This window comes from Paralichthys olivaceus, chromosome 20, assembly GCF_024713975.1.
Source record: "Paralichthys olivaceus isolate ysfri-2021 chromosome 20, ASM2471397v2, whole genome shotgun sequence".
NCBI classification, from domain to species: Eukaryota; Metazoa; Chordata; class Actinopteri; order Pleuronectiformes; family Paralichthyidae; genus Paralichthys; species Paralichthys olivaceus.
The window spans coordinates 6,350,124-6,479,668 of NC_091112.1; the positions used below are offsets into that span (position 1 = coordinate 6,350,124).

The 129,545-nt window shown below is 43.0% G+C and overlaps 1 protein-coding gene and 1 long non-coding RNA gene across 4 annotated transcripts; one reads left to right on the forward strand and one right to left on the reverse strand.

Moving 5' to 3' along the window:
* Positions 1 to 1,457: 1,457 nt before the first annotated feature.
* On the reverse strand, positions 1,458 to 60,633 carry efna3a (ephrin-A3a). Of its 3 annotated transcripts, none has more exons than XM_020102415.2 (5): positions 59,948 to 60,633; positions 13,191 to 13,492; positions 12,223 to 12,288; positions 10,170 to 10,247; positions 1,458 to 3,792 (listed from the first exon to the last, which is right to left on the reverse strand). In XM_020102415.2, exons 1-5 carry the CDS (start codon positions 60,055 to 60,057, stop codon positions 3,674 to 3,676), a joined length of 675 nt encoding a protein of 224 aa, XP_019957974.2. In that variant the 5' UTR covers positions 60,058 to 60,633; the 3' UTR covers positions 1,458 to 3,673. The 3 variants fall into 3 exon arrangements, with proteins under 3 accessions (XP_019957974.2, XP_019957973.2, XP_019957975.2); XM_020102414.2 differs by lacking the exon at positions 59,948 to 60,633 and adding an exon at positions 14,148 to 14,320; XM_020102416.2 differs by lacking the exons at positions 1,458 to 3,792; positions 59,948 to 60,633 and adding exons at positions 3,799 to 9,162; positions 14,148 to 14,342.
* Positions 60,394 to 121,324, forward strand: LOC138405938 (uncharacterized). Its single transcript, XR_011239599.1, has 3 exons — positions 60,394 to 60,511; positions 62,685 to 63,064; positions 117,466 to 121,324. It is a non-coding gene; the product is annotated as an uncharacterized lncRNA (long non-coding RNA).
* Positions 121,325 to 129,545: the final 8,221 nt, after the last annotated feature.

Sequence of the window (129,545 nt, forward strand, 5' to 3'; positions counted from 1 at the left end):
CTAATGGAATGTCTTCCTTAGTTAGAGGCACTGGACGAGGCACTTGGATATCTCTTTCCCAGTGGAGTCTGTGTGTCAGCGGCTCTGGGAACGGTACTGGCAACTCTCCTGAGCCATCATTTAAATAATAAGCAGACCAATTAATGATTCATTTAGGCACAAGCAAAACATGAACTTTCCCAGACAGTGACTTTTAGGTATAACTTTGTTAATTCCCTTGCATAACATCCTCTCTGCCAAAAGCTCAGCAGGCCCCATTTTCTGCAAAAAATGAAAAATAAAAATGCCTGTTTAAGTTGTCAACTCAGGCCCGGGAGCAGAAGCTAAAACCCTTCCACTGTTTCCTGGTGTCAAAACACTGAAACGTGTTAAGTGCAAGTCCAAACCCATAAATTGGCAAAGGGACTATAAGCCAAGACCTAATGTAAAACTCAGCAATTATCAGACTGTCAGCTAAATGCACAAATGTCAGAGAGAATCAGGAGCTGCCGCCTCACAGCAGAGCCAAACAGCTGTGAAACAGACATTAATGGACGTTATCACTTTGTTGGTGAAGTGCGACTCACATTATGTATGTAGTCAATCATGTAAGAATAAATTTAATTAACTCGGAAAGTTTCTTGGAACGAGCCCTCTGCACACACGCTCACACGCTCACACGCACGCACGCACGCACGCACGCACACACACACACACACACACACACACACACACACACACACACACACACACACACACACACACACACTTCTAGATATAATTTGACCCGGGTCTGGAAGTGAAAAACCTCAAGCCAACACCCAAATCACCTTGACCGTTCTTTGAGATTTCAGGCCTGATCATCAAAGACATCACAGACAAAATCTTATCTGGCCCCTGTGTCCCCTCCTGACATGGACTTTAGTCCATCTGAGACACTTGTCCCTCCCCATTGTCAGCTTCTTTCTGTTCTGCGTACAGAGATTAGAGAGAAGCTGACAGGGGCAAAGGGAAAGCAGAGCGACGTGGAGAGGCAGATTTGTGGAGACATGAATGGCTTGCAGGTGTTTTCTCTTCTCTTTTTTTGGGGGAAAAAGAGAAGGATAGAATGTGAGATGTGGAGCCATGACTTTACCCCCACGCTGTCATTATGTTTTATAGCAGAGGAGGTGTTTGTGACTCTGAAGCGAGGGGCTCTAAGGTTAGGCTGTGTAAGAAAGGGTGATAGTTTTACACGGAGAATATGTGCAGCACGTTTACTGTCTGTTCGCATGTCTGCTCACAACCGACATGTCTAAAAGTGGAGTGTGAGTAAAGGAGGGAGAGAACTGCTTTCAAGTAGTATTCAGGAAAAACAAACAACAGAGCAGGGCGAGTGAAGGTGAAGGAGTCACCGTTGAGATAAACAAAGGGCAGATGAAGGATGGAAAAGGAAACCATGCAAAGAAAGACTTTCTTGTACAAATAAACACACAAAATTAAATTTGCAAAAACATTTTAATTGGCAACGTTTTTAATCATTCTTGGTTCAATTTACAGTTTTGTTTTTTTAATTCATTCTTGTCAAAGGTAAACACATTTCTTGTGGTTGTCTCCAACATCAGTAAATGCTTTTCATCCGCTTCCCAAGCCCCCATAAACTAACATTACAGCAGAGCACATTCTCTCATACACACTTGCATATTCAGATCCTACAGACGACTCCTTGACGGGTCCGAAATGTCTAAATGCCACATACTTGAAAAAGCGCGGACAAACACATTCTACATACATACGCACACAACTGTGCACACGTTTTGTTTTTTCTTGCTTGCACTCCTACACACACACACACACACTCATACACACACGCACATTCCACAACCGGCATGTATTATAAATGTACATTACAATGCAGACTCCTTCGTTTTACAAGAGCAGCACTTGAGTAACGCTGCCCTTTCATCACCATCGTCTGTCTGGTGCATTCACAGTTGGGTTGTGACATGGTCTTCAGCAACATAATGTGGTTAGCAGTATCTGTTACATGAGTAGTGTAACTGAGTGCATGTCCCCACTGATTAGTCAAAACCAATAACCCTCCTCTGTCCGTCAGGCTGAATTACATCCGACTATTTATCTACACAAGCAAAAAATGCTGCAGTAAAAATTCCACTGTTTAAAAAAAAAGAAAAAAAGAAAAGAAGAAAAAAATGGCACAAGAGCTTATTGAGCAAAGGCCTACAAATGCACACTAATAAATTAGGTAGATAAATAATATATTTTAATGTTAAAATAAATACATTTGTAAACGAAATCAATTTAAAAAGCACAACATTGTAATCTGATTACTGCCAGCCTACATTGTCCTGTATTACAATATAAAAAAGTGACCTCTATTTGCACATTCACACGTGTTTGGTTGGTTTTTTTTGTTTTATTTTTCTCTGTTATATTATAAAATGGCGGCAGCGTTACTTTGAGACTCAAAGCACTATTTCTCCTCAGGCACCTGCCGCACTCTGGCGACTGTATGGGGTCGTTTCCATGGTGACCGCAGCTGCTGTAATGGCCATCAGTGCCAACTATGGCTGGGAACCTCAGATGTGGAAAAGGAATGGATGGGGGTTGTCTGCGGATTGAAAGGGAACTTGCTACCTAGAGAGGTTTTTAAGGATTGTAAATTAGCGGCGCGTTCTGAGTGACTGGCTGCGAGGAGAAAACGTCTGACATCTGGAGAATCTACGGCGAGTGCTGAGGGTAAATGCGTCGGAACAAAACACACATCTAGTACAGCTACTACATCGAAGTGCCGTCAAATTACTAGTCCAGGGTCTGTATTTTTCTCGGGGTTGTGTGAAGGCAGGAAATGCAGACAAAGGACTAGTTCTCAGAGGGTACTCGCTATCTTCTAAGAAACGCAGGCTTTGCATCTGTACCTATCACAAAGCCGGGGGTATTTCTGGTGTCTGGAGAAAATGGATTCTTGAAAGGCCTGTGGAAATCCTCGCAAAGTCTCTCCCTTTTTTATTTTAAGAAACACCTCAGGCTCTTATTACCAACACCTCCCTCGCTCCGGTGTGAAAACATTCCTCTGTGTCCGGGACAGTGGCAGCAGTTCTCATCACTCACTGATTATATGAATATCCTGTAAAGTCCAGGTGAGATCAGCACAGTTCCACAGAGTCCAGCTCGCTCCTCACTACATCAAAGCTGAGTTTAATCCGTCAGCACACGTGGTCCCCGAGGTCCAAGGCCTAAAAATCCACTGCAAAGTCAGCTCCTGTTACAATTGCCACCTTCTTAAATTCCTCAGGTGGTTTGATATCCACGCTACAATAAGAGTGTGTAGTCTACATCCAGCTCATTATAGGTCCAATTTCTCCCCCGCCTGTCGGGCACAACAGCAGCATAGAAGTCATGTTTCTGAATCACCATGTTGTGGCACCTGCATGGAAATGCTGTGGTATTCATATGATAATAATGTCCAACAACACACGGAGTGTAAATATGACAGCAAAAAGGCCTCTCCTTTCTCTTTTGAGTTCTGTAAGTTAAATTAAAGGATTGTTGTTTTTTTTTCTGTTCTTTCAATTGTGGTTCTGTTCTAGATTCACGTCTGTGTTCCGTGGGAAACTCGCAGCATAGGTGGGTACAAAGCCCTTTGGACAAGGCGGTCCAGCTATGCGTGAAGCGTCACTCTGCGCGACAGTCGCTAGGACAAGAGCACGGACGACACGAGCAGCATCGCCATTGTGAGAAGAAGGCGGTCACGTGATTGGCTGCTGCCGCTGACGCTTTTCTCCAGCTTGGGAACTTCGGGATTGAATTCATCTGGAGAGAAAGAGAGAGAAGGAGAGACAGAAGGAAGGAAAAACAAGAAAGTGAGGAAAAAGAAGTGAGCGTGAAAGAGCCAGAGAGAAAGTGAGTGTGCCAGACAGGAGGAAACCAACCATTACTCCATTATTAATTCATCAATCTAAAGGCAGTGTGTGATGCATGCAAATCCTCTTTTAACATATGCAGAGAAAGAGACATGATGCAATTATCAACAAACCACCAATTATCATCAGCACTGCTACATATGGCCATTTCCCCCCGTGGGAAGGAACATTTTAAATGTTTCTCTTTTTTCCCCTCATGTACTCCTCTATTCACACCAGCAATGTTTTTATCCTAGAGGGATTTCAATCAAACCAAATTACTGCGGCCGTGCCATTGATTAGACACAACAGAACATTAGCTGTGGGGGGGGAAAGATGGAGGAAGAGCTGCGAGGACACATTTTGTAATATTGGGTAAAAAAAAAAGTGGATTAAACAGAGTCATTATGTTCTGTCTCACGTAATGTTTCCCATTATATCTAGAGGGTTATTATGTGCCAAAATAAAGCACAAAAACAACCACAGTGAGCTGTGTTGCTTACAAATACATCAGTTTCTAGGACAGGCTGGGCTAACTGCAGCGAGACGTTAAAACCTGTTTTCTTCCTCTATCAAGTAATTCAACTAAGTGCAGAAGAAAGCTGCAATTTCTTTCTGATGCCAGACAGACACAAAAGAGATGTAAGTGAAAGGTTTGGATGATGGAGGAGTTTTAACCCTCCAGATACAACAAAGTGATGTTAAAATTGTGTTTTTAGGGAATAGTTTCATTTTAACATCTAAAAAAATGACACTGAAGGGAGGAAAAAATACTTGAAAATACCTTGATACAAGAAAGGATATATATCTCCTGACAAAAACTTTTACTTCAATGTATTTATTGTGAATCCTGAATTGACCAGGGTCTTTCTGTGGGGAGTCTGCATGTTCTCAAAGCTCCCCTTTGCTCTATTAACCAGAGGATCGGTGGTTTGATCCCCAGCTCATCCAGTTTTCATTCCTAAATGTCCCTGGGGAAGATACTGAACTCCTCTAAACGGTGTGTGACAGAAAAAGAGCTGCAGGAATTAATGGGTGAATACAACTTGTACTATAAAGAGCTCTGAGTGGTCGATAGGACTCACAAAGTGCTACGTAATTACTGCGAATTTATATAAATACAGTCGGCCTTGGGATACGCTGGCTGCCTCTTGCCCACTGTCAGTTGCGACCCTCAAATGATAAACAGTATAAATATGAATGAATGGTATGAAAACTCTAGCCAACATATTGTCTTCCACAAAATCTCTGAGCTTTTTTATACTTTGGGCCTTAATTTGTGAGCTGCAGTGGAGGACAGACAAGCAATGGAGAGACAGTGGGGGAAACTGGCAACAGTCGACCGGTGGTCAAACCAGAGACTTTTTGCTCAAGGCACCCATACGCTGTGCAGCCTCACCATTCAGCCACCAGGTCACCCTAATGTCTGCCTTTTTTCTTCTGGAAGACCCATCAAATTAAGCGAGCAGGGTGTGTACAAGAGTCGGTTTCACTATGATGTTAAAGCCTTGTTTGTAATTTGTAAAATATAATGAGATTAATTGCAGACAAGAAAATACAAGGAAGGGAATAAAAGATAACAGACAGAGACAACAAACATATGACAGCTGATGTTTGGTGAATGCACGGAATTTTGTTTTCCTCCGTCTCAGAGTAAACCATCCGGTCTCTCTGGTTTGTCCTGGTCGTGTGCGACTCGAGCCCACGTCAAAGTTTATCTCTAGGAACACAAGGCGCCTGTCTGTCAGCCGTGATGAGACACGAGACTGGTATTCACACCAGCGTGGTTAACTCCGACAGAAAACAATGAGTGAAGGCAGGAGGGACGATATAAAACAGCACTGCCTCACGTGGCACCTACAGGTGATTCGGTGCGTTTCTCCAAGAGGTCGCGTCAGATGTAAAATGTATAGACTCTGACCAGACACTGTCCCTGCAGAGGAGGCTGCCTCTTTATCTTTACACAAACATCTCCACAGCTCGGTGCAGACTCTTCCACACTTGTTTTATCACTGCGAAGAGCTTTGACAATCACAAAGCTGCACAAGATGCACCTCTTCAAAGCCCTTGTTATTTAGGGAGGCTGCCCTTGCAAGATGAATATGGAAGACGTCGGGCGCCTCAGGCCATAACGAGCTATCAAAGGTCCTCGGTACCACACTTAACATCACAGCACAATTGTGGGATACAGCAATCAATTTCCGAACACACTGTACAACAACAGACGAGCATGCCAGGGCTGCCCTCCTGTCCACGGTGAAAGCGCCCAAGGCGTTTACAGTGAGATAAAAAAGCATCAGCACTAGGCTGTCGATGAGAGAGAGAAGATTGTCTGGTTGGATAAACACGCAGCAATGATGGCAGCCTCTGCAGCGAGGTGTAAACAACACGAGGTGATGGAGCCATCATGTATGATTACAGCTCCACAGGTCAGTGGGAGAAATGGGAGGATTTTCAGCCAGCTTACTTTCTGTCTTTTAATACCTGTAGATCGATAAAGTAATGCCGGAGCAAACCTTTACATCGCTGCAGGTTCGCACGTTAATGACCCGAGCACTGACAGTTACAGTGCAGGATTTGTCCTCGAGTGGTTTAGGAAACATTCAGGTGGAGTCACAATTCACTGATTTTTCTTTCCATTACAGGCTGAGGAACTAAAGCACAGTATCTCTAGACAGGAACAAATCTGTAGAAAGCACTGATGTTAAGTTCAAGTTTAAAATGTATCATTGAAACTATAAAATAATTCAATAAAATACAGCTCACATCTACAATAGGTTCAGCAATAGATCAATGCTCAGTGGTGATGACTTGCACCAGAAAGAAACACTTCATCAAAACTGGTCTGTTGGGTCAAGAATCAAGATTCCATGGATACTTCACTGTCTTTTGAGTGGTTCAAACAAAAACTGAAATAACCCCCCTCATCTCAAAAATAACTTTGTTTACATGAACACAATTTATTGAATTAAGTGAAAATTTAGATTAGCAGAGACGAGAAATCTGTATTATTATTGTGGAAACGGTTTCGTTTCTCTAAGATATTTAAGGTCTTGACCTTATGTGCCTTGAGATACTCTGTTATAATTTGGTGCTATGCAAATAAAATTTAATTAAAAGTTGAATTATCAGCTACCAAGATCTTTTGGCCATTTAGAGTGGAAGGAAAGGGCCGAGTCAGAATCAAACCTGTGGCCTCTACAAGAGGGCTCCAGCCTCTGTATGCATGTCAGTTCTTCTAGTCACTGAATATATAGATTGCACATATTGAAATAATATTATGTAGTCTCTGGGTCTCTTGTTGAATTACGACCGATTCTGATCAAATCTTCTCATAACAAGGCACCAATCATGCTAATGTCTGTTTCTGCATCTTAAATCTGTTTCCAGTTGTATTTTCTGGTCGGATGCCTGATTTATGTTTCAGGCTTTAACCTGAACACTGCTGCAGCAGACATTCAATATAGGAGGCCAGAGTCTGAGGGCGAATACATCACAGATGGAAAAACGCACAGTATACTAAGCTTTGCTACAGGAAACAATCAAGCCATGATTAATTCAAGCAGGAAGCAGCAGGACACATTCTGAATCCACATTTGTGCTGTGAGCAGTTTGCTATAAGATGCTCAACCGTAACTAATCTCTGCTATTCATAATCTATGTTGAAAACAGCTACAAGCACAATAGAGTTGTCTTCTAAAAATAAAATAAAAACACTATAAGTCAAGTCACACTTAAACTTTGACTCCAGTTTATTATGACTCCACAACGCTGACACCCAGTGGCCAGAGACATGTTTTCGAGCCGTCTGTCCGTCCCACTCTTGTGAACATGATATCTTGAGAACACCGAAAGGGAATTTCTTCAAATTTGGTACAAAACCTTCAGTTGGACTCAAGGATGAAGTGATTCGATTTTGGAGGTTAAGGTTGCTGTGACCTTCTGAAACACAACTTGTTCAATAACATCTCAGGTGCTCCAATGATTTACAATTAAGTACACATGTTCATATTTTTTGGCCTCTTGAACATGATATCTGAAATCTGCCTTTAGGGATTTTTTTCAAAGTTTGGCTTGAAGATGAACCGATTAGATTTCAGTGGTCAAAAGGTCAAAGGTTGCAGTGAGCTCATATGCATCTGTAGACTAAAACTGCAGGGCGGTAATTCTAGGAGGAGAATAAAAGCAGACATTTTGGCTAACATGGTGTTAGGGTGGCTGAAACACTGTTTACTGTTGAAACTCCAGAAGTGTTTTGTGGACTCAAACACTTCACCCACCCCTCCATCGCGAAGCATTGACTAGATAAAGTGAGAGAAAAGGTGTATAAATCACCCTTGAAATACTGGTAAGGTAAAATGTGATGTAGGAGCAAACCTAATAATAAAGTTACGAGGACGACAGCGAGTCCAAACATGCGGAGAGAGAGAGGGAAGCTTTGTGGATGTTCAGCCAGTCTGTGGGCTGGTCTGGTCCTGAGTGTGAGTCAGGACAGTGGGAGTCCAGCGGTCAGCGGGGCCATCAAGTTCTTGTGTGTGTATGTGTGTGTGTGTGTGTGTGAGTCCTGACTTTGTTATCTCTCCAAATGTATTCAACAAAATGCATCACAACGCTAGAGGCTATGATTTTTTATGACTCCCTGCCTGTGTGTGGTTTTTAAGTTCTACGTAAGCTCCAGCCTGAGTTACTGCTGAGCAATTCGCCCACCACTGAGCTCTTTCTTCCTCTGCCTCCTCTCTCCCCTTTTCTCTGCCCCCACTCTCACTTTTATATCTGTTTTCCTGCCGGTCTCTCTCTTTCTCTCTGCCTTATCTGTCCCTCTTTCTGTCAGACTGTCTCCTGCTGCATTTCTCTTTCACTGCCTCCCATCTCTCCAACTCTATCTCACTTTCTCCATCTCACCCTGCCTACGTCTCTCCCCCTTCAGTCCCTCTCTTCTATTTTCTCACTTTCCTGCTCTCTCTCTCTCTCTCTGCAGGTACTCGTGGCTGATGGCTCGAGAGCTCTTTTCCCTCTGACTCTGCTGGTCTCAGTTTCCATCTAAGACAGGTCACACTCTCTTAGCCCTCGTCACACGCTGCCTACAGCTCCCACAAACAAGCGTGCTAAATGATTCCCGGCAAGAGGCTTTTGTTTGAGATGAGGTAGGAGGAAGAGAAAAAGAAATAGAAGGTTTATATAACCACTCAGCTGCACAATTGACTCTCTGGTGGACATGCTTTCTCCTTAGGTAAACATGGACCTTTCATTCCTGAAAAGACCTCTGCTGACCTTGTGGCATCTGTGGGGAGGAAAAGGAATGTATGTGTGTGTAAGTGTGGTACACTCAGTAGAAGATTGCATTTAAAAGGATCACTCTGGTTGGTTATTGCTTATCTACTTTAACTTTGCCAATTATCACTAATGAGACTATACTCACCTCAGGTCAATATCTGAGATCAGGAATGGTAGTTACATCACTAAAGTCTGATGGGGTAATAAAAGCTGTTCGATAAAGGTCTTAAAAAAACCCGCAGGACATTTAAACTCATTTGACAGAAAAAACTAGGTGAACAACACCCTGCTGATCCTGATAGTTTACAGACCATTGTCTTTGTTCGACTGCCTCACGGTGTGCAACTCATTAAAAACAACTAGAAAATGCATTTCCTGCCGAAAAATACAGTGTAAACGCTGAGTTGCTGAAATGCTTTGCTGAATCAAGCAGAAAACGAATGACGTGACATTGTCACACCGCCAAGAACATGATGATGTATTCACCATGTCCTAGTGTGACGTCCCATCTCTAAGCCCCCCCATAGACACCCATTAAAAAGCAGAAACATTTCAAAAGTTGGACAGAGAAAAATATAATTTAAAATACTTTATGTAACTATAATCAAAGTAAATGTACTTGTTCGAACACACCACTGTCATGAATGAAACAATGCAACTCACAGAGGAAACACTGAATTGTATGATGACACTGACAAACTGTATTATAACGTTGGTATCAGAACCAAAACTGCTTTAGAATCACTAGGAAAAATATAATAAACTGAAATTAGACTTCAATGTTGCACAGTGGACATCATATCTATTGTGTTTAGTTCATGATCCTCCTCCTTATTGCACAACTCTCAGAGGAGAAAATAAAGGCTCTACTCATCAATCAGCTATGGCCTGAGGATTTTCTTTTTCCGGCCATACAAAAAAAAAAAGAAAAGAAGAAACTAACAAATGGTTGGTTCTTTTCCACAATGATGGTACACAAATCAGCAACACAGAAACAAATGTCTAGTCACTCACCGATGTTGTGTACTTTGATGTTCGGCCTGACCGTGTAGTCGGGAGAAGTCTGACTGGAGTCATCATCTGCCTGGGAGACTGAGAAACGCATCACATATATATACAAAGGAAGACAGAGAGAGAGAAAGAAAAACAAAGAAGAGGGAGAAATAAAAGCAAAGGAGAGAAAAAAGTCAGCGAAAATCCCATTCAAATAACAACGCTGAGTAAAATGTATATTTCAGGCACAGTTGAATAGTGTACAGTTATAGCAGCACACAGGGGTGAGTGTGTCCCTGCCACTGAGAGTCCATGGAGAAATCCTGGACTCTGACAACAGGCCTCCGGCTGAAGATAGAAACCATTGTTACATTTACTGTTCGCCTCAATGCCGAATTACATTCAGTCTGCGCTGCCACATTATCAATGAATGAATGATCGGTGGGTTTGCTGATGAGCATGTGTCTCCGTCTTTGTGTATTTTCTCCCCTAGGTAACTAAACATGGCTGCCTGTGATTCTGCTGCAGAGTGAGAAGTTATTTGAAGAGATTTTACATAGAAGTTGTCAGTAATAATTACCTCTGCAAGACAGGTTTGGGTTTCGTCTGTTTGTTTTGACCGTTAGGGCCGATTTCAGACAGGAATACTAGAGAATATCCATAAAAGTTTTTACTAGAGGGCGGGCAGGCAGGGGTAACTCCAGAAAATGTCCAAAATGTCACACTGATATTTACATTCTCACATACAGGCCCTCCAGAGAATTGAGTGAAAGGACGTCGTAAGGGTCGGGAAAGAACCAGTTCTTTTTCTTCACTTTCTTTAACTTTATGCATTCATTTCTCAGATAACAATCAAAGAAATCAAACATCTTTAGGGGACTGATATTTATGAGTGTGTGCAATTTGTTGCACATGCAAATAAAATAATCTGGATTCAGTGAATTTAAATTCCTTGAGGGCCTTGACAGAGGTATGAGCTCTACTGAGTGATGAAAAGCATGTGTCATGAATATTCACATCTCTGTCTTATCTTGTGAGGTTCGAGGTGCTAGACGCAAGGAGAGAATGAAAAAACGGTTTCTGGGGGCGGCAGAAATCAACAGTGTTTCTGACGGCAAGCTGTTAAACTGACCTTGCTGGGCAGAGGCTGGGAATGGTAAACCCACTGAATGCACACATAGCCATTCATGTGCCTACACATGCACGCATTGAATTTACAGCTGACAAAGTAACACATACACACACGGTCAAGCTTGAACACACACACGGCCACTGCACACAAACGAAAGCAAACGTGGCAGACACATCAATAGATTAGCCGTGACACTGGCATGGGGGGGGGTGTTGGTGTTAAGGTTATGTGTACACAGGGGCTGACACTAGCCTAAGTGTGGGATGTATTAGTGCTGACAAGGTTAGAGGAGAGGGGGAGGCTTTCAGAGCCGGGCTCCCCGATCACAGGGCTGCAGGGGAGAGAGCAGGCTACCAGGGTAAAAATAACACACTATACAGAGCAGCAGGCATCAGGAGAGCCAGAAGGAGAGGAGATAGACAGCGAGGGAGGAGGAGGAGGAGGATGAGCGGGGAGATGGTCAAGAGAGTAGAGGAAGAGGAGGATGGAGAGTGACAGAGGCAGAGATAAGGGGCAAGGTGGGCCGGAAGAGCTGGATCTCTCAGCTTTCTCTGTTTTCGTTTCTACGTCTTCACAAGAGCGAGTCATTCACAGAGAGAGAAAGAGAGATAGAGCATTACTGTAATAGCGCTGAGACGGAGAAACATTAAGCCATCACGCTCAAAGCGCAGCTTCCAGGGAGAAGATGCCATCATCAAAACCTCGCCAAGACAGACAGAGAGAGAGAGAGAGAGAAAGAAAGAAGCATCTCTCTAAGACACGACTGTCAGATGTTGGTTCTTTTTTCTCTCTCTACCTCTTTGTTTCTCTGAGTGTTTTGTGCGCTTGGGAGACACAAAGAGAGCAGGGGGAGAGGAAAATGGAGATAAAGTGACAAAGAAGAGGAAATTGTGCTAAATGTGTGTGTGTGTGGGGGGGGGGGGCAGCGTTATCAGGTCTCACCGGTGGAGCAGCAGACGTAGACCCTCAGTCTCAGGCAGCTGTGGCCGTGGTGGTGGGTGGGCGTGGCTGCAACACACACACACATACACACACATCAACCTTGTGCCCTCTGCAGGCAACAACGCCCTCGATGATCAGCTGAGAAAACTGCAGAGCTGCAAATGAGCAACAGCCTGTCCTCAGCTGAACTCCCAGAATCCATTAGAAACACTGGCACTCTCACACTTGTGTGTGTGACAGCAGCTGAGGAGACATTAGCTTCATAATCTCAGATTTAAAGGCCCAGTGTGCAGGAATCATCTAATTATATTAATTATAATATTCATAATTATGTTTTCATTAGTGTATAGTCACCTGTAATTAAGAATTGCTGTGTTTGCTACTTATGTGCAATTGGAAGAAGTTCTTTTACACAAAGTTGTGTTTTTAGGGTTGGCCCAGAACGGACACTGGTTTACCTGAGGGCTGGTGAAGTGTTTCCAACACACACAAGCCATTTTCAGACATGAACTCCCACTTTCCTGGAGTTAGTTTGCATTTCACATATGAAGCTGCAGGAGATATGTTTTTACAGGAAAATGTCCAGAAGATTCAGTATGTCTTTAAATACAGTCTATGGTATGACACCCATTTATCATGAGATAATTGTATTCTTTGTTTTTTTTCCACTTTTACATCCACCACATGTTTGAAATGTCATCAACACGCCCACTCCTCACTTACAGGAATCTCCTGCAATCACTCTGACATTCCACAAAATGTCTGGAGCAACTGACTCAGACATTATTGTCCTTACAGCCCTTCTGGAATATTCCAGAAACTTCAGTGCATGTCTGACAGTGTCTTTGGAAAAGGAGGGTGAATGGAGAGGTATTATATACCAATAAATCCTACACACTGAACCTTTAAAATATGAAATGTGCAGCACACAACTGTTTCTAAGCATCATCATAACTGGCCTGACTCACAGATGTAGTAGTACTCCTGGCCCACGGTGAACTCGTAGCCCAGCGAGAAGGCGCTGTAGCGCTGGAACTTCTCAGAGAACTTGATGGGTGCGTGAGGCGCGTGGGGCCGGTTGCACTCCCAGCGTTTGAAGCCCAGCTGGGGGTCACAGGTGCGGTAGCCACGGTAGCTGACCATGTAGAGGATGTACTGCTCGGCTATGACGCGATCAAGCGTCCCTCGCTGGCTGGTGTTGTAGTGTGGGCAGTAGATGTCCAGGTAGTCATTGACGCTCACCTGCACCGTGTAGCCCTCCCTTCGTAACCTGTGTTAAAAATACAAAGAAAAGATTGAGAGAATTAAGTCGGTGGAACAAAAATAAATGAGGATATTAAGGGATGCAAATAATCAGTTGTTTCATTATTAAGTTAAGGAAATAATTCCTCCCATAACATGAAAACTGCAACTGGTCATTTCAACACTTTACTAACAAACAGGGAATAATAAATAAACTAAGTTTAAGAGATGTTCACAGGTAAACTTTCAGCAGCTATTGAATTGGTTTCCATCTGCAGCTACAGCAAGACAGTGTATTTTGATGATTGGACCAAGAACAGACTCACACACAGGAATCAGACCAAAACACCAGAGTTCAAATCAACAATGTCAGTTTTAATGCAGACAGACGTCACACACAGGATCCACAGGCAAAAATCACAAACTCCAGAACAAAGCAGCAAAACAACAACAGGTTATGGTCATACGCAGGAGGGCTTCATGAGGAGTGAGCGCTGGAAAGCTTGATTTAAAGTACAGAGACGAGTCAGGGAGGCGCTGGAAGGAAGTGGTCTTCGTGGGCTGCGTAGACTGGTCTACAGAGGCTTCAGAGCTGAAGAGAAAGTTTTAGTGCCCCTTGGTTTGGTACTATTAGCTGTTTGGTTGAAACATGATACCCAAGCATCGGATTTCTCATTACTTGCCTTCTTAGAAAACACAGCACAGTTGCACTGCTGTGATGCAGTCGGTCTTTAGATGCAGCCTCTGAAGGATGCGGCCCCTGAATTGAGACACAGCTCATCTGGCTGAGAGCCATGTGTGAGCAGGTGTATATGTACTAGGTGAGCGATGACGGGCAGGTGTGGTGAGTGCAGTGGTGGGAAACTGAACAATGGGAGGAAGTGAAGCTCGAGTCCATGAACAGAGAGTGAGTGAAAAACAAAATAAAACAGGAAGTGGGAGTTCATGTATAATTAAATTTAACAAGCCATTAAAATACTTCTTTCATCACTATAATAGCAAATGGACAAAAGTAACAAAAGCGGCTAAATTTACTTTATAATGCTTTCAAAGAAAAAAGCAGCAAATCCTCACATTTCAGACAGAATCACTTTGTGTGAAAAATATCATAAATTACTAATACAGATATTGACCAGCTGATCGATGAACTGACCTCTTCACCTCAATAGATAACACAACAGCAGCACAATGAGGCCGGAGAGCTGTAATCCATTTTCTCTAAGAAATAAACTCCTCCACCTTTATCCCCCTCATATAAAAACACACACTCTCACTCAAGCCTGCGGCGCTGAGAGCGATTATCTGCACTCTTGTCTTTTCCCCCTTGAGCCAGCTGCAGGCCGGGTCACTGAGGCGGAAGGAGAACCTGTCAGTGGCGATGTATGCTCCGGCTGCAGGGGAAGTGGGCCTGCACATGGGCGCACATGATGATGGACCAAACCACAAACCCCCCCCCTCCTCCTGGAAAACCACCGCTGATGGACGAGCAGGCTGTGAGTGTTAGCAGGTACAGGCCAGGTTAAGTGTGTGTGTGTGTGAGATGAACATGACGGCACAGTAACCCTGAGACGATGATTTGGTATGATTTCACTGTCAAGCCCCCCGCTGTGATCCTCACTGTTTTCAATACTGAGTATACTTATTATGTAAATTACACAATCAGTAATTAGACAAAGTAGAAGTCATTAGAAGGGCTCCTGCAGGTGAGCTGATGAGATGGGAATTGTCCTTGGCTGCAGTGATGCGTAACCTGCACCAACCCGCTGTAATGACCCATATGCACCAGTAGGTGGAGGTATTGTGCTGTATTAAGTTTAAAGAGCAAATCTCTCTCCTCTTTCCTCTGCACTCACTTGTTTTTCCCCCTCTTCCTGGTTGTCTCCTCTCTCTTACACAGTTTTCTGTTACACACATACAGAGGAGTACAAACACATACACACTCACAACCACCCGTCACTGTGTACACACTATGCCAGCACACACACAAATACACACGTATACACACGTATACACACACAGCTCATGCAAACGTATACGTAACATTACGTTACTAGGTCAGGCCTCCAGAGGGATTACTATTCAATTACAAAATGAGGATCATAAATGTCATAACACCTCTCCCGCTTTCTCGCTCTCTCTTTCCGTCTCGCCATCTTTATCACTGAAGCGTTACAACTGTTCCTTTTTCTGGATCCTCTCCTCCGCTCCCATCCTCCTTTTCATCTGCACCTCTTCCCTTCATTTACACACATGCTGAGGCAGATGAATATCAGTTCTCTTAACCAGGGCTCTTTTTTCGGGCCATCAATCTTATCTGCGCTTTCTATCCCTGCTGCTCAGATGTGAGATGACAGACTTTTGTCTTGCAGTGTTGCGAGAAGAGACAACACAGCTACGCTTCAAAGGGACTATATTTAGAGAGGGGGGTTGGTTGGTTGGTGGTAGGAAAGGGGAGGAAGTTTGAGATCGGGGAGGAGAGGTAGAGATAGATAAAGAGGTACAATGACTGTGGAATAGTAAATAGATGGGAGAGGAAATATGAAAACGTTTGACGAGGAGAATCCTGGATGTGAAAAGTCGGCTAGTGACACAGTCAATGAGAAATAGGTGAGAGGACGTGGTATGAAGCAGGTGTGTGTGTGCATGTAATATAATTTATGGATGAAACACACTGAAACAGTAAAACAAATGCAGCTAATTCAGCATCACTGCATTTGTTCTTGTCGTTTGAAGATTTATTGGCTGTTCAGACAGGGACATGTAACAGTGTACACAAGGCCTCTGTAATGGGCAATCATGGATTATTTGGTGCATCCACGTGGCTTGAATGTAGAAGCAGGGAATGAGTGCAGGGTTGCAACAATATATGTATATAAAAATATATATATATATATATCACATTTGGACACTTTTAGTATTTTTGATTGATATATAACTTAAATAGGGTGGCACGGTGGTGCAGTGGTTAGCATTATCACTGTCACAGAAAGACGGTAAGCCATTCGAATCCTGGTTCAGCCGCTGTCTTTGTTTGTGGTGTTTGTTTGTTCTCAGCATGGTGTGTGGGTACTCCGACATGTTAGGTTCTTTGGACTGGTTAATTACGATTAATTGGAGACTGTTGTCAGTGGGTGTGAATGTGAATAGTTGTCTGTCTCTGTGTGTTGGCCCTAAAATGCCCTGACAACCTGTCCAGGATTAACCCCTCCTCTCGCCCAATGTCTGCTTGGGTTGGCTCCAGCTAACTCCCTGCAATCCTCTATAGATTACGGATAGATGGAAATAACTTAAATAATAAGGTAAATGTCAGCGGTAGGGGAAGCAGGAGAGAAAATTGTATTCTGCAGGAAAAAGAGAAGGTAAAATGGTGCAGGACGACTAATAGGGTGGAGTGAGAAGGACAGGCTGGCAGGGTGAGAAGAGGGGGGGAGTCCCGCTAGGTGTATACCGTTATATAAGCAGTCCACTTAGTGGGACAAGACAGAGAGGTTGCAGGGCAGAGAGGAATGGAAGGAGAGAAGAGGAGAAGAGAAATAGAGGAAGGGGGTGAGAGAAGATTTAATAAGTGACGGTGGAGGGAGGAGCAGAGGAGAGGAAAATGCACTGAATGATGACAACAAATAAAGCGATGGAAAAGGAAGGCAGAGGGCGAGACAGAGACATAGTGCTCCCCCAGGGATGAACACATATGTGGTAAAAGTGCATAAAAAAGACTGATGGCTCTCATTCTCCTGTTGTCTCTCCTTTCCTGCAGCCTCCGACTCGCTCCCCCTCTTTCTGCTGTGCATTGTCTCTGTGGTGGTTTTCGCTGTCTCATCATCATTTTCCTATGAGTGGGAGTGCACAGCTAGTTAGCAAAGGCTGCACAAGCTGTCGAAGACTGCCAGGGGAGGCCGAGAGAAAGAGGGGGAGAGACGAAGAGCGAGTGAGAGAGACTGAGACAAAGATAGCACCGCTGCACCTTTCACATCAGCGCTAAAAAGAGTCTTTGGAGAACACTGCCGGTATCAATAAATAACAATGGTAACGTAGCACTACAGCTAAAAACACTTAGAAACATGCAGCGGACAGAAACAGCATTTTCTACAACCGCAGTAAATCTATAAAAAGTAGAAACATCATGATGCAGTCAATAAAACCTCGAAAACGAAAACGTTTCCCTCACTTTGCACACGACTGATGTCAATCAAAGCTTAAAATGAAACCAAACCAATGTCCTTTGTAGAATAAAAATCCATGTCCTGTGTAATAGGTTGTGTTTGCTTTAAAGTGAAATCAGACACATGAGCCGACTTAAAAAATAAAATAAAACCAGTATTTGTTTTATTTTTTTTCTTCCGACATGAATGGATATGAGAAGTCTGAATCCACAGAGGTATCCCTCACAGTCTGAAGTTAGCGCTGTTTCTTCTGCTGTGGGTTGGCCTCACATTACTGCCACAGGCTCCAACTGTTCTCAGGAAAATCCATTAAAAGCAGCTGAAAGAGACAAGTTGTTGCTTTTGACGAACATCGTCCAACCTTGCTGCAGAAAACACAGAACTAACTTCTGACTGTGGAGAATAAAACAACTTGTGGCTTTCAGTTCTTGTGTCTTGGTGCTGATGTGAATCTGTATATCAGCAGCTGTCAGTGGCTTACTTTTACAGAATAACATCAGTGGAAAATGAAAATGTTATCTTCTGACGTTTTCTGCTTTATTTGAGCAGATTTTCTTTCTGGATTTAATTTCTTGCAAAGATATCCTGAGCTTTCTTCCCCCACTTGGTTTATGTGCTCAAATATCTACAAAGCAATTTTGAACAGAGCTTTTCTGTGTCAAAAATAGCAGCGCAGAGTCAGGATAATTTAATTGAAAGAATCGACTTAGGCATAAATGCCGTTGTCGCTGCTCAGATCTCACTCCCTACACCCACAGTAAGTAATCTCGGCCTAATTGACAGAACAATGGGTTTTTTTGTGCGTGTGCATTGTTTGTTATTATTTCTTCCAAAATGACTCAGATGAAAACTTAATTTGTTGAACTTTTAATTAGAGTAAAATCTTGTACTGGTACCTCTGTCACCGTGTTTTTATTGTTGTCTCTCATTAGAGATGAGGTCAGTGTGGCATTGTCATTGATGCCCTTAAAAAAGCACTCTCTCTGAGGTAATCAACATCAGCCTCATCAGGACGATAAGCCACCGATGTGTGAAATGGCGTGACTTAAAATGCTATTTACCAGTCGTCTGTTTACCACCGACAACACTCATCCTATCGGGTCCCTTGGCAGGGGACAAGCTAAGCTATGCTGTTTTTCTCTATACCTCAGCACCTAAACTCATTACTCGTGCATGCACGCATGCACACAAAGACAACGACACCCATTACACATGCACATGCATATACACACACACAAACACAATATCTCCTGCGAGTCGTCACTGATTGAGTTAACGCCGCAATCAACGGCCCGATTTACAGCGTTTCGATCCAAAATGGAGGAGCGAGGGCAAAACAAGTGCTGAGCCAGTTTGTGGGAAGAGGCAGACACTGCAACTCTCCTCTATCGCTATTACACCACTGGGAGTCATTCGCCGGTTTCCTCCACAACCTCTGTCCTCCCTGGCCACAGACAAATTGAAGAGGATCACCTTTTTCATATTTACCCATTTCTCTATAAACCTCTCCACGGTTTATCCCCAGACCTTCCACCTTTACTCCCATCACTTGAAAACTTCTGCCATGTTTCTTCCCCTGCTTTTGTTTATGTGGGAAATGCTTTGCAACCATGTTTTTACATTTACAGACATCTGCACCTTGAATCCATTCTGTAAATCCACTGTGTCGTCTCTTGACCCCTGCATCACCTACAGTTTACACTTTACTGCTGATGCAATTACAAGTCTTGCTTAAGGACACCTTGAAGGCAATCTCCTTCTCAAACCAATCACGTTAACGGCAGGTTATCAATTCAAACCAATCACAGGTCAGCTATTCTGTGGCCTGCAGTGAGGACGCAGTGTGTTTCCTATAGCCTCTGTTCAAGGCACAGAATATAAAGCTGCATCCATATGAGGCAGAGGCTCATCAAACTTTAACGCAGTGATAAAAACTGATGTTTTCTAATGAATATTGATCCTCATTATGTGTGTTAAGATTAAATACTGAATAATCACTGAGTACACAAACTCCACTGTGCTGCAGAGAAACAAAAAATGAATTAATCACTTCGGTAATTAATACATTTTTGTTGATGTTGCCCGGTCGTGGCATTTACACGCCAGCATCAATGAGTTCAAACAACCTCATAAGTGAAACACTAAATGTTTGCTACTGTAATTTGAACATGCAGAAAGTTTGAAGTGATATTTTATTGATTTTCTATAAACGCAATCTCTCTGCCCCCCCTCCCTCTCAGTAGGAGGTCACAGAGCAGTTTTCGGCTGAAGAACAGCTTCCAGCAGCTTCCAGCAGCTTGTGGGGCCAATTCCTGCCGACACAGGGGCTGAGAAATAGCGCTTTCACTTAATGGATGGTCTCTCTGCTCGCTATTCAACCCTGCAGTCTGGTCACCCAGTGTCTTTGTCTCTCGCAGCCTCGCTCCCAGCGTGTCTTTAGTAAAGTAGGTGGGCAAATGTCCCTTTGTGACAAACATGCAATGTCACATATTAACACACGATCTCTAGTTGCACCACTGGATTTATGGTCTGTGGAGGAAATGATGCAGGAATGAGTCAGGAGCCAGGAGGAGCCATTCAGGAGAAAAAAATGAAAATGTCTGGTACAAGGGGCTACCTGTCAGTTATTCTGATGAATCCATTTGTTTATGAAACAGCAGAGTATGGAGAGAGATCCCGATCACTATTTCTCACAGCCCCAGGGAAGATCTTCAGATGGCTTTGTCTGACCTGACGGTCAAATAAATTCAATTTACAGTGAAAAACCTCTAACACTTCAGGAGCTGCTGCAAATGTGTGCACAAAAAAGGCCTTATATTACTACTATGCTATATTTTGAGCTTTTTAAGCTCAAAATATAAAACAAATGCAAAAGAGAAAAGAAAAACTGAAAACAGAAACCTTTAAAGGTCGTTAAATAAAACAACTCACAAAGAAAAAACTTCCCCTTTGGCTGAACTGCTCACATTTGCATCGTTGTAAAGGAATAGATCAATTTTAAGAAGTCAAGCAGAAACTTTGGGAGACTGTGCACTTCTTATTTGTCAGCAGGCTCGGTGGTCGTGCTTATTTGAATAGTGGCGGTGAGGGAAACAAAACCGATCATGATCGGCATAATAACGCCATTTCCACAGCTCTGACCTATGATTAAATCTCCAGCAGAGCATTATAGGTTGCCGCCGGCTCGTTCGGAAGAAACATGAACAGGCGTAAATTTCACTGATTAATCTATGTGACTTAAGCTGCTCTTTACTTTCTAGACATCCACAGAGGAAGTTTAAATATCAAACAGAAATATGGATGACACAGTTGAATATTAAACGGTGGCTCTCCTCCAACTAGACTCTGCATAAAATAAATATAAGAGAGGCCACTGGGCATCTTTTCTACTTTTATTACAGTGGAATCTTTCCAAGGGCCACTTGGGAAGGTTTTTCTGGATATAATTGGCCCCTCGGCTTAGGGCTTTGCATCGGTGTGGCAACTCAGACTGGCAGCAATATGACTTACACTTTAGTGAGCGCTCAAATCCGGCAATAAAACTCCCAGTTTTAATGAGCAGGGTTTAGTTTAATGCAACTGAGATTTTTGAAAATATCAAAGCTATGGTCTCTGTGATGTCCCAAAAAATCTTGTAATAATTAAAATGTCAGAATGGAAGAAGAAAATGGGAATTCCTTCCATGAAACCCTCAGAGGTCTCAATAGGTGATGCCTGTCCCCAAATATTCATCCAATCCGATGACTTTGCTGAGGTATTATGTCCTGCGACACGCCGCAATAACAAGAGTCCATCTCTCTCAAGGTGACGCTTTAATTGTACCTCGCTATTAAAGGCTTGATCACCCACATCTGCTCTCTGCACAAGCCCACTCCTCAGTTAATGTCGCTAACATCGAACCTTCTGTCACTCGCTCTCCATTCGTCTGCTTTGCAGAGCCGTGTTCTCGAATAATGAGGAGCACAACTCATTCTCTTCTTCCCTGCGTCCGGTGTCACCTGCTCTCCCACAAAGGTCACACATTTGTACGTGAAGATAACTGTCCAACCCTGAGCAAAATAATTGTGTGTGTTTTTATGTATATGTTCAGGTGGGGATGCAGTATAATCCAAACAATTTGTTTGATATGGTCTCAGGTTGTTGAATGTGGAAGAAAGAAAAAAGTGTATTTATTTATTTATCTTCCGTTTAGTTAAATAGGAAATCTCTTAAGATACATCATCTCCAATACAAGAGAGACAAAATGAACACAAGTGGAGGAATGGTTAATGGTCCGTATTTATAAAGCGCTTTTCTAGTCTTGATGACCACTCAAAGCGCTTTACAGCACTGTTTCAATGAAAAGCAATTTAGTGTTCAATTTGTTGCCCATGGACACTTTGGTATGCAGATGAAGAAGACTGGGGTCGAACCACCGGTTCTGCAACAGCCGCCCCCCAATCCTATCATTTAGAGGAGATAGTATATGAACGGACCTGAATAAACAGTCGATGATGATTTAAAGAGATCCCTCCAGCAGCTTCTTTGTTCTTAAAAATGACATATTCAAAAGGTTTGTCATGAAAAAATTCCCCTCATGGATTTAAAATCTACATCCACCTTCTTTTTGTGACTGGGATCTATGAGTATGCTAATACGACCCCGCCCATACTCTGCCTTTATTTTCAGACTGACGTTTGTTTCCTGTGGTGTTGAGGTGGAAATATTCAGCCATGGCACTGACTGCTCCTTATTTAACACAAAAGATGTCTTTCACACTCTTGGCATGTAGGAAGAGCAGTTTCTAAATTGGTGCGATTTGGACACGAGATACGTTCAGTATTTCTACATTTTAAATAAACAGACCGGCGCTCTGTAGCAGCGGCGGCTGGGACTCGATCACGACACAGGCAATGTTCTGCTTACTGAGTCGAGGTCCACTGACCTTTGAATAAACAGGTAAACAGCTCTTTGTGCAGCAGCTTCAGAGTTCAGCAGCACATCTTTATTTCACTGCAGCTCAATTACTGCAGATCACTTTTTCACAGTTTCAGAAGAAGAGCTTTAACCAGCATCACCGCAGACCGAACAAACAGCCCATTCCCATTCCAACGCACGGCAGCTTAGCATTCATGCATCCAAAGAATAAACAGAAGAACCACCACAAATGAGAAAATGTGAGTAAAATATGATGCAAGAGTGAAACCACAGAGAGGCTCATGAACTTCTAGGCTACAGCACCGCTTCTGTTATCTTTATAAAGTGCAATATGCAGAGCTTTGAAGCTCAGTGTGCCAGGGACCCGGCTCCTCTCACAGGAAGTCAACCGCAGTAGGGTGTTCACTTTCAAAAACCAAAAAAAAAAAAACCTCTGTCTTTAAGCCACGAGTTTGGGCTGGCACACGGAGGAGAGGAACAAAGAACAGGAGAGAGGGAGTCGGGGAGAGGTGGAAAGAAAGAAAGAAAGAAAGATGAAGGAAAGTAGTTCTGGGTCAGATTAACACTGGCTGATATTCAGGCAGTGCCAGCCTAATGGATGCCAAGAAGAATAATCTGCTCTTTTATCTGCGAGCCATGGCAACTGCATGGTCTCATGTAGGTACGCAACCCCCCCATAGAGACCACCACACACACACACACACACACACACACACACACACAAACACACACACACACACACAAACACACACAAACACATGTACACACGCGTTTTTAAAACCATAAAAGGAACCTCTAAGCAAAGCGACCCTGCTCCCTGATTGCAGAGGCCTAACATAATTAACTTAAAGAGATAAACATCCTCATATGATGTCATTTACTGTTTGATATCCCCCGTAACACACCGAACATTAAGAGGCACAAACACTTCCTCACAGGCCCCCATAAATAATTCACCCATTTTCTTTAAATAACCCATAGCCCTTTTCAAAATATATTCTCCTTTCTTAGTGCAAACAACCCTCCAGCTCGTGCAGCAGAGTGGTCGTGGAGTAATTATTTACACGTTCTGGCATAGAGCGCTGATAAGAGCCCGTACGGTGGGGGGGGGGGTCTGCTCAGGTGTAGCATGTCAATCTGAGGCCCATTAGCAGGTGATGCCAGCCGGACATTTTTAAAACAGCATCCGAGCCACGCCGGCCATTTCTCTTTTGAATAATTGACAGCGCGCATTTTTCTCGTTCTACTTCGCGTGGTTCCTCCCCTTCTTTTTTTTTCATTCACCTCCTATCTGTCTGGGCTTTTGTGTCTTCTTTTATACCTTCCTCGCCTACCGCTCTATCTCGCCTCTCCCTTCCATCACTCTTCTTCTCCCAAGGCTATGAATTGTGAAGGTTTGCCGCCGGTACATATAGGCACTTATGTAAGCAAGGAGATAAAGAGAGGAGCATTCTGAAAGCAGTTGGTGTGAGACATCCTCTAAGAAGCGATGCATCTCAGCATGTTTACCTCTTCGGGACAGTTTCTAACAGGTGGTGCATGCAGACAGGGGAGGGAGAGCGGGACTGGTAGGACTGGGTGCAGGAGGCTGGGAGGCTAAGGTTTCCTGTGAAATCATTTCCAGTTGATAGAGAGATTGAAGTGGATGATGGAGAGCCTTGAATAATGAGCAGGCTCAGGTGAGGATTCACAGAGATGGACCTGGAACAGAGCGAGGGATGGGAGCGAGGTTGTGACATCGCACAATAACACTCCTGCTCTCTCAATAGTCACAACCCTCCACCTTTCTGGAACAACTTTGTGATGAGCCACAATATATTATCCTGAGGAATCAAATCAAATTCAATCACCCCTTCCAAACCCACACACACACACTTGCTTCCCTTCAGTGTGCAGTGCAGCATCTGGCCTGGGCCACTAATGAATGGCGCCTCATGCCATCTCCTAATGGAATTGCCTTGTCTTGGAGTTCACTGCTGTGACACCGGCTCAGCGGAGGCAGAAAGATTACTGGAAAGATTAAAAGACAGAATAAACCAGCGAATGCATATGACAGGCAGCCAGGCCTCATGTTCACACATTAGATAATTGGCGCGAAAGGAAAATAACAAATCGCCCCCCCCCCATGTTTCCGCTGTATTCCGCTGGGGTCTGGAAATGGTGGGCAGCAGATCCCTGCCTGGTACGCTGTTCCACCTCTGCAGTGTAAACTGTGTGAAGAGGCTGGGACACAGCCTGCATGTCATGTCTGTGTGAAAATGTTGCATTTGTGGACCCAGTGATGAGTCTAAATCCAATTGCTTGGATAACAATTCGTCACGCAGCTGGTTAGATTTGGGGACGATGCAGCGTCGACACACACACACACACACGCACACACTATCAGTCAGTCACAAATTCACACAAAGACAAACGCACACACTTTCTTCCCCACTACATAACAAACACCCTCTCACTCCACTACACATGCACACGTTATCCCCCTCTCTCTCATTGTGCCATCTCTCCCTCCTTTATTTTTTCCCACTTTGCTTCGCTCTGCACTATCTCTCTGGCCATCTACAATACTCAGTTATCTCTGCCTCCATCGCTTCCCCTCTCAGAGCAGCCCAGCGAAGGGCTTGTGTCCTTTCATAATTCATGGAGTTGTTCTTATGGCTCAGGCAGCCATGTCGGATGTGAATCTGTGCGCCTCAAAGGCTCAGTCAGAAGGGTTAGTGCCCGGGTCGCTGTGCTCAGGTACCATACGAGACTGTATCAACACGCTCAATCACACAAGGGTCACGTGGCATATGCAGATTCTCTGCTTTTGTTTCAACGTGCACACACAACATCACTGTTTCCGGAAAATCCATTGGGTGTGTTTTTATGTTGCCAAAAACACAATCATATCAAAATCTAATTTTAGAGATAAAATTAAAATTTAGATATCAATATCAATCAAACAAACTTTATTCATACAGCACGTTTTAAACTAATCAAAATACATAATAATAATATTTGTATTTAAAGACTGATGCATATCAAAGCAATCGATAATAGAAAAGGTAACATAAAAGTTGATTAAAGATAATATATAAATATCTATAAAATGTACCACATAAAATAAATTATACTAAGATAGTAAAAGGGCCATAAAGTTAAACTCAGTAAAATAAATAATAATGATAAACACTAAAATTTAACCAAAAGATTTGAATGTGTGGCGTTATTGTTTTCTCAGTTTTATTAGGTCATAAAACTGTTTTAGTCTTCATGTATTATACACATATGAGTTCAGCTTGTTTCACATCTGATTGTATTTTCATGCTTTATCTATATTGCGATGTGCATAATATCTGACTTGATTTTTTTGTGAATCAAATATATAGTATATAGTATGAGAGTGAACCAAGCATTTAAGGGGCTGCATTTTATATTTTTGCAACTGCTACAGAGCCACATAAGCACTGAACATCTTTGTAGTTACCAATGCTGCACACATGCTGTGAGCAAGAAAAAAAAAACCTTTAAGTGGATCATACATGCACACATACAGTAAAAAATACATGGATTGGTCACATAATGAAACACCGTGACGCACACAGTGTGCTGTCGAGGTTAAATGACGGATTTGATTGGTCGCTTGGGGGCGGAGCGTTTGGTTCTCATCATTTCAAATCTGCGAATAAAATGTTCCGTGCGGCAAGATAACAAAGGTTGAGTCTCTGCTCAACAGGCAGCTGAATTTGTATGTGCATGTAGGCTGTATACTACACACACACACACACACACACACACACACACACACACACACACACACACATACACATACACACACTTCCCTGTGCACAATCCCATTAAATACACAGGTCTCTCCACTGCTAAGCACTCACAGCTGGGCTTTTCTTTCTCCACACCCCCAGCCCAGATGAGTGACAGCTTTATGGACAAAAAAACACACTCACAGAAGCGCATACACTAAATACACACACTCACACCAACAACCACACACACACACACACACACACACCCCACGCCAACTGAATGAAAAGGAGACTCGTTAGCCGCTTTAATCGATGTTAATCACTGCAGGCTCGCCTCACTGTCAAGACTGCGACAATGTCCGTCTGAGGAAGAAGGGAAGGGAAAGAAAGACGAGGCAGCACGGACAGAGGGGGGAGACGCAGAGACAGACTGGGTGGAGCAGGGCGGAGAGAGTGTACAAATGTGAAATGGTATCCAAAAATATACACTGCCCATGGAGCGGTGAACCCATTGCAGTTTTGATGTACTTTATCTTGTTTTTCAAGGTCTGTTTCTTGGGTCCGTGCGGCAGAGGCTCGGTGGGAGATGTGGTCGGGCCAGGCTCACACCGACAGGGTTTAATTTCAACCAAGGGGCCTGGAGGACGGGAGAGGGAGAGGGCGCCAAGAGGGAGGATGCAAAGAGGTAGCTGGGCGGAGAGATAGGGAACGAGGATAGGAAAAGAGGAGATGAAGGAATATAGAGCAGGAGATAAGAATTGAGTCGAATGGAGGAAGTGTGCCCAGGCATGCAGATAGTGGAGAGGTGAAATGCTTTAAGCGAAGGCAGAAGAAAGGGATGCAGGAACGGGGGGCGGCAAAAGAGGGAAAATTGAAAGATGAGAGGAGAGATTATTAAGAAAAGATGTGTAATGCATAAATAACTTGTGACAAAGGGAAGGGATCTGCTGAAAGCACCGTGAATGTGGAGAAAACACTGTTTTGAAGTTGTAGCGGGGACGGTGGAGGCAAGGTGAAGACACACCGGCGAGGAGGAGGTAGGGAGACGGCAGATTGGGGGCAGAAAGTAACAGACAGATAGTGTTTATCAATATGTAATACAAATGTGGGTGTTATGAAATGGGCTTTGGCCTTCACGGTTTAACCAAAACTTTAGTGCAAAGCTTAGCCGCCGTGCAGGCAGCCGGCGGGAGCACAGACTGAATAGTAATGTCTGCGAGTGGTGATTAGAATTTCAGATAGAGACAGGCGAGCTGCTTTGCCATGATTCCTGGGCCTAATGCGGCCAGCCTGTGTAGCGAGGCATACATGAGCGCTGAATGTGACCTTACAGGCGTAAAGATAGAACAGTCTAACTGCCTTATGTACCCACCTGTGTGTGTGTGTGTGTGTGTGTGTGTGCATTCATATGTACTGAAGCATGACAGAGAAAGATGATCTGACCATATTAAAAATGCACAAATCAAACTGTAAACACACGCTGCTCAGAGTGGTAAAGCAAACACAGGGTTAATTGACCTCGTGCACACACACTTCACATCATATTAAGCCCAAACAGACAAACACACACACACACTCACACACACTTCCCTTGCTGTTTCTGTGAAGTGTGTCCGTCTGTCTGAAATTGACGGCTGTCAGTATGGAGGGAGCAGCGGGAGGAGGAGAGGGAGGGAGAGGTGAGCGTAGTCAGGGTAGCGATGACAGGAAGGAGCAGATGGAAGGGCAGAGATCAGGAGAGGAGGAAGAGAGAGGGGGAGAATGAAAGAGAGACAAAAGAAAAGGAAGAAGACAGGGGTAGAAAAAGAGAGGGAGAGAGAGAGATAAGAGGAGGATAACCCCCTCCCTCTCTCCCTCCCTGTCAGTCTTTATGATCGTCTACTCCTCGTCTCCTCTCTATCAGCGACTCGGTAACCTTCAGCACAAGACCAAAGTAGAGATGATGAATTGAGACGGAGAGCAGAGAAAGGACGGAGATTAGCAAACATGGGCAGATGATGAAAAATGACAAACAGAGAGGGGGTGAGAGGGGAAGGAAGGGGGTGAGGGAGAGAGAGAGATATAGAGAGGGGAAGAAGGGAGGAGAAGTTCGAGGAGGAGAAAGTGAAAAGTGGAGGGAGGAAAGGTGACATTGGGGGGAGGAGGAGTGTAGAGGAGAACAAGCCGCTGGCTTTTAGCTGGAGGACGGCCACAGGATGACATTAGAGGAACGCACTTTGGCTGCTCCTGCTGGGAGGTTCTGCACACACACACACACAGACACACACACACTCAAGTGCGTAAGCGCTCACAAACACACAAGGACGGGCGGATAAACAGACACATGGATGGACAGCTCTGTACACACACACACACACACACACACACACACACACACAGGTAAAAATAAGCGCCTAACTGGTGCTGCATACTTATGCCTCCTAACCTGTGGGGAGGCCGCCCCACCTCCCCTCCACCTCTCGTCTAGTTTGTGCTCTGGCCTGATAACCTTCATGGCAACTGGGCTGAACACACACTCGGGGTGACGGCTCTGCCTACCTGCAAAAACAATGATAACTTCCTGGGGGGGTGGTGGGCGGGGATGGCTTCAGCGGCCGCTGCCAGTCCGTAAAAATACTGCTACAATTATTTGCACCAAAAAATGGAACGTTTTTTTTGACATGTTGTAATTTCAGCCAAATTAACTCATTATCACAGTGAAACAGATCTGTGGTCTGGTGTTAATTTTTACCACGAGCTGGATATTACTTATTGCCTGTGTTGGACAGATAAATCAACTCACTAATATATTTGACTGATACTGGCCTTTAATTAAATATCAGGTGTAGGCCAGTCACGATTATAAAATAAAATACTGGATCGTCACGGACAGTTAGAAAACGGATTATAAAACCTGCAGTGACATTTATTTCATTTTTATTCATTCATTTAGTCTTTTAATACATTTTGTGAATTTATTCTTCGTTTAAAAGCAGCGACGTATCTCAGACTTTTCAGTATCCTGCCGATTCAAGTGATTTCATTAGCAAATGATTGTAAGGTAGCAGCAGGGGTGGGAAGTGGCTCATCACCATCATTACTGCAACAAAGTCACCTGTATTTTAAAAAACAACTTATTTTCAACTGGAATAAAAATTTTGTGCTCCTACGCTTGGATCACTGGAAGAGTTAGAAGCAAGTTGACTCACAGAAAGTGTTTGAACACCATACATTAAGAATGAATGAAAAACAACTTTCAACTGATTCAATTTTAATAAAAGTGAAGTGATTTTGACTTCAATTATATTTGCACAGTTTATTTTCCCTGTACAGAGCCTCAGTGTATCAACAGTATTAGCTGTTGTTCTGTTGTCGGTCAAACTCGCAGAGACCAAGACGGCAACCAGACTGAAATTAGTGCTGATTAATTGATTAGTCAACTGACAGAAAATTAATTGAAAACAATTGAGGTGATTGGAGTCATCCATCAAACAAAGAGCTTGACAAGCGGAACCAGTGAATGTTTCACTAAGGATCTGCTGCTTTTCCTCTGTTTAACACCATTGAAAAATGAAATGATTTGGACTTTAAGAAACTGCGATGGCCCCTTTTCTCTGACTTTTAATGCACTGGACGATTTATTGGTTATTGGAAAAAAACATCAATCGATTCATAACCTAGTTAATAATATTTATTGGATTAATATGTAATTTAAATGAATGAAGGGAAGGCTGACTCATTCACTGATAAAAGGAGCAGAACACTCCTCCTCTGAATTGCCCCCATTTTCTCACACAAACACGAACCCCATTGTCGTCATGCATTTCCCGTTAAGACTAATTTATGTTGCCTTTAAGTAAATAAATAGATTGTTAAGCGATGCATCCACTAGAGGGCAGCTCAGTTTCTAGAGTTTCTGACGACAATAAACATGGCAAAGGTGGAGGAGGTTCTGATAATCAATCATATCTTTGAAACAGATGAGAGAGTGTTTCTAACAAACTCGAAGTCTCTCCGAGAAAGATTTAGCCAATTTCTTCCATGGAACCATCGCCTACACTGCCCCCCAGAGTTTGCGGTGGTATTGCCTTGTTTCTTCTGTTTTGTTCATATTAATAAACTTTAAGGAAACGTACACAAATACGGACAAAATGAGCATAAATCAGCCTTAACCTGAATCTTAACCATCACAAGTCCCAACTCTTATCCCAATTATAACCCATACTCCCAAACACAACCCTAAAATTAAGTTTTAACCCATAAAGTCGATCTTCAAAATGCATATAGCCCTAAAACAAACACACAAAACGACTCAGCACCCTTTACCTCTCCCTCAGAGCGAGGCATAAATGAGCGGAGTGACAGACACAGAGAGCCGATGGGCCCCGTCCCTTGAGAGGGGAAACGCACTCATCCGTACTGATCTTAAAACAACAACCTCCCTCCTTCCCTTTCTTCCTATCCATCTCTCCCTCCATCTCTTTTCACCCTGACTCTCAACCTCCCTCTGGCCTCTCCCCTATAGCCTCCTCATGTATCTCATAAACCTCCTCTTCACTTCCTCATCCCTTGTTCGTTTCCATTCGCCACTCCTTATTCATCGCCGCTTTTGTTTGTGGGAATTTTGTTTAATTGCTCGGTTGTTGCTCGCTGTTTGTTCCTGTTCCCTCTAATGCTGCAACCCGACATCAGTTCTCAGCCCCTCATCAGTAAACGCTGCTCGTTCAAACATTCATCTCCCGCTCTCCTTCATTTGATCACATTTTCATGTCGCACTTAATGTCTCATAAATATCCAAGATGCATCTCTGACCCTCTTCTGGTTTCTAGTACAATCACCTTCTCTTTTCTCCTCTCTCATATTTCCTTTCCCTTCTTCACTCTTTACTAGAGCTGAGCGATTTAAAGAAAATGTCATATGTCCATGCAGATTAAAATCAAACACTGTGTCTGTACTTGTGGTTTATGTAGAATAATACGGTAGATTTTGACTTAACTACTGCAGATATTGTTTGAAAGTATTGATTTTACCCTGCCTTTTAAAGAAAAAAAACCAAAACAACTTTACTAAATATTATTACCTCCGCCAAGGAAGTTTTACCCTCACCCCATTTGTTTGCTTGTTGATTCATTTGTTTGTTTATCTGCAGGATTATGCAAAGATTACGTAATGGATTTCCACGAAACTTGTGGCAGGATGAAACATGGGACACCCACGACATGTTTGGCACAGATCAAGACGACGGAAACATGAATATTTTACATTTTCTATGGCTTTCTTTAACATTTTCACTCATTTCCCAGAAAACATTGCAGTGATGTTGATGAAACATGCAATAATTCTTCCACTATGGAGATTATTAATTCATAATCTGCATTGTTTTGTTGTTTTACAAAGCTTGATTGAAAAGAAAGGGACTGTTGTCTACTTACTGAAATAATACTTAGATATTATGGCGGTGATATATTCGACATCAATGAATAATGTTCAAATTTGATCTTTATATTTAAATCTGACGTTATTTGAATTATAATGAGAATGAACTTGGCCAGTTATCTTGGTATTAATGTGAAGCTGCTCATACGTTGGGTCTGATCATGTTTTGAAATGAGCCCCAATGGTCTCCACTGTCCCTGGTCGACCGATAACTTCTGACACTGACATGATGAACTGCTTCACAGTCTTAAATCCTGGAGGTCAGCTTAAAAGTATGCTATGATATGCTTTTACTGCACCACTTACAATAAACGTCTCATGTATAAAATAAATGAGGTGGATCTTGAGTGTTGCTATGACGATACAGTTTGAAAGAACCTTTTGGATGAAGCAAAAACTTTCACAGGAAATATAAATATACCTCAACTTCATCCCTAAACTATAATGTCATTAAGTGTTTGGCAGATACCTCCACCTGAACAATCCTTAATATGATTTTTCAACATCAATATTCAGACATTATTCTCTGACCAATTATGAAAATGTCAGACAATATTAAGAAAAGTGAGCAGAACAAAAAAAGCTGGATCTGCCTCATTTATCACATCGTACCAAGATTTAATTGATTGTTTAATGATCCCTAAGTTTGGTGGAAAATCAGCTTTTTACACAATTCTACTGATAAAAAGACAAAGAAACAAACACTGGTTATATTATTATACAAATACAGTCTGTCTGTCACTTTGGTTCAGTAATTCTTATACATAATTATATACTTAATTATATCTATATATTATAATTGTGCCACATTTACACCCATATACTAACAAGCCTCCAGCTAACTGACTGAAGGTGACATGACGTGGTCCGCCACATTAATTACGCAGAGAAAGACTCACAACTCCATTTTTTCCTGATTCAAAATGAAACAGTGGTGATTCATCCTGAAGAAAAACAACTTTAAATCGTGTACGCCAGCACGCAGCTAATTAATCCCATAGTAATCACCAAGAAATAGTTGTTAGATGTTTGGTCATCTCTCAGAATTAAAGTCAAGTAGCTCCAGCTGAGTCAATCTGCCACCAACAGTAGTCGTCAGAGTTTGAGATGAATGTTTGTGAAGCCTCCCCTCAAAGACGCTTATTCACGAGAGGTTATGATTCATGTATTCTATATTTATAACTGTAACTTGTTGTTCAGCTCCAGCTCTACCTACTGTATCCTGCAATCATTCCTTTCTCTCTCTTTTTCCCTCCTCCCTCCCTCACTCACGCTGCCCTATTCCACTTAAGAATCAATTTGGGACAGAGGTTCTCTGCCGGTGCCCTTAGCTTTCATTGTTTTCCCGTCCACATATAAAATGGTGTGCAGGCAATCTGCACGAGCCCGGTTCCCATCTCCACTCCAGCTGAGTGAGAGAGCTTTTCTCCGCTCGACGACACTGCTGAGACGCCACTGACGCAGTCCAGCGTTTGACAAATGAGCCAGCAAATTGACTTCTCTGAGCATTCCCAACAACAAAGGCAAAACAAAACAAATCTCGCTTAACTAAATGCCGGATGAAATGGCGCAATAGAGCGCGCAGGCTATTACAAATGATTCTACTCGTGCACTCCATCTCTGTGCTCGCACCATCTTTTTCTCTTAATCTCCTCTTATTATTTTTTTCTCTCTCTCACCCTCCTTCCTCCTCACGATTTTCTCCTGTTTCCTTGTGGTTTGTGCCCCAGACGCACATTGACCCACGCGCTCTGGACCCAGTTGGGGGCCTTGTTTCTCTGCATCGCTCCGCTGCACATGACTGACGTTCCCCTTACGGGAGGAGGAGGAGGAGAAGAAGAAGAAGGGAGGTATGGAGGGGAGAAAAAGAAATAAGTCAGTCAGTGGAAAACAGGGCAGCCCTGAGTTCAGGGAAGGAGGGAGACTGTGTGTGAATGTGATTCATGATCAATGGTGCTTCTCCAATTACATTCCAATTAAAGGCGAGTCTCGAGCACAGCTCTAGTACACCGCACCGCAGAGGAGCTTTTGACAGGCTTGTATCCTGTCCTCATAACAATGGCTGTCTATGCGGGGATAAGCTCTCTCACTCACCAACTCTCAACGTACACACACTTTCTTTATCTATCCATCCGCAAACATTTATGTGCCTGCAGAAGAAAAATGCCCCTGCCACTGAAATGAATGTGGCTTTATTACAGTCAGATTAAGAGCAGTTCAAAGGGCTAATGCCCACTATTACATCAATGCTGGTTTAACACCGCCTTACACTCAACAGTCAATAAAGAGCAAGAGAGATGGAGGGAGAGCAGTGGACCAGAACCACTGGGGATAAAGACAGCGACGGGAAAGAGGGAGGAAGGAGAGCAGGAAAAATAAAAGAAACGTTAGAGAGAGGAGTGAAGCGTGACAAACATGGACCACAGCATTAAGCTTGAAATGATTCCAATTACACTCTTGTGATTGATTAGATTGTTGCATTGGTTAGATTAGGCCTGGCAGAATATAAATCACAATGAGAGTGTGAATGTGGATCTAAACAACAGCTGGACGTGGAGAAAGAGACACATCCAGTACAAGGAAAACAACGCAGAGAGAGCTGAGAAGCACAAAAACACATCAACAACTCAGTCTGTGCACTGGGGGAGAAGAACACTATAGAGCTGTGTAGCAACCCTCGGTGCGTTTCTCAGTAATATGTGAAACTGTCAGGTTCTGATAATCAAGTTGTTCAGATTTTCAGGTTTATTTATAAGACAGATCCTGAAATGAAGAAACTGGAAACGCTGCTCATTTTGCTTTATTTTTTATTTCAGGCAAAGTGGCTATTCACATCAAATATTAAACTGATGCGTTTCAGAACTCTGACAGTTTTACAAATAATGAAATAAACTACTTCAACCACACATCATGTTATATAGAGATGAAAGCTAGTCATTTTTATTTTTTCATTTGAAACTATTACTTCCACTAAAATGAACTTTCACATAGGGTTTCAGCTAATGATTATTTTTATCATCAGTTTATCTTGATTAATCAATGAGAGACGAGTCAATCAAATGTCATAAAGTCATGCATCAGTTGGCAGCAGGTTAGCAGCGTTTATGGTTGCTGATGTTAAAGCTGATATAGAAAAGACGTTTATGTTTTGAGAAAATCCTGTTGATTTTCTTCTATTTACATTCAAAAACTTCTTAATTCAAGTTCACCCTATATACATTTGGTTGTAAGTGCGTTTTCTTTACATTAACATTATTTATATTTTCTTGTGACTTGTAATGACTTGTGGCAATCTTTTCAGTTTCAGGCAATGTACACCACAGACTATATTGTGCTCTGTGACAGTTCTGTCAAGGACAGATTCAATGATACAATATTAAGCCTCGATTAAATCTTATTGACAAATATTTTACTCTCTTAAATTGGGATCAGCATCACTGTTCAATAATCAAAAATCAATAAATAATTTGTTATCAATACAGCTGCTGATTATTTTCCTGCAATTTACTCATTTTGATGTTTGAGCTCGTTTTTCTGTGAAATCCAGAATTCTGTTATCAGCGGTGAAACTAGATCTTTTTTCACCTGTAGCTAGAGGTTAAAATCATTTTATGAGGGAGGCGTAGTATTAACACACACACACTGTAATTTTGCACTTGGACTGAATATCGTTGGATTTTAAGGATTTAATGTTCTGCCTGCTTCACACCTGAGCCGATGATTAAAATCTAAATGTTGAGATTCTTATTGATTTAATGATGAAACTTCCTCACTCTCAGTAAACAGCAGAACGGCACAGCAGACTGAAATTGTATATAGCAGCACAGTTAATTATCCCGTGTTACATGGGACGATGCATTATTAAACGTGTGCGAGCAACATGAGTCAGTGTTCTCCGGCCCTCTGGGACATTTGGCTCAAACGGCTCCGTCGTTGCTGATCAGAAACATGGACACAGGCTGCGTTGGGGAGGAAATCTCAGCCGGTTTCAGCCGGTCGGTTGCAGTTTAAGGCCTGTATTGATTCCCGAGAAAGTTAGGAGACTTCTGACGAACCCCGGTGTAAAACCAGTTCGATCAGCTTCCTCTCCTGCGGCCCCTGGGTACGATTCATGCTGGGCAAAGGGCCTTGAACCACCTAGACTCGCGGCTGAGAGCGAGCTGGACATGTTCCACTCTGTCGAGCGTCACACTTCACAGAACAGGTGTCAATCTTCACTAACCCTGACAAACAACAGGAAATAATCTCTACCCGACCTGTGTGATAATAACCTGTAGCTAGATCTCCACAGATAGGTGCATTGATCTGGGATTATTAAACACATCTTGTGCAGAGCATGCATGAGCAGCCAGAAGTGCTGGAGCTGCCCTGTCGTTACGGTATTCTTCCTCCAGACGAATGGGCACCACATGTGGCAACCTAATTCATGAATTAAGGACAAGCCTACTTAATATGGTAATTGTGTCCTTTTAAATGAATAATCCATCATTTTCTGTCAGTGCGTTAGTTAAAACAGTGTCTTTGTAGCCTGGAATAATGACTAAAACAGTATTAATTTTACATCTGCTGCTTTGCTTTACTTGTTTCCTGCAGGTGCCTCTTCATTCCCTCTCATCCCTTCACTCCTGCTCTTCCTCCGCTCTCCTTAAATTAAATTAAATCCAATTGCCCTGAACACAAATCGCTCGGTGGGCATGACGTACGTTCGTGTGAACACAAACAAAACAAATTGAGCACGGAAACAATACGTGTGAGCAATACGCAGTGATTATGAACAGAATTAAACCTGTAATCCTTTGAATGTGCGTAGAACAATTAGAGAGTGAATAGGTTTGACGAGCAGGTGTTGGGTTGTTTTCTGCCCTCCCTGCTGTTTTCAGGGTTATGACAGGTGGCGACAGGCTTTACGCGCATATCGGTGCCACTCTCCAGAGGGGCTCGGAATTATCGTAAGACCCGTGTTCCCATTTAGCGGCAGTTTGTGCACAGCCAGTGTTCTCCGGTGAGGGCCAAATCATCCTCTCTGACAGAGACAAACAAATACACCCACGTTCTCAGGGCTACATGTAAATACGGTGACACTAACCCCAGCAACTCGCTGCACAGAACAATGGACGAGGCGTACATAAACATGGCAGCCTCTTCAATTGACATCTTTTGGTGCATCCCACAATGCAATTTGCACCCCACGCACTTGCTCCATTCTTTGCAAATAATTACCTGTTGTACTGAGTCTGTCCGCGTGTGTGTGTGTGTGTGTGAAAACTAAACTCCCAGCAGCACAGAGAGACATGTGAGCACACTTTAGGCATAATGCTGAAAGCAGCAAAAAAAGGGAAAAAAGAAACTGCACACATAATGGGGGCAGATGGACATTTTGAGTCATATGCAATACTGCAATCTGTTCCACTTGCTTGCAGTGTGCACAGCAGTCACTCTCTACAGACGAAGCTGCTAAGTACATTATTGCATTGTAGTGACTTCCGACTAACAAGGAGGAGATCTTCTCTTACAACCGAGGGAGAGTGAAGCTTCAAAAACTACAGCGAGCAGAGTTTGCTTTTTATTCAACCAACAGTTTGAGACTATTGATTTTTTTTGTCCATGTGGTGTTTCCCTGTGTGTCTCTAACTTAGCTGCGTGTAGATTAATTGGAGGCGCTGCTGTGTGGTGGCACTCGACTCCATCCCTCACGTTTGCAAACCCTCGTTTCTCTCCAGCATGAGCTATATACTGAATCTTCATATTACGCCATCCACATATCTTAGATTTCCATGCTGCTGTTTTATTTAACCCTACTGCCAGACGACATTAATAAGAGTCAGACTGCATTCACACTCAAATAATAAAATTATGAGTTCCATTCCTTGCAAATGCGTCTTTCAAAAGACATTTATATATTTTTTTTTTCTGCATACATACAGGCACAGGACATATGTGTGTGTGTGTGTGTTTACACATGAAGATCATGGTTATGAGTTAATGCAAACATCTGTATAATGTGGGGAACATCTGTTGTCATTATGATGTCATCTGGGTCATCTTGGATTGAGCTTGTGTTGCAAAAATGCATAAAATCTGCGTTAGAAATGGAGTGTGCAGAGTTTATTAAAGTTTGCTGTCAAGTTGCGTTATGGGCAATGTAGGACCCAGTTGTTTTGCATATTGAGTTGTGTTTTTTTTTAGTACGATGGTGCATGTGCTGACTCATTCCTTCAAGTATGTAGTCGTGTTTTAATTTGAAAGTTCATCTCAGGAAAACAATTCCAAGATGAGCTCATCGAGTCCATCCTCACCTCCTCCATCACTGTGTGACACGCTGCTGCCACTGCCAAGGACAAGGCCTGACTGCAGCGCCTCATTCCCTCTGTGGAGAAGGTGATCCGCCGCAGCCTGCCTCCCCTTCAGGAGACGTACATTGAACATTCATCAAATTATAAATATCTATCGTTCATATTGCATCTTTCTTTAATATGTTTAGAATATTTTCATACTGTTTCTTATTTTTATGCTTACACAAACACCACAGAAAAGTCATTTTATGTGTAAACGTACTTAGCAGAATATGAACTCTGATCTCAAGTTATTAACGTTAATTGCTCTGCACCCCCACCCACCCACCCTCACATATGTCTGTCTCATTACTGTCCTCCCTGCACTGGAACAGAACGATGCCACTGGTCGTCTAACGTGAGCATAATTCCTAAGGACGCTGAGCTGTTTTATGTTATTCCCAGAACTGTTTGCCGCAATGCTAAAAGGAGCCCTTTCCACCCACCATGAAAAATTTACCAAATACCCAGATCATTTATCATAATTTATACCATCAGACAGCTGCAGCAAATACAGATGTTGTGTTTGAACATCTTCATTTGCTGGAGTGTAGTTCTGCTGCATCTGTGATGGTGAGTAAATGGATCAATTAAGTCATTGTATATTGAGTCCGCACACACACACACACACACACACACACACACACACACACACACACACACAGACACACACGCACACACTGTGGTTAAATATATTCTGTTCCAGTTGAACAGGCTTTCAGGGAAAAGCAGGTGATGCAACGTGTCTGTCTGACAGGTTCAGTGTGGTGCACAGCTTGTGTTCATGTATGGTACAGAATGGCCTATAAACTGTCAACTTGTGGCAGGGCGGCGTGTGAGGCCGACAACATGTGCTGTTGATTTTTCTCCAGCCACCTTCAACTTCCTGAGGCACAGAACAGTTTTGAAGGCAGGGCTGAAAGAGGGCAGAGAAATGCAATTACTGGTAAATAGAGACTCCCTGCTACTGCAAATTTATCCAGGGTCCAGAAATTATTCCTCACAGGGTTGCGAAAGGTGTGTGTGTTTCTGTGTGCGTGCCAGTGTCTGTGGGTGTGTGTGTGGGTGTGTGTCTCACATGGTGTGAAACATTGTGGCGGTACCATTAAAGCTTATCAGACTCCAATGGAGCTGCCAAGCTGTGGTCGGCTCTCTCCTCTCCCCCCTTCCATGGTGTCTCTGAGTGGCTGTGACTGCCGGCTGTTGCCCACTCACGCACTCCCACTGACCCCCGCCGGGTGTCGGGCAGAATGGCAAAAAGCCTTTGGCAGCTTGATTCTCTATCCTTTACGGACAAGTCAGTCTAATCCAATTCTCCCAATTCAGCGCTAATAACAGCTGGATAGGGTGTCCGAGTCGGTGGCTGTGATAATGGCACTGGTACATTTTGTGCCACGTTCTCCTGCCATCTCCTGAAACCTTGTGCCCTTTTTTTTTACCAACTATTTTCTTACTGCCGCAGCTTTCCTCCAGCTCAAGTCCCCGCTCACAGTAACCGCTTCTCTTTTTAACACTCGCAAGAGAGTGACTTGTAATGACTTGTGGCAATTGTGACAATCTTTTCAGTTTCAGGCAATGTACACCACAGACTATATTGTGCTCTGTGACAATTCTGTCAAGGACAGAACAGTAAGAATGAAACTGTGAAGAAGTGGGCAGGCAGTCAAGGGATTCACTGGTTATCAATACATATAGTGCTGTTGAGCTTTTTCTACTGACGAATATTAATCAACTGTCACTTCGCTGCATCTTGCGATTGATTAAAGGCGCCTTTTATTTACAACAAACACCCAGGGGTACTGGAAACATCTATTCTATGCTGGCAGTAACATCATTTTAATTTAAACTCAGAAATCACATCTACATCGTTACTTAACTTAATAATTTGGTGATTGGTACATATCCTTCAAGCTCGTCCTGAAAAACAATCTTCTCTATTTTAGCCTCTCAGATCTACCTTGTCCACAAAGTACAATAAGAGAATGTGATGTGTGTCAGTGGCTCTGGTGCAGAAACATACCAACAACATCTCATTACAAAGCATCTGTCATATCAACAATACACACAGCTGTTTACATGCATTTAGTTTTTTTTTTGTTCAACTGGTACTCTGGTATCTGAATCAATATAAGAAAAGGAAAAATGTTGTCAGAACATCTCTAGGGTAAAATATTCATAAACGCAAGATGTATTCTTGTTTATAAGTCACCTATAAAATAAGTGATCAATAAAATGTGAAAAAAAATGCAACTCAATGACATTTATATGTAAACGTTGCACAGGACATCTCGTATAGAGTATATAGCGATTTCACAGAGGTGCCTGTAATGACAACAAATGGCAATAAGGTGTTTACAACCTGTTTTTCAATCACAGATGTGAGATGTGCAGGGAGCGTGGTTGCCAGTTCTGCTAATGAAAGCCGAAATCTGCCCGGCGTTTTCTCCAAGTGCAGAAAAATGGTTTTGTTCAGGTGCAAAACAATCCTGCTTCCATCTGTTCTTGATGGATTTCACATTGATTTTTCATCACTAACAAATTACAAACAGCTGCTTGACATGTGCACAAACCCATTTCTTTGAATAGATTTTATGTATATTGTATAAATATCGTAAAAAAAATTACTACATTTAGTTTTAGTAGCACTGGTGCACTCACAGTCAATACAGGGGGATCGTTACAGACGGAATGGAAGTCAAATGTCTATTTTATGTCGTTCAAAATACAGTTATAGCTTCACCTCTTTCTCTTAGGACTTAGACTTTCTAATAGATTTTCAAGGAAACTGTTAAATACAAAAACAAAAACTTCTCATATCTCGTACATCTACATTCTGCAGCCCTCAACAAGACGAGAGCGATAAAAGAAAATCAAAGAATAGATTAAAATCACTGATAAAATATTTTCCAATTAAGTTTCTTAATCCCAGCAGTCTGAGCTGTAATATGTCTATTTCTAACAGGAGAATTCCCCTGGTGGCGTCAGCTCCTTCTTGGTTACTGTACTGTAGCACCCTCAAAGAACATAAGCCGTTTAACAGTCTTTCGAAAGACTAAATTCCCTGTTTCATTAGTGAACCTGCTCACTCAGCCACCATCACCGTGACTGGGGAGTCAACATGATGCGTCCCCCTTGGCTCATCACACACATTCATCAGATGTCTGCCAAAAGTCTGCGTACGTACAAGATGTGCTCCATGCATTATTAATTATTGTGTGTGTGTACAGTATGTGTGGTGTTTTTCCTTGTGTGCAGAGTCAAATCATTCTGTGCACGTTCATCGATGGTGAAGTCCATCCATCTTTATTTAAAACCAGTTATATTTGTATTTGTCTGAATTTGCAAATATCTTTCACTGTATTTGAAGTAGACGTGCAGCTGATGGACAAGTACAAGTTGCAAAGAGCGAGTCTTCGACTATTCATGGACAAACTATGATAAATAATAAATAACTCAGTAAAACTAAGACGTTTTTAGACTTGAAAATTGGGTCTGGACATTTTGTGGAGTTTGCCTTTCACATATGTGGAAAGCAGCAGGAAATTGTGCAGGTCAAATGCGTTCGCAGGACAATGAAACATTCAGGTGAGGGGTGGCACAGAGGGAGAGCATGAAGGAGGCGGGATGTGACGTATACATTCCAACTGATTTCCTTGCTTGAGAATTTTAGACATTGCTCCGCCAACAGCTCTTAAATCTCCTTGTCTTTTCAAGTTCAACCTCTTTGTCTGCATCTTGAAGTATGGCGCCTCTTTTTCATCCTGAGATATTTGTATTCTCCAGTCGGTCGTTTTTAAGGAACATACATTTTAGGACATTTTCCTGCTCTATTCTCACATGGGCTCACTCTGACATTTTCCAAGGCAGCTGGCATGGAAAACTTCTGGAAAATGTCCAGAGCAGCTGACTTGGATATTTGCTTTCTAACAAACAGTCCCTCTGGAAAATTTCAGGAAAATGTTGGGATTTCAGTACATTTCTGAAAACAGCAGTGACAGGAGACCCATCACTTCATAGTGTAAGAACAGTCTAGTGTTGCTTACAACAAATTGTCTTTGCAATGTTTTTGTTTTGGCATTCCCAAGAATCTAAACTGGAAGAATAAATAAGGAGATGAAAATTTGAAATCATGATGAAGGCGGGTTTGTTTCCTTTAGTTGGAAACAGGAAGTCGTCGAGGGTGGAAGTGAGATCAAAGCATCAATCGATCCATCGCGCCTCTGATTAATTAATCTTTTCTCAGAGACGTTCTCATTAATGACTATGAGTGCCACTAGCTGCTTCCACTGTGTCTCCATCATTAATTAAATAAGAATGAATATCTCAACCATCTGCCACAGCGCAGGTTCAAATCACGCTCAAATTAAATCGTAAAACACAAATCCTATCCTCGATATTACAGCCTGGTATTCAAACACTATCATCAATACTCTGAATGGCTGATTAATACAATGTTAGTGCTTGATTGGCAACATTATGGTAAAGACACGGCCCTTTAAGCGGAATCTGTTCTGAGGAGCGGATGTGTATGTGCTAATTTTTCATATTACCTTGACTGTCAGCATCAGGCCATACATGCCACACGTCGTTGACGGGGTCATGCATTTTTCATAAGGTTGTACATGTATTTTAATGAGCAGGGCTGATGAGGTGTGCCACATCGGCATGAAGGAAAGCCTTCAACCCTCCCTCTCATTCACCGCGTTGCTCACAACCCGTCAGTCAACCACTCCAAGGCCTCCAAACGTCTGTCTCCAGTAGTATCCTCGAATATCAATCACACCGAAATCTTTGCATATTTTCGTGGAATAATTAAGAGGAGATTGCAACGTGGTGCAGACGATCAATCTGCAAATCAGTGGACCAGATTAAATCCAAATTCCGACTCTGTTTCGCAGATGGCAAACTAAACAGCCTAAACTGACAGAGACGCGTTTGGATGGCAAGCTGGATACCCCCCTGCCGTGTGGAGGAGCCCATGTCAGTGCCTGTGTGTAATTTGAAATTAATGGGACGGTAAAACTTTTAATTCAAAATCCCAGCCTTGGGGACAAACACATTTGCATACAAATGAACACAATTTCCTGTTTGTTCGGTATGCAAATACAAAAGAAGGAACTTACGGAGGCGCTGCCAGAGTCAAACAAGCACCGCGACTCTCGCCCAAGTGCAGAAACCGCAGGCACCCAACCGAGCACTTCAAACACAGCTCTGTTTGAGATATCAGACTATGGTAGGGCTGAGCCAAGATCATCCTGAAGGACTGCACAGTCTTGGGGGACTCAGAGTAACCTTTCTTTCCTCATCTCATTTACACCTGGAAATAACAAGTGAGGTGAGTCTTCCTGCAAACACTGGAGGCAATTAAACGCTGCTGATCTGAGGTGAAGGAAGAGCGAATGATGCCCATCCCAGGGGCGGAACGCGGCTGAAATGCAAAAGAGCAAAAAATGGAATCATTTCAGTGTAATTAACAAATTACACCACTTTTAGACCTTTCACTGGGAAACACTGTGAGAGCTCAGAGAGAAATATTAGTATTAATTGCAGGTTTTTCCGCACAAAAGGGCTGAGATAAGCTTTTTGAATAATGCAAAGAATTCAAGGAATCTGTCCTCTGTGGTTTTTCAATAGAGGTTGTGGAGATGCTCTGAATGTCAATGACACTCAGGATATGAGGCTTCGATCTGATAGCGCACAATTCATCACTGTAAACATTAAGTAGACAGAGAATGGAGGGGACTTGTTTGCATTAACATAAATGACTGGCGTGCTGGATGAGGAACAAACCTCCAGCTTGTTAATTCCAGCGTCCAGGGCCATGTGCTTGCCAGGTTGGATTTGGTTCAGATGCTAAACAGTGCACTTAATGCCACAGTGTGTTATGTTTGTGTTGTATTGGACGTGGCTAACTGAAGCAGGCATTACTTATTTGCAGACACACATTCCAGTCTTGGCCAGAATCGCCTTTTTTTCCCTGGGAGATGTGGTCACAGAGACGGTCGCACAGCCGCACCACCACACGCTAAATAGCAGGATTTGTAATTAAGTCTTGGGTCATAACAGAAATGACCCCAGACATCGGGCGATGTTGAAAAAACAAGCCATTTCCCAATGAATTCTCATTAGTAGGCGCTGCAGCAGCTCCCCATGTACAATTCTCCCTCGGAACTCTGAAGGTGACACAGCAGTTACAGTGGACTTTGATGGGGCACTGGGGAGCTGTACTTCATATCACAGGACTGCTTCCTCTGCAGAGTAAAAGGTTTCAACAATCAGCAGCTGCAGCCTTTTGGGAGGGAGGAAGGAAAATCTTCCTTCTCTGGCAGGGGCAGGTGTTTTCTTTTTTTCCCGTCATGATTTTTACACACGGCCGATTGGTAGATAGGCGCCGCTTCTCCGCCAGTAAACGAAAGATAAACCTCCTCCAGATCATTCCTGCTTGCCTCAGATATAATCCACTCCCTAAATCATTAATTAATAGAGTTTGCATCAACAGTAAATTTTGCAGAAGCCTCTGTCATTGCCGCCTCCGTGTCTCACAGCGGCACTAAATCTGTGGGTTAAGGAGTCTTCGGAGCCAAGGTTTTGAGGACACTGCAGAGAAGTAAGGAACAGCTTCAATGTGTCATCAGCTCATTAAAAGTGAAAAACGAAATGTGTCTGCAGATATGTGGAACGTGCTCGTCTGACGGGTCAGATGCGATCCAGGAGCCTCGGATCCTCCGGCCCCGGGATGGAAACTGGTGTCTGCACTGCTGGGCCTCTAGTTACCAACCGGCCTGATCACATTTCGTATTCACTCGCCGACTGTGGGGCTGATTAAATCTGTATTTAATTGGATCAGATCTAGTCGTGATGGAGCGCTCCCCCCGGCGTTTAACCCACGGTCCTCTGTCAAGTGAGAGGGGGAAAAAATACTGTGGGGGAATTAGGAGCGGGAAATGAATACCAATGATAGGCTGTGCTAATAGCCAGAGCAGGAGGGACGGACCACACCTGCAGGGCTTTACAGCGAGGAATCAGAGATACCGGCTTTTCTGTCCGTGTGTGTGTGTACATGTGTGTGCACAGCCCCTTTCTTTCTTGATTAGTTAGACATTGTCTTATTCAGGTCACAGAAATACTTTTCTGTTTGATTAGCACATTAGAGATACTAACTCGACAGCGTTCAAAAACTTTCCCCAAATCAAAATGATAATCAATTTGTCATGATTACTCTACATGTGTTGAGAGGCAGAGAAAAATAAGTGGAACAAGCAAATTGGCATAATTTCTCAACAGCCAACACAATTATCAGAATTATTCCCCGACTATCTTTATCTGAGTCTGAACTGTGTGTGCATGTGTGCGCTGGAAGATGTAAAGTATCGTCAAGATGGTGTGATGATCTTTAATGATGTGTGACTTTGCTCAAAGCTACAGAGCAAAGAGTAAACAAGAAAATACTTACGTGAACCTTACTCCATCAGGAATTGTGTATGAGTGTTGGACATATAATTGGCCCCTCTGTGTAAATTGTGTCCATCTTTTTTTTTCTCTTTGATTCGGAAAAAAAACCTAGACATGCCGCTGTTTCAGAGGCATCATATAAACTGCTGGATGTTTAACTCTTTGGTATCTCAACTTGTTTACACAGATCACTCTTGTATTTACAGCAGTGGCCCAAAGTCCCAGAGAAGCAGGGTTACACAAACAGTAAAACCAGGCCTGTATCACCGGCCATCAAACAGCCTCACTCGTATGATTAAAAGTTTATCACCTTGCTCAAGGGCAACTTGATGGTAAATGTTGAAATATGGTGAAACCTCTTGATTTCAAGGCTTCACGCGCTGAGGTGTGGACGCTGCTCTAGACAAGAACATCGGTGATTGATCATTCTGCCAAGTTATTTTCAAAGATAACTTTTTTTTAACTTCTAATGCTAATATTGAGAAAAAGTTTCTAGGTGGCAGATACACGATGGTTGAGGTGAGAGAAACAATGATCTATGGTTAAGGTATTAGATTACAAAAAGATGTGGAGGCCTTTGACAGAACCCAGACTCTGGAACTGAACGTTGGTATTGGATGATAAAGTTTGTGTCTCCTTGAAATTACACTACATACTATGTTCACTATTTTCTATTTTAGTTATAAAACGCATCACATTTGCTACGCATGCACTTGGCGTCCACTCTTATGGAAACAGCTGACCCTGTTTTTGCGTTTTAGTCTGGACGGTCAAACCCTCAGACATTTGGAAACAATGGCGTGGACGACCACTAGCGCTTCCTGATTGAATCTGATGAACTTGTGGGGAAGCAGATGTAAACAAAATAGAGAAGCCTGGTCAACACAGATTATCTATTCACATGAGATTTTAACTGTCAGTTATAAACTTTGTCATTTGCCGTTAGCCTCAGAAATGTTACTGTTGCCTGGCAGCACAGTCAGCTGGCCGGTCCCTGCGCTTCTTTCATTGGCTGTTGTGGTTCTACTCAAAAAGTACTGGAGTATATGTTTGGTAATCATCGAGGCGGTTCAGAGGAATCTTCAGGCTGTTCCCGAGGTTTAAGAACGGCTCAGTAACTCCTCAGACAACCTGGGCCGAACATTGTAATCAACCACGACCAAGGTTCAAGGCTAAATCGCTGTCGTCTGTTGGAGAAACTCTTGCACCAAATGTTTCGTCATCACAGTAGTCAGGGGTGCTGCTGTGTCTCCGCTATACTTTACATCACCACCACTATCTTCTCTACAAAGTTTCATTTTACTGGCCTCCTTCCATCGCTCGTCTCTGTCGAGGCCCTGAACACTGAGTGGAGGTTCCTGATTAAAGGTGTCATTCCACCAGGTGACCTTGGAGGTCAAAGGAATCCTGGGTAAATTACCTTGCACAAGGCCAGACCTATATTGAATGCCTGAGAATGAACCACAAGGTTGATTGAAAAATGGATATTTGCATACAAGACTCTGAGCAGCGGGGGCCGACAGAGCAGCAGAGCCTGGCTCCCCCGCTCAGGAGGACGAGGCAGCGCTGGTGTTCGGAGCGCTCTCTCTCTCCCCCTCTATATAAATACAATAATAATAGAAACCTAAATAACTAAAAGAAACCAGTGCTGGGTGTTTAGAATGAACTGGGCTCTGCTCATAAATAATACATGTGATGATAGATTGCTGATGAACTGTCTAATGAAGAGGAGGCAGAGGAGGTGGGGGGAGCAAGGTTTTTGCTGACGAACAGCAATTTATTTTTTTATAGATTTAAAAACTGAAACCTTGCACACACACACAGCTCGATGCAGGAATGCTAATGTCCCTGGCATTTTTGAAACTGCTGTTATCTTCCTGGCACTGCACATTAGCTGGAGATATGGTTTCCTTGGCACTAATTCACCCCCACACTGCAGGTGCCGGAGGTTGGAATCAAACCTTAATGGAAGCTCTAATTTGGCCAAAAGTTCATTCCCGTTTAGGGGAATTAAAGACTGACAATTAAGGATTATAACATGTTTTATGAGTCGAAAAATAACAAGTCAGAGTGCGGAGGCAGACATTAGGAAATTGCAACAACGCTAGAACAAGTTTCTTTCAGCAGAGACAGGATTTATGTTGACAGAAACGAGAAGTAGAGAGCTTGATGTTCCAATTTACATTACTCCAGATCAAATAGAACAAAAAATAACAAGCGGAGATGTGAATTTGATTATACACTCTCTCTCTCTCACTCTTTTTCAAGCACAAGCCACAATGTTTTTAACGACAGTCGAGGCTCCCAGGGAATAAGCCTCCTGGTATTAGATCAATTTCCACAGGAGAAATCCATCTTCTGCAGTCGCCGTGTGTCACACTTGCTTTTCCCGTCATAAACAACGACCCCGGGCTGTATATGTTATTCTCTTCTCTACATCATTTAACTCTTAACAATGTACTCTCCTGTTGTTCTCCACTGCCACTTTATGCCCATACCCACTCTGCATCTCTCTGTCATTTGCTATATGAGGAATACCACATTCATTTCCCATGATTCCTCCCCTCTTTGGTTCCTGTGTCGATGACGGGCCTGTTCTCTGCGCTGTCACTGACTGTCACCTGTGACACCGGCTTCCACGAAACGACAGCGTGAATGTTTCTCCCCTTGCATCATGAGCTAAATGAGCATCACCTCCTTCTCTCTCTCTCACTCCTCTCTCGCTGGATTTGGTTCCTCTCCTGTACATATGCCATTTACACAGACACACACACACGCACACACACACACTAATTCCCGCTTAAGATCCCTGCACTGACAGGTGCTGGGAGGTATTTCAGTCCTGACACTGCAACAACTCAAAAATCACTGAATGTGTTTGAGTATGTGCATAGAAATAGAGAAATAAAGAAACAGAGATAGATAGATATATATGTTATTTCTAGTTGTGCCATTACATGTTACAAACACACTATCAGGTAATGTATGTATGTATATCTGTATATCCAGTGTATATAGTAACTGTGCCTGTTTCTGTCTCCTGGTTGTACAGCTGAGCCTCCAGGCTGCTTGTTCTCATACAGTACGCATGAGCAGCAGAGGAAAGGTTGAGGTCTTTAAAGATACTCCACTTCCTGACACACCATTAATATTCTCCATACGCTCTTCCTCTCCTCTACATACGAAAACGCCCCTTCCATCTCCTCCTCCTCCCATATCCCCATTTTACTCCCTTATATCTCCTTCCTCCATCTCCTTTTTTAAAACACTTCCCTCCTCCCAACCTTACTTTTCTTCTTCTTCTTCTTTTGGTTACACTTTCTCTTCCACTTCCTCCTGGGAAGTGGCACAGAATCCCTTTAAGTGCTGCAAAAGCAAATCTATTTATCATAACCATCTATCTCTTACTGTACATACACTTTATTCTTTACTGAAAGACACACACAGAAACTGCAGAGAAAATGGGAAAAGCTTCTCTCATGTGTACTTACACACTGTACTAGAAAGACAAGTGCACATGCAGCAAGTGAAGGATTTCTAAATAATGATATGTGATTCACTCTCTCAACAGCAATAGAGCGATAAATTAAAGGGAGGTAAACGGGTGCTAGTGCCCACTCTCCTCCCACACACAGCAATGCGGTTGAGCGAAGCGGTCTGCGGGGACTTCCCATTGACTCGGCACAAGGTGAGAATGGAGCAGGGACAGACGGCTGAGCGAAAACACTTCAAAATGACACGGCAGAGAGACGGACAGGGGGGAGGGCTGTCGCTCGGTGAGGCGAACACCACGGACACAGAGGAAACACAGAGGCGAGGGAGAGACTGACCGAAAGAGACAGAGAGGGCCAGGACAAGGAGACAGAATCATTACTGTGCCTTCACCTCCAATCAATAAAACAAGCATGTATGCACAGACACAAACACACACATAAATAACCAGAACAATGAAACATAAACACAACTTAAAGGACACATCATGACACACACACACATAGTGAGGGAGCACAGCAGGACATTGATATTCCATACACCCACACACACAGCATGGTAAGGATCTGGCCTCATCTCAGTGTGTCTCCCAGTTACTACGTCGGTCTAGACACAGGCTACATCCATAGTAATAGGTGTTAGTTTTAAAACAGCTTGATCCTTTTGGCCCAGCATGTAACTATAGATATACTTCCGCCAAGGCCCAACAGTCGCCTTATGTCACTAGATTTTTTTGGGGATCTGCACCATATTTTTTAAATATCAAAATGATTTCGACACAATTTAAGGTAGATTTTGCAAAATCATGCTGTGAAAACCCCCAATGAACAAAAAAATAAACACAGACGAAACCATAACCTACTTGGTGGAGGTAATAATACTCATCCATACTAACACACTTGAAAATCTATCTGCTGGAGTTACCTGGAAGCAGATTGTCAACTCTACAGTTGCAGGTTGCTTAGTTACGGAAAAAAAACTACAAATTACAGACAACAAAGGTGAAAAGTAAGACAAGGGATTTCTTGTCTTGTTCCTGTTTTTTTGCCCGTCCATAGAACAACACAAGTCCAGAGTTTTCAAACTAAATCAGGGTCATTAGCGTTTCCAAACTTCTCAGTTTTAGGCGATTAAAAATTGAATATAGCAAAAGTGATTCACTATATAACTAAAATGCAGCTGTGTGGATGTAGCCACAGTGTAGCCTGCAGCATTAAACAAGTTGTTACCATTTAGAAACTCCTTGTGGAGACATGTTCTGACATCTACTGAAAACAAAAGTACATACAAAGTACATATGCAGCCCACAGCTACTGAAAGGCAGCTGAACAAAGCAAAGAAATGACTTTACAAACAAAACACTGCAACAGATATTCTAGCCAGAGGAGAATCTGCAGAGTCTTAACAGGGGAGCTTGGTAAGCAGGTAGAGTTCTGAAGCTGCGGTAGTTTTCCTCTATAATCATTAATAATAAAGCGTTCAAAATGTAGTGATAACAAGCAGGGTGCCACTCCTTCTCGTGCCTCTTCAAATCACCCCCGGCTGTAACACATGCAAATAACAGACTGCACCGTGGAGATGTGTCTCAAAGGAACAGCACACACTGATCCGGGGGGAAAGCAGGGGAGAGGAAGGCACATCCCCTCCTCTACCCCCCATTGATGGAGGATGCCAGTGGTGAAAGATGAGTCACAAGTTGTCCATATTAATCAATGAGCGAAAATACCAGGAAGCCAAAAGAAATGCATGTATGAGTAGACAGACATGATTATGCATGCCGTAGCTCATGTATTAACCATAACTGAATTTACACATCAAGGCAGCAAATGAATTCCGAATAGATTTTTGATCCAGACCAACACGAGACCTGATTAAATGATGAGGTTGAAGATATGGCAACACGCACGGGAAGAAGAAAGAAAGAGTGTTGTGCTCCTGTGCTGTACAACTCTGATCTGATGACTTTTTATCACGTACTCAGGGCTGGAGCCAGAGCGTGCCATTGTGACAATGACCCCTTTAAAACATAAAATGTTCCATCACTGCAACCTCCCTGCACCCGCTTGTTCGCCATAAAATCAAGGGCAAAATCAAAGCTGTCAGCAGGCGGCTCGTTTTTACACTTTATGAGCCGTGTCGCTTATTTGTAACACTTACTTTGTGAGTTAGCCAAATTGCAAAATGAATCCATATGATTTTGACATTTTAAAGGTTAGTGAGTTCAGGATGTTTGTAGCTGAACAGCAGTCGAGCATTAACCAAAAGGTAAATGTTATTCCTTTTTGACAACCAAATATTAACGATTGTCTCCTTTCGCATTGCCAGTAAAATGATTTTGTCTTTCAGTTTTTTTACCCAGTGGTAATGTTCAACATTTCTAGAAACTAAGAAGCTCTTTACCATGCTGTCTAACCAGTGTTGCCTCATACACAACACGAAGGAAAATGTCACAATTGCACATTGTTCCCAAGATGATGGGTTTAACTTACCTACAATGCAATGGCTAGAATACTGAAGAGTTTTTCCTACACAATATAAAAAATTGGAGAAATTAGTTAAGTATCTAGCATAATATGTCCATATAATTACCTCTACTTTACCTTGTGTCTGTTAGCAAGATCACACAAAAGCTTGTGAAGAGGTTTATAATGACACTTGGTGGAAATGTGGTTTATGAGACAAGAAAGGAAGGATTCGATTAAGGTTGAGATTTTCCTTTTTAGACATTGTGTTTTTCCCAATTTCTATGAATTTCTTAAGAAACAGGGGCGAGGTCCGTACAATAGTGGCTTTGAGTTGGATATCTGATCTCAATATAAGTATATGCAACATGGTGGTTCAGTGGCCAGAGATATGTGCTTGCCAACTGCCCCTCTAGATTTAATATATTTTGTTGAACTGACAACACTGTTTATTGCTCCCATTGGATGGAACAGTGCTAATGGGCCAGTTGACCCCCTCCCAGACACTGTGTAATAGCTTGTGCGTACAGGTCATATTGTACAGTACACACCAACAGTTACACGCCCTCTCCAATATAGTGTTTTACTTCATAACATCACCCGGCAGAGTTTTTATATCTGCAAATGTACAAATCCAAGCAGAGCAACCCTCTAGCTTCCTCGCAAGAATATAACTTTCATTTTTTTCTAGTAGGTAGCTTCCCGTCCAATCCAATTACATCTCACTTTCAAGCTCTAAAGACTTTGCTATCATATTTGTAATAGAACAGTTTCGCTTGAAGATGTACTGATTTAAATGTTCACTCTAACAATATAAGAGGGATACATTAAGCCACCGGAGGTGGCGGTCGCTGCTGCTGAAGGGCCAAATTACTTTCCATCATTCTGGATGCACAGAACACTTGAGAGAGATTTCAATTTTCTTCAAATATTCTCATTACAGACACGACGACTGCCAAAGGGTCTCAGACCTTCATATAATTACATCTTCAATAGGAAAAATCTCAATTATAACATAATACCTAATTATTAAGCAGCCCATATTTGAAATTGCCCTCGCATGAAAGGAAAAATGGAGCCATATCATCCACTAAGCTGAGAGGACAGTTTCCACTTCTCGTAACACCGCTGTTGTTAAGCACCCAAGAGCATTAGAGGGAAGACCTGTCACGGCTCAGGACCTGTAGGGAATGAACAGAGAACAAGATATGACAGAGCACAAACCTGTGTCCTCACTTGCAGCTTTTTTTATGAAGGGACACTGATAACTCTGAGGACTCCTGTCGCTGCAAAACACCACCTCAATTGCCATACCTCTGAAGTGGCCTCCTGCTTCAATAACACACTAAATTATTTTTGACCAACTGCTGTGGCTGCCTTATCATTTTCTAGGCCGTGCGCGGCAACAACGCCCATTTCCAAAATAATCAGACTTCAACCAGTGACCCTCCACCTATCAACAGCTCTGATCTTTTTCCTACATGGCAGCCATTTCCATCAAAGCAGCAATGTAATTTCCCAGTGGGTAACGGGCACGGCAGTGCACACTCCCAGTGTAATGCACTGTGGAGCTACCATTCAGAAGTAGGAAAGCCTTCTTTGTAGAAAGCATTTGCATTCAAATCATTAAGTCTGAAATTGGTTCTACCTGTCTGGGATCAGGACTATCTCCTGTGGGTTCCCACCACCGGTTAAGTGCAGTTTTTATAACCTTGGAGCGCAAGGAATCCAAATGGCTTTTGATGGCATATGAGGATCCTAACTATGTTTTTCTTTGGACTTTGCCAAAGAAAGTAACGCTTCCCTTGCCTGGGGTAGCTCTTGGATGAGTCCTGTGGCACTGTCCCATCAGAGCCCATGAACAGGTTATGATGGTTGGCCAAACCTGCCAATTCCTCATTGTGATGAAGCAGAGCAGCCCTGGGGTGCTTTGGACCTCCAGAGGAGACAGGGAGGGATAACAAAGTAGAAAAACCTAGATTGGAGATTTTACTGGGACAGAGTTGAAGTAGAAATGAAGTTTATATTTCCCTTCGGTTCATAACTGTTAAATTCCAGGTTGATTAAAAACCTCCTCCTGTGGTTTTATCTGTATCCCCCACCCACCTTTTAATTTAACTCATGTTCACTGCACTGTAGAGTCTGATTAGGAGTTATCAAGACTGAATGAACTTCAATACGTTTACGCTTTTTCTTCAGGCAACTGTTACATAAGTTTTACTCTGAGCTGAGAGAATCCTTGACAACATATAATACATAACCCTGAACCTTATAACACAAAAAATTCAGGTATCGAAATCAGTGTCAGGAACAGAAAAATAGTATCCGAAAAAATACTATATCTCTTTTAATTCTGTGGGGATGAATTACACTTTGTTTAGTGCAACAGACATTTTTAAATACATTTTGTCCTCTTAAAGTCTAATTTATTCCTCAGAAAATAGTAAATAGTAGGAATACAACGGCTTTGTTAAATGTGGACTTAGGTAAGGTTTCTGTGTAGCATGAACCCCAGAGCAGTGACTGACAACCCTGTAATAATAAATTCTCAAGCATGCTGTTCCAAGGAATTACTCGATGTGAGTTTCCCGAGCCGAGCTCCGAAACACTTCACGGCAATTTACGGCCACTGTGAAATCAAATTAAAAATGCATTTGGACATTGATCACCTGATGCACCCAGATTGATTGCTGCTCAGAAAGCAACGCTGTTGTGTTTTTGTTCAGCCAGGGTCCACTCACCTCCACACACCATATAAATGTATCGATCTGCACTCCCACTCTTGGATCCATGCAAACCATTAAACATCCTTTCAGTGTTTCTCCCTCCATTTATGCTCCTCATAGCAGATTTGAATGCGCTAAAAATGGACAGCATGCCACAGCAGACAGATGTGCTTTGAGACAACATTGCACATCAGCATAATGAATCCAGGTAATAATTCAATCAAGTTAACTATCTGTTCAACAGCGCTGTTCTTCAAACAAATCTTCTGGATTTCCTTCATTAGAGAGAGGGAGATGTGTTTCATTCAAAAACTCCACTTTTCAATCATTCATTTCAATTCTCATTTGACGCAACCGCAAAGAGGAGGGGAAAAGAGATGCACGCACTCTAATGCTGTTTGGTACAATGAATATGAAAGAACAAACTGAATGCCAGTGAATGAGATGCATTTGTATGCAAAACTGGCGAAGCAGCCCAGAGACTGCGGCGGGCGGACGGACACGCATGTAATCAGGTAGCAAATCTGCGTGTCTGCTGTATGCTCCGTCTGCGTCGTGTTGCCTGGGGCAGAGGGCCAGGTGAATGGCAGTTGCTATTGTCTCTGAGCACTGGTCCACATGAATGACCCAGCCTATGTCCACATTAGCACGGATCAGCTCCCGTGGGTATCATCTCCTCGGAAAACAGCGGCTACAGCACATTCGGCCATATGACCTAACTTCCACATCCGGTAAAACCAATGCTCTCTTTCAACCATCCTGACTTTTGGCCAACTCAATCAATCTTTTCCCTCACTTTCCTCTCCTGAAAGACTGCCCCACTTTCCACCTTTCTCCCGTATCCTCCTCCAATACACCCACCTCTCCCCTACAGTTATATTCTCCACTTTGCATCCTTCTCTTCCATCTATTTTCTGATTTATCCTTCCCCATCACCTTCTCCATCACTCACTCTATATTTTCGTCATTTTCCAGAAAAGATTTGCTTTACTGCAACTAAATATCTGCAAACTTTCCCCTGCAGGGCGCCGTGGTTCTCCTGAGCTCCGCAGGGAACCACCTCCGAGTCTAGCTGGGCCTGCACACACCCACACAGACCGACTTGGCAGTTAATGAGCCTGTTGAGTACGACTGCAACCAGACTCAACATTGATCACCAGGCCTCCGTACCTCGAACTCTCCGGGAAGCTATTTGTCAAAGTGATAATTTATTTTGTAGCGCGAGATGTGGTGTGCCTAGGATTGGGTTGTTTTTTCTTCATGTGGTCCAAGGGCCTGACAGTCTCTATTTCACATCCAATCCACGGTCATAATGTGTAGCATCAAACACACGGAGGTGTATCTACAGAGGATCAGACACAAACAGCAAAATAAAACTTTTATCATGCTGAGCAGGCACTGCGATGATGATTTAGCTGAGATATGTGTGATGTTTTCAAATTAAATTTCCTTCCCTCGAATGCACAGAGGTTTTTGCTCCAGCGTCCAGCTAAGTTATAAGCATTAGAAGAGACATTGTGTAAGTTAGGAAAGAGGTGAGAGAGTGAATGAAAGCCGGGCTGTTGTTTTGATCATGCGGACAGGGGGTGCCCAATTATGGAGATGCAGCCCGTCTAACCACCGAGGCCAAACACCTGATGGGAAGAGGTGGCGGGAGCATGGGATGCTGCTTGCAGGTAGGCGAGGCTACTGCAGTGCGCCGCTGCTCCCGCGTGCTCTCAAGATGTTCCGCATCCCCCCCTCTAATTGGCAGATGGCCTCAGATGCGAGATGATTTAATGGCTTGCGTGTGTTTTTTCCTGCCTCAGTCAGCCATTAGCAGGGACATCTGTAACGAGTTGGCCAGGCGCACTGCTGAGACAGGAAGCTGAGAGCAACACTTTCTAATGGGGGGGTAGTGCAGTCATGACGGACTTGGGTGATAATCAAAGCACTCTGAGCTATTTCTTTGGGTAATGATAATCGAGATAACTCGTTTTAAATCGTCCGAGGCACAGGAAAATGCTATGATAAATGATCTGATGTTGTTTACCTCAGAAAAAGTGCAAAAAATCAAACTGCAGTGTTACTGGGTATCAACTGTGTGACAATCCCCTTTTGACATTTAATACCAGAGGAAGACATTACTAGCTGAGTGTTATCATTAAAAGACATTTTCATGGCTTTGGCACAAACAGCTTAGCTTCCAAGTGAACCCATTGCTTGCAGCTGGGCCGTAACCATCTGCGCTGAATGCAGCGCTCAAGGGTAAAACATTAAGGCCTCAACCAGAGCTTGGCCCAATAGGCCTCTTGGTTTGGCTCTGCCGATGCATTCGTCTGTCACTGCTCCCTCCTGAGCTTGTCTCTATAACCAGTGCTGGACAAGAGAAGGAGCTGCCTCAATGAACAAGTGAGGCCCTCAGCTTGTTCTCTATGCATGTGGACAGAGAGGTGGAGAAGTGGCCCCAAGCGTAAGACCTTTTAAAGCTTGATGGCCATCAGTACTCTTGCCATAGCCTCCAAGGATTTGTCTGCTACCTGCAAACTGGGTCAATTTTTGCATTATTTTAGAGATTTGTATCCCACTGTGGAGAAAGGAGAGGTTCTGCACACACAGGCATGCAGACCCACACCTGCACTTTGTCTCGCTCTATGTTTCCCTCCCTCTCTGCCTTTCTTTCTGTCTCTCAAACAGACACACACACAGTAATCTGAATTCATTAATATGAGCACATATTTGTCACTTTAACACATAAATGTCAATTTAAAGCCACAAAATGTACTAACAGTGTAATGAATGATGACATTAAACAGTGATGCACATGCTGTGAAAATAATTTTAGCACACACACACACACACACGCACACACAAAGACTAATTTAAACTGATAGATAGGACTAATACTGATTATGACATTCAAAAAACCTGTGCACTATTACAGCGCTTTAACACAACTGAGTCTCGGTTAATATACCCCTTCTCTATTCATGTCACACTGACAGGATTAACTGCAGTCATAAATCTACAATATTTTTGAATGTGCCATTCAAACATCAACATTAATGAGGAGGTGTCAGTGCTGCAGCAGTGCCTTGACTGTTTCCATCAGTTTTTAAAGCAGTTTTCAAACTGTTTGACTCAAGGAAACCTTCAAATATTTGAATTATCCCACATCTGCATACCTTCAAATAACTAAAAATTAATTTTTAATTCCAATCAGCTGCTATATGTGAACTCGCAGCTGAAAGCTTGGGAGGTGAATGAGGGTCCAGGAGCAGATGGGGGGCGGCAATGAGATGCAGAAAAAGGGAATTGAGGGGGACAAGCCCGGCTGGTGGGACACCAGCAGAAAAAAATAAGAGAAGGAAGAAAATAACCAAGTATGAGATAGAGAGAGGCGATAGGAGAGACCGGCATCTGAGGTGAATACAAATGGACGGAGGAGGAACACAGATAGAGGAGAGGGAGGAGGGGTCGGGGGCGAAGGAGGAGGTTGTGTGAAGAGAGGAGATAAAAGAATGTGAGAAAGATGGATTCACTGTTGCCTAATGAGAAGACAAAGGCAGTAGAATTCACATCGATCTCTGCCCCACAGCAAGCTGGCTTTAAACCTCACAGGTAGAGAGACGTAGGAGAGCCTGGGGAAGCTTATCTGAGGCAGCAACCTTACTGTGGTCGGCGGAATCTGAGTGCAAGGGGTAGGCCTAGTGTGTGTGTGTGTGTGTGTGTGTGTGTGCATACATTAATTCCTGTGTTTGTATATGTGTGGGCCAGCATACTTATTTATAGTGAGTGCACATGCTCATGCAGATTTATGGAAGTTTGAGTTGTGTGTATGAATTATGTAGATTCTCTGTGGTGCACGGCAGCAGGTAGGATGATCGACAACACAGGACTGAAAGTGTCTAGATGGAGAGATGACTGCTTAAATGAGTCATTATTGTGAAGCAGGAGATGGACTAAATGTGAGATAGAAATCAAATATTTATACAGTAACCACTCTGCATGCAGGGTGGAGAGGAGGAGCAGTGAAGAAACAGTTTCCACCTGGAGATGCATTACTGAACTGGGACGAGGGTAAACTGGGGTAAGACAACGGATGCGTTATTATGAAAGTTAATGTAAAAATCATGTAAGGAGGCATGTTCCTCCATAACCCCCCCCCACCACGACCACATGCACTTAATACACACATACATGCACATCAACACGTATGCTTCGCCTGAATTAGCACATTAGTAAAGAATTGAAGCAGAGCCTGTCAACAGTTCCTATTAATCCCTTGATACCAAAATTGGCTGCAATTCACCCAGAGGGCAGTCATGAGGCAGTCCTCAATGAATTGGAGTGAATGAAGGGAAACGCCAAAATAATGATTTACTCCTGCTTCTAGACAAGAAGACTCAATTTTGTTAAATGTGTTATCAATTTTATATGAGAACTGAAATAAAAAATTCTAAGGTCCCTATGTATTTTTTTACACGGAGCATTATCCTGCTCTTATCATGCTAGCATTCTGCTAATGTATGCTGATTGATCAGTTCAATGGAAAGTAAATTAAGTTGAATAAGCATCTGTGGGAGAAGCAGGAGGATGTCTGACAGCAAAATGTAAATTTGGCTAATGTAGCAGTTGCTCACAAAAAATTAGTATAATGTATATGCCACTTATACCTATAATTTTTTAGTTTTGGGGCTACAGTTTTGGACAACCTCTTGGAATTTTCTAATGGAAGATATTAAGCTTGTGCTACAACGACGTGGTAATAATGTTACCTATGCCGTTTTTATTGTAACATAATTTGAGCTATTTAGCCTTTTAGACAATTGGTCCATTGGTGTGCGATGATGGGTTATAGTCAGACGATGGTGTACATAAAGGCTACTTCCTCAGACACTAACATTAGCAAGGCTGAACTGTTCAAAAGCATTGACACCCATGGGCGTCTTTCCTCAAAGACCCTTCTCTTACACTTTCACACACATATATAAACTGCACGCTCGTTACTGAAAAAGAAAGACAATGTCAAGTGTCATAGGTGATGACGACAGGACATATATGTCCCACACAAGTCTTAAGTCTGCTCCCTAAATTACACTGTGAAACCAAAACTAAGCAGATCAAATGTAAACATTATAAGACATGAACCTCAGGTCTGACTTTCAGGCGTGAAAACGTCTTTTGATATTTTTTGTTCAAACTAATAGATCCCCCCCCCCCCCCACATTATTCTTCTCAGGTTAATTACATGAACAATTAGATAAAGTTTATTTATGTACATCCTGAAAAATAATGTAGCTACTCTCACAATAACAACAATTTACCTCAAAAAACACAATTTGTTTCTCTCCCACCAGAAATGAGTTTAGTGCAAAATACCAGCACCATCCAAGAAAAGAGCTGGAATGAAATTTTGCTCCATCTTGTGGTCATTAGGGGAGTTTTTGAGATGGGGGCGCTTTTTACCTGGGGGGTGGGTGCCCTGAATTACTGGAAAACAAAGACAATGGAGGTTTTCAGATGAAAAGAAGACGGTATTCATTATTTTTACCACACAGGCTCTTCAGATTATATGACGCCTCCTTAAAAAATTGTAAAACAAAAATAATAATTGGATCATTATTTGTAGCCTATTGAATGTATTTGAGTCTGTAAACAAGAGGAGCGCGTTGCAGCAGAGGATATTCTCTAACAAACAAGTTATCATCAGCAGTGGTGCGCACTGACAAAGAGAAAACACAAGTTGATCAGCTGAACGCACGGACAGGGCTGCGTAAAAGGCTGCAGACACACACTCACAGTATGTTGGAGCTGTTCCAGTACACCGCATGCCGGTTGCTGGCTCTCGACAGGTGCAAGTTTGTAAGCGCCAGCGTTGTGAGGCTGAGAAAAACCGTTGCGAGAGCCATAATCCCTCCGGTGCTCGTCCAGCCCTGGTGCGCCTCTCTTCCTTCTGCGTCCCCCGCTCCTTCTGTCCCGGAGACGCGTCCGTTCACAACATCCCAGCGGTCACGGAATAAAAGAAAAAAACGCCTTTTCAACTTCCCGGTTACCTTAACAACGGCTTGGGTCAGGCTGGTTTCAGTGGGATTACGTGTTCTTCAACTCAAACCCCATCGCGACCATTTGGGGGATATCGTCACTTCACTTGTGCCAAAAAAGAAAATCTCTGCGCGCACTTTTCAAGTCACTCCTGCTTTTGTTTGGCAAGTCCGCTGTCATTAAAGAGGAACAATACCCGGAGTGTTAGAGGTGATAAGGCAATGCAGGCGGCCACATTCAAAGCTGACAGCTGAGGTCGGTGTTTTCTCGTCTTAACGCAGCGCCAAAGTCGCAACCAGGACGCAGGATCTCCGTGGAAAGGTCTGTGTGTGTGCCGCTCCTCTCATCCACATCATCCTCATCACCATCCTCATCCTCAGCAGCAGCAGCGTCCACACACACCGCGCACACCACGCTACAAACCCGCCCTCTGATGGCCGAGATGCACTCACATGTCCATCTATTCTGCTGCCCCGCCCCCTCACAGCATGCACTGTGTGTGTGTGTGTGTGTGTGTAAGTGTGTGTGCGTAGTCTGCAGACAACAATAACATCTTGATTAAGAGATGAGAAAAGTGAAGCATCAGTCAGACTATAGAGTTAGAATTTGGGTTTAAGATAAGAAATGTTGCTTATATAAATTACAGTGTATGGTTATATTGAGTTTGTTGGAACTACAGTATGTTTAGTTGATAGACATTAACTTTCACAAATCATAAAAGCTATAGGGTGGCACACAATAAGTTCCGACAGTTCCCTCATGAAACCCCATTAAAATTCACTTGATCCAGGCTTTTGGGGGGGGGGGGGGGGGGGGGGACCAAATTGTACAGGCAATTCCCTTAACATGTCTTTCTTTCATCAAGATCCATGAATTATATACTGGAGAAATCAACGAGAAATGTGGAAAACCGCCTAACGTTAAAGAAAGTGCAAAAGATCCCCTGGATCCACACCAGCATTTAATGAGCTCTCTCGGGTCATGCCCCCACCTCTCATTTTTCTCACAATTCCATCTGTTGGGTAATCCTGTCATCTACCGGACACACGTCACCTCCTTGGCAGCGGTAAGAAAATACAGTACAGATCACAGAGTTATATTTTTTCTATAAGTAGGCCTATATAAGTAGGTTCAAGGTTTTAGTTTGGTATTAAGCTGGGAAAACACCAAAAGACTAAAATCCTCAGCGGCTGTGAAATGACTCATTATCACACATTCAATCATTATCATAGTTAATTACACACACTGTTCAGATTTCTGCCAACAACCAGAAAAAATGGAAAGTGTTTGATACAAATGGGTGAGGAATTAAAGGAAAAAACAACATGATGGTGGTGGAGTGCACGCTGTCTAACACGAGGCCCAACCTGAGACTGTGAAAGATCTCAAGCTGTGATTGGTCCGGGTCCAACATTTTGCCTATCATGTCTGTGTATGTAGCCCGAGCCCAAAATAAAGAGTCGTTCCAAAGTCTCCTATAGATGTTGAGCTGGGGTGTGATGTGGAAACTGTGAGTGTGTGGCATCTGATTCATTTCAGATTCATACTCATCACTAGTTGAGTTGATCATGAACACTATGGAAGCATCAATTATTATCATTTACTTTATTATTTAGTTACTTAGACGACATGGTGGTGCAGTGGTGCCTTATAGAAAGAGGGTTCTGGGTTTGGACCATAGACCAAATATCCCAGATGTCAACTAATGGTTGGATGGACAGAAGAATGGTTGGTTGGATGGATGGATGGATGGATGGATGGATGGATGGATGAATGGATGGATGGATGGATGGACGAGTGGATGGATGAATGGACTGGAATTTTGAAAAATACAAATTATATTGGATTCACAACACAACATGGGTTATGGGTTAAGGTTAGAATCATGATTAATATTAGAAAATTAATACAGTTTGCTGAAGGCCACCACAGGCCAGTATAATAATGATTCGTGTGTGTGTGTGTGTGTGTGTGTGTGTGTGTGTGTGTGTGTGTTCTACATTGAACCAAGTGTACGACAATTTCGAGACTTTAATTAACCTGTTTAATTTCGCCGCTGGTGGTTTAACCACTCTATCTAGCCTACCGGCAGCCAGCAGTATTAATGGCTCCGTTAATTCCAAATATTAGGCATTAGCCTCGGTTTGATTAACTCTGCCAATTTCCTATCTTATAATAATGTCCTATTTGGAGAGGATATCAGCGATGTTCACACCCATCCAACGCTGTTATAGATGCTGTTGGTGAAACTTAAGCGTCGATATCCAAACATTAATATAAATGACCCGCAGAGATGAATGAGTGTTCGTTAAACTTCTAGCCCGAGTCCCTGAAGGTCAAATTCACACTTCTATGAATGAGGAGAAGAAGCTGGAGTCGGCTGTGGATCTGCTGTCGACTTTCTACTCTCCCCGCTCTCATTCATACACACAGTCTGTCTGGTTTGCTCTCATTTGCTCTCACTCACTTTCTGCTTCTCTGTTGTTTTTGTCAGTGATGACGCCTCTCCTGAGTACCCTCCAGGCATGTTGCCGTGGTGACTGGAGTAAAGGGGCGGATGAAAGAACAAGTACCTTCACCCCCCCACCACACACACACACACACACCCTCTTACTGTCCCACCGTCCCTCTATCTGTGCGGCTCCACTGGATCACTCACCTCCACTCACTCTGCCATTTGTCATCCTTTTGTCGCCCTCGCACTCGGGAGGAAAGTGCCGCTCATGAGGAGCACGTTTCCTCCTTTTCTTCCTAAACTGATGATCTCTGGCTTCCTGTTGCACACGCCAGCCACACAGCGCCAAATGAAGGCAAGATGAAAATATAGACGGTGACATTTAATATGTTTCCAAAGACCCGTCTCAAACGGCAGAGGTACAGATGCATATTTATGATGTGCTTCGTGTATGAGTGTGTTTTGAACGTGCGACTGAGTGAAGCTTCCCAGTGTCATAAGTTATTGAACGTATTTGTTCTTTCGACTTTGCACCATGTTTATGTATGTGTGTTGCCTCCTGCAGCCTCTGCAGCTGCACAGTTTGTGTTTTTCTCCACTTCACAGTAGAGTAACAGTAACTAGGGCTCATTACCTTGACTCTGACATTTTTTTGGTTCGTGATTAATTCATAAACAGCAGCTATGGGCATATTGATTATTCTGATAATTTGCTATCATCAATCAGCCTCAACACTTTCATATATCCTTGTTGGCTTGATATTGATTTCCTAAGTGACTTCATTGCCAGTGTGAGCAATATTCCAGTAGAAAATGTGCTGGTCTCTCCCTTAGTGGGATTTCTTTATTTTTCCAGCTGGCCTCTATCTGAGCTATCTCTAATATACATCGCATCTGGTCCTCGTTTCCCCATACGTCTCATTCTGGACTTATCTCCGCTTTAATATAAAAGGATTAAAAGTAGGTTGTCTCAATTGAGTTTAATGTCCAGCGGTGCCATCGGTAAACAACGATTAATTTGATCAATCAGCTAATCTAGCGAAATGTCAGACTTTGAATATTAAGTAACAGGGATGAAAATAACAACAGAATAATCCTTTTGAGCTCAGAGACACAGACAAATAAAAAATCTCAGCGTGACAGTAAGAGTGTGTAAAAATGTGTCTCTGGCCGGCTGCCTGAGCTCGTCGCTGTGTTGGCAAGCCCTGCAGACACCGTCACCTCCCAACCTCCATCATCCTCCTTTCCTTATTTCTTTCTGTTTGGTGTGGATGTGCATTTTGCAGTCCCTTAATTCTACTAGAGGGAGGTATGGATACAAAAAATGAGTGTGAGAGAAAACAAAGGAAGAAATATAGAAAGCCTGGGGGTGAGGATAATTCGAGGTTGGCTGCAAGAAGAAACAGCAGTGCAGGAATCAAGGGAGAAGTAGATGAGGTTAAAAAAGACTCACTGTAACTATATACTGAGAAACTGAGGGGTGTGTATGTAGGGGGGAGATGTAGAGGGAGATATTGCGGCATTAGTTAAATGGAAGGAAAGGCCAACTGTGTTTTTTGGTATTGGCGTGGGGCTGAGGAACGGCCAAGCTCAATCTCCAGGTGGGCCTCCATCATTTTGTCCCCTCAAGTGCGGTGCTTAACCTGCCTTGCTTCAGTAAGTACCCAGCTGTGCAAATGGCTAATGCGATTGTGAAGATATAAACCCAGGATAATGGCATCTGCCAAGCAATCAAGAACAATGTTCCTCAGCGCCGGGCAATGATGAAAAAGGGAGGACCGGGGAATGGAGGGCTGAGCCTTTAGGGAAGGGAGCGACGTGTTGGTAAATGGTCGTAAAAGGACAGAGGGTTGGAGACGATGTACTGTGAAGGCAATCGGTTTAGAGGAGCAGATAGTAGCAGGATAATGTTGGGAGAGAACTGGCATGGATTTAGGGCACAATACTTCTTAATAAATCAAAACATGGAGACCTAGAATTAAGCTCAGTAGAGCGCAAATACCTCACAAGCCCCAACAGTCCCCTTAAATCCAATCAAGCTGCACCACATTACACACACTCATATGTTAATAAATACACCTGTGTATATTCGTGTATTATTCAAAAGGAATTAGTGAAAATGTCAATAAACTGATATAATCTGCTCCAGTGAAGGACAAATGTTACATGGACCTTGTTTGTGTTGTACTTGTTTTTGAATTACTGAGTTTGGTCATGCACTCTGGGTTTATTAATTCCAGTTCTACTTTGAAATGATTTGCCTTGTGTGTCCTTAATCAATTTACTTACTGTGTTAGTCCTGTTTCCTGCTCATCTGATAGCTGCTGCGCCCTTGTGTGTCCATCCTGTGCCCAAAAATCATGGCCCATGGTTCTGAACCAATCTTTATGTCTGTGTTACATTGTTTACATTTGGTCTTGTTAGTTTTGGTTTCAAATTGCAATATAGGGAGCAGACTAAAGACTTTTGTATGAAGAAGGATTGCAGGATTTTGTCCGCCATCACTTACACCCAAATCGGTTTAAGACAGGATTCTTCTGCGGCAGACATTTTGACATATGATAGTAGGAGAAGCACAGGTGTTACTGATAACATTAACGATGGCTTTGCTCAGTTCAAGTAAGACACGAGTGTGTGGAAAGTGAGCCAGCATGCAAAACACCAGGACCCTGAAACTGAGGCAGATTAATGGAATTCAGCCGTCACTCATTTTATTATCTACACCTGTGATTTCCCTACTGTGACATGTCAAAATGTGTCTGATATGAAAAAGGACTATTGATAGAAGGATTACAGAATGAAAACCTGCTCATAAAGGCACCTGACTGCTGCCGTAGTAACAGAAAAGCTAATTTTGTCCACCTAAGATCAGCCCAGTGCACATGACGGCCTCCGCTCTGAAGACCAGGAGGCAGAGCGAGGGTTGAAAAGGTGGAGGGGTGTCGAATGATAGAAAATTATGTTTTGACAGGAGGCGGCAGGGCACGGGGAACGCCAAGAATAGATGCACTTCCAATGGCATGAAATATTGAGGAGAGGAGAGAGGAAAACAAGAGACGAGCAGCATGTGTCTGATGAGCAAACAAAAAGAGGAGAAAATTATTAGCATGACTGTTGCGGGGAGGAGGATTTTTTTCCACCACACTGAGCTGGCAGGAGGATGAACCGAAGCATTGTGTGGCACATTTGTGTTTCCAGTGAACCTCATAACATCCAAGAAGAAGAAGAAGGAGAAGACAACGCACAGAAGCAGGAATGTTACCAGTGTTCAGATGCTGCAAACAATGGCCAGACAATGAGATTATGTTTTTGTAACTAATCAAAAACAAAGGAAGTCAGATTTGTATTTTGCTTTTGTGTTTTTGTACTAAAGGTGAATATTAGATGCCACTACAAAGAGACAGTATGCAAACAGAAATGGGAGGTGAATCTTCAGTCACAGATTTTCATGATCATAGAACAGAATTACTGTGTTCATCCTTTATTCACATAACAAATCATGAATAAATCTTTGAAAAAAGGGACTTTAATATTGAATCGCTAATAGAAACAGACAGTTTGATCTGCATGAAAACAATCTGCTGCCAATATACAAACACAGAGTAACTAATTTATATGAGCTAATTAATTAATAACAGATTCATATCAACTGTTTATTGTGGATGGATGATGGAGATGGATGGAAGGATGGAAGGAAAGTTGGAGAGATGAACAGACAGATGGACATATAGATACATGGATGGATGGGCAGACAGATGAATGGATAGATGGATGAATAGTTAAAGGGATATATAGATGGATGAATAGTTAGATGGATGGACAGAGAGATGGAGAGATGGATGGAAAGATAGATAGATAGAAAGATAGATGATGGAAAGATAGATAGATAGATAGATAGATAGATAGATAGATAGATAGATAGAAAGATAGATGGATAGAAAGACAGAAAGACAGAAAGATAGATGGATAGATGGATAGAAAGATATATGGAAAGATAGATGCTTTACAGTTGATGATGAATCAATAGAATTAATGGAAACTCCTGTTGTTTAGTCCTCTGCAGCTGTGTCTTTTTAAATCATTATAGAACACCATGTCTTTAAAATGCCGACACAAGCTCTGACAAGTACAAGCAGGAACATATTGACAGACCTGTTCGCCTGCTGAGAGCTACAAGAGTCGTAAAAACAAGAGAACAGAAATCAGGCCGGGAGGTGGTGATGTTTATCGTACACTTTTTCTATCTGGTTAAAAGGTTTTTATTTTTGTCCTCAGTGGGGTCTGTTCTTAGTGAAGTGAATTGGTTCTGTACAACAAATCAAACAACAGCTGAGTCAATAAAACAGGTTTAAAATCAGCAGCCACAACTGACCGCGGGATGAGCATCGATTAAGGAAGCTATTAAGTAAACCTCGTAATGTATTCATAAAGAAATGTTCCTCTCTTCCTCTCTGCGCGTCTTCTTCGCTGTAAGTAAATCCTGTAATGGTCAGTAATTGGCTGGTAGGAGCGGGACATCGGCCAACACAGTGTCTCTCATCGCCACTGCACGCAGCCTGAATGGCAGGAATTTCACTTTGCATCTCTTCGCTGTGCTGGCTCGTCGCTCTAATGCAAATCATTTGAGGAAGGATTGTAACTGCACTGACAGAGAGAACTGACTGACAGAGTGAATCACAGTCAAAGGACAGCGTTAGTCACTGACATCACAGACTTCTGGTTGGCTGCATCCTTCATGTACAGGCCCCATAATACACAAGAAGTACAGTTATTATTAGCATAGAAATTACTCTCCATGTGTCATAACAGCATGTGCAGTACATGTGGCTGGAACACTCAGATCAATGTCCGACCACTTAGCCCTCTCAGCCGTGTCCTCACTTGTCTCTATATAGAGACTTAGCCCGGTGTTGTCAAACAATGATAATCCTGACACGCTGCCCCCTCTCACCTCACCCGTCCATCCTTCATCCAGAAATATTCAGCTACGCTAAACCTGCTGCGTCCTCACATCGACAGCTATTTTTCGCCTCCTCTGTAAATGTTAGGTCGAAAGTTCACTTTGAAATAATGGAGCATGTGACCTTTTTCTCAGCGAGCAGAAGGTATTGCTCCGGAGGAATCGGAGCATTTGGAGCGGGGCGATCCACGGAGCCCCAGAGGGAGAAGGAGAAATGTCACAATCACTACTGGAGCAAGGCCTGGCATGGACATCAACCTTTCCCTGTGTGTGTGTGCTTTGTCGAGAGTTAACAACAAAGAACCCTACAGCTGTAGGACTATAGCTTCAAATTATGGAATGGAAACATGGAGCGATGATAGAGGTTCAATTGTTTTCATATTGTCAGGCAGAGGTTCAAGGTTTAAGGTCGATGGTATCTTTATTTTCCTAGAGGAACAATAAGTTCTACAGCCAGCAGTTACCACATATGATCAAACCCCATTCTAACAATTAATACATCAATAATACAAACCCAAAAAATACAAAATAGTCGGTGGCTAGAAACATTGAGGATGACTCAATTAATCTTGATCTTGTACAGTTTAAGGTAATTTTGGGCAGTGCCAGCAAAACAGAATATATCTGCCAGCTCCTAAGAATCTGACCAATTCCAATTCCATCATGGGCAGAGAGCAGAGAGCAGAGTGCAGTTAGAAGAGGTTCCCCAACTTTTCAGCACCCGACCCCCAAAGTTACAGAGACAGAAACTAGAGACCCCCATTATCTCAATGTATATTTATTGGAGCTAGTTCACCTAAAATAATCACCTGTATGCACATGTTGCACTGTTTCCTGTGGTGCCGTGAACTGACCTGACCATCACATCACTGGAAAATCAGAAGGCTGAGGATTATTCTTATTGTTTATTTAAATTTTTACTTTCTGCTTTTGGAACAAACATGGCCAAAATATGATATTAAGAATTGTACATTGTATTCAGTTTCTGTAAATCATCTTGATCCTTCTGTGTCGCATGATCCCCCTGGAGGCTCCCAACCTTTAGTTTGGGGACCACTGATTTACAGTGTAAAAAAGTGCAGAGACTATGACTCAGCCGGTGCTGTACTGTAGTGTAGTGCTGTGGACTGCTGTTTTCACCAAATGATCTATATGAAGCTACTGTAGCTCAGCCCTGATTATCTCACACATTCATTATGCATGCTATCATTCTGCCCCATCCTCCTTTTCCTTTTAATGGGATTGTTCAGCTTGCACACTCACACACTCTCCAGAACCTCAACACTTTATTTTCTCCAACATGCAAGAAGTCATTGCTTCATCTGCTTCATCCTATTATACACCAAAATCAGCAGATATATGCAGGTTTTTTAAACATGGGTAAATCCGTTTTTAAAAGGCGATTGACCCTTTTCCCACGGAGAGGAGTTGGGCCTTTCTGTCTTTTTTATCTCTGTGAGAAATCAGAAACCTTGAAATTCGAATTCATTGAAAATCGATGTTGTACATTGTTCCCAAGATGTAACAAGATGTTCGCGACCAGAAGTTCAATGCATGTCATAACGTTAGAAAATGTGTAGCATCAGCATCCAGACTACCAAAACAAAGAAGAGGAAGAAATAAGCATGTTTACCCTGGTGTCATATCACTGCCAATCAAAGCCAGAGCCAATTGAGTGAATGTGGACTGTATCCATTCCCATTGTAAACAAAAGCCAGACGTTAACGGGTGTTAGCAGGTGATTTGACCGGTGGAAGAGGGGCTAAACAAAAGCCTCTATATTCAGTTGTATGACTCTATGAAACAATTTAAAAACTAAGATTCAACATTCGTATTTTATCTTTTTTGCTGATGTGTTGTTTCTCCAACACTTTGTGCCGTGTTGTGAACTCCATCTGGTATTTTACGCAAGTTCAAATAAAAGCAAGAAAGTACTTGCTCCTACATTCCAACCATTGTCTTAGTAAATCTGTTCAGAGAAGCTTGTGAATGGTCTGTGTTTATCTCCATAAATCAGATCAATCGTTGTTTCAAGGTTTTGTCTTCTTGGTGGAAAATGAAACCCTGTTCAACTGTTGAAAAAGAAAAACCCTCCTGGTTGTCTTGCATCCGTAGAGTAAAGTATCACAGCGACACATGGCAAGAAGCCCAGATGGCCAGCGTTTCATGCTCAGGATTTCAATCATGAGTCCAACTGATGCTCGGGTCATTCATCCCTTTGGCTTTGGACCAATCCCAACTAGTCATGCCCAGGCAAGCCATCCTGAGGTCACTGTGTCAGGCCGGACCATCTTGCACAACCCTCCTGCCTGCCGGGCCGAAGGAGCTGACTGACCTAATTAGCTGTTTGAATAATTGCCATACTTCCTGGCACAAGGCTGATTTGGATGTATATTGTGTGTGTGTGTAACCGAGGCGGTGACAGTTAGAACAGAGGGTCAATTGCTGGGTTAAATTGAAACATTTCATTACCTTACATTTATTGCTATAGACCAATGACTGTAAATAAAGATGAACAACATGACAGCCCCCAAAAGTATAGCTTAAACATATGGATCTTCCACCAGGGGGCGATCCATCAACTAGTGGCTGGCTGCAGTAAAGGTCATAAACCCTGCCACCTTCATGTTAGTGGATGGGACATGGACCAAACCAACCATACCCAAATCTATGTATAAAGATTGATGTTGTATCTCCTCTTGCTTCCACTATCCAGAAAGGAAGGGAAAATATCTTTTGCTGGACCAATAATGAATCAGTCTTAGCTAATGATGACATTCCCCCCCCCCACTTTTATGGCATCAAATAAGTATAATAATAACTAACTTTGACTTTTAGCTTGGTCCATATCCTATTGGTTAACATGGAGGAGGTGGGCTACACTTTTGGGGAGCAGTCATTTTTATATCCAGCCTAGGCCATGACCCAAATAACACATTATAAAATAAAGAGGAAAAAAATGTACAGACTTCACTTTGTAGGAGCTTTTATCAGAAAACACTGAAAGGTAATTCAGTCCACTCTTATTTGTATAACACTAAAATCGCAGCATACATTAATTCAAGGCCCTTTACAGAATAAGGTTGAGACCTTAGAACATAATGGAACAAAACCTCACAATGAGAAAGCACTTGGCAACAGTGAAGAAGGAGAAAACCTCTCACCGGACTCAGAGTGGGCGACCGTCTGCCTCAAACATAGAGAAAGGTTATGATCAAAAAATACTTTTGTTGTCCAGTTTTCTCACACTGATAGATGTTGTTTTTCTTACAGCAGGACACTCCAACTCCATTAAATCCATTTCACTTCCATAAATCTCCATTAAAAGCTCATCTGAGGCACCGTGGAACACAAAGCCACCACCCCACTCCTGCTAGATGGTGATGCAACATGTTTCCTGAATGAAATATCACTTTTACTGTATCATGTTTTTCCAATTAAAGATACAATATGTGGCTTTATCCAGTAGGGGTCTCTTAATCAAAACAATGACAAAAGACCTACTTTGATGATGTTGTGAAACAGCCTGGGATCATGGGATGCAACTTAATCACAAATCATGTTCACAAATGAGGCAATGTATTACTGTAATAAAGGGGAGCATGCAATGCAACCACACCAAATTTCAACACGTTTTGAGCAAGCAGGGCAGAGTTATTCACCCTATGGTGAATTAGGGTTAGGGTTGTGCTTAGGGTTAGGATTAGGGATGAAAACCCATTGAAGATCAAGATATTCTTCAATAACTTTTATTCTGAAGGTCATAGAGACTTGGAAGTTGGTTCCATCTCCACTAATGTGGGTATGCCCGATCCATTGGTACCACCCCCAAGCTTCTACGACCTTTGGAAGGGTTAGGGTTAGGGTTGTGATTAGTATTTGGTTTTTGGGCTGTGATTAGGGTTAGGGTTAGGGATGAAAACCCATTGGAGATCAAGATATTCTTCAATAACTTTTTTTCTGAAGGTCATAGAGACTTGGAAGTTGGTTCCATCTCCACTAATGTGGCTATGCCCGATCCATTGGGACCATCCCCGAGCATCTACGACCTTCGGAAATGGTGAAACCAGCAAATCTAAAAAAAAAAGTACGAGATATTTTTGAATAACTTTTTTTCTGAAAGTCATAGAGACTTGGGCATTTCAGGATCAATAAAGGGTCACCTGCCACGCAACCACAGCGAATTTCAGCACGTTTCGAGCAAGCAGCGCAGAGTTATTCACCCTATGGTGAATTAGGGTTAGGGTTGCAATGAGGGTTAGGGTTAGGGTTAGGGTTGTGATTAGGGTTAGGATTAGGGTTGTGATTAGGGTTAGGGTTGTGATTAGGGTTAGGGATGAACACCCATTGGAGGTCAAGATATTCTTCCATAACTTTCTTTCTGAAGGTCATAGAGACTTGGAAATTGGTTCCATCTCCACTAATGTGGGTATGCCCGGTCCATTGGTACCACCCCCAAGCTTCTACGACCTTTGGAAGGGTTAGGGTTAGGGTAGTGATTAGTGTTTGGTTTTTGGGCTGTGATTAGGGTTAGGGTTAGGGATGAAAACCCATTGGAGATCCAGATATTCTTCAATAACTTTTTTTCTGAAGGTCATAGAGACTTGGAAGTTGGTTCCATCTCCACTAATGTGGCTATGCCCGATCCATTGGGACCATCCCCGAGCATCTACGACCTTCGGAAATGGTGAAACCACCAAATCTAAAAAAAAAAGTACGAGATATTTTTGAATAACTTTTTTTCTGAAAGTCATAGAGACTTGGGCATTTCAGGATCAATAAAGGGTCACCTGCCACGCAACCACAGTGAATTTCAGCACGTTTCGAGCAAGCAGCGCGGAGTTATTCACCCTATGGTGAATTAGGGTTAGGGTTGCAATGAGGGTTAGGGTTAGGGTTAGGGTTGTGATTAGGGTTAGGGTTAGGGTTGTGATTAGGGTTAGGGTTAGGGTTGTGATTAGGGTTAGGGATGAACACCCATTGGAGGTCAAGATATTCTTCCATAACTTTCTTTCTGAAGGTCATAGAGACTTGGAAATTGGTTCCATCTCCACTAATGTGGCTATGCCCGATCCATTGGGACCATCCCCGAGCATCTACGACCTTCGGAAATGGGGGAACCACCAAATCTAAAAAAAAAAGTACGAGATATTTTTTAATAACTTTTTTTCTGAAAGTCATAGAGACTTGGGCATTTCAGGATCAATAAAGGGTCACCTGCCACACAACCACAGCGAATTTCAGCACGTTTCGAGCAAGCAGCGCGGAGTTATTCACCCTATGGTGAATTAGGGTTAGGGTTGCAATGAGGGTTAGGGTTAGGGTTAGGGTTGTGATTAGGGTTAGGGTTAGGGTTGTGATTAGGGTTAGGGTTGTGATTAGGGTTAGGGATGAACACCCATTGGAGGTCAAGATATTCTTCCATAACTTTCTTTCTGAAGGTCATAGAGACTTGGAAATTGGTTCCATCTCCACTAATGTGGCTATGCCCGATCCATTGGTACCACCCCCAAGCTTCTACGACCTTTGGAAGGGTTAGGGTTAGGGTTGTGATTAGTGTTTGGTTTTTGGGCTGTGATTAGGGTTAGGGTTAGGGATGAACACCCATTGGAGGTCAAGATATTCTTCCATAACTTTCTTTCTGAAGGTCATAGAGACTTGGAAGTTGGTTCCATCTTGACTAATGTGGCTATGCCCGATCCATTGGGACCATCCCCGAGCATCTACGACCTTCGGAAATGGTGAAACCAGCAAATCTAAAAAAAAAAGCATGAGATATTTTTGAATAACTTTTTTTCTGAAAGTCATAGAGACTTCAGCATTTCAGGATCAATAAAGGGTCACCTGCCACGCAACCACAGTGACTTTCAACACATTTCGAGCAAGCAACGCGGAGTTATTCACCCTATGGTGAATTAGGGTTAGGGTTGCAATGAGGGTTAGGGTTAGGGTTAGGGTTGTGATTAGGGTTAGGGTTGTGATTAGGGTTAGGGATGAACACCCATTGGAGGTCAAGATATTCTTCCATAACTTTCTTTCTGAAGGTCATAGAGACTTGGAAATTGGTTCCATCTCCACTAATGTGGGTATGCCCGGTCCATTGGTACCACCCCCAAGCTTCTACGACCTTTGGAAGGGTTAGGGTTAGGGTAGTGATTAGTGTTTGGTTTTTGGGCTGTGATTAGGGTTAGGGTTAGGGATGAAAACCCATTGGAGATCCAGATATTCTTCAATAACTTTTTTTCTGAAGGTCATAGAGACTTGGAAGTTGGTTCCATCTCCACTAATGTGGCTATGCCCGATCCATTGGGACCATCCCCGAGCATCTACGACCTTCGGAAATGGTGAAACCACCAAATCTAAAAAAAAAAGTACGAGATATTTTTGAATAACTTTTTTTCTGAAAGTCATAGAGACTTGGGCATTTCAGGATCAATAAAGGGTCACCTGCCACGCAACCACAGTGAATTTCAGCACGTTTCGAGCAAGCAGCGCGGAGTTATTCACCCTATGGTGAATTAGGGTTAGGGTTGCAATGAGGGTTAGGGTTAGGGTTAGGGTTGTGATTAGGGTTAGGGTTAGGGTTGTGATTAGGGTTAGGGATGAACACCCATTGGAGGTCAAGATATTCTTCCATAACTTTCTTTCTGAAGGTCATAGAGACTTGGAAATTGGTTCCATCTCCACTAATGTGGCTATGCCCGATCCATTGGGACCATCCCCGAGCATCTACGACCTTCGGAAATGGGGGAACCACCAAATCTAAAAAAAAAAGTACGAGATATTTTTTAATAACTTTTTTTCTGAAAGTCATAGAGACTTGGGCATTTCAGGATCAATAAAGGGTCACCTGCCACACAACCACAGCGAATTTCAGCACGTTTCGAGCAAGCAGCGCGGAGTTATTCACCCTATGGTGAATTAGGGTTAGGGTTGCAATGAGGGTTAGGGTTAGGGTTAGGGTTGTGATTAGGGTTAGGGATGAACACCCATTGGAGGTCAAGATATTCTTCCATAACTTTCTTTCTGAAGGTCATAGAGACTTGGAAATTGGTTCCATCTCCACTAATGTGGCTATGCCCGATCCATTGGGACCATCCCCGAGCATCTACGACCTTCGGAAATGGGGGAACCACCAAATCTTAAAAAAAAAGTACGAGATATTTTTTAATAACTTTTTTTCTGAAAGTCATAGAGACTTGGGCATTTCAGGATCAATAAAGGGTCACCTGCCACACAACCACAGCGAATTTCAGCACGTTTCGAGCAAGCAGCGCGGAGTTATTCACCCTATGGTGAATTAGGGTTAGGGTTGCAATGAGGGTTAGGGTTAGGGTTGTGATTAGGGTTAGGGTTGTGATTAGGGTTAGGGTTGTGATTAGGGTTAGGGATGAACACCCATTGGAGGTCAAGATATTCTTCCATAACTTTCTTTCTGAAGGTCATAGAGACTTGGAAATTGGTTCCATCTCCACTAATGTGGCTATGCCCGATCCATTGGTACCACCCCCAAGCTTCTACGACCTTTGGAAGGGTTAGGGTTAGGGTTGTGATTAGTGTTTGGTTTTTGGGCTGTGATTAGGGTTAGGGTTAGGGATGAACACCCATTGGAGGTCAAGATATTCTTCCATAACTTTCTTTCTGAAGGTCATAGAGACTTGGAAGTTGGTTCCATCTCGACTAATGTGGCTATGCCCGATCCATTGGGACCATCCCCGAGCATCTACGACCTTCGGAAATGGTGAAACCAGCAAATCTAAAAAAAAAAGCACGAGATATTTTTGAATAACTTTTTTTCTGAAAGTCATAGAGACTTCAGCATTTCAGGATCAATAAAGGGTCACCTGCCACGCAACCACAGCGACTTTCAACACATTTCGAGCAAGCAACGCGGAGTTATTCACCCTATGGTGAATTAGGGTTAGGGTTGCAATGAGGGTTAGGGTTAGGGTTAGGGTTGTGATTAGGGTTAGGGTTGTGATTAGGGTTAGGGATGAACACCCATTGGAGGTCAAGATATTCTTCCATAACTTTCTTTCTGAAGGTCATAGAGACTTGGAAATTGGTTCCATCTCCACTAATGTGGGTATGCCCGGTCCATTGGTACCACCCCCAAGCTTCTACGACCTTTGGAAGGGTTAGGGTTAGGGTAGTGATTAGTGTTTGGTTTTTGGGCTGTGATTAGGGTTAGGGTTAGGGATGAAAACCCATTGGAGATCCAGATATTCTTCAATAACTTTTTTTCTGAAGGTCATAGAGACTTGGAAGTTGGTTCCATCTCCACTAATGTGGCTATGCCCGATCCATTGGGACCATCCCCGAGCATCTACGACCTTCGGAAATGGTGAAACCACCAAATCTAAAAAAAAAAGTACGAGATATTTTTGAATAACTTTTTTTCTGAAAGTCATAGAGACTTGGGCATTTCAGGATCAATAAAGGGTCACCTGCCACGCAACCACAGTGAATTTCAGCACGTTTCGAGCAAGCAGCGCGGAGTTATTCACCCTATGGTGAATTAGGGTTAGGGTTGCAATGAGGGTTAGGGTTAGGGTTAGGGTTGTGATTAGGGTTAGGGTTAGGGTTGTGATTAGGGTTAGGGATGAACACCCATTGGAGGTCAAGATATTCTTCCATAACTTTCTTTCTGAAGGTCATAGAGACTTGGAAATTGGTTCCATCTCCACTAATGTGGCTATGCCCGATCCATTGGGACCATCCCCGAGCATCTACGACCTTCGGAAATGGGGGAACCACCAAATCTAAAAAAAAAAGTACGAGATATTTTTTAATAACTTTTTTTCTGAAAGTCATAGAGACTTGGGCATTTCAGGATCAATAAAGGGTCACCTGCCACACAACCACAGCGAATTTCAGCACGTTTCGAGCAAGCAGCGCGGAGTTATTCACCCTATGGTGAATTAGGGTTAGGGTTGCAATGAGGGTTAGGGTTAGGGTTAGGGTTGTGATTAGGGTTAGGGTTAGGGTTGTGATTAGGGTTAGGGTTGTGATTAGGGTTAGGGATGAACACCCATTGGAGGTCAAGATATTCTTCCATAACTTTCTTTCTGAAGGTCATAGAGACTTGGAAATTGGTTCCATCTCCACTAATGTGGCTATGCCCGATCCATTGGTACCACCCCCAAGCTTCTACGACCTTTGGAAGGGTTAGGGTTAGGGTTGTGATTAGTGTTTGGTTTTTGGGCTGTGATTAGGGTTAGGGTTAGGGATGAACACCCATTGGAGGTCAAGATATTCTTCCATAACTTTCTTTCTGAAGGTCATAGAGACTTGGAAGTTGGTTCCATCTTGACTAATGTGGCTATGCCCGATCCATTGGGACCATCCCAGAGCATCTACGACCTTCGGAAATGGTGAAACCAGCAAATCTAAAAAAAAAAGCACGAGATATTTTTGAATAACTTTTTTTCTGAAAGTCATAGAGACTTCAGCATTTCAGGATCAATAAAGGGTCACCTGCCACGCAACCACAGCGACTTTCAACACATTTCGAGCAAGCAACGCGGAGTTATTCACCCTATGGTGAATTAGGGTTAGGGTTGCAATGAGGGTTAGGGTTAGGGTTAGGGTTGTGATTAGGGTTAGGGTTGTGATTAGGGTTAGGGATGAACACCCATTGGAGGTCAAGATATTCTTCAATAACTTTTTTTCTGAAGGTCATAGAGACTTGGAAGTTGGTTCCATCTCCACTAATGTGGCTATGCCCGATCCATTGGGACCATCCCCGAGCATCTACGACCTTCGGAAATGGTGAAACCAGCAAATCTAAAAAAAAAAAGTACGAGATATTTTTGAATAACTTTTTTTCTGAAAGTCATAGAGACTTGGGCATTTCAGGATCAATAAAGGGTCACCTGCCACGCAACCACAGCGAATTTCAGCACGTTTCGAGCAAGCAGCGCGGAGTTATTCACCCTATGGTGAATTAGGGTTAGGGTTGCAATGAGGGTTAGGGTTAGGGTTAGGGTTGTGATTAGGGTTAGGATTAGGGTTGTGATTAGGGTTAGGGTTGTGATTAGGGTTAGGGATGAACACCCATTGGAGGTCAAGATATTCTTCCATAACTTTCTTTCTGAAGGTCATAGAGACTTGGAAATTGGTTCCATCTCCACTAATGTGGCTATGCCCGATCCATTGGGACCATCCCCGAGCATCTACGACCTTCGGAAATGGGGGAACCACCAAATCCACAAAAAAAAGTACGAGATATTTTTTAATAACTTTTTTTCTGAAAGTCATAGAGACTTGGGCATTTCAGGATCAATAAAGGGTCACCTGCCACACAACCACAGCGAATTTCAGCACGTTTCGAGCAAGCAGCGCGGAGTTATTCACCCTATGGTGAATTAGGGTTAGGGTTGCAATGAGGGTTAGGGTTAGGGTTAGGGTTGTGATTAGGGTTAGGGTTAGGGTTGTGATTAGGGTTAGGGTTGTGATTAGGGTTAGGGATGAACACCCATTGGAGGTCAAGATATTCTTCCATAACTTTCTTTCTGAAGGTCATAGAGACTTGGAAATTGGTTCCATCTCCACTAATGTGGCTATGCCCGATCCATTGGGACCACCCCCAAGCTTCTACGACCTTTGGAAGGGTTAGGGTTAGGGTTGTGATTAGGGTTAGGGTTAGGGTTGTGATTAGGGTTAGGGTTGTGATTAGGGTTAGGGATGAACACCCATTGGAGGTCAAGATATTCTTCCATAACTTTCTTTCTGAAGGTCATAGAGACTTGGAAATTGGTTCCATCTCCACTAATGTGGCTATGCCCGATCCATTGGTACCACCCCCAAGCTTCTACGACCTTTGGAAGGGTTAGGGTTAGGGTTGTGATTAGTGTTTGGTTTTTGGGCTGTGATTAGGGTTAGGGTTAGGGATGAACACCCATTGGAGGTCAAGATATTCTTCCATAACTTTCTTTCTGAAGGTCATAGAGACTTGGAAGTTGGTTCCATCTTGACTAATGTGGCTATGCCCGATCCATTGGGACCATCCCAGAGCATCTACGACCTTCGGAAATGGTGAAACCAGCAAATCTAAAAAAAAAAGCACGAGATATTTTTGAATAACTTTTTTTCTGAAAGTCATAGAGACTTCAGCATTTCAGGATCAATAAAGGGTCACCTGCCACGCAACCACAGCGACTTTCAACACATTTCGAGCAAGCAACGCGGAGTTATTCACCCTATGGTGAATTAGGGTTAGGGTTGCAATGAGGGTTAGGGTTAGGGTTAGGGTTGTGATTAGGGTTAGGGTTGTGATTAGGGTTAGGGATGAACACCCATTGGAGGTCAAGATATTCTTCAATAACTTTTTTTCTGAAGGTCATAGAGACTTGGAAGTTGGTTCCATCTCCACTAATGTGGCTATGCCCGATCCATTGGGACCATCCCCGAGCATCTACGACCTTCGGAAATGGTGAAACCAGCAAATCTAAAAAAAAAAAGTACGAGATATTTTTGAATAACTTTTTTTCTGAAAGTCATAGAGACTTGGGCATTTCAGGATCAATAAAGGGTCACCTGCCACGCAACCACAGCGAATTTCAGCACGTTTCGAGCAAGCAGCGCGGAGTTATTCACCCTATGGTGAATTAGGGTTAGGGTTGCAATGAGGGTTAGGGTTAGGGTTAGGGTTGTGATTAGGGTTAGGATTAGGGTTGTGATTAGGGTTAGGGTTGTGATTAGGGTTAGGGATGAACACCCATTGGAGGTCAAGATATTCTTCCATAACTTTCTTTCTGAAGGTCATAGAGACTTGGAAATTGGTTCCATCTCCACTAATGTGGCTATGCCCGATCCATTGGGACCATCCCCGAGCATCTACGACCTTCGGAAATGGGGGAACCACCAAATCCACAAAAAAAAGTACGAGATATTTTTTAATAACTTTTTTTCTGAAAGTCATAGAGACTTGGGCATTTCAGGATCAATAAAGGGTCACCTGCCACACAACCACAGCGAATTTCAGCACGTTTCGAGCAAGCAGCGCGGAGTTATTCACCCTATGGTGAATTAGGGTTAGGGTTGCAATGAGGGTTAGGGTTAGGGTTAGGGTTGTGATTAGGGTTAGGGTTAGGGTTGTGATTAGGGTTAGGGTTGTGATTAGGGTTAGGGATGAACACCCATTGGAGGTCAAGATATTCTTCCATAACTTTCTTTCTGAAGGTCATAGAGACTTGGAAATTGGTTCCATCTCCACTAATGTGGCTATGCCCGATCCATTGGGACCACCCCCAAGCTTCTACGACCTTTGGAAGGGTTAGGGTTAGGGTTGTGATTAGTGTTTGGTTTTTGGGCTGTGATTAGGGTTAGGGTTAGGGATGAACACCCATTGGAGGTCAAGATATTCTTCCATAACTTTCTTTCTGAAGGTCATAGAGACTTGGAAGTTGGTTCCATCTTGACTAATGTGGCTATGCCCGATCCATTGGGACCATCCCCGAGCATCTACGACCTTCGGAAATGGTGAAACCAGCAAATCTAAAAAAAAAAGCACGAGATATTTTTGAATAACTTTTTTTCTGAAAGTCATAGAGACTTCAGCATTTCAGGATCAATAAAGGGTCACCTGCCACGCAACCACAGCGACTTTCAACACATTTCGAGCAAGCAACGCGGAGTTATTCACCCTATGGTGAATTAGGGTTAGGGTTGCAATGAGGGTTAGGGTTAGGGTTAGGGTTGTGATTAGGGTTAGGGTTGTGATTAGGGTTAGGGATGAACACCCATTGGAGGTCAAGATATTCTTCAATAACTTTTTTTCTGAAGGTCATAGAGACTTGGAAGTTGGTTCCATCTCCACTAATGTGGCTATGCCCGATCCATTGGGACCATCCCCGAGCATCTACGACCTTCGGAAATGGTGAAACCAGCAAATCTAAAAAAAAAAGTACGAGATATTTTTGAATAACTTTTTTTCTGAAAGTCATAGAGACTTGGGCATTTCAGGATCAATAAAGGGTCACCTGCCACGCAACCACAGCGAATTTCAGCACGTTTCGAGCAAGCAGCGCGGAGTTATTCACCCTATGGTGAATTAGGGTTAGGGTTGCAATGAGGGTTAGGGTTAGGGTTAGGGTTGTGATTAGGGTTAGGATTAGGGTTGTGATTAGGGTTAGGGTTGTGATTAGGGTTAGGGATGAACACCCATTGGAGGTCAAGATATTCTTCCATAACTTTCTTTCTGAAGGTCATAGAGACTTGGAAATTGGTTCCATCTCCACTAATGTGGCTATGCCCGATCCATTGGGACCATCCCCGAGCATCTACGACCTTCGGAAATGGTGAAACCAGCAAATCTAAAAAAAAAAAGTACGAGATATTTTTGAATAACTTTTTTTCTGAAAGTCATAGAGACTTGGGCATTTCAGGATCAATAAAGGGTCACCTGCCACGCAACCACAGCGAATTTCAGCACGTTTCGAGCAAGCAGCGCGGAGTTATTCACCCTATGGTGAATTAGGGTTAGGGTTGCAATGAGGGTTAGGGTTAGGGTTAGGGTTGTGATTAGGGTTAGGATTAGGGTTGTGATTAGGGTTAGGGTTGTGATTAGGGTTAGGGATGAACACCCATTGGAGGTCAAGATATTCTTCCATAACTTTCTTTCTGAAGGTCATAGAGACTTGGAAATTGGTTCCATCTCCACTAATGTGGCTATGCCCGATCCATTGGGACCATCCCCGAGCATCTACGACCTTCGGAAATGGTGAAACCAGCAAATCTAAAAAAAAAAAGTACGAGATATTTTTGAATAACTTTTTTTCTGAAAGTCATAGAGACTTGGGCATTTCAGGATCAATAAAGGGTCACCTGCCACGCAACCACAGCGAATTTCAGCACGTTTCGAGCAAGCAGCGCGGAGTTATTCACCCTATGGTGAATTAGGGTTAGGGTTGCAATGAGGGTTAGGGTTAGGGTTAGGGTTGTGATTAGGGTTAGGATTAGGGTTGTGATTAGGGTTAGGGTTGTGATTAGGGTTAGGGATGAACACCCATTGGAGGTCAAGATATTCTTCCATAACTTTCTTTCTGAAGGTCATAGAGACTTGGAAATTGGTTCCATCTCCACTAATGTGGCTATGCCCGATCCATTGGGACCATCCCCGAGCATCTACGACCTTCGGAAATGGGGGAACCACCAAATCCACAAAAAAAAGTACGAGATATTTTTTAATAACTTTTTTTCTGAAAGTCATAGAGACTTGGGCATTTCAGGATCAATAAAGGGTCACCTGCCACACAACCACAGCGAATTTCAGCACGTTTCGAGCAAGCAGCGCGGAGTTATTCACCCTATGGTGAATTAGGGTTAGGGTTGCAATGAGGGTTAGGGTTAGGGTTAGGGTTGTGATTAGGGTTAGGGTTAGGGTTGTGATTAGGGTTAGGGTTGTGATTAGGGTTAGGGATGAACACCCATTGGAGGTCAAGATATTCTTCCATAACTTTCTTTCTGAAGGTCATAGAGACTTGGAAATTGGTTCCATCTCCACTAATGTGGCTATGCCCGATCCATTGGGACCACCCCCAAGCTTCTACGACCTTTGGAAGGGTTAGGGTTAGGGTTGTGATTAGTGTTTGGTTTTTGGGCTGTGATTAGGGTTAGGGTTAGGGATGAACACCCATTGGAGGTCAAGATATTCTTCCATAACTTTCTTTCTGAAGGTCATAGAGACTTGGAAGTTGGTTCCATCTTGACTAATGTGGCTATGCCCGATCCATTGGGACCATCCCCGAGCATCTACGACCTTCGGAAATGGTGAAACCAGCAAATCTAAAAAAAAAAGCACGAGATATTTTTGAATAACTTTTTTTCTGAAAGTCATAGAGACTTCAGCATTTCAGGATCAATAAAGGGTCACCTGCCACGCAACCACAGCGACTTTCAACACATTTCGAGCAAGCAACGCGGAGTTATTCACCCTATGGTGAATTAGGGTTAGGGTTGCAATGAGGGTTAGGGTTAGGGTTAGGGTTGTGATTAGGGTTAGGGTTGTGATTAGGGTTAGGGATGAACACCCATTGGAGGTCAAGATATTCTTCAATAACTTTTTTTCTGAAGGTCATAGAGACTTGGAAGTTGGTTCCATCTCCACTAATGTGGCTATGCCCGATCCATTGGGACCATCCCCGAGCATCTACGACCTTCGGAAATGGTGAAACCAGCAAATCTAAAAAAAAAAGTACGAGATATTTTTGAATAACTTTTTTTCTGAAAGTCATAGAGACTTGGGCATTTCAGGATCAATAAAGGGTCACCTGCCACGCAACCACAGCGAATTTCAGCACGTTTCGAGCAAGCAGCGCGGAGTTATTCACCCTATGGTGAATTAGGGTTAGGGTTGCAATGAGGGTTAGGGTTAGGGTTAGGGTTGTGATTAGGGTTAGGATTAGGGTTGTGATTAGGGTTAGGGTTGTGATTAGGGTTAGGGATGAACACCCATTGGAGGTCAAGATATTCTTCCATAACTTTCTTTCTGAAGGTCATAGAGACTTGGAAATTGGTTCCATCTCCACTAATGTGGCTATGCCCGATCCATTGGGACCATCCCCGAGCATCTACGACCTTCGGAAATGGTGAAACCAGCAAATCTAAAAAAAAAAAGTACGAGATATTTTTGAATAACTTTTTTTCTGAAAGTCATAGAGACTTGGGCATTTCAGGATCAATAAAGGGTCACCTGCCACGCAACCACAGCGAATTTCAGCACGTTTCGAGCAAGCAGCGCGGAGTTATTCACCCTATGGTGAATTAGGGTTAGGGTTGCAATGAGGGTTAGGGTTAGGGTTAGGGTTGTGATTAGGGTTAGGATTAGGGTTGTGATTAGGGTTAGGGTTGTGATTAGGGTTAGGGATGAACACCCATTGGAGGTCAAGATATTCTTCCATAACTTTCTTTCTGAAGGTCATAGAGACTTGGAAATTGGTTCCATCTCCACTAATGTGGCTATGCCCGATCCATTGGGACCATCCCCGAGCATCTACGACCTTCGGAAATGGTGAAACCAGCAAATCTAAAAAAAAAAAGTACGAGATATTTTTGAATAACTTTTTTTCTGAAAGTCATAGAGACTTGGGCATTTCAGGATCAATAAAGGGTCACCTGCCACGCAACCACAGCGAATTTCAGCACGTTTCGAGCAAGCAGCGCGGAGTTATTCACCCTATGGTGAATTAGGGTTAGGGTTGCAATGAGGGTTAGGGTTAGGGTTAGGGTTGTGATTAGGGTTAGGATTAGGGTTGTGATTAGGGTTAGGGTTGTGATTAGGGTTAGGGATGAACACCCATTGGAGGTCAAGATATTCTTCCATAACTTTCTTTCTGAAGGTCATAGAGACTTGGAAATTGGTTCCATCTCCACTAATGTGGCTATGCCCGATCCATTGGGACCATCCCCGAGCATCTACGACCTTCGGAAATGGGGGAACCACCAAATCCACAAAAAAAAGTACGAGATATTTTTTAATAACTTTTTTTCTGAAAGTCATAGAGACTTGGGCATTTCAGGATCAATAAAGGGTCACCTGCCACACAACCACAGCGAATTTCAGCACGTTTCGAGCAAGCAGCGCGGAGTTATTCACCCTATGGTGAATTAGGGTTAGGGTTGCAATGAGGGTTAGGGTTAGGGTTAGGGTTGTGATTAGGGTTAGGGTTAGGGTTGTGATTAGGGTTAGGGTTGTGATTAGGGTTAGGGATGAACACCCATTGGAGGTCAAGATATTCTTCCATAACTTTCTTTCTGAAGGTCATAGAGACTTGGAAATTGGTTCCATCTCCACTAATGTGGCTATGCCCGATCCATTGGGACCACCCCCAAGCTTCTACGACCTTTGGAAGGGTTAGGGTTAGGGTTGTGATTAGTGTTTGGTTTTTGGGCTGTGATTAGGGTTAGGGTTAGGGATGAACACCCATTGGAGGTCAAGATATTCTTCCATAACTTTCTTTCTGAAGGTCATAGAGACTTGGAAGTTGGTTCCATCTTGACTAATGTGGCTATGCCCGATCCATTGGGACCATCCCCGAGCATCTACGACCTTCGGAAATGGTGAAACCAGCAAATCTAAAAAAAAAAGCACGAGATATTTTTGAATAACTTTTTTTCTGAAAGTCATAGAGACTTCAGCATTTCAGGATCAATAAAGGGTCACCTGCCACGCAACCACAGCGACTTTCAACACATTTCGAGCAAGCAACGCGGAGTTATTCACCCTATGGTGAATTAGGGTTAGGGTTGCAATGAGGGTTAGGGTTAGGGTTAGGGTTGTGATTAGGGTTAGGGTTGTGATTAGGGTTAGGGATGAACACCCATTGGAGGTCAAGATATTCTTCAATAACTTTTTTTCTGAAGGTCATAGAGACTTGGAAGTTGGTTCCATCTCCACTAATGTGGCTATGCCCGATCCATTGGGACCATCCCCGAGCATCTACGACCTTCGGAAATGGTGAAACCAGCAAATCTAAAAAAAAAAGTACGAGATATTTTTGAATAACTTTTTTTCTGAAAGTCATAGAGACTTGGGCATTTCAGGATCAATAAAGGGTCACCTGCCACGCAACCACAGCGAATTTCAGCACGTTTCGAGCAAGCAGCGCGGAGTTATTCACCCTATGGTGAATTAGGGTTAGGGTTGCAATGAGGGTTAGGGTTAGGGTTAGGGTTGTGATTAGGGTTAGGATTAGGGTTGTGATTAGGGTTAGGGTTGTGATTAGGGTTAGGGATGAACACCCATTGGAGGTCAAGATATTCTTCCATAACTTTCTTTCTGAAGGTCATAGAGACTTGGAAATTGGTTCCATCTCCACTAATGTGGGTATGCCCGGTCCATTGGTACCACCCCCAAGCTTCTACGACCTTTGGAAGGGTTAGGGTTAGGGTAGTGATTAGTGTTTGGTTTTTGGGCTGTGATTAGGGTTAGGGTTAGGGATGAAAACCCATTGGAGATCCAGATATTCTTCAATAACTTTTTTTCTGAAGGTCATAGAGACTTGGAAGTTGGTTCCATCTCCACTAATGTGGCTATGCCCGATCCATTGGGACCATCCCCGAGCATCTACGACCTTCGGAAATGGTGAAACCACCAAATCTAAAAAAAAAAGTACGAGATATTTTTGAATAACTTTTTTTCTGAAAGTCATAGAGACTTGGGCATTTCAGGATCAATAAAGGGTCACCTGCCACGCAACCACAGTGAATTTCAGCACGTTTCGAGCAAGCAGCGCGGAGTTATTCACCCTATGGTGAATTAGGGTTAGGGTTGCAATGAGGGTTAGGGTTAGGGTTAGGGTTGTGATTAGGGTTAGGGTTAGGGTTGTGATTAGGGTTAGGGATGAACACCCATTGGAGGTCAAGATATTCTTCCATAACTTTCTTTCTGAAGGTCATAGAGACTTGGAAATTGGTTCCATCTCCACTAATGTGGCTATGCCCGATCCATTGGGACCATCCCCGAGCATCTACGACCTTCGGAAATGGGGGAACCACCAAATCCACAAAAAAAAGTACGAGATATTTTTTAATAACTTTTTTTCTGAAAGTCATAGAGACTTGGGCATTTCAGGATCAATAAAGGGTCACCTGCCACACAACCACAGCGAATTTCAGCACATTTCGAGCAAGCAGCGCGGAGTTATTCACCCTATGGTGAATTAGGGTTAGGGTTGCAATGAGGGTTAGGGTTAGGGTTAGGGTTGTGATTAGGGTTAGGGTTAGGGTTGTGATTAGGGTTAGGGTTGTGATTAGGGTTAGGGATGAACACCCATTGGAGGTCAAGATATTCTTCCATAACTTTCTTTCTGAAGGTCATAGAGACTTGGAAATTGGTTCCATCTCCACTAATGTGGCTATGCCCGATCCATTGGTACCACCCCCAAGCTTCTACGACCTTTGGAAGGGTTAGGGTTAGGGTTGTGATTAGTGTTTGGTTTTTGGGCTGTGATTAGGGTTAGGGTTAGGGATGAACACCCATTGGAGGTCAAGATATTCTTCCATAACTTTCTTTCTGAAGGTCATAGAGACTTGGAAGTTGGTTCCATCTTGACTAATGTGGCTATGCCCGATCCATTGGGACCATCCCCGAGCATCTACGACCTTCGGAAATGGTGAAACCAGCAAATCTAAAAAAAAAAGCACGAGATATTTTTGAATAACTTTTTTTCTGAAAGTCATAGAGACTTCAGCATTTCAGGATCAATAAAGGGTCACCTGCCACGCAACCACAGCGACTTTCAACACATTTCGAGCAAGCAACGCGGAGTTATTCACCCTATGGTGAATTAGGGTTAGGGTTGCAATGAGGGTTAGGGTTAGGGTTAGGGTTGTGATTAGGGTTAGGGTTGTGATTAGGGTTAGGGATGAACACCCATTGGAGGTCAAGATATTCTTCAATAACTTTTTTTCTGAAGGTCATAGAGACTTGGAAGTTGGTTCCATCTCCACTAATGTGGCTATGCCCGATCCATTGGGACCATCCCCGAGCATCTACGACCTTCGGAAATGGTGAAACCAGCAAATCTAAAAAAAAAAGTACGAGATATTTTTGAATAACTTTTTTTCTGAAAGTCATAGAGACTTGGGCATTTCAGGATCAATAAAGGGTCACCTGCCACGCAACCACAGCGAATTTCAGCACGTTTCGAGCAAGCAGCGCGGAGTTATTCACCCTATGGTGAATTAGGGTTAGGGTTGCAATGAGGGTTAGGGTTAGGGTTAGGGTTGTGATTAGGGTTAGGATTAGGGTTGTGATTAGGGTTAGGGTTGTGATTAGGGTTAGGGATGAACACCCATTGGAGGTCAAGATATTCTTCCATAACTTTCTTTCTGAAGGTCATAGAGACTTGGAAATTGGTTCCATCTCCACTAATGTGGGTATGCCCGGTCCATTGGTACCACCCCCAAGCTTCTACGACCTTTGGAAGGGTTAGGGTTAGGGTAGTGATTAGTGTTTGGTTTTTGGGCTGTGATTAGGGTTAGGGTTAGGGATGAAAACCCATTGGAGATCCAGATATTCTTCAATAACTTTTTTTCTGAAGGTCATAGAGACTTGGAAGTTGGTTCCATCTCCACTAATGTGGCTATGCCCGATCCATTGGGACCATCCCCGAGCATCTACGACCTTCGGAAATGGTGAAACCACCAAATCTAAAAAAAAAAGTACGAGATATTTTTGAATAACTTTTTTTCTGAAAGTCATAGAGACTTGGGCATTTCAGGATCAATAAAGGGTCACCTGCCACGCAACCACAGTGAATTTCAGCACGTTTCGAGCAAGCAGCGCGGAGTTATTCACCCTATGGTGAATTAGGGTTAGGGTTGCAATGAGGGTTAGGGTTAGGGTTAGGGTTGTGATTAGGGTTAGGGTTAGGGTTGTGATTAGGGTTAGGGATGAACACCCATTGGAGGTCAAGATATTCTTCCATAACTTTCTTTCTGAAGGTCATAGAGACTTGGAAATTGGTTCCATCTCCACTAATGTGGGTATGCCCGATCCATTGGTACCACCCCCAAGCTTCTACGACCTTTGGAAGGGTTAGGGTTAGGGTTGTGATTAGTGTTTGGTTTTTGGGCTGTGATTAGGCTTAGGGTTAGGGATGAAAACCCATTGGAGATCAAGATATTCTTCAATAACTTTTTTTCTGAAGGTCATAGAGACTTGGAAGTTGGTTCCATCGCCACTAATGTGGCTATGCCCGATCCATTGGGACCATCCCCGAGCATCTACGACCTTCGGAAATGGTGAAACCAGCAAATCTAAAAAAAAAAGTACGAGATATTTTTGAATAACTTTTTTTCTGAAAGTCATAGAGACTTGGGCATTTCAGGATCAATAAAGGGTCACCTGCCATGCAACCACAGCGAATTTCAGCACGTTTCGAGCAAGCAGCGCGGAGTTATTCACCCTATGGTGAATTAGGGTTAGGGTTGCAATGAGGGTTAGGGTTAGGGTTAGGGTTGTGATTAGGGTTAGGGTTGTGATTAGGGTTAGGGATGAACACCCATTGGAGGTCAAGATATTCTTCCATAACTTTCTTTCTGAAGGTCATAGAGACTTGGAAATTGGTTCCTTCTCCACTAATGTGGCTATGCCCGATCCATTGGGACCATCCCCGAGCATCTACGACCTTCGGAAATGGGGAAACCACCAAATCTAAAAAAAAAAGTACGAGATATTTTTGAATAACTTTTTTTCTGAAAGTCATAGAGACTTGGGCATTTTAGGATCAATAAAGGGTCACCTGCCACGCAACCACAGCGAATTTCAGCACGTTTCGAGCAAGCAGCGCGGAGTTATTCACCCTATGGTGAATTAGGGTTAGGGTTGCAATGAGGGTTAGGGTTAGGGTTAGGGTTGTGATTAGGGTTAGGATTAGGGTTGTGATTAGGGTTAGGGTTGTGATTAGGGTTAGGGATGAACACCCATTGGAGGTCAAGATATTCTTCCATAACTTTCTTTCTGAAGGTCATAGAGACTTGGAAATTGGTTCCATCTCCACTAATGTGGCTATGCCCGATCCATTGGGACCATCCCCGAGCATCTACGACCTTCGGAAATGGGGGAACCACCAAATCCACAAAAAAAAGTACGAGATATTTTTTAATAACTTTTTTTCTGAAAGTCATAGAGACTTGGGCATTTCAGGATCAATAAAGGGTCACCTGCCACACAACCACAGCGAATTTCAGCACGTTTCGAGCAAGCAGCGCGGAGTTATTCACCCTATGGTGAATTAGGGTTAGGGTTGCAATGAGGGTTAGGGTTAGGGTTAGGGTTGTGATTAGGGTTAGGGTTAGGGTTGTGATTAGGGTTAGGGTTGTGATTAGGGTTAGGGATGAACACCCATTGGAGGTCAAGATATTCTTCCATAACTTTCTTTCTGAAGGTCATAGAGACTTGGAAATTGGTTCCATCTCCACTAATGTGGCTATGCCCGATCCATTGGGACCACCCCCAAGCTTCTACGACCTTTGGAAGGGTTAGGGTTAGGGTTGTGATTAGTGTTTGGTTTTTGGGCTGTGATTAGGGTTAGGGTTAGGGATGAACACCCATTGGAGGTCAAGATATTCTTCCATAACTTTCTTTCTGAAGGTCATAGAGACTTGGAAGTTGGTTCCATCTTGACTAATGTGGCTATGCCCGATCCATTGGGACCATCCCCGAGCATCTACGACCTTCGGAAATGGTGAAACCAGCAAATCTAAAAAAAAAAGCACGAGATATTTTTGAATAACTTTTTTTCTGAAAGTCATAGAGACTTCAGCATTTCAGGATCAATAAAGGGTCACCTGCCACGCAACCACAGCGACTTTCAACACATTTCGAGCAAGCAACGCGGAGTTATTCACCCTATGGTGAATTAGGGTTAGGGTTGCAATGAGGGTTAGGGTTAGGGTTAGGGTTGTGATTAGGGTTAGGGTTGTGATTAGGGTTAGGGATGAACACCCATTGGAGGTCAAGATATTCTTCAATAACTTTTTTTCTGAAGGTCATAGAGACTTGGAAGTTGGTTCCATCTCCACTAATGTGGCTATGCCCGATCCATTGGGACCATCCCCGAGCATCTACGACCTTCGGAAATGGTGAAACCAGCAAATCTAAAAAAAAAAGTACGAGATATTTTTGAATAACTTTTTTTCTGAAAGTCATAGAGACTTGGGCATTTCAGGATCAATAAAGGGTCACCTGCCACGCAACCACAGCGAATTTCAGCACGTTTCGAGCAAGCAGCGCGGAGTTATTCACCCTATGGTGAATTAGGGTTAGGGTTGCAATGAGGGTTAGGGTTAGGGTTAGGGTTGTGATTAGGGTTAGGATTAGGGTTGTGATTAGGGTTAGGGTTGTGATTAGGGTTAGGGATGAACACCCATTGGAGGTCAAGATATTCTTCCATAACTTTCTTTCTGAAGGTCATAGAGACTTGGAAATTGGTTCCATCTCCACTAATGTGGGTATGCCCGGTCCATTGGTACCACCCCCAAGCTTCTACGACCTTTGGAAGGGTTAGGGTTAGGGTAGTGATTAGTGTTTGGTTTTTGGGCTGTGATTAGGGTTAGGGTTAGGGATGAAAACCCATTGGAGATCCAGATATTCTTCAATAACTTTTTTTCTGAAGGTCATAGAGACTTGGAAGTTGGTTCCATCTCCACTAATGTGGCTATGCCCGATCCATTGGGACCATCCCCGAGCATCTACGACCTTCGGAAATGGTGAAACCACCAAATCTAAAAAAAAAAGTACGAGATATTTTTGAATAACTTTTTTTCTGAAAGTCATAGAGACTTGGGCATTTCAGGATCAATAAAGGGTCACCTGCCACGCAACCACAGTGAATTTCAGCACGTTTCGAGCAAGCAGCGCGGAGTTATTCACCCTATGGTGAATTAGGGTTAGGGTTGCAATGAGGGTTAGGGTTAGGGTTAGGGTTGTGATTAGGGTTAGGGTTAGGGTTGTGATTAGGGTTAGGGATGAACACCCATTGGAGGTCAAGATATTCTTCCATAACTTTCTTTCTGAAGGTCATAGAGACTTGGAAATTGGTTCCATCTCCACTAATGTGGCTATGCCCGATCCATTGGGACCATCCCCGAGCATCTACGACCTTCGGAAATGGGGGAACCACCAAATCCACAAAAAAAAGTACGAGATATTTTTTAATAACTTTTTTTCTGAAAGTCATAGAGACTTGGGCATTTCAGGATCAATAAAGGGTCACCTGCCACACAACCACAGCGAATTTCAGCACATTTCGAGCAAGCAGCGCGGAGTTATTCACCCTATGGTGAATTAGGGTTAGGGTTGCAATGAGGGTTAGGGTTAGGGTTAGGGTTGTGATTAGGGTTAGGGTTAGGGTTGTGATTAGGGTTAGGGTTGTGATTAGGGTTAGGGATGAACACCCATTGGAGGTCAAGATATTCTTCCATAACTTTCTTTCTGAAGGTCATAGAGACTTGGAAATTGGTTCCATCTCCACTAATGTGGCTATGCCCGATCCATTGGTACCACCCCCAAGCTTCTACGACCTTTGGAAGGGTTAGGGTTAGGGTTGTGATTAGTGTTTGGTTTTTGGGCTGTGATTAGGGTTAGGGTTAGGGATGAACACCCATTGGAGGTCAAGATATTCTTCCATAACTTTCTTTCTGAAGGTCATAGAGACTTGGAAGTTGGTTCCATCTTGACTAATGTGGCTATGCCCGATCCATTGGGACCATCCCCGAGCATCTACGACCTTCGGAAATGGTGAAACCAGCAAATCTAAAAAAAAAAGCACGAGATATTTTTGAATAACTTTTTTTCTGAAAGTCATAGAGACTTCAGCATTTCAGGATCAATAAAGGGTCACCTGCCACGCAACCACAGCGACTTTCAACACATTTCGAGCAAGCAACGCGGAGTTATTCACCCTATGGTGAATTAGGGTTAGGGTTGCAATGAGGGTTAGGGTTAGGGTTAGGGTTGTGATTAGGGTTAGGGTTGTGATTAGGGTTAGGGATGAACACCCATTGGAGGTCAAGATATTCTTCAATAACTTTTTTTCTGAAGGTCATAGAGACTTGGAAGTTGGTTCCATCTCCACTAATGTGGCTATGCCCGATCCATTGGGACCATCCCCGAGCATCTACGACCTTCGGAAATGGTGAAACCAGCAAATCTAAAAAAAAAAGTACGAGATATTTTTGAATAACTTTTTTTCTGAAAGTCATAGAGACTTGGGCATTTCAGGATCAATAAAGGGTCACCTGCCACGCAACCACAGCGAATTTCAGCACGTTTCGAGCAAGCAGCGCGGAGTTATTCACCCTATGGTGAATTAGGGTTAGGGTTGCAATGAGGGTTAGGGTTAGGGTTAGGGTTGTGATTAGGGTTAGGATTAGGGTTGTGATTAGGGTTAGGGTTGTGATTAGGGTTAGGGATGAACACCCATTGGAGGTCAAGATATTCTTCCATAACTTTCTTTCTGAAGGTCATAGAGACTTGGAAATTGGTTCCATCTCCACTAATGTGGGTATGCCCGGTCCATTGGTACCACCCCCAAGCTTCTACGACCTTTGGAAGGGTTAGGGTTAGGGTAGTGATTAGTGTTTGGTTTTTGGGCTGTGATTAGGGTTAGGGTTAGGGATGAAAACCCATTGGAGATCCAGATATTCTTCAATAACTTTTTTTCTGAAGGTCATAGAGACTTGGAAGTTGGTTCCATCTCCACTAATGTGGCTATGCCCGATCCATTGGGACCATCCCCGAGCATCTACGACCTTCGGAAATGGTGAAACCACCAAATCTAAAAAAAAAAGTACGAGATATTTTTGAATAACTTTTTTTCTGAAAGTCATAGAGACTTGGGCATTTCAGGATCAATAAAGGGTCACCTGCCACGCAACCACAGTGAATTTCAGCACGTTTCGAGCAAGCAGCGCGGAGTTATTCACCCTATGGTGAATTAGGGTTAGGGTTGCAATGAGGGTTAGGGTTAGGGTTAGGGTTGTGATTAGGGTTAGGGTTAGGGTTGTGATTAGGGTTAGGGATGAACACCCATTGGAGGTCAAGATATTCTTCCATAACTTTCTTTCTGAAGGTCATAGAGACTTGGAAATTGGTTCCATCTCCACTAATGTGGGTATGCCCGATCCATTGGTACCACCCCCAAGCTTCTACGACCTTTGGAAGGGTTAGGGTTAGGGTTGTGATTAGTGTTTGGTTTTTGGGCTGTGATTAGGCTTAGGGTTAGGGATGAAAACCCATTGGAGATCAAGATATTCTTCAATAACTTTTTTTCTGAAGGTCATAGAGACTTGGAAGTTGGTTCCATCGCCACTAATGTGGCTATGCCCGATCCATTGGGACCATCCCCGAGCATCTACGACCTTCGGAAATGGTGAAACCAGCAAATCTAAAAAAAAAAGTACGAGATATTTTTGAATAACTTTTTTTCTGAAAGTCATAGAGACTTGGGCATTTCAGGATCAATAAAGGGTCACCTGCCATGCAACCACAGCGAATTTCAGCACGTTTCGAGCAAGCAGCGCGGAGTTATTCACCCTATGGTGAATTAGGGTTAGGGTTGCAATGAGGGTTAGGGTTAGGGTTAGGGTTGTGATTAGGGTTAGGGTTGTGATTAGGGTTAGGGATGAACACCCATTGGAGGTCAAGATATTCTTCCATAACTTTCTTTCTGAAGGTCATAGAGACTTGGAAATTGGTTCCTTCTCCACTAATGTGGCTATGCCCGATCCATTGGGACCATCCCCGAGCATCTACGACCTTCGGAAATGGGGAAACCACCAAATCTAAAAAAAAAAGTACGAGATATTTTTGAATAACTTTTTTTCTGAAAGTCATAGAGACTTGGGCATTTTAGGATCAATAAAGGGTCACCTGCCACGCAACCACAGCGAATTTCAGCACGTTTCGAGCAAGCAGCGCGGAGTTATTCACCCTATGGTGAATTAGGGTTAGGGTTGCAATGAGGGTTAGGGTTAGGGTTAGGGTTGTGATTAGGGTTAGGGTTAGGGTTGTGATTAGGGTTAGGGATGAACACCCATTGGGTTAGGGTTAGGGTTAGGGTTAGGGTTGTGATTAGGGTTAGGGATGTGATTAGGGTTAGGGATGAACACCCATTGGAGGTCAAGATATTCTTCCATAACTTTCTTTCTGAAGGTCATAGAGACTTGGAAATTGGTTCCATCTCCACTAATGTGGCTATGCCCGATCCATTGGGACCATCCCCGAGCATCTACGACCTTCGGAAATGGTGAAACCAGCAAATCTAAAAAAAAAAGTATGAGATATTTTTTAATAACTTTTTTTCTGAAAGTCATAGAGACTTGGGCATTTCAGGATCAATAAAGGGTCACCTGCCACGCAACCACAGCGAATTTCAGCACGTTTTGAGCAAGCAGCGCGGAGTTATTCACCCTATGGTGAATTAGGGTTAGGGTTGCAATGAGGGTTAGGGTTAGGGTTAGGGTTGTGATTAGGGTTAGGGTTGTGATTAGGGTTAGGGTTAGGGTTGTGATTAGGGTTAGGGTTGTGATTAGGGTTAGGGATGAACACCCATTGGAGGTCAAGATATTCTTCCATAACTTTCTTTCTGAAGGTCATAGAGACTTGGAAATTGGTTCCATCTCCACTAATGTGGGTATGCCCGATCCATTGGTACCACCCCCAAGCTTCTACGACCTTTGGAAGGGTTAGGGTTAGGGTTGTGATTAGTGTTTGGTTTTTGGGCTGTGATTAGGGTTAGGGTTAGGGATGAAAACCCATTGGAGATCAAGATATTCTTCAATAACTTTTTTTCTGAAGGTCATAGAGACTTGGAAGTTGGTTCCATCGCCACTAATGTGGCTATGCCCGATCCATTGGGACCATCCCCGAGCATCTACGACCTTCGGAAATGGTGAAACCAGCAAATCTAAAAAAAAAAGTACGAGATATTTTTGAATAACTTTTTTTCTGAAAGTCATAGAGACTTGGGCATTTTAGGATCAATAAAGGGTCACCTGCCACACAACCACAGCGAATTTCAGCACGTTTCGAGCAAGCAGCGCGGAGTTATTCACCCTATGGTGAATTAGGGTTAGGGTTGCAATGAGGGTTAGGGTTAGGGTTAGGGTTGTGATTAGGGTTAGGGTTAGGGTTGTGATTAGGGTTAGGGATGAACACCCATTGGAGGTCAAGATATTCTTCCATAACTTTCTTTCTGAAGGTCATAGAGACTTGGAAATTGGTTCCATCTCCACTAATGTGGGTATGCCCGATCCATTGGTACCACCCCCAAGCTTCTACGACCTTTGGAAGGGTTAGGGTTAGGGTTGTGATTAGTGTTTGGTTTTTGGGCTGTGATTAGGGTTAGGGTTAGGGATGAAAACCCATTGGAGATCAAGATATTCTTCAATAACTTTTTTTCTGAAGGTCATAGAGACTTGGAAGTTGGTTCCATCGCCACTAATGTGGCTATGCCCGATCCATTGGGACCATCCCCGAGCATCTACGACCTTCGGAAATGGTGAAACCAGCAAATCTAAAAAAAAAAGTACGAGATATTTTTGAATAACTTTTTTTCTGAAAGTCATAGAGACTTGGGCATTTCAGGATCAATAAAGGGTCACCTGCCATGCAACCACAGCGAATTTCAGCACGTTTCGAGCAAGCAGCGCGGAGTTATTCACCCTATGGTGAATTAGGGTTAGGGTTGCAATGAGGGTTAGGGTTAGGGTTAGGGTTGTGATTAGGGTTAGGGTTGTGATTAGGGTTAGGGATGAACACCCATTGGAGGTCAAGATATTCTTCCATAACTTTCTTTCTGAAGGTCATAGAGACTTGGAAATTGGTTCCTTCTCCACTAATGTGGCTATGCCCGATCCATTGGGACCATCCCCGAGCATCTACGACCTTCGGAAATGGGGAAACCACCAAATCTAAAAAAAAAAGTACGAGATATTTTTTAATAACTTTTTTTCTGAAAGTCATAGAGACTTGGGCATTTTAGGATCAATAAAGGGTCACCTGCCATGCAACCACAGCGAATTTCAGCACGTTTCGAGCAAGCAGCGCGGAGTTATTCACCCTATGGTGAATTAGGGTTAGGGTTGCAATGAGGGTTAGGGTTAGGGTTGTGATTAGGGTTAGGGTTGTGATTAGGGTTAGGGATGAACACCCATTGGAGGTCAAGATATTCTTCCATAACTTTCTTTCTGAAGGTCATAGAGACTTGGAAATTGGTTCCATCTCCACTAATGTGGGTATGCCCGATCCATTGGTACCACCCCCAAGCTTCTACGACCTTTGGAAGGGTTAGGGTTAGGGTTGTGATTAGTGTTTGGTTTTTGGGCTGTGATTAGGGTTAGGGTTAGGGATGAAAACCCATTGGAGATCAAGATATTCTTCAATAACTTTTTTTCTGAAGGTCATAGAGACTTGGAAGTTGGTTCCATCTCCACTAATGTGGCTATGCCCGATCCATTGGGACCATCCCCGAGCATCTACGACCTTCGGAAATGGTGAAACCAGCAAATCTAAAAAAAAAAGTACGAGATATTTTTGAATAACTTTTTTTCTGAAAGTCATAGAGACTTGGGCATTTCAGGATCAATAAAGGGTCACCTGCCACGCAACCACAGCGAATTTCAGCACGTTTCGAGCAAGCAGCGCGGAGTTATTCACCCTATGGTGAATTAGGGTTAGGGTTGCAATGAGGGTTAGGGTTAGGGTTAGGGTTGTGATTAGGGTTAGGGTTGTGATTAGGGTTAGGGATGAACACCCATTGGAGGTCAAGATATTCTTCCATAACTTTCTTTCTGAAGGTCATAGAGACTTGGAAATTGGTTCCTTCTCCACTAATGTGGCTATGCCCGATCCATTGGGACCATCCCCGAGCATCTACGACCTTCGGAAATGGGGAAACCACCAAATCTAAAAAAAAAAGTACGAGATATTTTTTAATAACTTTTTTTCTGAAAGTCATAGAGACTTGGGCATTTTAGGATCAATAAAGGGTCACCTGCCACACAACCACAGCGAATTTCAGCACGTTTCGAGCAAGCAGCGCGGAGTTATTCACCCTATGGTGAATTAGGGTTAGGGTTGCAATGAGGGTTAGGGTTAGGGTTGTGATTAGGGTTAGGGTTGTGATTAGGGTTAGGGATGAACACCCATTGGAGGTCAAGATATTCTTCCATAACTTTCTTTCTGAAGGTCATAGAGACTTGGAAATTGGTTCCATCTCCACTAATGTGGGTATGCCCGATCCATTGGTACCACCCCCAAGCTTCTACGACCTTTGGAAGGGTTAGGGTTAGGGTTGTGATTAGTGTTTGGTTTTTGGGCTGTGATTAGGGTTAGGGTTAGGGATGAAAACCCATTGGAGATCAAGATATTCTTCAATAACTTTTTTTCTGAAGGTCATAGAGACTTGGAAGTTGGTTCCATCTCCACTAATGTGGCTATGCCCGATCCATTGGGACCATCCCCGAGCATCTACGACCTTCGGAAATGGTGAAACCAGCAAATCTAAAAAAAAAAGTACGAGATATTTTTGAATAACTTTTTTTCTGAAAGTCATAGAGACTTGGGCATTTCAGGATCAATAAAGGGTCACCTGCCACGCAACCACAGCGAATTTCAGCACGTTTCGAGCAAGCAGCGCGGAGTTATTCACCCTATGGTGAATTAGGGTTAGGGTTGCAATGAGGGTTAGGGTTAGGGTTGTGATTAGGGTTAGGGTTAGGGTTGTGATTAGGGTTAGGGATGAACACCCATTGGAGGTCAAGATATTCTTCCATAACTTTCTTTCTGAAGGTCATAGAGACTTGGAAATTGGTTCCATCGCCACTAATGTGGCTATGCCCGATCCATTGGGACCATCCCCGAGCATCTACGACCTTCGGAAATGGTGAAACCAGCAAATCTAAAAAAAAAAGTACGAGATATTTTTGAATAACTTTTTTTCTGAAAGTCATAGAGACTTGGGCATTTCAGGATCAATAAAGGGTCACCTGCCATGCAACCACAGCGAATTTCAGCACGTTTCGAGCAAGCAGCGCGGAGTTATTCACCCTATGGTGAATTAGGGTTAGGGTTGCAATGAGGGTTAGGGTTAGGGTTGTGATTAGGGTTAGGGTTGTGATTAGGGTTAGGGATGAACACCCATTGGAGGTCAAGATATTCTTCCATAACTTTCTTTCTGAAGGTCATAGAGACTTGGAAATTGGTTCCATCTCCACTAATGTGGGTATGCCCGATCCATTGGTACCACCCCCAAGCTTCTACGACCTTTGGAAGGGTTAGGGTTAGGGTTGTGATTAGTGTTTGGTTTTTGGGCTGTGATTAGGGTTAGGGTTAGGGATGAAAACCCATTGGAGATCAAGATATTCTTCAATAACTTTTTTTCTGAAGGTCATAGAGACTTGGAAGTTGGTTCCATCGCCACTAATGTGGCTATGCCCGATCCATTGGGACCATCCCCGAGCATCTACGACCTTCGGAAATGGTGAAACCAGCAAATCTAAAAAAAAAAGTACGAGATATTTTTGAATAACTTTTTTTCTGAAAGTCATAGAGATTTGGGCATTTCAGGATCAATAAAGGGTCACCTGCCATGCAACCACAGCGAATTTCAGCACGTTTCGAGCAAGCAGCGCGGAGTTATTCACCCTATGGTGAATTAGGGTTAGGGTTGCAATGAGGGTTAGGGTTAGGGTTAGGGTTGTGATTAGGGTTAGGGTTAGGGTTGTGATTAGGGTTAGGGATGAACACCCATTGGGTTAGGGTTAGGGTTAGGGTTAGGGATGTGATTAGGGTTAGGGATGAACACCCATTGGAGGTCAAGATATTCTTCCATAACTTTCTTTCTGAAGGTCATAGAGACTTGGAAATTGGTTCCATCTCCACTAATGTGGCTATGCCCGATCCATTGGGACCATCCCCGAGCATCTACGACCTTCGGAAATGGGGAAACCACCAAATCTAAAAAAAAAAGTACGAGATATTTTTTAATAACTTTTTTTCTGAAAGTCATAGAGACTTGGGCATTTCAGGATCAATAAAGGGTCACCTGCCACGCAACCACAGCGAATTTCAGCACGTTTCGAGCAAGCAGCGCGGAGTTATTCACCCCATGGTGAATTAGGGTTAGGGTTGCAATGAGGGTTAGGGTTAGGGTTAGGGTTGTGATTAGGGTTAGGGTTGTGATTAGGGTTAGGGTTGTGATTAGGGTTAGGGATGAACACCCATTGGAGGTCAAGATATTCTTCCATAACTTTCTTTCTGAAGGTCATAGAGACTTGGAAATTGGTTCCATCTCCACTAATGTGGGTATGCCCGATCCATTGGTACCACCCCCAAGCTTCTACGACCTTTGGAAGGGTTAGGGTTAGGGTTGTGATTAGTGTTTGGTTTTTGGGCTGTGATTAGGGTTAGGGTTAGGGATGAAAACCCATTGGAGATCAAGATATTCTTCAATAACTTTTTTTCTGAAGGTCATAGAGACTTGGAAGTTGGTTCCATCGCCACTAATGTGGCTATGCCCGATCCATTGGGACCATCCCCGAGCATCTACGACCTTCGGAAATGGTGAAACCAGCAAATCTAAAAAAAAAAGTACGAGATATTTTTGAATAACTTTTTTTCTGAAAGTCATAGAGACTTGGGCATTTCAGGATCAATAAAGGGTCACCTGCCACACAACCACAGCGAATTTCAGCACGTTTCGAGCAAGCAGCGCGGAGTTATTCACCCTATGGTGAATTAGGGTTAGGGTTGCAATGAGGGTTAGGGTTAGGGTTAGGGTTGTGATTAGGGTTAGGGTTAGGGTTGTGATTAGGGTTAGGGATGAACACCCATTGGAGGTCAAGATATTCTTCCATAACTTTCTTTCTGAAGGTCATAGAGACTTGGAAATTGGTTCCTTCTCCACTAATGTGGCTATGCCCGATCCATTGGGACCATCCCCGAGCATCTACGACCTTCGGAAATGGGGAAACCACCAAATCTAAAAAAAAAAGTACGAGATATTTTTTAATAACTTTTTTTCTGAAAGTCATAGAGACTTGGGCATTTTAGGATCAATAAAGGGTCACCTGCCACACAACCACAGCGAATTTCAGCACGTTTCGAGCAAGCAGCACGGAGTTATTCACCCTATGGTGAATTAGGGTTAGGGTTGCAATGAGGGTTAGGGTTAGGGTTGTGATTAGGGTTAGGGTTGTGATTAGGGTTAGGGATGAACACCCATTGGAGGTCAAGATATTCTTCCATAACTTTCTTTCTGAAGGTCATAGAGACTTGGAAATTGGTTCCATCTCCACTAATGTGGGTATGCCCGATCCATTGGTACCACCCCCAAGCTTCTACGACCTTTGGAAGGGTTAGGGTTAGGGTTGTGATTAGTGTTTGGTTTTTGGGCTGTGATTAGGGTTAGGGTTAGGGATGAAAACCCATTGGAGATCAAGATATTCTTCAATAACTTTTTTTCTGAAGGTCATAGAGACTTGGAAGTTGGTTCCATCTCCACTAATGTGGCTATGCCCGATCCATTGGGACCATCCCCGAGCATCTACGACCTTCGGAAATGGTGAAACCAGCAAATCTAAAAAAAAAAGTACGAGATATTTTTGAATAACTTTTTTTCTGAAAGTCATAGAGACTTGGGCATTTCAGGATCAATAAAGGGTCACCTGCCACGCAACCACAGCGAATTTCAGCACGTTTCGAGCAAGCAGCGCGGAGTTATTCACCCTATGGTGAATTAGGGTTAGGGTTGCAATGAGGGTTAGGGTTAGGGTTGTGATTAGGGTTAGGGTTAGGGTTGTGATTAGGGTTAGGGATGAACACCCATTGGAGGTCAAGATATTCTTCCATAACTTTCTTTCTGAAGGTCATAGAGACTTGGAAATTGGTTCCATCGCCACTAATGTGGCTATGCCCGATCCATTGGGACCATCCCCGAGCATCTACGACCTTCGGAAATGGTGAAACCAGCAAATCTAAAAAAAAAAGTACGAGATATTTTTGAATAACTTTTTTTCTGAAAGTCATAGAGACTTGGGCATTTCAGGATCAATAAAGGGTCACCTGCCATGCAACCACAGCGAATTTCAGCACGTTTCGAGCAAGCAGCGCGGAGTTATTCACCCTATGGTGAATTAGGGTTAGGGTTGCAATGAGGGTTAGGGTTAGGGTTGTGATTAGGGTTAGGGTTGTGATTAGGGTTAGGGATGAACACCCATTGGAGGTCAAGATATTCTTCCATAACTTTCTTTCTGAAGGTCATAGAGACTTGGAAATTGGTTCCATCTCCACTAATGTGGGTATGCCCGATCCATTGGTACCACCCCCAAGCTTCTACGACCTTTGGAAGGGTTAGGGTTAGGGTTGTGATTAGTGTTTGGTTTTTGGGCTGTGATTAGGGTTAGGGTTAGGGATGAAAACCCATTGGAGATCAAGATATTCTTCAATAACTTTTTTTCTGAAGGTCATAGAGACTTGGAAGTTGGTTCCATCGCCACTAATGTGGCTATGCCCGATCCATTGGGACCATCCCCGAGCATCTACGACCTTCGGAAATGGTGAAACCAGCAAATCTAAAAAAAAAAGTACGAGATATTTTTGAATAACTTTTTTTCTGAAAGTCATAGAGATTTGGGCATTTCAGGATCAATAAAGGGTCACCTGCCATGCAACCACAGCGAATTTCAGCACGTTTCGAGCAAGCAGCGCGGAGTTATTCACCCTATGGTGAATTAGGGTTAGGGTTGCAATGAGGGTTAGGGTTAGGGTTAGGGTTGTGATTAGGGTTAGGGTTAGGGTTGTGATTAGGGTTAGGGATGAACACCCATTGGGTTAGGGTTAGGGTTAGGGTTAGGGATGTGATTAGGGTTAGGGATGAACACCCATTGGAGGTCAAGATATTCTTCCATAACTTTCTTTCTGAAGGTCATAGAGACTTGGAAATTGGTTCCATCTCCACTAATGTGGCTATGCCCGATCCATTGGGACCATCCCCGAGCATCTACGACCTTCGGAAATGGGGAAACCACCAAATCTAAAAAAAAAAGTACGAGATATTTTTTAATAACTTTTTTTCTGAAAGTCATAGAGACTTGGGCATTTCAGGATCAATAAAGGGTCACCTGCCACGCAACCACAGCGAATTTCAGCACGTTTCGAGCAAGCAGCGCGGAGTTATTCACCCCATGGTGAATTAGGGTTAGGGTTGCAATGAGGGTTAGGGTTAGGGTTAGGGTTGTGATTAGGGTTAGGGTTGTGATTAGGGTTAGGGTTGTGATTAGGGTTAGGGATGAACACCCATTGGAGGTCAAGATATTCTTCCATAACTTTCTTTCTGAAGGTCATAGAGACTTGGAAATTGGTTCCATCTCCACTAATGTGGGTATGCCCGATCCATTGGTACCACCCCCAAGCTTCTACGACCTTTGGAAGGGTTAGGGTTAGGGTTGTGATTAGTGTTTGGTTTTTGGGCTGTGATTAGGGTTAGGGTTAGGGATGAAAACCCATTGGAGATCAAGATATTCTTCAATAACTTTTTTTCTGAAGGTCATAGAGACTTGGAAGTTGGTTCCATCGCCACTAATGTGGCTATGCCCGATCCATTGGGACCATCCCCGAGCATCTACGACCTTCGGAAATGGTGAAACCAGCAAATCTAAAAAAAAAAGTACGAGATATTTTTGAATAACTTTTTTTCTGAAAGTCATAGAGACTTGGGCATTTCAGGATCAATAAAGGGTCACCTGCCACACAACCACAGCGAATTTCAGCACGTTTCGAGCAAGCAGCGCGGAGTTATTCACCCTATGGTGAATTAGGGTTAGGGTTGCAATGAGGGTTAGGGTTAGGGTTAGGGTTGTGATTAGGGTTAGGGTTAGGGTTGTGATTAGGGTTAGGGATGAACACCCATTGGAGGTCAAGATATTCTTCCATAACTTTCTTTCTGAAGGTCATAGAGACTTGGAAATTGGTTCCATCTCCACTAATGTGGGTATGCCCGATCCATTGGTACCACCCCCAAGCTTCTACGACCTTTGGAAGGGTTAGGGTTAGGGTTGTGATTAGTGTTTGGTTTTTGGGCTGTGATTAGGGTTAGGGTTAGGGATGAAAACCCATTGGAGATCAAGATATTCTTCAATAACTTTTTTTCTGAAGGTCATAGAGACTTGGAAGTTGGTTCCATCGCCACTAATGTGGCTATGCCCGATCCATTGGGACCATCCCCGAGCATCTACGACCTTCGGAAATGGTGAAACCAGCAAATCTAAAAAAAAAAGTACGAGATATTTTTGAATAACTTTTTTTCTGAAAGTCATAGAGACTTGGGCATTTCAGGATCAATAAAGGGTCACCTGCCATGCAACCACAGCGAATTTCAGCACGTTTCGAGCAAGCAGCGCGGAGTTATTCACCCTATGGTGAATTAGGGTTAGGGTTGCAATGAGGGTTAGGGTTAGGGTTAGGGTTGTGATTAGGGTTAGGGTTGTGATTAGGGTTAGGGATGAACACCCATTGGAGGTCAAGATATTCTTCCATAACTTTCTTTCTGAAGGTCATAGAGACTTGGAAATTGGTTCCTTCTCCACTAATGTGGCTATGCCCGATCCATTGGGACCATCCCCGAGCATCTACGACCTTCGGAAATGGGGAAACCACCAAATCTAAAAAAAAAAGTACGAGATATTTTTTAATAACTTTTTTTCTGAAAGTCATAGAGACGTGGGCATTTTAGGATCAATAAAGGGTCACCTGCCACACAACCACAGCGAATTTCAGCACGTTTCGAGCAAGCAGCGCAGAGTTATTCACCATATGGTGAATTAGGGTTAGGGTTGCAATGAGGGTTAGGGTTAGGGTTAGGGTTAGGGTTAGGGTTGTGATTAGGGTTAGGGATGAACACCCATTGGAGGTCAAGATATTCTTCCATAACTTTCTTTCTGAAGGTCATAGAGACTTGGAAATTGGTTCCATCTCCACTAATGTGGGTATGCCCGATCCATTGGTACCACCCCCAAGCTTCTACGACCTTTGGAAGGGTTAGGGTTAGGGTTGTGATTAGTGTTTGGTTTTTGGGCTGTGATTAGGGTTAGGGTTAGGGATGAAAACCCATTGGAGATCAAGATATTCTTCAATAACTTTTTTTCTGAAGGTCATAGAGACTTGGAAGTTGGTTCCATCACCACTAATGTGGCTATGCCCGGTCCATTGGGACCATCCCCGAGCATCTACGACCTTCGGAAATGGTGAAACCAGCAAATCTAAAAAAAAAAGTACGAGATATTTTTGAATAACTTTTTTTCTGAAAGTCATAGAGACTTGGGCATTTCAGGATCAATAAAGGGTCACCTGCCATGCAACCACAGCGAATTTCAGCACGTTTCGAGCAAGCAGCGCGGAGTTATTCACCCTATGGTGAATTAGGGTTAGGGTTGCAATGAGGGTTAGGGTTAGGGTTAAGGTTGTGATTAGGGTTAGGGATGAACACCCATTGGAGATCAAGATATTCTTCAATAACTTTTTTTCTGAAGGTCATAGAGACTTGGATGTTGGTTCTATCTCCACTAATGTGACTATGCCCGATCCATTGGGACCATCCCCGAGCTTCTACGACCTTCGGAAATGGTGAAACCACCAAATATTTTTAAAAAAGTATAAGATATTTTTGAATAACTATTTTTCTGAAAGTCATAGAGACTTGAGCATTTCAGGATCAATAAAGGGTCACCTGCCATGCAACCACAGCGAATTTCAGCACGTTTCGAGCAAGCAGCGCGGAGTTATTCACCCTATGGTGAATTAGGGTTAGGGTTGCAATGAGGGTTAGGGTTGTGATTAGGGTTAGGGATGAACACCCATTGGAGATCAAGATATTCTTCAATAACTTTTTTTCTGAAGGTCATAGAGACTTGGATGTTGGTTCTATCTCCACTAATGTGACTATGCCCGATCCATTGGGACCATCCCCGAGCTTCTACGACCTTCGGAAATGGTGAAACCACCAAATATTTTTAAAAAAGTATAAGATATTTTTGAATAACTATTTTTCTGAAAGTCATAGAGACTTGAGCATTTCAGGATTAATAAAGGGTAACCTGCCACGCAACCACCGCAAATTTCAGCACGTTTCGAGCAAGCAGCGCAGAGTTATTCACCATATGGTGAATTAGGGTTAGGGTTGCAATGAGGGTTAGGGTTAGGGTTAGGGTTAGGGTTGTGATTAGGGTTAGGGATGAACACCCATTGGAGGTCAAGATATTCTTCCATAACTTTCTTTCTGAAGGTCATAGAGACTTGGAAATTGGTTCCATCTCCACTAATGTGGGTATGCCCGATCCATTGGTACCACCCCCAAGCTTCTACGACCTTTGGAAGGGTTAGGGTTAGGGTTGTGATTAGTGTTTGGTTTTTGGGCTGTGATTAGGGTTAGGGTTAGGGATGAAAACCCATTGGAGATCAAGATATTCTTCAATAACTTTTTTTCTGAAGGTCATAGAGACTTGGAAGTTGGTTCCATCACCACTAATGTGGCTATGCCCGGTCCATTGGGACCATCCCCGAGCATCTACGACCTTCGGAAATGGTGAAACCAGCAAATCTAAAAAAAAAAGTACGAGATATTTTTGAATAACTTTTTTTCTGAAAGTCATAGAGACTTGGGCATTTCAGGATCAATAAAGGGTCACCTGCCATGCAACCACAGCGAATTTCAGCACGTTTCGAGCAAGCAGCGCGGAGTTATTCACCCTATGGTGAATTAGGGTTAGGGTTGCAATGAGGGTTAGGGTTAGGGTTAAGGTTGTGATTAGGGTTAGGGATGAACACCCATTGGAGATCAAGATATTCTTCAATAACTTTTTTTCTGAAGGTCATAGAGACTTGGATGTTGGTTCTATCTCCACTAATGTGACTATGCCCGATCCATTGGGACCATCCCCGAGCTTCTACGACCTTCGGAAATGGTGAAACCACCAAATATTTTTAAAAAAGTATAAGATATTTTTGAATAACTATTTTTCTGAAAGTCATAGAGACTTGAGCATTTCAGGATCAATAAAGGGTCACCTGCCATGCAACCACAGCGAATTTCAGCACGTTTCGAGCAAGCAGCGCGGAGTTATTCACCCTATGGTGAATTAGGGTTAGGGTTGCAATGAGGGTTAGGGTTGTGATTAGGGTTAGGGATGAACACCCATTGGAGATCAAGATATTCTTCAATAACTTTTTTTCTGAAGGTCATAGAGACTTGGATGTTGGTTCTATCTCCACTAATGTGACTATGCCCGATCCATTGGGACCATCCCCGAGCTTCTACGACCTTCGGAAATGGTGAAACCACCAAATATTTTTAAAAAAGTATAAGATATTTTTGAATAACTATTTTTCTGAAAGTCATAGAGACTTGAGCATTTCAGGATTAATAAAGGGTAACCTGCCACGCAACCACCGCAAATTTCAGCAGCGCGGAGTTATTCACCCTATGGGGGTTAGGATTGTGATTAGGGTTAGCGTTAGGGATGAAAACCCACTGGAGATCAAGATATTCTTCAATAACTTTTTTCTGAAAGTCATAGAGACTTGGGCATTTCATGATTACAGTAATCACATTATGCAGCAAATGGCAACAAATAATCGCGATCCACTACGTTACCTTAAATGAAACTGGCGATTTCTCTGGATTTGAGCTTTGTTGGAAACATGTTGGATGGTGTAACATACAAAAGGATATTCTGCACCATATCATATGTTTTATTATCATTTGCCAAGAATATTAACAATACTAACAATTAATATGACAATTAGTCTTTTTTTGAAAATCACAATATGCTTGAACAAGGAGCAATTGTCAGGATATATTCAATGATGTGTGGCTTTGCTCAAAGTTACAGAGCTAAAAGGAAACAAGCAGTGACTTAAATATGCATCTTACTGAATCAGGAATTGTAGATGGATGTTAAACATATAATTGTCCCCTTACTGCCAATTGTGGCCCCTTTATGGCCCCTGGATTAGAAAAATCCCAGATCCGCCATTGTTTCAGACGTTTTAATGAGGAATTGATACATATTATATCTTTAAATGATGCTCGGTCAGTGTTTGGACAATCGATAGACACAGTACCTTTGGTAATAATGCAAGAGACTGCAGAGTTTGATGAATTGAATCGTGTGTCAGTGCAGTAATTCCTGCTGGGTTTAATTAGCGAGCTGTTCCTCCATCTAGCTGTTAGGTTGGACAGAAGCAAAGCCTGTGACATGAAATAAATTGAGAGTAGTGCTTTGAGACTAATAACTTCTGCATCACACAGTCTACCTTCATCCGTCAGAGGCTGCAAATGCATTCAGCACTGCCAACATAGTAATAAAGGTGTTGCTCCAGAGGACAACACATGAAACGGCCAGAACGTACGTCGCCAAAATATTAGGACGTCTCTCACGTGTTCTACTGACAGCATTGCCCACTAAGAGTCACAAAGCAATATCTTCCTCAACCTCAATCCCCCCAGCTTCACCTGGCTACCTCCCAGCTTTTGTACCTCTCTTTTTTTTTTGTGAACATCAGTATGAGCCACAGGGGAATCCGCTGATGCTCAGAGAGCGATTTCAGCAAGCCACACAGTCCGCGCTGTAAGCACTTGTACAAAGGCCAAGTACAGTGCCTCAGAGGAGTATTGTTAGTCAGAAGTCCAGCGAGGCGTAATGAGCCGAGCAATCAGTGTTACTTGTTCATAGCCCAGTGACACACAGCTGACACAGTCTTATATGGAGTTATACGAGCCTGATGAGGGAGCGCTGCATCTGTTTGTAAACTGAATACACCCATCAGATGTACAGCAACCATTTTAGAAGAATAAGTCCCCCCCTTCCTTTGCCTCTCAGATTGGCTGATAATTGACAGGGTTGACACTTGTCCAGAAGCGGTTGTCAGGACTCTGTTGTTCTACTTTCGTCTACACTTTTACAGAGTAATTCGAGATGTGATGATTTCTCCATATGGTAATTGATCTTGTGAAAAATGCCACTCAAACCGCAAGAGGAACGGAGAGATATAAGGGGGAGAGTGAGCGACTGAGTGGGATTTAAAACCCCGGAGAGGCTCGGAGAGGAAGTTGTTTAGCTACATTAATGTTGAACTTTGCAGATGGAGAGAGAGAGAGAGGAAGGGAAAGAGGGAAAGAGAAAGAGAGGTGGAGAAGGTAATGGCGTTCTCTCGATTGAGGACGCCTCATTACTCGTGGTTATGTGAATTGCATCAAAGCAGCTTATTATGATCATCAGTGCTCGATAGTGGAGACGGAGGTGATCCACTCCTGGGCCGAGGGCACAGCCATAGTGTGCTATTGATTTGGCTGTTAAGAGGTGCTTGTGTTACAAAGGGCATGCATCTCAGTCTTCCATTAAGATAATTATGCTTTCTGTTGCCTTTCGCACACCTCTCTGGCCCATTGAATGAATAAATTTGCAGATAATTAAGTTGCTCTTTCTGGGGTTTTTTTTGCAGAGCTCGAGAAACTCAGCAGCCATGTGCCATGTGCAGGGTTTGGCAGGTGCAACAAGGAGGGAAATAAATACTTCCTCAGTGGAGAAATGAAACTGACTGAATCTTAAACAGCAGGCTGCAGGGAGATATCATAACTGTTCCATAAAAATTCTAAATTGGCCCTTCAGATGTTGACACTTTTGAGAGGGGGACAGTTTTGTTTTTTGTGCGTGAACTTAATTAGGTGTTTCAAGTGATTTCACGAAAAGTTGCTCTGGCATGAAGGAGTGCCATCTGTAATAATGCAGCCAGTGTCACGTTACATAGAGCTTTAACCCCTGGAACTTGACACAGTGCCCTCTGAACACACACCGCTCGTGGTCGCCTTTCCTTGCTTTTTATTCGACACGCCGAGGGCCTTCTCAGAGGACCTGTTTTGTAGAGAACCATTTGGTATTAGCATTTTCGAAAGGGCAACCAAGTCAGCGCGTCAGAAAACAGGGAAAGGTCACCAGGTTTCCTGCCGCTTAAAACCTCCACACTCTATCAAGTTCTGGCCTTACTGCCACGGACCGGCTCATGCCAAATTGAAAGATTGCCTATTTTTTCCCCCCGGTGACATTAAGGGGGTCATTTAGCACTCCAGCTTCGAAAACCCTGATCGGGCTAAACAAGGCCTCTCCCCCCAGAACTACAGCAGACACAGGAGTCAGTAGAATGTGGTAGCGAGATCTCAGGTGGTTTATGGTTTGGCTGTGACATGACTGGCAGTGAACCTCTGAGGGAAAAACCAGCATGCTGGTTTGGGAAAGGGCTAAGATCACGGGAGGGTGGTTGCAGGGGGATTTCTCCATGAATGTCTGTCTGGCTTCCAGTGAAACCGGCGGTGCGTGCCTGGTGCACGCTGTGTGGCAAAGCAAGCGAGGGCCCCCACGAAGGCTGGTTCCAGCGGTGGGGGAGATGTGCTTACACGGTTGAGTTAGCTAAGCCTGCAGAACCAGAGGGGACAGAGAGGGTGGCATAGGGAGGAGCGGCAGAGCTCCAGGGAGCAGCTTGAGTCTTGGCGGTGGATAAAAGTGTTGCCTCACAGGCACCGATATCTCTGTGTACCCTGGGGTTGACCTTGGCAGGCCTGCGCTCCCTGCCACCCCATCTGCTTTAATAGAGATGTACTGGTTAGCGTGGTGAGGAAGGTAACTTCTGCAGGTTTATCATTAAAAGTCTGTTTAGCAACAAACTAATAAGAAAATATAAAACAATTATATTGTCTCACATAGTTTGACATTTGCATCCACACATTTATTATAGATTATACAAACCCACTTATTGAGCACAAGTTTAAAGATAATACATATTAGTTTTGATTAACTGTGATTGAACTGCACCAATACAAATACGAGTGCACTTTATACATATAAATAAACATGTAATTATACTTATGAAGATGAATGAAACACTCATTTATGCCACAAATGTACACTATCAATTTAAAACATTTTGGACAATAAACCAATTAATGATACACTGACAAGAGTAAATGTATCTGTGACCTGTGTCCAGTGCAAACAATAACTACACTATATTAATTTAATTATGATATATGAGACAATAACCTGGAATGTGCACTGTAATATGAAGTCGTTATTTACACTTAATATATAAATTGGCTAAAGGCCTTTATTATGAGCTACGAGGTTAAATTTACTGCCTACATGGCAAATTTCTATATTCTTGTCGATTTTTTAATTGGATTCTGATGATCGTTAATTGGTTGCTTAGTCGCCGTCAATCAAATGTGATCAAACCACATTCTCACAGTTCTGATGAAGTATATCAGCTGAGGGTCTAAGATTTAATAAAAATACATACTCATAATATATTTCTTTTTCTGAATGTTGAATAAACAACTTAAGATCTGTCAACAAGATTTTAAGGCCTCTAACTACACATGTACAGATTCCACACAATAAACTAATACTTAAAATTAATTACAGTAGAATAAAATCAATTAGGACCCAATTATTAATTTTCAACTTAACTTTCAGCTAAATTCAGATACTGCACATTACTACAGAGTGAGGAATAGAAAATAAAAATAAATCTCCCCATAATGTGTTTGTGATTTGATCATCATTGATGATATAAACTAATCAATGTTTCAATAATCACTCAATGATAACCATGATTACTGGTGTAATCAAACTTGCCCTGGAAAATGTTCATAATTGCCTTTGCCAAGGAGGTGACGTTGTTGTCTGCATCTTTGTGTTTGTTTGTTTGTTTGTTTGTGAGCAGCCATGACCCATGATCCACTTTCTTCATTGTGATATAGGACATTATTGGACAGTTTAACTAATTTCCCACAGAATGATTCATGGACCTTGAAAAACAGAAGTGTTTCATTTTAATTTTTATTCCTATCGCTTTCTGAAAATGTTTTTCTAAATGTCCATTTTCTGTGGAACTTGTCACTAAAATGTAATTATCCTTCAGTGTATGTCAACTTATGCAGGCAAACTAATTTACCATTGTGGAGTTTATTGACACAATCCACTCGCTGTTCGCTGGCTAATACCTTTTGTGTCCCACCACCTGGTATCTCAGCTGTTGGCGATGTCTTCTCAGCAATGACAGGGTCCAGACTAACGTGAAGTGGCATCCTCACAGATTTTATTTTCCTTAAATCAAATCTCCCCATTAGAGGTGAGAGTGGCGCACATTGACTTTAGTAAATCTCACTCATGTCATTTTCGTTTTCTCCTCTCCTCCTCTCGCCAGCTCCTTCATTGGCTCCTGTCAGCCTGTAAACGACGACTGAATGTGTCCGTCCACCTGCTCCTTTCATCCTCTGCATGTTATCATCTCCCCAACACTCTCTCCCTCACTCATTGCCTCCTTTCTCTCCCCTCTCCTGCCTCTCTCATCACCTGTCCCCTCATCACCTGTGCTCTCGCTTCCTCTGTCTCTTTCCCTCCATTTTCTCTCTCCTTGTCCTTTTTGTTGCCTGAGCGGCATTTGGCGAGCAGGTAAATAAATCACTAAGCAGCTCTGGAGAAGATAACGAGGCAAAGGGGGATAGTGTGCTCTCTGCAGATGTGTGCAGATGCTTCGCCTGGGGCCACATGGAAGAGGCCCATGCAACTTGATATATATAAATATATACCAGATATGTGATGTATACGCCCCTAGAAAAACACAAGGACTCTAATCAGATGCTGTGAATAAATACAGTTTCCTGTGTGTGAGGCATAATATTTTGCTGGCCTGTCTTTACTATAGCCTGAGTAACATTCGGAAGGGGCAGAGAAAGGGTGTGATACAAATTTGCAGTTTTCAGCCCTTCCCTTCGTGCTGTCTAAATTTACCACTCATCCAGAATCATTCATCGTGTCCCAACAGGGAGCCACGCCAGCCATGAGGGAGGTTAAGAAACGGTGAAAATATGCCCAGGGTGAAATTTCTCTCCTCGTGATTTTACATGCAGTGGATACAGAGGCAATCACCAACACGCAAAGGCCCAATTACACTTTCTGAAAAGAAGAAGAAAGAGACAAAATTGTGACATTAGGGTAATGAAGGGAAAACTTGGCTAATGAGAGAGAGAGACCCAGACAGAGAGAGAGGGAGAGATGACTTCAGTGGTGGTGTGGTGACAGACAAAGGAGCACAGTTCAAGAACGGTGACAGACTCAGAAGAGGACTTTTAACTTGCAATTAAATCCCTGAGTTGGAAAAAAGATTATTCCAGCCCTGAGAGAAAGAAAACTAGCTTTTCATCATCTGGAGGAAAAAAGAAAAACAGTTAAGTGGAGGAGATGAGGAGGGAAGGATGAGGAGCGAGGAGGGGGAGTAGAGATATCCTCTCACCAAACGACACTAATAAGCAACACAGAGAGCTGAGGAACACAGGGACAAATACATCGATTGTCCAAACACTGACCAAATGTTGGGCGAGGAGAAGGATAAAGGAGTGAGAAAATATTATCACAGTGCATTATACAACACGTACTCTGCTATGATTTCATTATACTTCTATAATTAATGTTGGTGTAGGTCTCCAAAATGAAAAGGATGTAATTATTGCAGAAAAATTGCCTTGGTGCGGGTTGTACACGTGTGTAGCTCAGACATGCATGAGCGTGTGTGTGTGTTTGTGTGTTGCGTGTAGAAGTTTGTGACATTGAGGAGTTTTCTTCGTGCTGATTAGGCAGGTGAAGTGCTACAGTATATTAGGATTTGCTCAGCTAAATGCTTCATGGCATCGAGACAATGGCTTATTTATTAACACTTCTGCCAACCACTGGCAAAGCAAATGGAAGCTCAATTAAGGCGAATAAATTAGGATTAACGCAGAAATGCGGCACATTTTCATTTTAATTAAATGTGTTTATTATTTATTTCCACAGTGGTTGCAGGGGTGGGGGGAGCGTGGGGGGGGATCAGACAGCTCACTGCTTCTTTTTAGGATGACACAACCTGAAGGAGAGTTGCTCAGGAAGACGTTTGTGCAACCAAAGTGTGACACACATTGTGCACTTACACATTTTATGACAAACTGATACGGTGGCCATTAGCTCTGATAGGAATTCACAGAAAATCCTGGTCCCGCAGTCTGATTTTAAACACATTTACGATCCCTGCAATGCGACAGAGGGAGCCGAATCAACACGGCCCTTCCATTTCATTCTTTTAAAGTTACGCTTGGCGAGGTTTTATGAGCTCCTACACAAATCATATTAGATGAGTTGCCACCGAGTCATTTCTTTTATATTACTGCACCTCATCACATCCAAGAGAAGGAGAGCAGGCAAGAAATACAGCAGGGCCCTCCCCCCCCACACGGAGCACCATGCCGCTAAATGACAGAGAGGCGGCGGTGGGGTGACACACGTCGTGTCATCGATGTCACGGCAACGGGTCCCGCTGTCTTGTACAGTATAATCTAACCAGCCTGGGTGTTAGACAGGCTTTTTATGCCGTGCCAATATGGATTCTTGGAATGGTGGAGCCATGACAAGACGGACTAAATCATAGATATGATGCAGGCAGACGCACAAACAGACAGACATTACTCCCCCTGCACACAGTTAAATCCACCGCACACTGAATTATGGATCTCTGTTGAATGGGCCCCATTATGTAGTTGTGTGGTATACTCACACATGCATGGCAACTGTGTACAAAACTTGCTTTGTCACTGTACTTTACTAAAGTCTATTTATTTTCAGGTACTTTTCACTTTTACTCCACTACATATATCAGCAAATATCTGTACTTTGTACTCCATCAATTTTTAAAAAGCATCACGTAACATGTTCACATATTCATCCACATTGATCCAATCAGAGTAGGCCAATAATATTAGAGCCTGACAAATACTATTCTTGTATACAACAAAATATACAAGCACAGAGTAGAGAAAAGTTAATGTGGTACTTTTACGTGAGTAAATTTTTGACCGTTTTGGATGTTTACTTCAGTAAAATGTGTGAGTACTTCCTCCATTACTGATAAAATCATACTGAAATCATTTACAATGCAGATTCAATTAAAGTTGACAGCTAAAATCTTTTCTAATATCCAATTTTAAATTATTCTACAACTTGACAAACATTTTTTGGATTTAATTAAAGGCCTGAGAGAATGAAACAAGGGGCTTTTTTTAAATTACATCTACGACTTTGATAATAGACGCATGGATTTGGAAATAATTAACAGATTTTCCAGAATATTCTAAATAGACCAGAATTCAGAGAACCGTCCTTCTTTTTATAGGAGAGAAAGGATTCACTCTTTTATTACCACGTTTCAACGTTTCCTTTCAACGGTTTTCCTCCAGCTACATATAAATATAAATACAAGTATAAAAACAAAATGAGGAGATGATTAAGGGTGAGTGTGCTCAATGAGAATCATAAAAATCCAATCCATAAAATAATGAGAGTGAAAGTAAAAAACAAAGAAAAGGCTCGTGGGAGAGGGACGGATACGCCATGAAGTTAAATTATGATATTTAATCAAAAGCAGAGATAAGTATGTAAAACAATACTAACAATAACTGTGTATTAATTTACAAGTAAATATCCAAGCATCTGTTGAAAGGATATTCACATATTTCTTGATGGTGCTGTGAGGAGACCGCCTAGACCCAAACTGTCTGTGTGTGACGTTGCCAGAAAGAAAAAACGATTAAAGCCAGACCGACAGACGGAGTCATCTCAAATCTTCCCTGTTGCAAACTCCCCGAGCCTGAAGAGACGAGTGACATTATACTGAAATGACCAGAACAGAGACAATCACCATCAGTGACGAAAATCTGTCGGCCACATCAACAGTCCTAACAGGTGTTGTCCCCTCAGGTTAGCATAGTTTAGGTAAATTGTCTTTCTTTATTGTGTTTTCTTTTTTTTATGGGAGTAGTTCTTTTCATTGTTAAACTTAAATTCTGCATTATGACTCTCACTGCAAGACCAGTAAATGTGATTTTAAAACAAATGCTTAGAACCTTAAAAAGTAAACTGCAGCCGGTGGAGGTAGGCTGCTTATTGCGTAATTACACGAAGCGTAACCCTTTGTTGTGCATTAGTTCCCCCTCCACACATGAACCCAGTAGGAGTGAAACTGTAGCCTCAGCAGCACTTTACTTTGAGTGGTATAAATACACCTATATGTCCATTGTCTTCTCGGATAGACACAAGAATGAATCAGCGCTCCATTAGACTTTCATGAGGGCGCAGAGGGACAGCCCACACCTTTTATTTCCTTTACGTTACTTCTCCGGTCACAAAGGTACAAGGGTGCTCTGCAAACAATGATGTATGGCTCATACCCACACAAACGCATTATCATAAAGAAGAGCCCTACAGTTACTGATCATAGCAGAAGAGGAGCGTGCGGTGCTGAGCCAGACAAAGATGGCAGCCCGATGGTTTTGTAAACACCTTGGATTAGGAGGCTGTTTGAATTGAGCCTTTTTGAGTGTTGGGTTAAATTAGGTTTTAATTCTGTGCAATGAGACTCGCATATCAAGTCAGGCTGATGGAGGCCGGCAAGGAAATTAAGAAAATAATGAGATTTCAACAAAGAGAGAGAGAGAGAGAGAGAGAGAGGGAGGGAGGGAAAGAGAGAGAGAGAGAGAGAAAGAGAGAGAGAGAAGGGTCAAAAGAAGTGGATGGAAGGGACAGATGAAGGAGAAAGCAGTGAGAAAGATGACAGAAGCAGACAAGAAAGAGAGAAAGAAAGAATATAGATAGACAGATGTATGTATGGACTGACAGACAAAGAGATGGATAGATAGATAGATGGATGGATGGATGGATGGACAAGAGTTGATAGAAAGACAGAGAGAAAGATAGGACAAAAAAACAAACGTGCACATGGACAGACGGACATCAGACTATTGATAGATGGATAAATAACAGTGGTTGGACTGATGGATGGATGGATGGATGAATAGGCAGGTGAAGGAACAAACCAACGAATGGAGAGAAAGACAGAAAGAAAGAGGAAAGAAAGGTGTTACAGGAGAAGGGGGATGTGGGGAATGAGGAGGTAAATGCAGTGAAAGAAAGGGCAGAAAGGGAGCCGTAAACCGCATTTATAAACACGTCTCTATAGTAACCGACTTGTAATTTCACTGGCGGGAGCGCGGGGGAGGAGGACGGGGGGGGGGGACAAACTGGGCCACCATTTACCAGCATCACTGGAATCAGGCTACTCATTACAGGAGAGAGACGGAGCAGGAGAACAAGGCTGGACATTAAAATTTAAAAGAAATAAAACTGACTTGGAGGTTGTTTATGAATAAGAGGTAAATCTCACTCGCCTCCTCTGTAAACAGGAGCAGGAAGCAGGTCGTGATCCTCAGGGCTCTGTAATGCTGTGATTGGTCTGTTTAGTTTTTACCCTGCTGGGGGAGTGATTCCATGCTTTCCCTTTTTTTTTCTCTCAGGGCAGCTTTCAGGGTGCTCCGAGCCTCGCTGTGTAAAATAACAAGCGCTTACAGCTCGCCGTCACTACAGTAGGCAGGTGATAATGTTGGCAGAGTAAAGACAAAAAGAGGTGAGGGTGAACATGGAGCGTAGAGGTCATTTTTCCTGTATCAGTACGTGCTTCACATACTGTACAGAGCCGCAGCACTTTTACTTTCCTATGTGCAATTACCCTTTAGCTGTGTGATTGCTATGTGATTACTGTGTGTGTGTGTGTGTGTGTATGTGTGTGTGTGTGTGTGTGTGTGTGTGTGTGTGTGTGTGTGTGTGTGTGTGTGTGTGTGCTGTTGTCGTTTTTTCATTGCCGAGGCTCTGATAACTGAGCCGTGATGTTTTGTAATGTACTGTAACAAACAGTCACAGCCATTCTCTATTAATGCCTCCTTTCTCCTCCCCTGTGGCTTTGTCTTTGTCTCCCTCACACACACATGCACACACACACACACACACACACACACACACACACACACACACACACACACACAGTGCACGCAGCTCATGTCAAACAGCATGAAGGCATGGGTGGGAACGCTCACTTGCAGGAGTGAGTCTCAATAATATGTCTGTATGAAATCTACATGCACCACCTCTGACATGCATTCAGCAGGGCATTACATCTGAGGGTGTGATATACTGTTTCATCAAGTTGTCATCCAAGACACTGAGACGGCAAGAAAAAATATTTTAATCTGCATTCAAATTTATGGCAGTTTCCATTAACCGGGAGAATTTGAGCCGAGGGATGAGACGCTGCTTCTTTATTTTCAATCTCTCTTCGAAAACTGGAGTGAAGACAATCTGGGTAAAACCCTGCCCCTCGCTGTCCCTTCCCTCCCTCTACCTCCTCCCCCTCTTCCCTTGCTCCCTCTGTCTTTCCTGACAGGACTGCAGATAAGACAGCGCCGAACAACAATAAGACCGCGGTCTTACGGAGACCACGGTGTAACCAGGGACCAAAGGGGAGCCCTCGCCGGGAATAACCGGAGGAGCAGATAAATAACGGAGCATGCTTGACTCCTCGGACACCACGCAGGCTGGAGAATTAATGACGAGCAGCAGGGGCCGCTCCTTGATTCCTGTAGACCAGCTGAGGCCTGCAAGCAAGAGCTGCTCCTCTGTGGCCATGACCCTGGACCCGCACTACATTCATGCACATACACACATTGTCAACAGCGGGGACAGAGATGAATGCATGCAAGCTGCACAAACACATGCATGCACAGTGGTAACAGTAGGCACAGCAGCATTAGTCTCGCCGCATGACTGTCCTTGTGAATGATGGCAGCGATGTACGGCCTCAGGTGAGAGTTATCTCGCCACTTTACAAACTCTGCGGTGCTGTAATGTGACACCAGCATGGCTAATAACATGCAATTCCCCCTCCTTCACAGTTCCACATGTCCCTCTCTCTCATTCCCACTTTAGCTTGCTCCCACACTCGTTTAATTGCTCCCCTCCCATCCTTTCACCGCTTTCTTTCTCTTTCTGCTCTCCTGCTAGCTCTTTTCTGTTCCCTATGTTTTGTTCTCTTTTCTCCCCTCCCCTCTTCTGTGATTTCTGTATACAGTACAGGAAATCTATTCCGCAGGGAACCCTGGAGGCAACATGCAGAGAAACGAATGCCAAGACTGTATCACACAAGAAGCGTATAGATATACAGTACTTAAGTTGTGCAGTGTGCAGCGCACATGCTGCCGTAGAGGACGTATGGGAATTATGTGTTGCAACAAAGCAGCTGCACTGTAAATGCCAGTGTAAAAAATATACATAAAGCAGAACGAAGAGAAAAGCAGTAAAAAACAAGGGAAATTTAATGTCCTGAGCAGGAAACACTATGTTAAATCAGATGAGTGTGGGGTGCAATGCCAGTGTAGAATTAATGCAGTCTCACAAGGCTGATCAACCAAATAAATGACTGCTTTGTGTTAAGGTCACCAACTTTATTCATTATTTATCCTTGCATATATTTCCAATAATTCAGTGACTAATAGTGTTTCCTCTCCATATCTGGACTGCCTGTTGAGAATCGGATTATGCAAAGCAAATTCATAACACGTTACCAGCAGGACCCAATAAAGCACTCAACTGAAAACAGGAAGGAAGAGGAGGTGAACGACCGACTCGTGAACCCAAACTAGAAATCGTTGCAGCCGACAGTGAAAGCTTGTCCATTCTATCATCGATAGCGAAACACAGGGAGGAGAGATATAACAGATGTAGGCCCCTCTGAGCTGAACCCAGTCAATGCTGGGCCCCGTTCATCTGGCTCCTGCACACAGGCCCAGCTGCCAGGGTTTGCCTGTCTGTCCAGGGAGGGCCCTGCACTACCACCGGTGCATTTGGGCTAATCCAACTAATCCTGCCTCTCCCCACGGACACCTCATGTCTCCTGGCTCCCCTCCTTTGATTCGAAGTCATAGGAGGAAAAAAAAACAACCTTCTGTCTTGTCCACGTTTCTCTTTTGCACTTCTTCTCCACACACAGGTCCAGTTGGAGAAGCAGGAGGAAACTTGGCAGTGCAGCTTCTCTCTATCTCTCTCTCTCTCTCTCTCTCTCTCACACACACACACACACACACACACTTTCAAAACTATCCTGCTCCCTAATCCAGCTGGAGACGCAGGTTCTTCCAAGGTGGACCAACAGTGTGTGATGAGTAATGAAGACCGAACAGAGAGAAGGTTCCCCGCTCCAGCGCTGCACACTTATTGATAAACACAACAAACTGAGACAATGGCACTACAGCGGTGTTACCACTATACTCTCATGTGCAGCCCACATATTCACTGCCTGGGATTGTTTTTTTCCTCTGCAAAAGAAAAGAGAAAAACTTTCCTAGAGGACTAAACACTGAGGCGAGTGATTACTGGAGACACTAAACAAAGATATGTTTCGTATAAACCAACACCACAGAAATGTCATGTCAGGCATGGGAGTAATTGCCTGTTTGTGTTACTTCACCTATTTTATTTTTCTAGATCAATGCTTACAAATATAGATGAGGCACGCTCGCATTTGCCGTCCATTCTGACAGATGAATTTAATGAGGAGTACTCTGTCATCATTCAAGGATCAAAGTGCAAAATCTAATTTTGTTCACACTATGAAAACTGTAAATCCAATCAATAGCATTTTGTCTCCCGCGGTATTGTGCTATTTTTTTTAAATGTTTGCATGCATTACCGTCAATCAGCAAACTTTAAGAGCCTCAATGTGTATTTGTGGATGCTTTTAAATGTGTCTGTCAGCGCAAATTAAATATATTTGCAAACGTACGTCAGGTTTGTATGCGTGGGCCTGTGAGGGACAGTGCGTGGAACCGTGGGTGCTCTGCATGAGATGTCATTCAAATAGCACACGGCAAAGTGCTGCGAGTGCTGCGAGGCTGCGATAAGCGTAAAGATCTGATTTCACTTCTCAGTGTGCCTGCCGCTTTGGCTAATTTTCATAATTAATTAAAAAGCCGGTAAACATTACATCACGCTGCTGATAAGGTTCCCTGTTGTTCTCCTTTCTTCCCATTAACCGTGAATTATCAGTGTGCAATGCATTTCCTCCTCTTTATCTCACTATTGAACTTCAGTAGATTGATAGTTTGGACTTTAAACCGCAGTGAACTCACAGCGTGGCCCCTGTCAACCTGTCAATCCGTGTGACGAGACTGAAGTTGCCACCAAAGACTTGACAATATGTCTTATATAGATTGTATATACACTCAACAATTATGCAGATAAGTCAACTTGTTTTCCATCAGGACACTAATATTCTTCAAAATTAACTTTTAAAGGCTTGTAATTGGTCACAATTCTTCATTACTATGTCTAAAGTGACAAGACCTATCTTGTATATTTTGATGACTTGTGTAATTAAATTACCCAGAATTCCAACAATCTTCAAACCCAGAGAAATCCCTGATTGTATTCATGCTGCTTTTAGTATGCTATGAAGAAGGAAAACACACAGTTGGCCAAGTGGTCACTTGTACTGGATCACGTCTTTCCTCTTAGAGCATTGTTTAACTTTTTGAAGCGTGACGTACAATCGTCCACACATTACCTTTTTATTTGATACTTGTTTTATTGCTCCTGCACAGCCAATGTGCATCAGGTCATAAGACACAATCCATCATATGACGCACTCATCCATCAAACAGTTCAGTAAGCAAGGTGAACTGTTTGTTTTAACCTCTGCCTCTGATCCACAGACGCTATGAACACGGTCTAAATAATCCAAAACGTGGCAAGTGTCACCCAGTGGATAAACTTTATACTGGCAAAGTAAATAAAACACAAAGGTGATAAATAAAAATGCATACATTGCTGTTATAACAATTATTCTTGAATAATGATAATAAAAAGTTGCATTAGGTAGTTTTTCATTGGCAACGGTGGTGAAGACAACAACTCCCATGATCCTACGCTGCTTCACGACACCATCATAAGAGGTATTTTAGCATTATTTTGATTAAGAGACCCCTAGCGGCTTAAGATATATATTGTACACTTAAAATGTAATGTTCACCTAAGAAGAAGGAGAAACTATTTCAGAAATTGTGTTATTCTTAGTTTCCTTCTCATCTCTTCATTGACGAGCAAAGGAAGAGGCCTCCACCCTGTACATCCTGCCAGACACAGATGGACAGAAAAGAAGAGGGGGAGGATTTTATGTTTTTTATTCTAATAACCTTTTTTATCCAAGTTACTCCCACTACGATCTAGAGTCTCTTTTACAACCCAAGTCAGCAGCCTCACATCGAGCCACTAAGAGACCAACAATAAAACAAATAAAATAAACTATTTATAATAAGTGACATGCAATCTAAGCAAAAGGAAGCGGGGGGGTGGCAGGAAAGGCAGGGGGAAGAGGGATGTGAGGGAGTTTTCAAAATGATGTGCTAGCAGCTGCCTGCTGTGAACAAGCCCCCTCAGCATCCAGGTCCTCATTGGTTAGGATGACTTAGAGTGGCGCCACAGGCCCTTCACTCCACTCCACCACCATCCTCCATCTCCGTCTTCTCCCTATTAATCTTTCACTCATATTCCTTCTCTTTCTTCCCCTTCCTCCTACTTCTCTCTTTTTTTTCTTTGCTGTTCTCCTTAGCTTCCTCTTCGGAGTCTTTTCTCCATGCACAACACTCGTCTTCCCTCTCCTCATCAGCCAAGCATCCTCTTCACGTCTTCCCTTCCCGTCTCTCCTTCTGTTTGTCTCTGTCTCTCTTTCTGTGCACATCAGTGAGCTGGATATTAATTTAGCACTAATATACAGATACACACACACACACAATTACATATATCACTTATCCCTCTCACTGTACAGTAGATCTGTAGATGTCTCTCCCTGTCTGAAGCCCCCACGCTCTGCTCTAGTTGTCAACATCACCCACCCGTAGCAGCTGCAGTGTTTGCTTTGGGCTCTTGGTGAATAATCAAGGTCTCCTGTCGTTCTTCTGTCTCCTCGCTGCCCTGCGTGTGGAGTGTCGCCGTCAGGATTACGGCCTTGTAATGAAGAGCAGAGGGAGAGCCACCGACCCCGACGTCGGGTTAGAACACTACTCCAACGGATTAACGCAGCACATAAGTGTTTGGTTGCACCACAGTGCGTGATGTGACAAACTCATTCCCAGGGAAATGTTCTCTGCGGGTTTCAGCAAAGTGAGCAATGAACACAGCGGGCCTGAGTAAGATTGGCACATCAGGAAAACACATCAAAATCTGAATGATTATGTTGATATGGGCTCTTGCTTTAATGCTAAAAAAAAAGAAATCCAGTGACATCTAATTGTTTATAGGCCATATGCTCACAATACTATTTCATCTATTAGTGGGAATCCCTACTGAGAAACAGGCTGGGGAAATAAAATGTGCTAATTCCCCCAAGATGTCCCCACACGTACCTAAAGGAGACAAAGAAGACGGCATGGTGCATCGGAAAAAAGCTCCCGAGCCCCTGAAATCAGGTGTAACCCTAATAAATAAGGAGCCACGAGGCGCGGAGTAACTGTCCACTTTAATTGCACATTTTCCCACAGTAATTGACGGAATAATTAAGACTCAGAGGAGTCACTGAAACCATCTGTGCAGGTAAAGAGAGGAGGTCCAGGAGGGGCGACAGAGAAGACAGGAGCGAAAAGAAACACGAAGAGCGGGAGTTTGCTCAGGGGAAAGACAGATTTGTGACAGAGGGCAGGACTGAGAAGAGAGAGAGAGAGAGAGAATAATAGTGCACCAAATATGAGCAGTGGAGAAGAGGGGGGTGAAGAGAGAGAGCAGTGGAAGATGAACTCATTAGTTTCAGAGTTATTCGTCATGGAGAAGCTGCTCTGCCAGATCCAACTTCTGCCAAACAGATTTACCCAAGATACCAAAAGCTGAGGACACTTTCCCTGTAGGTGTGTGTCATCGCATCAGTGTGTGTGTATTCTTCCAGGTACAAATACTATGTTAATGTACTTAAGTCGATTTTACAAGTATCAGTACTTCATTTCACTTTAACTACCTATATCTGTACTCTCTACTCCTTACATTTTCAAAACAGGAGACTCAATTTGGAGAGATTGTCCATGACAAGTGCTAACAACACGGTATGGTACATTCAGTATAGTACACATTTCTTCCTGGACAATATTTCAATATTTTTTAGAGCTTGTACTTTTTTAATTTTACGATTTTCACACAAGTATCTTGTATGTACTTCTACTTGAGTACTTTTGCCACCTCTGCACTCATGTCATGAGCTCACTTAAGTACATAACCAGTGTGTGTGTGTGTGTGCACATGTGTATCTTTGTTTACATAATGTACATGCATGTGTATGTTGCGGGTACAGTTACTTATCGGTGCATTACTGTGATCATTCAATTTAAAGGACAAACACTGGGACGCAGCCAACAGCGAGAGAACGCCAACAAGAGATATGAAGAAAATAAAGAGGAGGGGGGAACATGATGCCGGCATTTCTCTTCAGATTCCTCCTCTTCTGTGCAAACATTTATTCTTTGTCTAACATAGATACACACGGACCATCTGGATGCTGCAGCTACTGGCTACAAACGTGACCGTGTTGTCTTCGTGCGTGTTAGTTTTACAGATTGTTGTCAGGCAGCTGATCATGTCACAGCAGACATGACTAACATCGTGACTGGCCGACGAGAAAGAGACATTCCGTAGATGAGCTTTAAAGGCTCCGTGTTTGTTCTGTTGTTTGTCTCCTCTATAGGGCCAACACCACTGTGCATCTGTGGCTGCGTTCATACCGTCAGTGTCTGAGATTGACAAGTTGTCCACTAATGAGTGTGAGTTTCACTTTGTGTTGCAAAACAGAACTGAATGAAATGAGAGAGAAGGCAGGGAAACAAAACTTAGCTCCCTCAGCCAAGGAATAATACCTCAGCTGTGTTAAGTCCTCTGCAAAATGTTCTGCAGTTTGTCTTCACATATGAAGAATGCAGCCGGAGATTATGGATCAGAAGCTTCCACAAAAACAGGAACGTTTCCAGAACATTCAGGTGAGGGGTAGATCAGCAGGAGGCAGGACATGACGCATAAATTCTGCTGTGGAAATCACACATTTCTCTTTACAGCCCAAATTGCCAAAAGTGCCAAAAGTTCATGTCCATAGAAACGTGATCAAAAACGTTTTCCTGCTCTATATTCTAACATCGGTGAAATTTGCTGGACATTGTACTCTGCATGGGGTTGGCAGGAAACGTTTCTGGAAAATGTCGGACATTTGCGATTTCAGTGCTTTTCTGATAACGTACAGACTGAAGATGGTGAATTAAATATTTACACCTCATCTGAGGAGCCAAACATCAAGGTTTAAATTAATTAATTTACATGTAGAAGCCACAAAAAACAAATTTATATGGGAAGTGTGAATGTCACTCTCTTATCTCCACGTTACCTGAATGTAAAACTACTGTCTCGTACAGATCCAACACACTTTACAGGTATCGAGCCTTCAATCACATTTGAGCGTAATACTTGGAAACTTCAGGTAGGATGAAGTTGTCACACATCATGTCAACGTCAAAACTGTCTGAACTGAGTTTAGCACAGAATCAAAGTGACAACTTATTTAGCTGTGGTGTCAATGTCCTGTTTACATGCAAGAGATATTTTAAAAAGTGAATTTTTCATTTCTATCTTTTAGCTTGCTTCACACGAATCCTAATCAAAGTTGTTTTTCTTTTATTAAAGTATCATTTATCTAGTTTTTCATGGGACACAATGATAAAAAGGGGCTCATCCAATTTGAGCCACTTTTTGCATAATCCAAATGCTTCTGTTGTAAAATAATCAATTTTTTGGCACATAAACGTAATGAGTATTATTCACATCCAGAGCTCATAATCCTTATTTCAGTTTTATGAAACTGTATTGTGCTGTGTCCTCCCTCTCTGTTTCTCTGCCCCTCCTGTTTGCCGGGTCTGGGAAAGACGACATTAACCCATGATAAAGGCAGGAAGAGGGAATCAACAGGGGAGGAAACACATTCTAAAAGGATGGGTGGGGAGGTAGTCAACAGGCCTCAGCTCCCACAACATCAAGGACGTCCCAGGAGGAAAAGAAGAGGAAGGGAGCCAGGTCCATGGGGGCCTGCAGGGAGGGCCAGAATACATTACTGTCATCGTCGGTGCAGTTCCCCAGACTCACAGAGCTAGAAAATAGCATTGAGAGGGATGGGAACACAGAACACAACCGATTCTATAGAACTACAAAGTGTCGTTGCTGTCAGCGCGGCTGTGAACGATGAACGGGACGAGCGTCGGAGGTGTATTCATGTGTGAATGTGAGCGTGTACGATACAATAACAACCGCGTTCACACTGATGAATTAATGGTTTAATATTTTAATAGCTCTCATTTACGAGTGGCTGCCTCATTTCTACCGCATGAAAAATGCAAGTGGAGAATCTGATGTCAAATGCTGATGAGCAACAGTGTGACAGAGAGACACAGATGAACTCTCCTCTGCTAACAAGAGATAGTTTATCATGACAACGGACCCTGGCCACAAACTTTAAATCATATATGTAACTAACAGGGCAGGAAGCGTCGGATACAATCTTAACACAGTGGATATGTTAAAAAAATCATGTGGCATTTACAATAGTTTTCAAAAGCACATTTACTCCAATATTTAAAAAACAAAAATACTAAACACATTTCATTATTAGCTCCTGGGCCCTCGGCTTGTGTCCACTGTGCCCGTGCAGGAATTCCCTTAAGCAAAATGTAGAATCTATACAGCCTTAACGTCTCTGTTGGTTGACAAACACAGGGCAAGATGCATAACACCCCATAAAACTTACGTTCAATCCATTAGAATAAAAAAAGATGACAATTATTAAGAGTTTGAGGGGGAGCAGCATTACCAGAGATTTTCATTCCCCATGCATCAAATCCTCATCACAAAGAACCTACAATACCCAAAATGAGCTTTGAGTGTCACATAAGTATTCATTTGTGAGGGAATAACTGAAATCTACAAGTTATGCCCTTCATGCAAACTTGACTTTAATGCACTGATGAAAGTGACATTGATTGATAATATATTCTTACAATTGTTATTCCTCTCAGCAGGTTTTTCGAGATATGACACATATATAATTACATTACAAACTGAAAAGATGGAAGAGATGGAGCTGCGTCAGTGTTCACGTCCTTGTGCAGCGATCATTAACACGCGTAAAATGAATATAGAACTTCAGATGAATAGGATCAGTGTCTAGATGCTGCCATTTTCAAACATTAGCTCTATCCAACAGTCCCTGCCCTCTTCAGGTTATTATATCGCCCATTAAGAGCATCCATCTCTTCTGATAATTACGAGCTGCCGGGGAAGATCTTCCTTTTATTCAACAATTACGTGTCTCGGAGACATTTGAAGTGTATAAATGTGTTTTCTCGTGCCTGTGCCTGATTGTATCTGGCCCAGTTTCCCTCTGCCTGCTCCTGCAAGATCTAAAAAGCCACAACGACAGAGAGCGGTGAGCTGCAACGTCTTTTTAAGCAACCCTTCAGAATGTGTATTGAAGGAGGGAGCAAGGAATAAGGGATACAGTAAAGGAGGAGTGAACAAGAATAAAAGAAGTATGTCGATACAGAGACACAAAAACTAAGTGTCTCCATGAAAGATGGAGGGAGCGGTGGGAGGGAGGGGAGAGCCGGTCGTGCAACACACTGGGAGCAGGGTGCAGTGACTGTGAAACTGCTTAAATAAACACTGCCAGGGAGCAGGAGGTGGAGGAAGTGAGGGACTGGGCCCCCGAAGGAGGAAAAAAGCAAAAGAATAAAAGGAAAGAGAGTGGACGATGGCTATTTTTTAACGTGAGCAAGAAGATGCAGAGAGGCGTTAAGGAGATGTGTCCAAAAAAGCAAAATCTGATGAAATTCCTGATTATGAACCAGACTGTGGGATTGGACTCAGAGGTGGAGCGATTTGAAAAGATGGAGGCAATGGAGGTGAAATGCGGTTAGTATGAAAGGTGGCAAAATAGAGGGGAAAGATTGCGAGTGACTGAGGGGAGTGAATCGATGGAAACAGAAGCGATGACTGCCGGAGGGGAAAAAATGCCTCAGGGAGCGCTTCAGCCCTAACTCACATAATGCTCCTGTGACAGAAAAACCTTTTACCTTCAATCCCCGACATTTCCATATTCACTCCAGCCGACGCTGGCCTGGGCGGCTACGTGAGGAGCCGGTGTCATGGCTCCGCTGGGATTATACAACCTATTAAAACCAACTGACATTTACAAAAACAAATGGTAGTTTAACAGAGAGCACTGTAGTTAAGATGTGAGCTCTTTATCCAGCAGTCCGTCTCTTTCTAACATCGAGTGAGTCTCTTTATGCCGAACAGCTTTTGGTGCAGAGATAATTGGCTTCTGCACTGGCATCTGTTGACAGTTATATATTCTGTGGATTATTAATTCAGATTATATAATATTACAGAAGCATGTCGTTCTACCTCATGCAAATTTCAGAGGATTTTAAGTCTTTGAATTGTCTATTTCAAATCCCAAAGAGAAGTTGCAGATGATTCCAATTATCTGTGGTGCAATCTCTGTGTTGCTCATAAAATTTAATAAATTCCAAAATATTCTGAACAACGGCCTATTTTGTACCACATTTCATATTAATTATATGAATGTGGATCACGATCTTTGGTAACTAGCCTACATTGATATAATTTCCTGACATGAGTTAGATAAAAAAAGATCAATCACTGCTTTCAAACATTCATCGAACACTGTGGCACTGAAAAATTCTGGAGGAGCTAAATGTTACAATGGAAACATTTGAGTCAGTAGCTCCGGAGATTCCTCGGCCTCCTGCATGCTCGACCCAGACGCCACCTCTCGCCTTGATGTTCCGGACGTTTTCCTTTTAATGTGAACGTAATTACTGGCTACGATGTGTTTGACGCCAGGAGGAGTTTATCTTACTAGCATAATATGCAACAATAGATTTAAAAGCTCACTAATCAAATGTCATTACTTGTTTGTTTAGTCTATACACGTATTTAAGAAAAAAAAGAAAAAAAACAGCCAGGAGCAGAAACTTTTAAACGTCTTGTTACAATCATGAGGCTGCCAGGCAACTGGCGGCGAAGTGCTGGGAGGGAGCGATAAACTGTTCTTTGTCGAGAAATAGTCACAGTACATGACTGCCTGTGAAATCACAGTTTTATTATTGTTTGTGTTCTGATTAAAGATAAAAAAAGTTAATTAGTGAGCTTCAGAGATGTCGACGGGTGGATTTTGTTGAACTTCAGTTTCTCCCTGCTTCATGTCTTAAAGCTAATCTGAGCGAATCTCTCTCCTCGCTTTGGCTTCAAACTTAATAAAGACATCAACGATAGCATCTGTGTCATCAAAACTCAGAGAGAACGCAAATAAACAATTTCTAAAATGTTAAACTAGGCCCGTTTTATTCACACTTATGGGAAGCGAGGAGCTTTTCCTTTTTTGCTAAATAGTAGAGTAGTGTTTCCATTTTACAGTATGTAGTATATATACACTGTATATGGTATATTTAACCAACTTGTGCCATACATTTCAGCAACACTTTCTTATTAGATGGGAGAACAGCTCACTAGATAAAAATGAAAGTAGAAAAACTTTAGTATAACAATAACAACAATAGTCGAATAAGAAACTTGTTAAAATTGCTAGTTTGTGCAAACCTTAATCATTATTATTCTAACTTCTCTTAATTATTAATTCTCCACAAGCCTGTACTGCAGAGCTAAAACACTGACTCACTCTGTGTTTTTCTTTTACAACAATAATTTGAGACACAAATGGAAGAGGTTTGTAACATTGTCTGTATTTGAAATGCTATTATTCATCGAGATGCCTGTATACACACATTTATTTCACACTACATTGTCACACCTTGTGCACTTACCCCAACACGTCAACAACAGAACATATGGGTGTTGACGGGAGGATTGAGAGAATTGAACATACATTCATAAAGCAGCATCTGTGCGTGTGCCTTCTGTGGTCTTTTCGTTATGTATGAAGTACCCATGTGTGCACGGGTGCCGCCGCTCCGGCTCCTGTCTGTTGTCTCCGGACCAAAGGTCGGCAGCTCAACTGTCACATTTAGTCCGTCACAGGATCTGCTCTGTCTTACAACAATGGTGTGAGGTTCAAGCTCCGCTGACGACACACTCGACCTTCCAGCGTGGGCGGCATGTGAGCCGGGAGGAGAGTGACAGGGCTGGGCTGAGAAAGGCCTGCCAACACAGGGGTCACGGAGCCAAAGGGCCATGAAGGGAGTCACAGGGATGGAGAGAACACAGGCAGGGTGATGGAGGATAACCTGAGGAGAGGACAACTTCTCCGAGTAGCATTTGCGTCTCTCTCATGCTCTGACTCACACTCTCCTCCACACCTGGGTCTACTATTCTCTGCCCCCACTCCCTTTGTTTTCTTACTTCTACTCTCTCTCT

Bases quoted from the DNA above. Each gene is read 5' to 3' on its own strand.
- efna3a (XM_020102414.2), bottom strand. From the start codon at position 14,260: ATGGCTCTCAGCCAGATGAGCTGTGTCTCAATTCAGGGGCCGCATCCT. The intron at 12,289-13,190 runs GTGAGTCAGGCC...TGTGTGTTGCAG, and splicing joins CCAGGAGTACTACTACATCT to CCACGCCCACCCACCACCAC. The intron at 10,248-12,222 runs GTGAGACCTGAT...TGCGTTTCTCAG, and splicing joins CTACGTCTGCTGCTCCACCG to TCTCCCAGGCAGATGATGAC.